At 41.0% G+C, this 115,689-nt stretch overlaps 6 protein-coding genes and 1 long non-coding RNA gene across 8 annotated transcripts; 2 read left to right on the top strand and 5 right to left on the bottom strand.

The window, feature by feature from the left end:
- Nucleotides 1-15,835: 15,835 nt before the first annotated feature.
- On the bottom strand, nt 15,836-27,032 carry prrc1 (proline-rich coiled-coil 1). Its single transcript, XM_056404162.1, has 9 exons — nt 26,948-27,032; nt 25,609-25,744; nt 24,089-24,496; nt 22,478-22,623; nt 21,221-21,323; nt 20,964-21,127; nt 20,418-20,521; nt 19,963-20,065; nt 15,836-18,235 (listed from the first exon to the last, which is right to left on the bottom strand). Exons 2-9 carry the CDS (start codon nt 25,703-25,705, stop codon nt 18,026-18,028), a joined length of 1,335 nt encoding a protein of 444 aa, XP_056260137.1. The 5' UTR covers nt 25,706-25,744; nt 26,948-27,032; the 3' UTR covers nt 15,836-18,025.
- Nucleotides 27,033-27,223: 191 nt separating this feature from the next.
- LOC130186999 (long-chain fatty acid transport protein 2) lies at nt 27,224-40,780 on the bottom strand. Of its 2 annotated transcripts, XM_056404408.1 has the most exons (10): nt 40,112-40,777; nt 37,713-37,916; nt 37,224-37,382; nt 35,614-35,738; nt 34,851-35,045; nt 33,686-33,776; nt 33,392-33,590; nt 30,877-30,974; nt 28,918-29,048; nt 27,224-28,831 (listed from the first exon to the last, which is right to left on the bottom strand). In XM_056404408.1, the coding sequence occupies exons 1-10, from the start codon at nt 40,587-40,589 to the stop codon at nt 28,655-28,657; spliced, it is 1,857 nt and encodes a 618-aa protein (XP_056260383.1). In that variant the 5' UTR covers nt 40,590-40,777; the 3' UTR covers nt 27,224-28,654. The 2 variants fall into 2 exon arrangements, 1 of the variants encoding a protein (XP_056260383.1); XR_008830372.1 differs by lacking the exons at nt 27,224-28,831; nt 28,918-29,048 and adding an exon at nt 31,445-31,904 and having other exon boundaries at nt 40,112-40,780.
- A 2,267-nt stretch (nt 40,781-43,047) lies between these two features.
- Nucleotides 43,048-63,672, top strand: fpgs (folylpolyglutamate synthase). The gene is made up of 15 exons (XM_056403571.1): nt 43,048-43,215; nt 51,061-51,189; nt 51,335-51,388; nt 51,700-51,764; nt 52,822-52,936; nt 54,204-54,281; nt 54,650-54,711; nt 56,264-56,366; nt 58,032-58,109; nt 58,212-58,359; nt 59,826-59,909; nt 60,237-60,387; nt 60,635-60,710; nt 61,757-61,823; nt 63,180-63,672. The coding sequence occupies exons 1-15, from the start codon at nt 43,066-43,068 to the stop codon at nt 63,554-63,556; spliced, it is 1,737 nt and encodes a 578-aa protein (XP_056259546.1). The 5' UTR covers nt 43,048-43,065; the 3' UTR covers nt 63,557-63,672.
- Nucleotides 63,673-65,556: 1,884 nt separating this feature from the next.
- Nucleotides 65,557-85,741, bottom strand: lrsam1 (leucine rich repeat and sterile alpha motif containing 1). The gene is made up of 25 exons (XM_056403570.1): nt 85,441-85,741; nt 82,489-82,673; nt 82,221-82,277; nt 79,616-79,660; nt 79,376-79,453; nt 79,104-79,172; nt 78,934-79,018; nt 78,735-78,856; nt 78,543-78,633; nt 77,868-77,977; nt 77,701-77,730; nt 76,861-76,983; nt 75,767-75,906; nt 75,632-75,676; nt 74,648-74,718; nt 73,474-73,573; nt 73,261-73,348; nt 73,050-73,124; nt 71,951-72,031; nt 71,547-71,642; nt 69,796-69,894; nt 69,558-69,689; nt 69,117-69,183; nt 67,608-67,813; nt 65,557-66,268 (listed from the first exon to the last, which is right to left on the bottom strand). Exons 2-25 carry the CDS (start codon nt 82,558-82,560, stop codon nt 66,146-66,148), a joined length of 2,205 nt encoding a protein of 734 aa, XP_056259545.1. The 5' UTR covers nt 82,561-82,673; nt 85,441-85,741; the 3' UTR covers nt 65,557-66,145.
- A 1,932-nt stretch (nt 85,742-87,673) lies between these two features.
- Nucleotides 87,674-92,921, bottom strand: cdk9 (cyclin-dependent kinase 9 (CDC2-related kinase)). The gene is made up of 8 exons (XM_056402681.1): nt 92,818-92,921; nt 92,579-92,692; nt 91,087-91,168; nt 90,764-90,854; nt 90,380-90,546; nt 90,022-90,193; nt 88,443-88,591; nt 87,674-88,359 (listed from the first exon to the last, which is right to left on the bottom strand). The coding sequence occupies exons 1-8, from the start codon at nt 92,856-92,858 to the stop codon at nt 87,994-87,996; spliced, it is 1,182 nt and encodes a 393-aa protein (XP_056258656.1). The 5' UTR covers nt 92,859-92,921; the 3' UTR covers nt 87,674-87,993.
- A 3,118-nt stretch (nt 92,922-96,039) lies between these two features.
- Nucleotides 96,040-100,823, top strand: LOC130186987 (uncharacterized). Its single transcript, XR_008830370.1, has 3 exons — nt 96,040-96,152; nt 97,597-97,715; nt 98,512-100,823. It is a non-coding gene; the product is annotated as an uncharacterized LOC130186987 (long non-coding RNA).
- Nucleotides 100,824-100,966: 143 nt separating this feature from the next.
- On the bottom strand, nt 100,967-108,228 carry reep5 (receptor accessory protein 5). The gene is made up of 5 exons (XM_056404388.1): nt 108,023-108,228; nt 107,696-107,789; nt 104,223-104,361; nt 101,913-102,081; nt 100,967-101,270 (listed from the first exon to the last, which is right to left on the bottom strand). Exons 1-5 carry the CDS (start codon nt 108,138-108,140, stop codon nt 101,221-101,223), a joined length of 570 nt encoding a protein of 189 aa, XP_056260363.1. The 5' UTR covers nt 108,141-108,228; the 3' UTR covers nt 100,967-101,220.
- Nucleotides 108,229-115,689: the final 7,461 nt, after the last annotated feature.

The following is a 115,689-nucleotide window of genomic DNA, read 5'->3' as shown; positions in this document are numbered from 1 at the left end:
TCACTGTGCTGGTGCAGGACTTACAGACAGCTGGCGGCTCCTGCTGAAGTCCTGTGTCAACTTTTCAATGTGTTGAGCTCCAGGTTGTTACGACTGCACCAGACGAGAAGCTGCTCATGACCATCAGAACAAACTGATGATCTGCAAACGATCTGAATGTTCCGCACCACATTACAAATCCTACAACATCAGGGAAGACAGTGATAAGTGGCTCCAGCAGGTGTGTGGAGTCATGCTCACAGCAGTGACTCTGCTCATAGACATCAGCGTACTCAGGAACTCATACTCTGGCAGTTATTGAGATGGCTAGAATAAGGTATTGGATGAACTGATGTCACATTCCATGTGTCCTGTCTGCAAGAAGAAGGAGGAACAAGGTCGAGAGCATTAAATGCATTATTATATAAACACACTTCTGTTTTTGAGTTGAAACAAGACATCTGAGATTTTGAGAGCAGGATCATCCCTCCACCTGACAGGTGTGTCATATCAAGATGCTGCTTACACGTCATGATCATTGCACAGGTGTGACTCAGGCTGGTCACAATAAAAGGCCACTTTAAAATGAGCTTATTAAATGTAAATGTATTTATTAGACACTGAACTTGAATGTTCTGTTAATATCTTTTGTGAATAGTCTTCTTTGTATTTTTCAATAGGTGCCTCTCCCAAGATTTTTTATTTGAGGATGTTTCTATCCAGCTCCAGACACTTCTGGATATGTAAAACATGAATATGTATCTACACTTCCTGGCTCCTTTTCGGATCTTTGATGTTGATGTTTTGGATGTATGAATGTGAATATGAATAAGAATATATAACTTTTGGTCATGTAACCTGAGTTTTACGTTGATATTGCATGAACCTCTGGACATTATATTTATATGATGTACCTAGTAGAGGACTGTTATACATGTATGATGGACACTTTTGTACAAATATTTATGAAAGATGTTTTTATTAACTCACCTATTCAATTTATCTTCCACTTCATATGGGGGGTTAGGCTCCTGTTTAAGATGGCTCCTTTATGTTGGAGAACCATTTGGCTGATGAAGGTCTACGACCAAAACCTTGCAATAAATAGTTTGCTGCAAGTCAGACAGTGTGTGGGATTTTTTGACTTGACTGTCTTCCATCTGCCCCGCACAGTGAAACCAGGATTCCTCTGTGAAGTGCCAGACGCCATCAGAGGTGATTATTTACCCATTCAAGTTGATTATGATGACAAACTGCAGTCAGGTCACAGTGTGGAGGTTATGACCTGCGGTGGTTACATGTGGTCTGCGGGAGGATGGATTAACTGCCACATTCTCTGAGACGACATTGTAGATGGTTGGTGGTGAAATGACCGGTCATGTCAGAGGCAACAGCTCTGGTGGACATTCAACAGTATCACTTTACAATCAGATGACCCTTATTAAGGATTTATGAATGGTTTATAACTAGTTTGTTAATTAGCTTGTTAACACATATAAATCATTAGCTGCTATAACACATTAGATAAAAAGGGTAACAATGACCTGTTGCTTGCCAAATAGTGAGCCCACATGTCTCTGTACTGTTCAGCCTCATGTCTCATTAGTTATTGAGCTTCCTTTGTTTTCTCCATCATCAGCATTTGTACCTGCTGCTTCATCACTTTTGTTCAGTTACTATCAATGAACCACCGTCAGCATCTTAATGCTCAAACAGTTGCATCTGGCAGATCAAATTATGGCAGATCACATGATCATATCAAATGAGCAGATTCATCCTCCACCTGTGCAGTAATCATCATGTGTACTCAGCATGTTGATATGACACACCTGTCAGGTGGAGGGACACGTTCTCACCGACACAGATTGAAACACATCTGTGAAGAAGGTTGAAGAGAAATAAAGCGCCTGTGTTTGTAGAAGAAATCTTATCTAATCTTTTGTTCAGTGTATAATCAGCTTCCACCTGGTTTTATGGTTACACCATCACACCACTCTGCTCACATTCACTCCTCCAGGCGGTGGTTTGAACTCCACTTCATCATCATCAGGACCTACAGGCTGTCAGCTGATGACAGGAGGTTCACATCAGATCACATTTCAGACTGACTACTCCCACCTTGTTCTCAGAGCCAGGACGAGTCTGACTCCTCACACAGAGTCTCTGCCCTCAGGCAAAATGAATCATTGATGTGAAAACACTGTGCAGCTCCTCCTCCGCTGTAAATGAAAGCTCAGCAGATGAGTTTTATTCATTAGCTCCAAACCTGAACAGATGAAGTGTCCTGCTGGAACGTTTAGACCTGGAGGAAGTGATTTTGCTTCACACCATAGGAACTGCCTCTCTTCATCAGAGACTCGTCAGAGAAGAAGAAAGATTCTTTTTCAGTTTATTTTTGACCCCATGTAGACGCACTGAAATAAATATATCTACTATCATTTAGCAGTGGAGAAGAGTTAAAGAAGAGCACAGGGCACGTCGTGTCCTGCAAAAGCTGTCAGTGTGTTGTGGCAAGCAAGAAAAAGTAAGTGAAGCCATTGGAAATTACCTTCATTAATGTATAGATTTGTCCTTATGGTCAGATCCTCATCCAAGTTACAATTATGAACAAACACAATCTATTTTAACTAATTACACACAAATCACTCTTTTGCTCTTGTGCATATTAAAAAGATCATTCAAACTATCACAGTATAGGTTGGAAGGAGTCTGTGAACCCCTCGGCTAATGGCATCATCAGAAGCTAACTGGAGTCAGGAGTTATCAAACCTGGAGTCCAGTCAATGAGACCAGATTGGAGGTGTGAGTTAGAGACACTATGATTATAAACAACGCTAAAACATTTACATTAATTAAATGTTTTATGGACTGATGAAACTAAGGTTGACTTGTTTGGGAAAAACCCGCAACACTATGTGTGTGGTGTAAAGGGCACTGCATTCTAATATCCTACATCATTATCCCAAAGGTGAAGCAGGGTGGAGGGAGCATCATGATTCGGGGCTGATTTGCCGCCTCTGGACCTGGGCAGCTTCACAACATCATTGAGGGGAAACTCCCAGGTTTATAAAGGTTCTCTTCAGGATCATGTCAGGGCAGCTCCACCTGCTGAGTGATGCAGCAGAACAATGACCCTAAACTTCAAAGTAAATCGACTTCACAATGACTTCAGACAAAGGAAATCCACCTTCTGGAGTGGTCCAGTCAGAGCCCAGACCTTAATCCAGTAGAGATGCTGTGGACTGAGCTGAGGAGAAACATGCAGACCAGACATCCTAACAATATGTCTGAACTGAAGCAGTTCTATAAAGAAGGATGGTCCAAAATTCCTCCTGAACATTGGTCAGGTCTGATCAGCAGCTAGTGAAGAGCTGGTTTCAGGTTATTGGTGCCAAAGTTCAACCAGTTATTAAATTCAAGGGTTCATTTACTTTTTCCAACAGCACTGTGAATGTTTAATGGCTGTGTTCAATAAAGACACAAAAGATTAGAATAGTTTGTGTTACATTAGCTTAGAGACACTGTGTTTGTACATTTGTGACTTAGATAAGTGTTGGAATACTTTTTCTTCCACTGTATACTTAAAAAAAGCATATTCTGTTGTAAAAATTAATACTTTTTCCGATTGTAAAAAAAAAAAAAAAAAAAAAATTACCACCTGGTGGTTGTTTCCTCCACCAACCAGTGTTGTTGTAGTTACAGTAAATATAGTTACGAGTGTTTTTGCAGAACATTATGATGTCACAGTGAACTTGACCTTTGACCTTTTGGATATAAAATGTCATCACTTCTTCATTTTATCCTGTTAGACATTTGTGTTAAATTGTGTCATGGTGTATGAATAAGTAACACATAAGTTATGGCCAAAAATGTTTTTTTTTGAGGTCACAGTGACCTTGACCTTTGACCACCAAATTCTAATCACTTTATCCTTGAGACCAAGTGAATGTTTGTGCCAAACTTCGAAGAAGTTCCCTCGAGGCGTTACTGAGATATCAAGTTCACGAGAATGAGACGGACAAACAACCTGAAAACATAAAGCCTCCGCCCCTGACTGTCACCACAGGTGCCTGCTTCGCCAGTTCTCCCATGGTGCACTGCATGATGGACAGGAGTCACACATAACCATCACTGACTGAAAATGAAATGTTCAACTACAACCATGTGGTAATGATTGCAGTGATTTAGACTGTGAGCATCTAAAACGCTCAGTTTGGAAACACATTCGATTTTAGTGAGTAGAAGATAAAGTTGTGTTCAAGCTCTGTGATTCTCAGTTAACCTGCCAGTCCAGCACCGAGCTGAGGGCACATTTCACATATATGAACCCAAATGAGCAAGTATACAAGTAGTTATGTCTCTCGACTCTCTTTGTGTTGGTTTGCAAAAAAATAGACATTTGAATGGTTCAAACCTACAAGGGTTTTTTTTGGAGTAACTGAAGGTGATTTTCAACAGCACAAGCACTTATACAAACCGGCATGAAAAAGTGATGTATTTTATTTGCGTAAAAAGGCACATTTAGAGGACACACAGTACAGAGAAGAATGTTGTTTCACTAACAGAAAGGTGTTTAGTAACTTCTGTGTCTGACAGTGTCCAACTGCCTGAAACTGGAGAAAATAAATTAATTTCCTTCTTATCTAATTCCAGGTGAATGTTAGCATCCTGCTGCACTGTTAGCATCCTGATGCACACAGCACAGTTATGGTGGGCAATTATTTTGCAGGAAAAGAAGCAAGAATCAATATGTATATATCATATTATGAGATTTTCTTTTTAAACTAACACATATCTAAGACATGATGACATCATTTGACCCATCAGACCTTTCTAGTTACGTCCCAGTTGCTCGCTATACACTGACTCTAAATGGCTTTGGTGTATTAACACAGAGGGAAAATGACTCAGTGACATATGCATAGAGAAGGGAGGTGCAGACTAAACTTTAGAGGGAGAGGCTGGGTCACAAATCACAAATCAGCTCTCGTTAGGCCACACTTGTATCAGGCTGTAGTTGCTGATCTAGTTTAGAGCAGTGAGACTTCTTCTACAGAGAGGTGCAGGGATGATGTATTATTGTAGACCAACCCTGAAGCTATTTTCCCCCTGGCTCCCTCCACTAAAAGCCAATGGGATTTTAACATTGTCTCTTGGATTATTAGAGAAAATAAACAACAGTTAATGATCCTGACAGGTTTAGTTCAGCAGGATCATCTTCACTAATGAACTCCACTTCATGATGTTTGAAGCCTCAATACAATCAGCAGAAGTAAAGAGCTAATGTTAGACTATAAACCAACTACAGCACGGTCACATGACTTCAACACCACGGTCACATGACTTCAATACCACGGTCACATGACTTCAGCCTCACCACCACTAAACTTCAGCTTGTAGTTTGATTCAGCTCTGACCTCTTCTTCCAAAGCCTTTCCTCTGACGGAGTTAGAGACAGTTTGTATAAACACAACGAGGCTGTAAAGGTGGACTGGAGAGTAGATCAGTTTTTTTAGGACGAAGGAACTGGAGGGGCTAAAATGCAACTAATTTGCACATTATAGGACTCCATCATCATCTCCATTATAATTTCATAGTAACATACAAAGCAGTACCACAGGTTGCCCGACAGATGTCGCCATTTCAACTGCATCTAATGCTTCAAAACAAAGAGCAATTTTCCTCTTAGTTGGCCACTTCTCGAGCCCCATGTTCACTGTTAACCAACTGATTCATGGGTATTTAAAGAATATATGGGCATATGCCTCACGAAAGCACAATATCAACTGATACTATCATGGCCTTAGCAGATCTCAAGTTCTTGTTAAGTTTACATGTTGAATGTTTCCAAATTCATTTATGCTTAATAATCACCACATAGTAAATTATTACATAGATTCAGCATAAGCAACAAGTGTAGGAACACCATTACTGTATAACAAAGGGGAGGAATGTTGGGTTAAAAGTGGCCCCGGGGCCTCCGAGCAAAGAAAACACAGGAGTCATTTACAGCTACATGTTAAAACAGGCGGATGGTGTGTTGATGAAAGAAACAAAATAAAGTCCTATAGAGAAACATTTTATCCTGTTTAAGGTCTGAAACTGTCAGTAGTGTCAGGACATGATACAAAACAGCACTTCAGTTACTTGAATATTAATAACCAAAATAATGCACAGACAACTTTAGTGGGAAGGTGAGTTTACAGTGAAGTATACAGTATCTGAGTCATGGCAGGTCCACATTATATGAAGTCTAATTGGGTCCAGTAGGGTCATGTCAAAGTGTTGGTGTTCTGGAACACAGAATACAACTGGGACGCGGTCTGAGTTTTAGTCTCTACAATAACATAAAGGAAACTAGATATTGCCACTGTTTGAATGAAGGTTGTTGAGATTAACAAACATGATGTGTAAGTATCTTTCAGGAAGTTAATGGTTAAGTTTTCTTTAAAGCCTGAGTTGACGACAAAGACTTGACTTGAGATCTGACGTGTTGAACATCAGGAAACATCTGTGCGAAATGTCGCAACCAGCGTCTTTAAAGAAATGTGCATTTGGCTTTGCCCCATAAGGACCGATGAGGGCTTGATGGAGGAGAAGGAAGGAGCTTCGCTGTCCCATCAGGTGGTTTTTACTCCAACGTGTCTCCACCTGTCGCCCGAACCCTCCAGCCTCACACAGTCCTGGGCGGCAGCTGCTGTTTGTAGATTCCAGCCAGAGCTTTGGCGGCGCTGTGGATCATCTGACGCTGGCTCATGCCCGTCACAGCCTGATGCCAGTCTGTCCTGTTGATGTTGGGCAGGCTGCGCTCCAGGACCTCCCCCACTGGAACAATCAAACCCGACCAGCGCAGGCCGTAGTCAGGAGGGGTCAGGGAGTGAGCCTGCACGGAGAAAGGTACACGAACAGGTTGATGAGCTACTGGAGGAGGAAGAAGTGACTGATACTGAAGAAATTCTCTGAGGCTGAAGCTGAAATTTATCTCCGTTAATGACAATAAACCAAGCTGCAGCTACAGTGGCTGAAAACTGAAGCGGCTAAAGACGTAAGATGAAGGAGACACTTGTAATATTTCAAGATTTAAAGGTTCTGTAAACAAGATCTTTATGTAAAGACATAGTGAAGTAATGTCATCGTAATCTGAATTCAGGAAGGGTGGCATGTGCATGTTGTTGCATGTGAGTCCCTCCTGTTAAACTGTTGGCCCTCCCAATGGTTATAAACACACAGGCCCCGCCCACAGGTGAGATGACAGTGCAGTACTCAGCTTTCAGTTGAAAGTGACAAAGAATTTCCTGAAATGTCTGAGATGCTGGGGGTCTACATCTAGTGGCAGTGATGACCCCTTACAGAACCTTAAAGTCTTTCACAAGACAAGTATTTCTAGTATGAAGCGTGGTGTTTATTTGAACAGGCTGCTGGGTTGTAGTGAGCAGCTGAGACTGTTTTCATCTGGAATGTAAAAAGCTGATTTTTACATTTGACTTGGAAAAGATGGAGCGATGCGATGGTAAAGAATCATATTATCAGAGACATTAGGACACTGAAATGAAACCGAGTGTAACCTGAATGTTATTTAATCGACCTGATCTAATTGATGATTGACAATTGTTGTGTCAGTGTTACAATTGTAAAACTGCATCTTGCTGCTATTTGCTGACTTTCTGGACTTGAAATAAAAAGTTTATACTGGCATTACATAATTAAAATTTTCAACTTTATCCACAAAAGTTTTTTTCCCAAACAGTGGCCATGATACTCTGTGGTACAAGTGAATGGGTCATCTGTGCAGGTCTGGCTGCATCCACACTTAAACATTTTCATTTTAAAACAGTGTTTTAAATCATCTCTGTGCAGACTATCACATCTGAAAACACATACCACATGACCATTCACGTTCACTGGGCATGTGCGTACCGGTGCTAACAGGAAGTAGATTGTCTATTCTGCAGTTGGTTGCTTAGTTGCACAAAATACAATGAACAAGGAGCAGTAAAGCTGAAGAGTAAGTACGGTCAATAATGCCAGTGCGTGGCGTCTGCGTCATGTGTGTTCACACTGGTTGCATCTCTGCTGTGTTGCTGCTGCAGCTCTGTCTCTCCACATAGAGTTTGCAAGTTACTGGAATGTTGGATTTCTCTTCATTATAAATTCATTTCTTCATTTTTGACAGAAAAAACCAACTGCTACAATGGTTAAAAAATATATTTATATTTTTTCATGTCTGTGTCATATATTCAGATTCAGACTAGACATAGATAACTAAAGTGGAAGGTTTCAGTTTTATGTGAAGTTGTGAAGTTTGTGCTGGGAGATGCATAGTGAGGTGTCAAGTTTCTACCTGTTAACATGTGCGTCGAACTGAAAAACAAGGAGTTCCGCAGCTGTGATGCACATGTGATGCATCCAGTGTGTTCCTGGCCTAACGCTTGTACTTCGTTAGTCAAAATCTCTGTTTCTGTCCATCCAGATTAAAACATAGTCCCGAAGTAAAACTGGGCGTTTCTACAAGTGTTTTAGGGACTCAAAAATTCCAGAGTAGTGTGGACACCAGGTGTAAATAATGATATGTTTTGAAACTAAAACACATTAGTGTGGATGTAGCCTCAGAGTTGTTGATTAGTACCTGTTGGACGTGATCTAGAGCCAGAGGAGTTGCCTGAGTGAAGACCTCGATGTGGATGCTGTAACCAGGGTCCTCCAGGATCAAACAGCCAATGTCAAACCACCTGGAGACAAACAGTATATATATGACTGCGTTCAGGCTGTGTCCGACTGGACCTCATGAGTCAGTCCGGCCACCAGACACTCACTGGTGAGCCACCCTCCCAGGTGTGGCTCCAGGAGGGGGCCCCAGCTTTCCTGGTCAGTGGCTACTGAGATTCAGTGTGTGTGGAGAAGATGAAAACTTTCAGTCCATTACACTACAGACTACAGCTTCAATCTAAAGGCCCTGTTCACTGCAGGGCTGTTGAACTGGTTATTTCACTGTGCAAGCTTTGGTTCTCTGTGTGTGTGTGTGTCTGTGTGTGTGTGCCTGTGTGTGTGTGTGTGCCTGTGTGTGTGCGTGTGTTGCTGTCAGTCTTCTTACTTGTCAGGAAAGTAATTTAACTTTAGTAGTAGTAACTAATTTTTCATGAGCTGTATTTCTGTCAAACTGCCCTGAGCTTTTGTTTGAATGAATCAAAAGTGACTTAGTTTGAATCATTGTGTTGTTGACTTCTCAGTGACTTGGTTAGCATGTGTCAGTGTGTCACATGATGTTCTGTCATGGCTGACAGGGTGGAGACGGTTGCAACAAGTTATTGTAACTGTCTTCAAGCTGAGCAGCCAAATCACAACAGTGTTTTTAACATTTTAGTTCCAAATAGGAAAAATATGAAGCTGACAGAAACAGACGCAACAACATGTGTTAATTTTAACACATAAGAGAATAAAAACAAGTTATTTATTTTCTCGTGGTCTTATGATATATTTGCCTGTTTTGTTTAATATTATAAGCTATAACAAAAAATGTATGTAAAATATTGAATAAATAAATAATGCAAACAAACATGTTGCAACCGTCCCTGCTCTGTGATGCAACTGTCCCCAGGGTTGGGGTCAGGTGCAACATCTGAATTCTGCCATTTAAATAAATATAGTGAGTGATGTGTCATATGTACTGATCTTTAAATGGTATGGGTCATTAGTAGGTATGTGTAAGTTTAATATATAAAAGTTTAGTCTCTGAGTAAAATGCAAAAAGTGTTGCAACTGTCTCCAGTCTCCACTAAATGTGACAGTTTACCCTGCAGCTCACTCACTCAGTGAACAGATCAAAGATTTGCTGTTTCATGTGAACTGAGTGAGTGTTTTACACAGAGAAATGCAGCAGGAACCGAAAGTGTGACTTGCAGTCTCATAGCACATTTACATTCTGCGTGAAGTGGGTCATGACCCTGGATGTCCTGCAGCCTTCCTCCCAGAGGAGGAAAAAAAAGAAAAACAGGTAGAACGAGCTGCTCCAGGTATCTGAGCTATTCTGAACGCATGACAGTAATTCATCTGCAGCTTCATTCAGTGCAGCACAGAAAACGCAGAGGGGAGGTAAAGTGAAGTTGGCAGCAGTTATCAACCTGACAAGGACGCTGCAACCTCATCACTTATAGTTTCAGGTGCAACAGTCACACACGACAGAGCTGAGACATGACAGGTGAGGTGTGGAGGGTGCTCGAGGCTTCAACATCAACATCAACATCACTCAACAAGTGCACAGCCAATTATCAATACTGTCCAACCGCCACCTTCACTCAACTGTCGCAGTCACACAGCCGACACCTGGCCACACACACCCGGCACACATCCCCCTGGACCTCCGTCAGAAAACAGCGGGCTGGTGAATACCTCTGTCCGTGTGCGCGGATGGCGGATCCATGTCCGGAGTCACAGAGGGGACCGGCACGTTTGGCACGCTTCACTGTCGGCAGCATCTGCGACAAACACGACACACGGCCAGGAAGAGGGAAGATGCGTGCGTGTCCGTGTGCGCTGGCGCTGGCGCTGGAGCGGAGGCTCTGCAGCCTCACAGCCGGCTGGGGTGCATCCCGGGTCCGCTGGGAGGAAGGGGCGTATCAGCCCAGTCCACATCACACAAGCTCTGCCTTACCAGCTTCTGCCCCCCCCACCCCACCTCCCCACCCCCACCCCAACATCAGTAGTGGAAAAGACACACTGTTTTGCAGTGGAGGTAAAAAGAAAACCCAGATATTAAAGCAACCAACACACATCATCACAGTTTGTATTTAATGCCACAATATCAACACAGTGAGAGTGAGAGTGAATGTGACAGAGTGCAGAACTATTTATCCTACTTAATTATGATAATGATAATAATAAATAACATTGTTCTATGTTTATATACACACATCTTTTCTCATGTAAGGCAATTTGTTCCATTTATTTCACTGCACCAGGCAAACTACAGGCTCATGTGACTGTAGGCAGAGAGGGAAAGACCGTGGTCCAGTTAAACACAGAACTAGAATCACCTCCTCCACTAGTTTCAGGTTACATCCCTGTTTACCCAGAGTCATATACAATATGAACCATTTGTGTGAAATTTTGTCATAATTTCTGTATGAAGTCTTGAGTAATGGCTAAAAAGTGACCTTCTGACCTTTAGCCACCAAAATCTAATCTGTTTGTTCTAGAGTCCTAGCGAACGGAAGGAGAGACAACCTGAAAACAACGTGTGAGGGGTTGTGCCTGTTTCCTGACTGGAGGTGAACAAGTGCTGAATTGAGGACAGGTCCTGACTGACTGTTGAAGTCTGATGTACAGACAGTAGACTTGATGACTGCAGCGTAGACCTGGATGATGCAGGTAGAACTCACTGTGCTGGTGCAGGACTTACAGACAGCTGGCGGCTCCTGCTGAAGTCCTCTGTCAACTTTTCAATGTGTTGAGCTCCAGATGATCTGCAAACAATCTGAATGTTCCGCACCACATTACAAATCCTACAACATCAGGGAAGACAGTGATAAGTGGCTCCAGCAGGTGTGTGGAGTCATGCACACAGCAGTGACTCTGCTCATAGACATCAGCGTACTCAGGTACTCATACTCTGGCGGTTATTGAGATGGCTAGAATAAAGTGTTGGATGAACCGACGTCACATTCCATGTGTCCTGTCTGCAAGAAGAAGGAGGAACAAGGTCGAGAGCATTAAATGCATTATTATATAAACACACTTCTGTTTTTGAGTTGAAACAAGACATCTGAGATTTTGAGAGCAGGATCATCCCTCCACCTGACAGGTGTGTCATATCAAGATGCTGCTTACACGTCATGATCATTGCACAGGTGTGACTCAGGCTGGTCACAATAAAAGGCCACTTTAAAATGAGCTTATTAAATGTAAATGTATTTATTAGACACTGAACTTGAATGTTCTGTTAATATCTTTTGTGAATAGTCTTCTTTGTATTTTTCAATAGGTGCCTCTCCCAAGATTTTTTATTTGAGGATGTTTCTATCCAGCTCCAGACACTTCTGGATATGTAAAACATGAATATGTATCTACACTTCCTGGCTCCTTTTCGGATCTTTGATGTTGATGTTTTGGATGTATGAATGTGAATATGAATAAGAATATATAACTTTTGGTCATGTAACCTGAGTTTTACGTTGATATTGCATGAACCTCTGGACATTATATTTATATGATGTACCTAGTAGAGGACTGTTATACATGTATGATGGACACTTTTGTACAAATATTTATGAAAGATGTTTTTATTAACTCACCTATTCAATTTATCTTCCACTTCATATGGGGGGTTAGGCTCCTGTTTAAGATGGCTCCTTTATGTTGGAGAACCATTTGGCTGATGAAGGTCTACGACCAAAACCTTGCAATAAATAGTTTGCTGCAAGTCAGACAGTGTGTGGGATTTTTTGACTTGACTGTCTTCCATCTGCCCCGCACAGTGAAACCAGGATTCCTCTGTGAAGTGCCAGACGCCATCAGAGGTGATTATTTACCCATTCAAGTTGATTATGATGACAAACTGCAGTCAGGTCACAGTGTGGAGGTTATGACCTGCGGTGGTTACATGTGGTCTGCGGGAGGATGGATTAACTGCCACATTCTCTGAGACGACATTGTAGATGGTTGGTGGTGAAATGACCGGTCATGTCAGAGGCAACAGCTCTGGTGGACATTCAACAGTATCACTTTACAATCAGATGACCCTTATTAAGGATTTATGAATGGTTTATAACTAGTTTGTTAATTAGCTTGTTAACACATATAAATCATTAGCTGCTATAACACATTAGATAAAAAGGGTAACAATGACCTGTTGCTTGCCAAATAGTGAGCCCACATGTCTCTGTACTGTTCAGCCTCATGTCTCATTAGTTACTGAGCTTCCTTTGTTTTCTCCATCATCAGCATTTGTACCTGCTGCTTCATCACTTTTGTTCAGTTACTATCAATGAACCACCGTCAGCATCTTAATGCTCAAACAGTTGCATCTGGCAGATCAAATTATGGCAGATCACATGATCATATCAAATGAGCAGATTCATCCTCCACCTGTGCAGTAATCATCATGTGTACTCAGCATGTTGATATGACACACCTGTCAGGTGGAGGGACACGTTCTCGCCGACACAGGTTGAAACACATCTGTGAAGAAGGTTGAAGAGAAATAAAGCGCCTGTGTTTGTAGAAGAAATCTTATCTAATCTTTTGTTCAGTGTATAATCAGCTTCCACCTGGTTTTATGGTTACACCATCACACCACTCTGCTCACATTCACTCCTCCAGGCGGTGGTTTGAACTCCACTTCATCATCATCAGGTGCCTACAGGGAAAATAATGCCTCACACTGATTTCAGCAGGATGGAATCTGTTAGAATCCAGTGGCGGAGGATTGGACCTACAGGCTGTCAGCTGATGACAGGAGGTTCACATCAGATCACATTTCAGACTGACTACTCCCACCTTGTTCTCAGAGCCAGGACGAGTCTGACTCCTCACACAGAGGCTCTGCCTTCAGGCAAAATGAATCATTGATGTGAAAACACTGTGCAGCTCCTCCTCCGCTGTAAATGAAAGCTCAGCAGATGAGTTTTATTCATTAGCTCCAAACCTGAACAGATGAAGTGTCCTGCTGGAACGTTTAGACCTGGAGGAAGTGATTTTGCTTCACACCATAGGAACTGCCTCTCTTCATCAGAGACTCGTCAGAGAAGAAAGAAAGATTCTTTTTCAGTTTATTTTTGACCCCATGTAGACGCACTGAAATAAATATATCTACTATCATTTAGCAGTGGAGAAGAGTTAAAGAAGAGCACAGGGCACGTCGTGTCCTGCAAAAGCTGTCAGTGTGTTGTGGCAAGCAAGAAAAAGTAAGTGAACCCATTGGAAATTACCTTCATTAATGTATAAATTTGTCCTTATGGTCAGATCCTCATCCAAGTTACAATTATGAACAAACACAATCTATTTTAACTAATTACACACAAATCACTCTTTTGCTCTTGTGCATATTAAAAAGATCATTCAAACTATCACAGTATAGGTTGGAAGGAGTCTGTGAACCCCTCGGCTAATGGCATCATCAGAAGCTAACTGGAGTCAGGAGTTATCAAACCTGGAGTCCAGTCAATGAGACCAGATTGGAGGTGTGAGTTAGAGACACTATGATTATAAACAACGCTAAAACATTTACATTAATTAAATGTTTTATGGACTGATGAAACTAAGGTTGACTTGTTTGGGAAAAACCCGCAACACTATGTGTGTGGTGTAAAGGGCACTGCCTTCTAATATCCTACATCATTATCCTAAAGGTGAAGCAGGGTGGAGGGAGCATCATGATTCGGGGCTGATTTGCCGCCTCTGGACCTGGGCAGCTTCACAACATCATTGAGGGGAAACTCCCAGGTTTATAAAGGTTCTCTTCAGGATCATGTCAGGGCAGCTCCACCTGCTGAGTGATGCAGCAGAACAATGACCCTAAACTTCAAAGTAAATCGACTTCACAATGACTTCAGACAACGAAAATCCACCTTCTGGAGTGGTCCAGTCAGAGCCCAGACCTTAATCCAGTAGAGATGCTGTGGACTGAGCTGAGGAGAAACATGCAGACCAGACATCCTAACAATATGTCTGAACTGAAGCAGTTCTATAAAGAAGGATGGTCCAAAATTCCTCCTGAACATTGGTCAGGTCTGATCAGCAGCTAGTGAAGAGCTGGTTTCAGGTTATTGGTGCCAAGGTTCAACCAGTTATTAAATTCAAGGGTTCATTTACTTTTTCCAACAGCACTGTGAATGTTTAATGGCTGTGTTCAATAAAGACACAAAAGATTAGAATAGTTTGTGTTACATTAGCTTAGAGACACTGTGTTTGTACATTTGTGACTTAGATAAGTGTTGGAATACTTTTTCTTCCACTGTATACTTAAAAAAAGCATATTCTGTTGTAAAAATTAATACTTTTTCCGATTGTAAAAAAAAAAAAAAAAAAAAATTACCACCTGGTGGTTGTTTCCTCCACCAACCAGTGTTGTTGTAGTTACAGTAAATATAGTTACGAGTGTTTTTGCAGAACATTATGATGTCACAGTGAACTTGACCTTTGACCTTTTGGATATAAAATGTCGTCACTTCTTCATTTTATCCTGTTAGACATTTGTGTTAAATTGTGTCATGGTGTATGAATAAGTAACACATAAGTTATGGCCAAAAATGTTTTTTTTGAGGTCACAGTGACCTTGACCTTTGACCACCAAATTCTAATCACTTTATCCTTGAGACCAAGTGAATGTTTGTGCCAAACTTCGAAGAAGTTCCCTCGAGGCGTTACTGAGATATCAAGTTCACGAGAATGAGACGGACAAACAACCTGAAAACATAAAGCCTCCGCCCCTGACTGTCACCACAGGTGCCTGCTTCGCCAGTTCTCCCATGGTGCACTGCATGATGGACAGGAGTCACACATAACCATCACTGACTGAAAATGAAATGTTCAACTACAACCATGTGGTAATGATTGCAGTGATTTAGACTGTGAGCATCTAAAACGCTCAGTTTGGAAACACATTTGATTTTAGTGAGTAGAAGATAAAGTTGTGTTCAAGCTCTGTGATTCTCAGTTAACCTGCCAGTCCAGCACTGAGCTGAGGGCACATTTCACATATATGAACCCAAATGAGCAAGTATACAAGTAGTTATGTCTCTCGACTCTCTTTGTGTTGGTTTGCAAAAAAATAGACATTTGAATGGTTCAAACCTACAAGGGTTTTTTTTGGAGTAACTGAAGGTGATTTTCAACAGCACAAGCACTTATACAAACCAGCATGAAAAAGTGATGTATTTTATTTGCGTAAAAAGGCACATTTAGAGGACACACAGTACAGAGAAGAATGTTGTTTCACTAACAGAAAGGTGTTTAGTAACTTCTGTGTCTGACAGTGTCCAACTGCCTGAAACTGGAGAAAATAAATTAATTTCCTTCTTATCTAAATTCCAGGTGAATGTTAGCATCCTGCTGCACTGTTAGCATCCTGATGCACACAGCACAGTTATGGTGGGCAATTATTTTGCAGGAAAAGAAGCAAGAATCAATATGTATATATCATATTATGAGATTTTCTTTTTAAACTAACACATATCTAAGACATGATGACATCATTTGACCCATCAGACCTTTCTAGTTACATCCCAGTTGCTCGCTATACACTGACTCTAAATGGCTTTGGTGTATTAACACAGAGGGAAAATGACTCAGTGACATATGCATAGAGAAGGGAGGTGCAGACTAAACTTTAGAGGGAGAGGCTGGGTCACAAATCACAAATCAGCTCTCGTTAGGCCACACTTGTATCAGGCTGTAGTTGCTGATCTAGTTTAGAGCAGTGAGACTTCTTCTACAGAGAGGTGCAGGGATGATGTATTATTGTAGACCAACCCTGAAGCTATTTTCCCCCTGGTTCCCTCCACTAACAGCCAATGGGATTTTAATATTGTCTCTTGGATTATTAGAGAAAATAAACAACAGTTAATGATCCTGACAGGTTTAGTTCAGCAGGATCATCTTCACTAATGAACTCCACTTCATGATGTTTGAAGCCTCAATACAATCAGCAGAAGTAAAGAGCTAATGTTAGACTATAAACCAACTACAGCACGGTCACATGACTTCAACACCACGGTCACATGACTTCAATACCACGGTCACATGACTTCAGCCTCACCACCACTAAACTTCAGCTTGTAGTTTGATTCAGCTCTGACCTCTTCTTCCAAAGCCTTTCCTCTGACGGAGTTAGAGACAGTTTGTATAAACACAACGAGGCTGTAAAGGTGGACTGGAGAGTAGATCAGTTTTTTTAGGACGAAGGAACTGGAGGGGCTAAAATGCAACTAATTTGCACATTATAGGACTCCATCATCATCTCCATTATAATTTCATAGTAACATACAAAGCAGTACCACAGGTTGCCCGACAGATGTCGCCATTTCAACTGCATCTAATGCTTCAAAACAAAGAGCAATTTTCCTCTTAGTTGGCCACTTCTCGAGCCCCATGTTCACTGTTAACCAACTGATTCATGGGTATTTAAAGAATATATGGGCATATGCCTCACGAAAGCACAATATCAACTGATACTATCATGGCCTTAGCAGATCTCAAGTTCTTGTTAAGTTTACATGTTGAATGTTTCCAAATTCATTTATGCTTAATAATCACCACATAGTAAATTATTACATAGATTCAGCATAAGCAACAAGTGTAGGAACACCATTACTGTATAACAAAGGGGAGGAATGTTGGGTTAAAAGTGGCCCCGGGGCCTCCGAGCAAAGAAAACACAGGAGTCATTTACAGCTACATGTTAAAACAGGCGGATGGTGTGTTGATGAAAGAAACAAAATAAAGTCCTATAGAGAAACATTTTATCCTGTTTAAGGTCTGAAACTGTCAGTAGTGTCAGGACATGATACAAAACAGCACTTCAGTTACTTGAATATTAATAACCAAAATAATGCACAGACAACTTTAGTGGGAAGGTGAGTTTACAGTGAAGTATACAGTATCTGAGTCATGGCAGGTCCACATTATATGAAGTCTAATTGGGTCCAGTAGGGTCATGTCAAAGTGTTGGTGTTCTGGAACACAGAATACAACTGGGACGCGGTCTGAGTTTTAGTCTCTACAATAACATAAAGGAAACTAGATATTGCCACTGTTTGAATGAAGGTTGTTGAGATTAACAGACATGATGTGTGAGTATCTTTCAGGAAGTTAATGGTTAAGTTTTCTTTAAAGCCTGAGTTGACGACAAAGACTTGACTTGAGATCTGACGTGTTGAACATCAGGAAACATCTGTGCGAAATGTCGCAACCAGCGTCTTTAAAGAAATGTGCATTTGGCTTTGCCCCATAAGGACCGATGAGGGCTTGATGGAGGAGAAGGAAGGAGCTTCGCTGTCCCATCAGGTGGTTTTTACTCCAACGTGTCTCCACCTGTCGCCCGAACCCTCCAGCCTCACACAGTCCTGGGCGGCAGCTGCTGTTTGTAGATTCCAGCCAGAGCTTTGGCGGCGCTGTGGATCATCTGACGCTGGCTCATGCCCGTCACAGCCTGATGCCAGTCTGTCCTGTTGATGTTGGGCAGGCTGCGCTCCAGGACCTCCCCCACTGGAACAATCAAACCCGACCAGCGCAGGCCGTAGTCAGGAGGGGTCAGGGAGTGAGCCTGCACGGAGAAAGGTACACGAACAGGTTGATGAGCTACTGGAGGAGGAAGAAGTGACTGATACTGAAGAAATTCTCTGAGGCTGAAGCTGAAATTTATCTCCGTTAATGACAATAAACCAAGCTGCAGCTACAGTGGCTGAAAACTGAAGCGGCTAAAGACGTAAGATGAAGGAGACACTTGTAATATTTCAAGATTTAAAGGTTCTGTAAACAAGATCTTTATGTAAAGACATAGTGAAGTAATGTCATCGTAATCTGAATTCAGGAAGGGTGGCATGTGCATGTTGGTGCATGTGAGTCCCTCCTGTTAAACTGTTGGCCCTCCCAATGGTTATAAACACACAGGCCCCGCCCACAGGTGAGATGACAGTGCAGTACTCAGCTTTCAGTTGAAAGTGACAGTGAAATGTCTGAGATGCTGGGGGTCTACATCTAGTGGCAGTGATGACCGCTTACAGAACCTTAAAGTCTTTCACAAGACAAGTATTTCTAGTATGAAGCCTGGTGTTTATTTGAACAGGCTGCTGGGTTGTAGTGAGCAGCTGAGACTGTTTTCATCTGGAATGTAAAAAGCAGATTTTTACATTTGACTTGGAAAAGATGGAGCGATGCGATGGTAAAGAATCATATTATCAGAGACATTAGGACACTGAAATGAAACCGAGTGTAACCTGAATGTTATTTAATCGACCTGATCTAATTGATGATTGACAATTGTTGTGTCAGTGTTACAATTGTAAAACTGCATCTTGCTGCTATTTGCTGACTTTCTGGACTTGAAATAAAAAGTTTATACTGGCATTACATAATTAAAATTTTCAACTTTATCCACAAAAGTTTTTTTCCCAAACAGTGGCCATGATACTCTGTGGTACAAGTGAATGGGTCATCTGTGCAGGTCTGGCTGCATCCACACTTAAACATTTTCATTTTAAAACAGTGTTTTAAATCATCTCTGTGCAGACTATCACATCTGAAAACACATACCACATGACCATTCACGTTCACTGGGCATGTGCGTACCGGTGTTAACAGGAAGTAGATTGTCTATTCTGCAGTTGGTTGCTTAGTTGCACAAAATACAATGAACAAGGAGCAGTAAAGCTGAAGAGTAAGTACGGTCAATAATGCCAGTGCGTGGCGTCTGCGTCATGTGTGTTCACACTGGTTGCATCTCTGCTGTGTCTCCAGCTCTGTCTCTCCACATAGAGTTTGCAAGTTACTGGAATGTTGGATTTCTCTTCATTATAAATTCATTTCTTCATTTTTGACAGAAAACCAACTGCTACAATGGTTAAAAAATATATTTATATTTTTTCATGTCTGTGTCATATATTCAGATTCAGACTAGACATAGATAACTAAAGTGGAAGGTTTCAGTTTTATGTGAAGTTGTGAAGTTTGTGCTGGGAGATGCATAGTGAGGTGTCAAGTTTCTACCTGTTAACATGTGCGTCGAACTGAAAAACAAGGAGTTCCGCAGCTGTGATGCACATGTGATGCATCCAGTGTGTTCCTGGCCTAACGCTTGTACTTCGTTAGTCAAAATCTCTGTTTCTGTCCATCCAGATTAAAACATAGTCCCGAAGTAAAACTGGGCGTTTCTACAAGTGTTTTAGGGACTCAAAAATTCCAGAGTAGTGTGGACACCAGGTGTAAATAATGATATGTTTTGAAACTAAAACACATTAGTGTGGATGTAGCCTCAGAGTTGTTGATTAGTACCTGTTGGACGTGATCTAGAGCCAGAGGAGTTGCCTGAGTGAAGACCTCGATGTGGATGCTGTAACCAGGGTCCTCCAGGATCAAACAGCCAATGTCAAACCACCTGGAGACAAACAGTATATATATGACTGCGTTCAGGCTGTGTCCGACTGGACCTCATGAGTCAGTCCGGCCACCAGACACTCACTGGTGAGCCACCCTCCCAGGTGTGGCTCCAGGAGGGGGCCCCAGCTTTCCTGGTCAGTGGCTACTGAGATTCAGTGTGTGTGGAGAAGATGAAAACTTTCAGTCCATTACACTACAGACTACAGCTTCAATCTAAAGGCCCTGTTCACTGCAGGGCTGTTGAACTGGTTATTTCACTGTGCAAGCTTTGGTTCTGTGTGTGTGTGTGTGTGTGTGTGTGTGTGTGTGTGTGTGAGTGTGTGTGTGTGTTCTGCTGTCAGTCTTCTTACTTGTCAGGAAAGAGTTCAGCGATGAAGTTTTCCGTAGAGACCACAGGCTGTTTCTCATGGATCACACCAGCTCGACGCAGGCTGTCAATACGTTCCTGAGCCCCCTACACACACACACACACACGCACACGCACACACAGTATGTGCATGACTGAAACTGAAAACCCTTCACAACAGACATTGCAGGGAAATGTGCTACATTGCCAACGCTGCCTGTAAATTAAAGGTGGGGACAAAATGTTGTTACAGATTATATTGGTAACTTCCTCTTGCGCCAAATATCGACATCTTTATTAAAACATGAAGGCAATCTAAACGGATTCCCCCGCTACACACACAGGCTTCATGATGAGGAGTGGATGAGTAAGCAGTCACTGTACACACCCCCCCACACACACACACACACCCCCCCCCCCCAAAAACACACACAACCCCCCCCCCCCACACACACACACACACACACACACACACACACACACACAGCATCTTCCTGTCATCTGAATGTCAGCTGAGACTGCAGCCAAAAACCAACAGCAGTGAACTGACCTTGACGCCGGCTGCGTAGCCCACAGGCTGTGGGGCAATGTTGGACTGACCAGGCTCTCCAGTGACCATGGCCATCCCAAAAACCTCTTGGAAGGCGTCTCTGACTGCATCCACATTCATCTCCTTATCTGAAGTCACCACAATGTCAATGTCCCCACCAGACTCTGGAGAGCAACAACACACACACATTTATTTTCTTTATATTTGAACATTCAGTTAAGATTTCTTCATCATGGAGGAATGTAGTGAACACTCACTGATGTATGGAGCCATGCCGGGATCCAGAGTGGTGATCATGGACTCTACAGAGTGTTTGGTTTTGTCCAGGACTGTCTTCACTACAGCGTTACCTGCTACTCCCTGAGGACACACACAGACACACACAGAGTTAACTCAGACAGGATCAAACTATGGTGAAAAATACCACAGGAGGAGGGAAGATTGCATATTACATCTTTAGGTCTTGTGTTATCAGAGACCTATATTTTAGCTGCTACCTGGCTGCTCACTGCAACTTTGATTGTTTAGACGTGTCCTCAGAATAATGATATCCGGTCCTTACTAATGCTTTGTATCATGATGCGTTTATTTTCATGTGTCTGCAATCTGCGATGTCCATTGTATACAGAGTTAAATATAAAAAAAAGAAGTTGTCAGAGCACTGTCAAAAACTGCTTGCTTCTTTACAATGAGCAACACCTGAGATTACTGCCTTGGGGCTTAAATTATCTGTGGACAGCTTTGGTCTTCCATCACCCCTCGTGCTCAGAGGAATATCACACAAATCAAATACATGGCTCCTAAGCGGCCAATAAATTAACAACAAACATTAGTTTACTTCGGTATTGGTGGAAGAAGCAGGAAATGAGTAAGTAAAAGTTAAGTAAAAGATAAGAGAGATTAAATATGACAGTTTGTCCGACTCTCTGTGTCTGGGTTGCAATTAAAAACATTTACAACATCAGGATTATAGGAGTTTTTCTTTTTGTATTTATTCTATTGTCAAAAAAGCCCACAATAAGAGCACTGGCTCCCTATAAAATCCAGAATACAATTTAAAATCCTCCTCCTCCATCATACCTTAAAGAGCTCATAGTTCCCTATTATCCAGAACAATCCGTAACAGAACACTCCGCTCTCTAAATACAGGTCTACTTGTGGTTTCTAGAGTTTCTAATACTAGAATGGGAGGCAGAGCCTTCAGCTATGAGGCTCCTCTCCTGTGGAACCAGCTCCTAGTCTAGGTTCAGGAGGCAAACTCCCTCTCTACATTTAAGATCTGGATCAAACTGTCCTCTGAGACAAAGCTTATAGTTAGAGCAGACTCAGGAGAGCCCTGAACCATCCCTTAGTTATGCTGCTGTAGGCCTAGGCTGCGAGACAGGACGGGACGTGCCAGGACTAGCTGGTTAGAGTTATCATTGGTGTTTGTTTGGTGAGTGAAGGAATGAAGTAGAAGTAGACTGGTAAGTAAACAGCTGCCAGTGCTAACATTATGCTTAGAGTGGTGTTACCTTGAAGAAGCCCCAGAGGCCTCCACCAGTGTTGATGTCTCCAGACACTCTGGGATCTTCCTGCTCCTCTGGGAAGGTGATGGGAGATCCAGTATCCGGCCCTCCTGTCATGGCTGGCTGTTGGACCATGGCGCTGGACACCACACCTGCAAGATGGTTAGATTATTATGATACAGTGTTCAGAGTTTAGGGATCAAAAGTCTGGAGATCTCAGCCTCTTGCCTGAGCCTCATGACTTTATGGAAATCTATTACTTTTCTAAAACCTAAAATGAACATGAAAATCCAATGAACACCACCAAGATAGATATACATGTATATATTCATTACATATTTACAGTACATTATTTGCATGGTTGTATGGGACAGTAACTTCTGCCCTGTCTCCTTCTGCTAGGATCATTTTTTATTGTGTCATTTAGCTGATACTTACAGAATTGAAAAGAATAAAGTAAATGTTCCTTGTTTAATTTTTCATTTCACTTTTCATAATAATAATAATAATAATAATAATGAAAGTTCATAATCACTGGAGTGCTGTTCAAAGTCACTGGTTAGTGTTTTACATTAAATCAAAACTATTTGTATATTCAGTATTTTCAGGATTCAAGATGACAAACTGAGCTCTGAGAAGATTCTGATATCTGACAAAATACTGATAAGAAGAGTCTAAGTATATGTGACACAACACATGATTTCAATGCCATTTTGTCTGTGCAGCATGTACAACATCCCTACTCTGTCCACTAGAAGCCTACAGTTCTGACTGTGACCAGATTCAGAGTGAGTTAACAGGTTCCACAAGTTCCTGTTGTTCATTTCCTGCTACTGATTCAGGAAAAATCTAACTGATTTCAACCTGGTGTATTTCGCATAAATGTAGATATTGTGACTCTATGGGTCGCACCAACTTTGCACCCATCAACTCCATCAAAGAAATTGATCTGCACTAAACTATACTACTGTCATCCCTCTATTTTTATTTCTTATTTCTTGTGACTTTTCTGATCTGAAACAGGGACTCGTATGTGTATCAGGGTGAGTTGCATCAACCTCCTAAAGGCTTTTCATACAAACATGATTCTTACATGAATCTGAGTCTTACCAAAATTGAACACACACAGTAACATATGATCGTCAACCATTAGGCGTGAGCCAGTATTAGTAATGTGTTCCTGATGAAGTGCGTGAAGTAACTTGTTTTAGTATGTTTTGGATGAAATATGCTCCAAAACATATCTTACTGTGGAGAGGTGCTGTCAAATGCTCCTATGACCCAGAGTTATTGAACAGCCTGGCCATGGTGCAAGCTGCAAGCTGTTTGACCGAGCCTCGCCCTTCTAACCAACCAGAAAAGGCCAAGGTCAGGCTGCCAATCAATACATGAACTACCCCTCTTGCTCCAAGGCATCATGCTGGTATGAGCTGCTGGAAGATCACTCTGGCTGACTCACAGACACTTCCTGCCTCAGCTGAGACAGCCAACACAGCCCCACAGTGTAATCATTCTGAAACTGTGATACAAACGTCCACGATCTTGTGTCACAATGCCAGAGGACAGAAGAGGCTGTTGAAGAAGAGTAGTCACAGAGCAGACGAGTGTGGCTCTTACCTGGCATGGTGGCAGCACTGGAGAACGTTGGCATCAATGGCGTCTGTGGTGTTCGACCAGCGTGACCCCGTGTGATGTCATACCCTGCACTCATGGAGAAGCTGGACATGGGCGGCCCTGTGGGAGGGGCCGACATGCCGGGAGCCGAGGTCTGAGGTGGTCTGATGGGGGAGGCCAGAGGAGGCAAAGAGGGGGAGGAGGAAGGAGGGAAGGGAGAGCTGCCGGTGAAGGGGGAGGCGAGTGTGGAGGGAGGAGGGAACTGGGAGGAGAGGGAGGAGAGGGAGGGGGGCGCGGCCAGAGGGCTGCTGAAGGCAGGGAGGGAGGGGACAGAGGGGAGAGCGGTGGAGACTGAGGGGGAACCGATGGAGAGGGAGCTGGTGTCTGGGAGCGACAGAGGACTGGACAGACCTGAAACCAAACAGCTACAGTCACACCTCAGAGATACTGTGTCTTCTGTCAGCAGATCAGAGATTCAGTCAGATACCAAATGTCATTATATGACTGTTCAATAATTAATCATTTTCAATCCACTAAGATACACTGGCCTTCATTTATTCTACATAAACAAACATTTTGATAAGAGTCCTTTAAATTTCTTTTTTAAATAGTTGTGTCCAAGATATTATGTACTGAGCCGCAAGGTTGTTACTAGACTGTAACTAGACGTGAAAAAACATTTTCATCAACTGAAATAAAAAAAGACATAAAATACAAAAAAAAAAAAAAAAAATTTAACTAAATCTGTATTGTGTGTTTGCAAAACTAAACTCAACTAAAATAACAGAAAACATTTCTTTAGTTTTGGTCTGTCAGTTTATTTCATACATCAGTCTGTAGTATTAATGAACTTCAGTGATGAGCCACAGAGCTGCAGCTGGACAGTCCAGTTCACTGATGAGTTCATGTTCAGTTGGTTTAAATGAAACACAACCACACACATGTACACTTCAGGCTGCATCTGGTCTACACTGTTTACATGTCTGTGCCCAGGCCTACACTTTATGTTCTGTTGTTGTTGTGTCCAGTTGAATGTTTCTGGTTAATGACACAAGCACACACACCAACACGCCTCAGTGAATACATTCAATTGTTTGACTTTTTCTGACCTTTTTGAATCTCGCCCCTTATCAAAAAATAAAAAACTAAACAAGCCAACCTTCTTGAAAACTAATTCAAACTAAACTGAGATTGAAAAAAAAAAGTCAAAACAAATTTAAAAAAAACTAATAAAAAATATTATGAGCTTGCTGAGCAGGACTATGTGATAAGATCATTTGTAGTCAGTAATGGAAGATTTTCTGCTTCTCCATAAAGTCATCATTCCAGGTGATGTTTTATTCACACTATCCTTTTCACAACAGCCATATTTCCATACTGCTTTACTTTTCCAACAACACAGCTCATCAACGTTGAACTTTCTGGCAGCATATTTCAGAATGTCTACTAATGGGTGATAATGGAATAATGGATTACCAATCTGAAGTTTGTCTGTACAATTTGACCTTCACAGCACGTCTTACCTATGGTCATTGGTGGAGCGCTGACTGTGGCAGCTACAGTCAGAGGAGGAGTAGGAGTGGTGGGGGGTGTAGTCTCAATTCCACTCTCTTCCATCATCTTCTCGGCCTGATACCTGAACTTCAACCCAGAGTATAGCTGCAATAAGATGTGAGGAATTAGGTTGGCCTCAACTTGTTGTTTAGTATTCTTTTTCTTTATTTATAACTGTATATAAAAAAGTCGAGTTGGTAAAGTGAGCCTGTTCCAGAACAGGCACGCAGCAGGTTGTCATACATACCCCGAATGACAGGCACACAGAGAAGGCCGGTACAGACACTGACTGGGCCAGACTTCCATCAGAGTGAATATCAATAGGCCAAAAAATCTATTTAAATTAATCTTTGCTTGTTACATTTACATTTACATCTACCTCTCTCTCTCGACTCAGTAAGATGATCTGACAGTGCTTACACTTCCTGGGTGCAAAACACAACTATGTAAGATATGCAAGGTGGAATTACTGACTGGACAAAACTGATGACTGTCCATGTCCAGTTTGTTGTGATTTCATTAATTCCAACTCAATTAACTTTATCCATCCATGGCAGAACAGTTAAAGGTGTAGGTTTACTTTGGAATATGGACCACTGCCACACAATATAAAATACATTGCAATTATAATTTTACTTGTCTCAAATCTAGTTTTACAATCTTTTATTATTTCACTTCAGTTAGCACTGTCCTTACATTGTGCATAGTGGTGAATAAAATTATGTTAATAATCAAATTATCACATACTAACACAGCAGTTGGGGGGGGGGGGGGTGTCAGTGGAGCCCCGAGCCCCCTAGAAGATAGAGCCACCCTTGCGGATGTGCACCGGCACTCCAGCTTGTATACTTTAACATTGCAAGGAGGAACTGTTGTGCCTCCATCTGACCACGACTGTCTGCCATGTTTCTGCTCTCTGGTTAAAATGAACTAACTTTGAACTAACTTGAACGTTGTGAACAGTTTAGCTCAGTCTCGTTCAGAACGACACATCACTGCTCTGTCTCAAGTTGTATCCGGTTATTTAAACACAGTTGAAATTCAATAAAACATATTAAATCAACGCTTCACTCTGTATGTATCTTTGTTTATAAGCGACACAACATCGAACCGTTGGTGTTTGAACTGACTTCAGTGTTAGCTTCCTTCGTGCTGCACTTACAGCTCAGCTCCACGTTTAAACCACACTCCGCTCAAAGGAAACATTCAAATATGGAGAAAGTCATATTTACATTTTGTATCTAATTCTGTAGGAAATAAGCGTCAGTGAATCATTTATATTCCTCTGCCAGTGGCTCGACTACTCACCTGCTAGCTGGACTAACGTAACTCTGCACCCCCATGAATAACCCACCGACCCACTGTGATGACGTCATGTGTTGCCACGTCTGCTCGACCGCGACTCCTCCCATTACCGGGAGAGCCCGGACCAGACAAACTTCGTGTAACATGTGACCGCCGCTCCTCCCAAAACATAATTATAAAAAGGCAATAACTATAAAACTATACCAGTGTCAACAATGAGGGGAACAATGAAATATTTTGTTCCTTTGTTCCTTCAGACCAATGATAACAGGATTAATATTTGACATTAATTAAAAGTTTATTTTTTACATTAGTTACAATTCATTTAACATATGTACATTAATGTAGAAATAAGAAAATATGGTCTTTTTTATGTTTACAGTGGTGTATGAAATTACAATGAACAATAAATTACATGTCCTGGTTAAAAGATTTTTTGAAAATTAAGAGTTAAAAGATTAACAATTTTTCATTAAACATTACTTACAAACATTACAAAGTTGGAGCAGAAAAAAAATGCAACGGTTGTTAATTTATTTCAAAAACTAAACTACAGTAAAAAAATATGAATTGAAAAAGATTTCAAATTTCGTAGTGTTAAAATATTTCTATCCAGTTGTTTAAATAATAATATTATTCCCTAAGTTGTTGAGTAAATATCTAAAAAATGGTTAAAATTTTAATTTAAGATAAATTAATAACATTTATCTTCTTTATATCCATTGCTTCCATTAAATCTTACCATACTTCTGTTTGTAGTTGTTTGGAGTATAGTCAAACAGTTTTGTTCTGGGCAACAACTTCTATAAATGTAGGTACAGTGAACTTTATATTAATTTTTAAGTTTAAACAGTTACATTTTAGTACTGTTACCTCTCTATGCTAAGCTATAATTTCTACTAATACTACTTTACACTTAAGTATAAATGTATTTATGCCTTTCTTCCCCAGGCATGAAAAAGGAAATAACATAAATTCTTCAGTAAAAGTCTGCACACAAAATGAAAGTCATTCAAATAAAGGCCATGGTCAGTATGAATTATTATTGGAATGGCCGGTCACTAATAAACAAATTATTTGTAGTCTAATAGCTCATGTAATAAATTCAATATAATATCCATTTCCACACTAATGCCATCAGTACAACAACAGAGTCACGTCATACTCCCCACTCCGCTGCTCATTTTCCTCTAAATACTATTTTCACTCACCAATCACTTTGATTTGCAGTTTTCTTTTCTTTAGCACTGTAAACCTAACATCATTGTAACTGAACTAGTAAAGGGAGGAGTCATGGACTCTTGAGTGCAACAGGAGGGAGAGGTGCTTGTTTCTAATAAAGGCCTTCTCTTTGTAAAGGTAAAAAAATAAATTAAAGTTAGGAACTTACTGAAAACAATTCTTTTCTTTTCTTTTTAAATTCTGGATGGTTTTACTTCTTCAGGCTGATTTAAATTATTCAAAAGAGAAAGAAGATTTACTTGTTGGTAGAATTGCTCATAACTTATTGACATACGCAGACTATGAGACAGAGTCCCTAGAAAATACAGCTCTGTTTTGTTTTTAAATGCTGGGAACCAGCTACTGTGCCACTGATCACAAATCAGGGTTTTAAGCCCAGACAAATGGAAATGCAGCCATGACACGGATCATCTTAATCTTATCATTAAATGCCTGTCAGTACTCTTGAATTAAAATGTCTTAAAACATTTATAAACTGATCTCTCCCGACACGATGTCTTCATATATACTTCCAGTCAGGAGAATAAACTCCTTCTGAGAGACATTTAAGAAATACAGAGGGTCCCTGGTTACATCTGGATTAAAACCCTCCTGGACCAGTTTCACCTTCTGCTGCTTGAAGGTTTCAGTCACATCCAGAGAGGTCTGAAATCACACATATAGACATTGATGAAAATTATGATTTTACACTAAAACTAAACACTGAAGGTGTGAGTAGATGCATGACTTACCTGTATTCTGAGAAAGCGCGGCCAGGCGTACGCAGGAAGTGTTTGTACTAAGTGGTTGTAGAGTTTTGTTCCATTTAACTTGTGGTCATGTTTTAAGACAACAGCAGCCATACCTGCTCGACCTTCATATCCTGCACACACAGATTGGAACAAGTCACCAATTTGTGCTGAATGAACAAAAGCAAACTGTCTACAGTTCCTTCATTACCTTGTTGTAATGTTTCATTTCTATGATACATGACTGTGGAGTGGAAGGAGCTACTGGTTCTGGAGGTATTTTCCCCACTGTAAACTCCCATTTCAACATTTGACCCTACTACAGGCTTGTGTTAATGTCATCAGTTTGGATTATTTCAACTTTGGTTCTGTGAAACCAGGTCTTTAATTTCCAGGTCTGGGTCTCTATACGAGCGTCAGCTGGGATTGCTCTGGAGCAGAGGCCAGAGGCCTTACTAACATCATCAATATCTGTATTATCATTTTCTTATCATATTCCATACACGTTGCAACATGCTGTAACAATACAACAATTTGAGATCAAAATGACCTACATTAGACATACTCACACAACCGCATACACTAACACTCAACTTGCACTAATATCAGAAAGAATACAAATAAAACTTTAATGATATTTATGTATGGTTTCCAGAATTGAAGAAAGCCTTTCCGCTTGCCCTCACTTAGTCTTTCCAGACCGACACAGTACGAAAGCTCCTTTATCAACACATTGGAGCATCTGTACTCTTCCAACAAAGAGCAGTCGCTCTCCTGGCTTGAAGAAGTCCAAAGTCTACAAGTTGAATCTGTTTTGATGTTTGACATTTAAAGGCAGTACAATATTCCAATCGGCCTCATCAATGTTTTCTAGTACATCCATTTTCCAAGCATTTCATTGATCTAGTGTTGATTCAGTACTATATGCTACCACTATGTTCTAACATTTAGATCTTTTTGGTGTTATTCCTCAACTTTTGATAAAGGTGGTATAGACCGAAGGCTTTGTTGTCGTTTGTATAACACGTCACCACAGTTGTTCAAACTGAGCCAGAGTGTGATTTAAACTGCTGAATGTTGGATTTCTAGCCTTGAACTCTGCTTCACCTTCTGATAAAATAATTATAGCTGAACCTAAACTAAAGGCCACAGATGGCCAGTCCAAAAACATCAAATGGTTTGTATTGCACCGTGCAAACCAAGTAATCCTGGCCTTAAAAATTTGATACTGGGACCTTTGAGGAAGAAACCTGGCTAAATTTCACTGCTACGTTCCAATTGGTTGTGCTGTTCAGCCTGGTTAAATCCTGTGCACATGAAGCCACAGGCATGGCACTGAATCTCTATCGATGCTGTAATTACACTTATAATAACAAGTGTTGGCAACGACACAACAGAACGTTTACATACAGCACCCATACACCATGTAGTGTGTATTACCTACAGTGGTGCTGGTGCACTTGGTGTTTTTGTAGCTGTCGATTCATGTCGACATGAGGTAGCATGTATCATTTTTGTGCGCCAAATTCAAATGGCATAGGACCCACACCCAACCAGCACTGTGCTGGGTTTTGAAGTGCACCCATTGGTTAATTCAGGGCTGCTTTTGTGCTCAAGGCCCATCTATAGGGATTCTGTTCAGCTGAAGCTAATATGAGGTGATATCTTCCAAAAGTAGAGTATTTAATCATTACCTGTTTGTGCAGCAAAGAAGCACATCCTGGTGTTCACATAGAGGTTTGTTGACAGCAATAAACCTACACGAGTCTACCAGGATGAAGACACTCACCTGTTCTGTCTAATTCAACACTGACTATCAGCTTAAGCTGAATTAAAATTTAGTTTTTGCTTTTACCCCCAGAACACCCGAAACACCTCAAAAACACATTTGAAAAATGACTGTTTTAAAGCACAAAGCAACTGTAGCTGAAGCAGCATTATAAATCACAGTGTAACACAGACCTGGGACGGTGACTCCATAGACGTTGGCTTCCCTAATAAAATCAAGAAGACCTAAAACCTCTGACACCTCTGTGGTGGACACGTTCTCTCCCTTCCACCTGTGTGACACAAAGTTAAATGTAGTTAATCTTACAGTAACTGCAGGAAAAAGCTGAGAAGAAACTGACATGATCATCTTTTAAGTTACGTTATCATTTACTTTGAGTGGTCTTTGTTTCCACAAGTCCAAAATTCACTCTCTGTTAGCTCTGTTTTTGGTTTCTAATTTATCAGCTCCAAAGATTTCTGTGTCTTTGGCTGAAAACGGTTGCAACGAAGCAAGAGCACTGAGAGTGACTCAAAACAGTAAAGTTGTATGAGCCGCACAGCTGAATCACTATGAAGCACTGTAAAGTTCAGGGAAGCTGCAGAATCTGATGATCATTCTGTGCAGATTCATCACTTTCACATTGTCACATTGGTCTTATAGAAATATTAATTATAGCCAAGAACATAAAATACTGTATGAATAATAGTATAGAGAAATATACACCCATCAGCCACTTTATTAGGTACACTTTGCTAGTACCAGGTTGGACCCCTTTTGCCTTCAGAACTGCCTTAATTCTTTGTGGGAAAGATTCAACAAGGTGCTGGAAACATTCCTCAGAGGTTTTGGTCCATATTGACATGATAGCATTGCGCAGCTGCTGCAGATTTGTCGGCTGCAACATCCATGATGCTAATCTCCCATTCCACCACATCCCAAAGGTGCTCTGTTGGATTGAGATCTGGTGACTGTGGAGGCCATTTGAGTTCAGTGAACTCATTGTCATGTTCAAGGAACCAGTTTGAGATGATTTGAGCTTTGTGACATGGCACGTTATCCTGCTGGAAGTAGCCATCAGAAGACGGGTGCACTGTGGCCCTAAAGGGATGGACCAGCCACAATACTCAGGTAGGCTGTGGCGTTTCAATGATGCTCAATTGGTTCTCAGGGGCCCAAAGGAAGCCAAGAAAATATCCCCCAGCTTTTGAGAAATGTGCATCTGAAAATAAAGTGTTTCATTTTAGAAAAAATGAAACAAAAAATGTAGCTTCTTTTTTTTGTCAACTCCATTTCACATCTTAACAGTGTCAACCATTTTTATAATAAACAATCTCAACACATCTTTACAACTAAACAGCTTTAACACACGCTGTCCTCTTTTTCTTTCCTTCTCATCACCCACTGCCCCACTTTCCACGCTCGTTTCTTCGACTCTCTCGTCTTGTCTCTCACCTGTGTGTGTTTCTCACTCTTGGAGTCTGAACATTGGCAAACATGGAAATTTTTTATCATTTTACATTTAAATCTACAACACAATTAAGTGCCTAAAGTGAAGGGGTCTCAACACTTTCTGAAACCACTGTATATGTGACAGGAGATATCTTTGTCAAGGAACCACCACAGTAAAATAACCACAATGTTTATCTCCTAGGAAACTCGGTTATTTTTAGTTCTCTTCACTCCTCACTTGACCTTAAAATCATGAAGGACATCTCAGTTTCCACAGACACGGAAAGGCTTCCGAGTCAGGATACGTGAAACCATCCTTTACATAAGTTTTATAATGGACTGACAGCCAAATCACCACAGCTTGATACGTATGTGGATGTCAAATAACAAAACCTTAACTTAGGTGCAATATTATCACTGTTTAGATCTCATTTGCACCATCTAACAGTTTAAACTATTAGATACTGTATATATTAGCTATAGGCCTGATTAACAAAGGAATCAAAAAACAACTTATGCTCCTGTAGCAACGGAAACAACTCAGAGTCGCTGAGAGGTTGAGGTCGGGCCTGGTTCTACTAATTCAAAATATGTGAAAGAAAAAACGTAAAAAGAACAACTTATTATAACGTGCACAAAATTATGATCAGAATCGAAAAAGAGCGATCAAAAAGAAAGAGGCGGTCAACAGAAAATACAGCGACGCACTCACCCCGTCTCCACCTCCCACACACAGGTGAACAAGAGCTTAAATCAACTACTAATATCCATGGCACCATCCATATCCTTGTGACTCAACTCTATTAATTACATTAATAAATGATATCACAAACACTAATGAATAACAATATATAAACCACAACCACCCAAAACATAAACCACAAAATCCATTCCTCTCTGAAAATAAGTCATGGCTCCTACAGCTCTTCTGCGTCTTATCCATTGAGGATTTTTATTTCTATGATTTCTTGAAATCATGATGTGGATTATATCAGGGAGAGTAGAGATTCTTTACGCCGTCACTGTTGTCTGTTGTCTTTCAGCTATGAAGACGCTTTAATTTCCTCTCAGTTTCCATTCAATCACATGTGATGCTGTAAATCAATCACCATGTCCCTGAGCAGAACCTACTGACAGAAACAATCAAGCTGCTCAATATTCTAACTATAACCTGGATCATCTGATGGTAACAATGAAATATCAATCCATGGAGAATCAGGAATGACATGCTTTGAAATGCTTTGCTGATAATGGTACCTGAAGGTGTCTCCAATGCGGTCATGGAAGTAAAGAAAATCCCTGTGATCGTGCAGCAGTAGGTCTCCAGTGTTGAAATAGATGTCCCCATCTTTAAACACATCCCTGACCAGCTTCTTCTCAGACTGGACCTTGTTACCAGCGTAGCCCAGGAACTGGTTCATAGTGGTCAGGGGAGCCACCAGGATCCCTGCCTCTCCTGTGCACAGACATAAGATGTACATGTCGAAGTCTTCCTACGTACTACAGACTGAATGACTCATTTAAAAAGTCCTCGGGATGTGATTACATTACCTATTTGTGCTCGTTTGCATCTTCCAGAGGCTGTTCTTACCGGCTCGTATGTGTGTGGATCATATCTGAGGAGCTCGAACGGCATAAAAAGCTGAAAAAAGGAAAACAGACAATTCTTAAGGACTGTGAGTTGTTACCCAAAAACGCTATGTAAACATAAATGGCTAATAGAATACCTTGGTTAGCATTTCACACATGTAACACATGCAATATAACGTGGCTAGTTGGCTAGCATTAGCTCAACATACCAGCTCAGAAAACACACACAAGTCAAGGCCGCTTAACAGAACCCGATGTGGACCTCGTACAACGGTTATCACACATAAACACCTGCTTCTGTAGGCTGTTAATAACTTACACTCCTGACCAACACATCCAAGCAGCCACGTTGGAGTTGGTTACCATGGTAACATCAGTATGATGAACAACTGCTTGAGCAATACATTGTATATCAAAAATTTTGATTTGAAATTTGATTTTTCTAATTTTTTTTGTTTCTCTTTTTCTTGTTTTATTTAATAATTTCTTATACATTTACTGTCTTTAACTTCTTAATTTTGCATCTACTTGGTAACATAGTATATGACAAATAACATTAGAATTTGATTTTAATCTTTGTTAAGCCCACAGTGAATTAATACCAACTTTACAGCTTTATGGGGCTTTTTTAGCATATTTCAGCAAATAGTTTTGGTTTTTCTGCCAACAATTTTTCTGCTTTGGTTCAGTGTCTCTTCAACCAGCTGCGCCATGCTGATGTTTTCATTAATAAACCCACCACCTGCTCACCAGCAAACAGCAGACAGACTAGGTGATAAACTGGTGAACATGGTGGAGCATTTAACAATTAATGAGCCAGGTATTTTTCTCAGGAATCTGTGGAGATCAAACCAGAGCTAAAAGAAGAGTGAACACTGAACTTATATTCATCAGATTTTAGTTCCAGCGGTAGGTGAAGCTCCACAAACACCATAAATGCCATAATGCCACACCATGCAAACAACAGCATCTTTTCATTAGACCCAGCTCAGTAGAGTTGGGGTCAGGGCTAACCTAACCCTTCTGACCAACATGTTTCCAATATGACAAAGCTGTCATCTAAATGAACAAATTGTATTTGCAAAAGCACATGAAAAAGCCCAACTGCAGAGTATGGCGAGGTGACCTTGTTGAAATAGCTTGCCCTCCCAATCGGCCCAACTTCATCGGTGTAGTTGAGGAAGCCGATGCTGGCCTCAGTCAGGCCATAACCCTCTCTGATCTTGATCCTACCAAAGCGTCTTGCAAACTCCTTCCAAACATCTGACCTGAGACCACTTCCTGCCGCCAGCCGAACTCTGTGAATTCTCTCCTCTGGAACCTGGAGGCAGAAAAGGGTTTGGGTAAAAAAGCACCATTTCTTTCAAAAGGTACAGCCCTACATTTTGGGAAATGTGCTTATGCCAAAAAAATGCTCAAAAATGAAGTTTGGGGCTCTGAACATTTGTTTTGGCCGGATTAGAAAGAAACTCCCAAAGCTTCATGAGGCTACATTCAATATTCATGGTTCTCTGAGGATGAATCTTTCTGACCTCACCTCTAGTCGTCACCATCAGGACAGAATTTATAGTTCTACATAACATCTGATTAAATCTGGTTTGGAGATGTGCACTAATGGTTGTTGTCACAACCTATTTATTCAAGTTAGCTTGATGCCTAACCAAGAGCTAATTTGTTTTTTTTTTTTATGTCATAAAGAAAAATATATTTAATAAGGGTCATTCTACGGTGTGGTACGTACTTGTGAAACAGTTATACACAAAAAACACCAAAATCTTAAAAGTAAATTCCATGATATTTACAGAGCATCCATTTATATACATTATAAAGGCTGCAATGAACACTGTACTGTGTCTTTAAACTTCCAGTCAAATGACTGTCAGTCTTACCACAGGATGATTGACCAGGTATCGACAGAGTTCTCCTATGTACTGCACCACTGTCACCTTGTGCTGCACACATTCCTTCCAGAACTGACTGGCAGAAAACTTCTTTTTTAACACACACGTTGCACCTGTGGGCCACAGGAGAAGACAGTCAGTGTGGAAAGGAAAACAGGAAGCTGTGTAAGACAATACACTTCTAAAAAAACTCTGATTTTTATGCATCCTCCATGTCTGTCAACACCAAAACTAATTGTTTGTGAGAAGTTTCCTCTGCTTTGTTTGCTTTGCCTTTTCTCCTGGTATGTGGTATGTGAGGAAGTGAGAATTCCTTATAGACCTAAGAAAAGGATTTCCGTCACCATGTTGGTTTCCTCCAGCGTTTGCCCTCGACCTTACATTATACTGAATATAAATGGTTAATCTTCCTGGAATTGTTTATGTTTGATGCTGCCACAGTCCAACTAAATCATTTTAAAAAAGGAAGCAAAACTAAAAGCTGTAGAAACTAAATCTGAACTTTGTTTTTGCAAAGCTCATAGTTCAGCCTGATACTACAAGTTGGCTAAATGTGCCCATTTTGAGGGATTGGGATGTGATTTCCAACTGTGCAAATAACAGCTGTTCAAAAAATAAGATATTTTGGAGTTTTAATCCTTAAATGCATTGTACACTTCTTTGGGAAATACACTCATTTGTTTCCTTTCTGAGACTGAGATGGGAAAACTGATACCACTCTCATGTCTGTGTGTTGAGTACAGAGCTGGAGTCAGGATGTGGTTAGCCTAGCCTAGCAGGGGGGGGGGGAGCAGCTGCTCTGGCTCTGTCCAAAGTTCAAAAATACATCTGAAAGAGAGAAACATTTCTTCTCCTGCGTCATTTATTTTCTCCTGACTTACAAAACAAGAACAAGAATCACCTCCTCATGGTTTACTCCACCAACCAGCCAAGTTGCTTGAAAGATGGTCACAATCTAACCTTACTGAGTTACACAGTGAAGTTGACCTTTGACCATTTGGATATAAAATGTCATCACTTCATCATTTTTTCCTGTTAGTTACTGTGTTAAATTGAGTCATAATTAGTGAATAATTTCTTGTGTTATGGATGAAAATGGATTTTGTGAGGTGACAGTGAGTTTCCAAGTCCAAGCGAATGTTTGTGCCAGATGTAATGAAATTCCCTCTTGGCACTCCCATAAAAATCTAATCAGTTCGTCTTTGAGTCCAAGTGAATGTTTCTCCCAAATCTGAAGAAATTCCCTCAAGGCGTTACTGAGATATCACATTGAAAAGGCCAAAAACATGTTTTGTGAAGTCACAGTGACCTTTGACCACCAACATAGTTCATTGTTGAGTTCAGATGGACATTTGTGCCAAATTTTTAGCGATTCCCGTGAGGAGTTCCGAAGATATTATGTTTACAAGGCCAAAACTGTGTTATGTCAGGTCCAGGTGACCTTGAACTTTGACCTTTGACGACCAAAATCTAATCAGTTCATCCTTGAGTCCAAGTGAATGTTTGTGCCAAATTTGAAGAAGTTCCCTCAAGGCGTTACTGGACACCAGGGCTTTAAAGTTTAAATCGTACATGTACTGAAGTACAGCTGTTCTTACCAAGGTGTATGCATCCTCCAATCCCCAACAAGGAAGCAGACATGTGGTAAAGAGGAAGAGTTATGTAGATGATGTCATCAGATTTGGCTCCACACATTGTAAAGAAGGCCATGCTCGCAATGGCTTTCAGATGACCTACGCGGGCCGCCTTGGAGAGACCTTGAAGAGAATGGCACCAGTTACTGTAGAGATGGTCCACATGCTCAGATTCCTTTGCATTGACACTATTATTATTGGCATTTTTTTTATAATTATAATAATGTCTCTATGTGATTTTTGTGCAGTGTGAGGAGTCTGTCACCTGTAGATTATGTTTTATTATAATAAAATTATATTATTAATGTAATAGAAAAATGATATTCTGCACTTTGTGTAATCTGGTTTGAACTTTGTATGACCTGGCTCTGTATATCCCTGAGTGTGAATCTGTTGCCACATGTATGCTCCTTATCTGGTACAGAAATAACACAAAGTAATAATATGATGTACCTGTTGTGCCCGACGTAAAAATGAAGAGGAAGTTTGACATGATGTCAACTTTAGGAAGTTCACTTAAGGTTTCTCCAGACATGCGTTCCACCTTATCTAATAAAGTGTTGACGCCGTCAGAGGGCGATGTGTGATCCACCACCCACACGGCCATGTTGTCCTTCTTCAGGTCAGGCAGCACCTCCTCCAGCAACTGCACCGAATCTGGATGAGCAGACACAGAACCGGTGATCACACATGTACAGAGCTGCTGATCCCACTCTGCAGTCATCAGCAGCTTGGGCTGCTGTATGTGTATAATAGATAATCATATTGTTCTTATTCAGGGACAGCACACCATTCAAATACACAGGTGTGCTTATTGACGTCATGGCAACCGGTCAACTCTCAGTTCAACCGATAGCTTTTCAAATGTTAGAAAACTTTCATCTTTTTCATCAACACTTGCACTGTGCACAGTCTGCGGCAGTGGTAACTCGCTATGGGACCGCACACTGCTCTTTATAAGGCTGTGTATCTGATGAATCATTTTTAAATTAAATTTATGGTAAATTTAGCTCATTTAGACAGATGTCTCCCACACACTAGAAGAGAGCTTTTAGTGTCACACTATAAGATTTTGTAAACACTGGGTCACTATTTGCAAAACTAGATTCCTTTGAGATTATTTCCCATAATCCTCCTGGTGAAAATTTACAGGAAGGAAAACAGTTTTTTCCACTTTTTGCTCTTTGAAATTCTACATTATGATTATAATTATTGTTATTATTATATAATGTTAGTAACTCAACACTGTCATTGTGGGGATAGGGTTAACATTATTTTGCTTGTGTCCAATTACCCTCGTCTCTCAGCCTCACACAAAATGACTCACATTCTATCAACTCTGTTTGTTGCTTCCTGTTTGGCGCTGGAGAAAGTGTCACTGAACGTCACTTTTGGCATGAGCCAAGACTGAACACAGGCTAATATTAAACATGTCTGACTTTATTGAAACTTCAAGATGAAAAACAGACCGACTGAAGACAGCTCCTACGACCGCATCACACCAAGCGAATGAGATGATAGGAGCGTGCCGCAACTCCAGCAAAACTATCTCTTAACATTGGAAATTTTGAATTTAGAAATTTAATTTGCTTGAAAGGTTGTTTGGTGTGAGGTCAGCATTAATTTTGATCCATCTGATGTGTATGGTGGCCCTGAGAGCTCAACTGCAACTTAAGAAAACACAAGCAAATAGACAGAAAACAAGCAAATTCAGACACGCGCTGCAAGTAGCACAGGCGACAGCGGAAGTGTTTCCAGGGGACACTAAAAAGTGATGAACCTGGCTGGGACACACTTGTTAAATTCTTTGTGACTTTTGAAGTTAAAAACATGAAACAGAGAGAGTTGAGAAAGGAAACAGTGTATTAACAATCATTTCCTGTCACTGGGTCACGTGGGTTTCTCCGCCTCCCCGCCCCTTCAGGAGACCAGCAGCAGGTCTGAGTCAAACAAACAAACTCTCAACAACACAGATCTCCTCTCTCTGCTGGTTCTGGTTCTGGTTTCACTGCTGACGCTTTCCAACTGCAGAAGTTTAGAGGGACCTGAACATGCAACTATGATGTAAAATTTATAATAATAATACTATTATTCTTATGATTATTGAACTGTTTTGGAGGGGAAAACAGAGAGTATGAGACTGATCAATCATGACCACGCCCACTTAGGAGACAGGAAGTGTAAACCATGTCGTACCGTTGGCGCTGCTTGTAATGTGTCATCTTCTGTTACAGAGTATCTTTGCACTGAAGTTCGTCCCAGCCAGGTTCATCACTTTTTTGCATCCCCTTGGAAACACTTCCTCTGTTGTCTGTGCTACTTGCAGCATGTTTCTGTGTGTGGTTGTGTTGTGAGTATTTGCAGCTCATGTTTTGACAAATTGATGAAGATGTTTTCTGATTGGCTTGCGTTCCGTCTATTTGCATGTGTTTTCTTAAATTGCAGTGCTTTGAGTTGTCAGGGCCACCGTACATGTGACTATAGGAAAGCTAACAACAGGGGCAAAAAAGTCTGTTTTTCACTTTCTGCTGACAAGCTGTGAAATTAAAAAAGGGCCAATTAAAGTGATTAAAAGTGAAGCACTTTGATAAACATGCGTTATCAATAACAATGAACACTGAGCATCAGTATGCCTGTGCTGTTTAAACTGTGGGAGGTCTAAGAAAAGGCCCCCGAACACTCTTTGTCCGGCTCTGCAGAGGCGTGCGTGTGTTTTAATAACAGACTTCTGAAGTGTTTCTTAAATCGAGACCCCTCCCCTCTCTGCGGGAGTTCTACTTTAAATCCCTCAGATTGATGGATTGACAGAGTTTACCTCAGTGGATAGAAAACCGTGAGAAAACGTGTCAAACCTGCGCCAACAACCAGCGTCCTGGCCCCGCAGCTCTGAACGCAGTGGAGCAGAGACTTGGCTTTCACGTTGACGTTAAGAAACGCGACTTCACAGCCCACTTTGCACAGTCCCAACCACACACAGATGAAGTCCGGCTCGTTGCACATCAACTGAGCAACAATGTCCCCTTTTGTGAGAGAGCCCTCCGCCCTGAACGCGTTGGCAAACTGGTTACTTCTGTAATCCACATCCTGGTATGTCAGGGTCTGGTTTTCGAAGATAATGAAGGGTTTGTTCGGGTTCGTCCTCGCCCGGTGGAGAAAACAGTCGAGGTATGTGGTGATTCCCTGCTTCATACCGGCCTGCAGCGTCTTTCTGTACCTCCGAAGTTTCAAGTAATACATCAGATCCTCCCAGAAGAAGGGATAAGTGATCTTCTGGTACAGAACGAGGGCCAGTAGTCCCGCTACAACGCTGGTAAACACCAGAGTAATCATCTTCCTGTGAACACAACTCACCTCACTTCAAGTCTGCTCCAAACCTTTAAATCACAGGCTGCAATCGCGCATGACTCCAGGAAACCTGCAGTCAAGATGATAGCCCACTCATTATACTGGTTCATAGCAGCACACTGACAGCCAATGAGCTATTAGCACACACACACACACACACACACACACACACACACACACACACACACACACACACACACACACACACACACACACACACACACACCCCCAAGGTGCAAGAAATTTCGCAGACGACCTTTTCCCTGCTTTGCCCCCTTTACTTTGAGTGGGCGACCTGCTCTGATGTGCTATCACCCGGATGTAGGCCTCTGCTGGCCCACTGCTGGCACTGGCAGACTGGATATGAGCCTGGTCGGGTCCACTCTATAAAATACAGATCGGTCAACAAAATATATGTGGGCTGCTGAGCCATTACACATTTGAGCTGTCAATAAAAATAGAAAAAAAATAGTTTTAAATAGAGTTAAACTAATTTTATAACAACACACATTACAATACATGTACTATATAGCTAAATGTAGTGTAATGTATTTTGAACCAGAAGTGTATAAGTATAATGTGTATTTGTACAAGATCCTCTTCTGAAGCGACTTTAATATGAGTGGAACAAACTGCATTTCAAAGTTAATCCAAAGTTAATAACTCAGTCAATAGGCTAACCTTTAATTCGGTATGCAGCCAAATGTATTTGTCAACCTTAAATCAGACACATCAATCTACACATCAGCTCCCATTTCATTCTAATTAAAGTTTGATAAAATCCGAAATCTGAGTGAACACAGTTAACAAACAAATAAAAAAGTTTTTCTTATCTGAATTGCAGAGATCAGGGAACTGCAATGTAAATATGATGTAAAATCTGGAGGGATCTTTGACTTTATTACTAATGCAGCATTTCTGTTGGATACAACAAGCTTTTTTCCACTGTAAATCACCCATAATGTAAGACCAAATAATTTTTCCTGCAGAAAATGTAAATGGTTCAAATCTTTTCTAATGTGTCTGTTATTGCAAAGATTATTACAAATATCAGTAGCCTATCTCCAAAATTGGCGTACAACTAAAATTCTGAATATGCACATAACAACATTTTGTTTAGCAAGTAACAAAAATGTAAATAAACGCACAGATAAAGTATCAGTGTGGCAGTTGATTGGGATTTCGTCCACAAAAATGTTACATTTCGACAAAATATATAATAAATAAATGCCACAGTAAATATATGATATATATATATATATATATATATATATATATGGGGATTCAATATTATTATTATTTTTAGAAATGTTATGGTCCACATAATCTAAAATGTATTCTTCGGAATATTACAGTCCAAGGGCTCTATTTTGCTAGTTTATCGTTGGAAAAAATTGAATTGAATATGAAGTGATCATGTGAGTGTTTTGTCGGTAACATGCAATAAACCAATCAGAGTGCCATATCCCATCCCCTTTAAAAGCCGGGTACACCCGGGTGTGAAGTCTCCCTGCGGTTATATCGAGTTATAATCGAGTAGTCTGATGAATGTAGAAATGTGTGTGATCATAGTGCAGCTGGTGTCGGTTTCAGGCGATTTACTGAAAGTAAACACAGTGACCGGCCGTGCGTAATGGCACTGCGCTCTGGCGCGGCACTCTGGAACGGCCGCACAATGCCCAAAGCGTCACAATTATGTCAGGAAGCGCCCTTAAAATAACAGTGAGTCGCTGCGCCATTGACTTCAGACCAGCAGGTGTCGCTTTCTGATACCTCAAGACAAACAATATGCCTGACCAAAGACACTTGTGTTGTGCCTGGAGCCGCTGTAGTGAGAGATAGGGCCCCAAAACTTCATGACCACCTTCCTATCTGCTCGTCAGGTATCTGATCAATCATAGCTGACTTAATATCAAGTGAATATTCTAACTTTTTTTTTTTCATTGGTAACATAACAAAAACAAGTGTGGCATGAAAGATACTTAGGACATAATGGACAGACATGCAGATGACAACTAAAACAGGAACAGATATAGAGATGCATGTTGAGTAAAAATGACAAGAATATGATGTGTATGGTATGAGTCCGTAATGTGTGTGTGGGTGTGTGTGTGTGTGTGTGTGCATGTGTTTGCATGTTTGTATGAGAGATGATCATATGTATCTAGGTTTTGTGAGTAGACTGGTGTGAGGGTAAAGAATGGCATGGTGGTATGTATGGGGAGCGAAAAAGAAAGTATAGTGATAATAAATGATGTAACCTCAATATAATTGTAAAAACAATAGAACAATATAATAATCAGAGAAAAAAATATAATAATAATTTATATAATTTATTATTTATTTATTATTATTGTTCGTGAAAAGAAAGAGGGAGCGGGGGGCTTGTTGTGACGTCATTACGTCTGTGACAAGACCCTCCCATATTTGGCTGCCGCTTCCTGTGACAGCTCGGCGCCTCATGATGGTGTGCATGTTCCGCGTTTTGCAGTCGGGTTCCGTGTTTGCCGCGCGGCTCCGAAAGCAGGATTGGGCGCGCAAGTTGGCGGGCCTTTCATTCGGATACTACAGCACCAAGACGGCACCTCAGATACCGGGCATGGAGTACCAGGTAAGCGGTGTCACAGCCTATTCAGTCCGGCTGCTAACGAGCTAGCGAGCCACTAGTGCGGGAGAAGTTTATATCACAGCCATGGTCCACGACACCGTGTTGAATTGGTCAGAAACATGGCCACAAGAGATGACATTAACTTTAGCTGGTGATGTCAACCGAGCCGAGGGGTTGTAAACAGTCAAATTAGCTGCTGGCTGCTAAGTGACAGCGCTATGAAAAGTTACAGCATGGACGGAGCTCCCAGCACTCTGTCAGCTGTACTATCTGTTATTGCCACACTGACTGGTTGAACGTCAAAGTGCAGCCACTGTGCTAACACGTGCTCTAAAACTTTGCTTTGATGCCATATTTGAGAGCTCGACTCGGGCCTGTAAACTTTAATTTTTTTTCTTATTAGGGCTGAAACTGTTATATCTCTGGAGCAATGTGCACTGAAGCCAGTCAGAAATCAATAATACAGCCTAACTTTAATACAAATGAAGGTGATAGTCTGTGCCACAATACTGTGAGCAAACAGGTGATCTCCCGGGTGTGTTCCTTAAAAGTTCATTAAAGTTGTAGTTTTTCTTTATAAATTTGTTCAAGGAACTTTCTCTAAATGTTCACTTTTATGAGAAGTATGCTTTGTCAATTGTTCCTACTCCTTCCTCACATTTCATTTTTTGTGCAAAGTGAAAACTGTATCAAATGAAATAATGCACCTTGCATTTCATTTACCACAGCAGAATTGTACATTTATGATACTGTGTTTCCCCTATATAGATTTTGCAGTGGTTCTTATGGTATTTCTTTCCGTGCACAGAAACATTACAAAGCCAGCCTATTAAACTCTGACTTGTTCTGCATCCACAATGCCTGCTGGGAATGAAAGCTTGCTTATAATGTCAACATGAGGAAACCATTCACAAAGTCAGTGTAATATTTGACCATGTGCTCAGCTGAAGTTTGAAGTTGACTAATGTATGTAAACGTGCCCCTGTAGTGGTTACATAACCTTCAAGTCATAGGTGTGCTCTGGTACATATAAGAGTAAATGTCACCGACCTCCAGCCCCTCCCCCTAACCCCCTGTGATAACACTGTGTTACTATTTGTATATCACTTTATACATTACGAGTTTATTGTGTCTCAGAAAGTTGCACAAGTGAGTGGAACAAGCTGTCAAAGACTGTCTGTCAAATCAATACAGAACTCCTTTTGGTTCATGGAAACATTGCCCGTTGATATGGTGGAATTATATTAAAAGGTAATTATTAAAAAAAAAAAAAAATAATTTCTTTACATTATCAACTTTATAATTTAAGTTATATTTTTACAAAAGGTTTGCTTTTCATAGTTCATGAGAGATAGCTATGTAGCATTTGTTAGTTAGTTTTCAACGGAAAGTGAAGCCAACGTTATATAAATGAGCTTGCCAGTTAATGTAAATGTCTAAATTAAAATTGTGTTTTTGAAAATGTGGAATTTATAATGTGTATCTGATATCTTAAAGAGTAAAGCTGATGTCATGTCTTTGTTTAGGAACAGTAACTAAAATTTAATTTGACCATAATTCTTTTGTTTTTTTTTTATAGTCTGTTAGCCAACATTAGATGAGCTATCATGTTGGGCAGATTAGCTAACAATGACATAAACCTCAACAACTGCAACAGATGTAGGAATAACTTAATGGAGTTTTTTGTAAGTTAGCATTAACATCCGTTTACTTTCCAGTCTTTCCAAGAGCTTGAAGATGAGGTTATAATATATCCTCTGAGCACCTACAATAAGCAGTGACAGCGTGACAGACAAGACCTGAACAATATGTAAGCACTGTAAGAAAATAGTGCCATACTGCGGCTAACACGAGCGCTATGCAAAGACACCCACAGAACCACCACAGCTGTGCTGACAATGCTGACAAATGCTTTTGCATCGCAACTTCCACTGTCAAGTGCTAGAGCCACGGCAATAACGAGAGACATAGGCGTTTTCATTGCAGCTGATATTAGGCCATTTTCCGTGGTGGAAAATGTGGGATTTCGGCGACTCCTCCACACATTGGAACCTAAGTACACCATACCGGCATGCTCACATTTTGCTCGCACGGTGGTCCTGAAGCTCTACAAAGAGTCCAAGGCCAAGGTTGTACAGACCCTGAAAGAGGCAGAAAGCATCGCCAAAACAACTGACGGTGGGACTTCTAGGGGTATGCAGAGCTATATAACAATTAGAGCCCACACAATCTACAGTAACTTGGAAATGGGTAAATGTTGTACTGCAGACTCACCCACTTTTTGAGTCCCACACAGGGGCAAACATAGCCGAAGTTTTACTGCAGCTGTCACTGACTGGGAGCTCAAAAGGTCAAACCATCGCATTGCTATTTTGACGGATAATGTGCGTAATATGGAAGTGGCTGCGTGTGAGGCAGGATTGGAGCCTCACATAAACTGCTTTGCGGCCTCGGTGTTGTGCGTGTCACTTGTTTGCGGGTGAGACAAGTGTCTGCTTTTTTTTCCATCAGAGTTCAACAGCTACCACGGTGTTGATGTCCAAGCAGAAGCTGCTACAACTGCCATCACACAAGTTATACATGGACGTTACCACGCAATGGAACAGCACCTTGGATACGCTGGACCGTTACCTGGAGCAGCAAGCCGCCGTAGCAGCAGCTCTCACGCCCCAAAACATTGATACACTTGGACAGCTGCGATATCAGAGATGCCGAAGACCTTGTGAAGCTGCTGAATCCTTTGAAGACAGCCACCGCAGTCTTATTTGAGGAGAAGAGCCCCACAGTGTCTCTCATTGTGCCATGATGAGTATGACTGAACAGAGCATGACACCAAACAATGGCGATTCCACCACCGTGGCCCATACGAAGAGCGCAATCCTCAGTAAAATATCAGGCAGATACAGCGGGGATGCATACCCGATGGAGAGCACAGCGCTGGACCCAACGTTCTGGACTCTACTGCAGCTAGACCACAACCAGCATGAGGCCGTCTTCCTGAGGGTACAGAAGGAGGCGAAACAGTGGCAGCAAAATCAGGTGTAAATCACTTTAAATTGCTTTCCTCCTTGTGTGTGTGTGTGTGTGTGTGTGTGTGTGTGTGTGTGCGTGCGTGCGTGTGTGACAATGTTTTCTATCTACTCAATTTATATTCCTAGTACCAACTGAATGGAGAGAAGTCAGCACTTGAGGATCTGCTAGCGGACTCTTTCTCTACTGAGCCAGAACAATCCAACAGAGGGATCAAGAGAGAAATTGAATTCTACAGAAGAGACGCCTCTATTCCACTCAGTAGCTGCCCTCTGAAGTGGTGGAGAGAAAACTGCTCTCAATATCTTTTGCTGTCTCCACTTGCCAAAGTAAACCTTTCCATCCCTGCTATCTCCGTTCCAAGTGAGTGTGTCTTTTCAACTGCAGGATATATCCTTGAGAAAGAACCTGACCTTAGGCTGGGCCATCTCTTAGCTCTGTATCAGGCTTGAAGAAAAATTTGGTCAGAGTCTGTTTGCACTGTGAGTATTGAGAGAGTACTACTTTGATTATGGTTTGCACTTTAAAAAAATAAGACTAAGAAAAACTTAGTGTTTATTTCTGTTATTTATACTGTTTTTGTTTTTTATATTGAATTTGTGGAAAGGAGTTCAGCCAGAAGGTCACACGCAGCTTCAGTTAGAAGCTCATGCATAGTTCATGCACAGTTATAAGGTCTGAAGAGACTCATGAGAAATCATACAGGAGAGAAGCCAGTCATTTGAGTTTGTGGCAAAACCTTTTACAGTGTTTATATTGTTCTGTCTTTTACCACATATGATAATTCATACTCAGAAAGTAGAACTTAAGGACATTCATTACAAAATGATTAGTTAAAACATTTCAAATGCACCTGCACTGTTTTGTATTTTGTGACTTTCAGTTGAATAAAAGACTATTTTTCCAGACATATATTTCGTCATTGAAGTTCTTAAAAATAGTGTTAAAATATTGCCTCCTTCACGTGAACCCAATATCGTGTAACGTCTCGTCTCGTGAGCTGAGTGTATCGTCACACCCAAGTTTGTTGCTGAACTCATGTTTCTTCTATACTGGTAAGTAAACAGCTATTAATGGTTACATTAGCTATGTAGCAATAGCAAAAGATAGCTCCTTTTTAAAGCAGCTTTTGGTAAAACAGAGTAATTATTATTAAACTCAGAGGCAGTTTCAGAGGTAAGAAAAGTTTTAAGGAGGAAGCACTAGCTAAACAAGTTATCTATCTTGTAATAATGTTTATTCAGTCATTTTAGCAGCGGCCCTGAAACAGTTCCTGTGAGTGTGGCAGCAGCTGCACAGGCATGTGAGTCACCAGTTGTGTTGTCAGCTATACAGTTAAGAGCCACTCTGTAAATGTTTGAAAGCATCCACTGCAGGTGATAACGGGGAAGCTTTTGGTGGCTTTTAATACACAGCTGCGAGTTGACCCACCCATAGCTGTGGCTTCTCAGACATCAGCTGTATCATTGCAGGTAGATGGATAACTAAGACCTATGGAGCTAGTTAACCCGCTCTCTACACTGTGTTATTGAGACAGGCGATGATAGTGTCTGTAGCCATAACTGTGTCCTGGCTGTTTATAATGGGCCTAACATTAACTATAACTATAAATATCATTTATGCAGTTATGTGTGCAGTGAACTGACAGTTGTGCTGAATGTCGTAGTGTATTCCTGAACTCCTTTGGTGTATATGTAATACATCAGTTATACGTGATAGAAGCGCTGTGGATTCAAATCCAGTGTGGCTTAACAATGGCTGATGTGAACAGGAGCAGTAAAGAGCACTTTCAGTACAGCTGCTGTGGCCATATTTGCATCATTATATATTCAGCCACAAATGTAGCCACAACTTCAACCAGCACAGCCAGACAGAGCGGCTGCAGCTGTAGCTGTGCTCATAGTGAGGTAATGCAGAGGTAGTTCAGAAGAAAGCACTGTGCAGTACATTACATCTTTTATTGTGAATGATTTACTTTTCTCTGTTTATTCCAGTTGAGATGAAGACTGGTATGGGCTGACCAGCAGAGAGTGAGCGCTCGCTCTGTGGGGCTGGAGGGACACATGGCCATCCCTACATTTATTGATTTAGTGTTGGAGTCTGTGGGAAACAACATAAGAGCACTGGGTAAGTAATGGGGCTCGAACATGAGACACACAACACCTCTCTTTCTTTCCAAAAGCTTGTGACCTTTCTAGATTGGACACTTTGATGTTGACTGGCTATTCATCAATGTCTTTTCATTAGCAACAGCTCCCCACATCCGACCCCCCCAGTAGTGTGTGCAGAGGCCCCAGAGGGAGACAGTCAGGATTGGCCAGCAAAGGACCGCCCCTACCTCCACCTTCATTATTATTTTTTATATTTTTTGTCAGTTTAGGCTTGCTTTTATGTGATGTCGTCCTTTTTTATTGCTTTTACTGTGTTTCATTTGTATTGCTTTTAGTGTGTGTGTGTGTGTATATGGCATCTGCTCCTTATAACTGTCCTTTCTATATTGATGAATATTGTTGGTCCTCCCTCTGTAACTACTGTATGTCTGTCCTGATTTTGACCATTGTTTCTTTTGATTTGTTTGTCAAAGCACTTTGTAAGCTCTGTTTTTAAAAGGTGCTATATAAATAAAGTTATTATTATAGTCTTAAGTTTTTAGTTTGAAGATGTTGCTTTGAGCTACACCCAGACCTTGACAGCACTTGCTCATTGCAGGTCTTGTCCTGCCTTGGACTAAACCCAAACGGTTTCGGTCTGGTATCATGCCATATTGTAACAATGTCATTATTGTAATTACATTGAGTGTAGTTAATGAGTAATTAATAGTAGTAGTTAACAACAATTTTGTAAAGAAATACAAATGAAATAAGTGAGAGAGAGAAGACAAAGAAAAATTGTGTGTGGTTGTATGTGCATGAGATATCCTACATGGACATGGAGAAACCTCCAGAAGAACAATCAATTCAAATGTTTCTGGTTTCCTCCAGACATAGCTGCTTCTTTCCAAACTGTCACTGAGGACAATGAGGAGAGGCTTCGTCTGGCTCTCTGACATGCATACATTTGTAATATTTAAGCATATTTTAGAATATGATATGGTAATAAGTAATGGTTGACCAATATGGGTTTTTCAATGGCCGATGCCGATTTGCAGAGTAGGGCGGCCGAGGGTGGATATATAAAGGCGATGTCTTTTTCTTTTTTCTTTTTTCTTTAATAACATGAACAAATAAGACACAGAATTGCTGAAAGTAACATTTGCTGAACATTTATTGAACACCGTTGTTTGCATTGTCTGCAAATAGATCTGCACTCTGTCTGCAGTGCACTTATTATAAATTAAAAAATGTTAACTTAAATGTCCACAGGTAAACTTATGAATGAAAAATAAAGTTTCAGTGCACTTGAGAGAGAACAAAAAACTAAAAATTGTAAAGTTACATGAATAAAAAAATAAACAATATCAGTACTGTGCAGAGTAGCAGCATCTGCTTGTTTTTAGTTACAGTCCCAGTTAAACAAAGTTATGAGTTGCATGTTGTAACGCAGGAAACAAAGTTTCTCAGCATTTTCCCCACTGAGCCTTTTCTTCTCATAAATGGTCCCAATCTCACTGAATACTCTCTCGCTGGAAACAGAGTCTCTGTCTATTTATTTGACATTTTTGGTTTAATCGACCTTGTGAGCATTTTAATCAGCCGATGCTGATTATGAAAAAATGCCATTAATTGGCCTGATTTATCGGTTGGCCACCAGTAATAAAGGAACATGTCACCCAGTGCTAATGTGTAGATCGTTGTTTTGTGTTTAATAGTTTTTAAACCCAGAGACTTATTTGTTATTGAGAGGCTGGTTCACATTCACAAAATTAAACACCTTGCCAATATAAAGCTGTAATAGTAAGTAACATGAGTGGAGCTGCAACCAATGATAATACTAGTTATCAATCTATTGTTTTCATTAAATGTCAGAAAATACCCACTGTGAATTCCCAGTGTGTCTTCCTTTTTTTAGGCCAGTAGTTAGAAACCCAGCGAATTTACAGAGCTGTAAAACGTAGATTATGTTCCCAGGTCGTCTGTTCGCCCCATTCACGTCAACACGATACCTCAGGAATGTCTGGAGGGAATTTCTTTAAATGGCACAAACATTCACTTGGAGTCAGGAATGAACTGATTAGAATTTGATGGTCAAAGATCATTGTTTCACATAAATGTCTAATTATTTGATTTTATATCATTTATATCCAAAAGGCCAAAGTTCATCTTCATTGTGACATCATAACATAGAGCAAAAACACTTCTGGCCATTATTTGACACTGTAAGTCTTCAGTACATACTATATAATGAGTCATGACATGGATTTAAGCTACAACCTGAGTGGTTAGTGGAGGCATACAGTCGTGAGGCAGTTATTCTAGTTCCATGAGAAATGATTAATTTTCTGTTGATAGACTAAATGATGAATAAACTGACCATTTCAGCACTAAACATTTTCAGGTCCAGGTTAAAGTTTTCCTTTTGCCCTCTGAGGTTTATTGTTAGCTGACCAGTCATCTGATCAACTGATAGATGAGACCTGGACTTCAATACAAGTGATTGATAGAGAGCCAGTCTCGAGACTCTGGCTCCTTAACTTGTTTCCCTCACTGAGAATGTGTATGTGAAATACCTGTAGGGTAATTCCATGGATGACTCTTTTATCAAAGGTTTTTACAGTCCATCAAATCCAAGCTTCTTTCCTGTGCTGTGGTTTGATTATGGTGGTTTGTTTTTCAAGCATGCTGTGGTTACTAAACATGTCACTCTTTGCTTCTACCACAGGATGCCATCTGCACTCTGAACACTCTACAGACCAATGCCGGTGCTCTGGAGCAGGTACGACGGGAGCGGAGCCACCCTCAGCTGCAGCTCCAGGCCATGAGAGGCTTCTTGGAGCGAGCCGGTCTCACAGTGAGTCACACAGTGTACAGGGCAGTTCTGTCACACAACAGTCACGACTTCAACTATTACACAGTGTTACTGTTGTCTGATGTGATACAGAACGTATTTCCTTTAGTCTTATCTGACGTGTGTGTGTGTGTGTTGTGTTTCAAAGGTGGAGGAACTAAACCATCTCAATATTATTCATGTGACGGGAACAAAGGGCAAGGTGAGCAACCGAGACACGAGCTGCTTGTGTGTGCTGATGTCAGTAATATTTGACTATATAAGTCACTATATAATCAGATACATGCACATTTAGAGCTGAGCCGTTTGGTTTATTGATGCAGTAGACCGGTAGGAGGTCCCAGCTCTATCTTAAAATTTACTGATCTGACTCAACCTGTGTTGACATTTCAATCATAGACGGCTGCCAGCTCTGACAGAAGGACATGCAAACATGTTTTCAAACATACTTTCATTCACTGAAGGAGATTCAAACGTGTTCAACAGCTGCACGTGTCTGTGTTTGCCTTTCAGGGGTCAACATGTGCATTCACTGAGCAGATTTTAAGAAGTTATGGGTTCCGCACAGGATTTTACAGGTAAAGGTATAGAGTGAAACGTAAGAGGAAGTGTTGCATGTCTTGGCAACCATCACTCCTATTAACAGGGAATTTGTTTTTGTAGTTTCTTCTGCTGCACCTGTGCAACTTTCTGCACCGACTGGCCATTAGTTGTCATTAAGATCAATTTTACATTAACGCTCATAAAAAAAATGAACTAATATTATTGTAACTAAACTCGGTGCACGCCTTCAGACGCTAAGTCCTAGCTATGCTCTTGTGATAGTCTGCCTCTAGGGTGCGCCATGACAGTGAAAAGTCTTTATCTCAGTGCGCACAATCAAGGGTCATTTCTCAGTCGTTGCATAGAATTTGATAAAGAAAACGTGGCTCATTACAAAAATCTAAATTTGTACATATTTGACCTTCCAAACTTCACAATAAATCACCTGTGGGTCCGACAGTTGAAAGTTTTTCTGCACAACCACTGAATGGTGATGAAATTCAAATGAACGTCAATCATTGTGATGAAAATACATTTTACAATAATCAAACAATTCAGAAAGATTTTTTGTAAGCACATTAAATGTTCTACTTGATGTAATTGTCTGCTCAGATGCTGTGGGCCTGTATTAAGCTGCTTATGCAGAGCTGCCTGAAGCATGGGCTGAGCAGGATTTGTATTTAATCATCTCTTGTTATAGTTAATTTGTGGGATAGTGTCATAATTAAAATAAAGAAATTACTAAGACGTTTTCATTTTATTGAAAGCTCAACATTAATGTTAATAATTAACTTTGATGAGGGTTGTGGTAGCAGAACAGAACAAGTTTCCTTGGGAATGATGATCTGTAGTCATGTGAAACAATGAGTCAGCAGGCGAATTCATACACAGGAATGTACCTTTTTAAATGTCGTGTCATTACATATTTAAAATATCATGAAACTGTGTTGAGATATGACATCCCTGATGGCTTGATACAAGTAAATGTATAAATGACACAGTTAAAGGGGGAAGATGACAAGGTTAACATTTATATTTATGTACTTCAGCATTATAAGTATTTTTTGATTTAAGCTTCTTTCTCGGTTGCAGTTCCCCACACTTGGTACAAGTCAGGGAGAGGATTCGAATCAATGGACAGCCCATTGGAAAAGAACTCTTCACTAAATACTTCTGGCAGGTTTATGGACGGCTGGATGAAACTAAGGTAGGTCATTTATCATTTTGAAACACATCTCCTTTATCAGTTTAAATCTCAGGATTGTTACTGAAACTGGACTAATGGACAGAAACTAACTCTGGCTACTCATTCACTTCAATGGATTCAGAGGAGAAAAACTTTAATCATCGAAAACTGACAGCACAGATTTCTGAGGTATTTTAGCTGATTGTGAATCTGCTTGTGTTCCCAGCCTGAGTAGAGCTTCAGCCTCAGCTGTGTTTGATCACTGTCACAGGTTGTAATTGAGTCCAGTGCAAAATGAGACCCTTGATGTCAAGATGAGCGTGACCCTCATGTGACAGTGTAGATTGGTCACATTAGTCTTATTCAATGTGCTGTTTGGACAGACTGATGATCATTCTTTAAAAAACTACTCACTGTGTGCCATAGAGAAGTCAAATCAAAGAATCTTGATATCTTGATATAAATCTTTTAGTATAAATTATAACATGAGCTTACCTAAATGTTTAGTGCTGAGGTTTTGATTTAACCCTTTGAATCCAATTTAGTTTGAATTTTCAAATGGTGTAAAATATTTTTTTAATATATGTTTTTCTCCACCTGATGAATAAAGCCAATATTCACTCTCTTTACCTCTGTTTTGGTCTCATCAGCTGCTAAGGCATGTACAGTACGACCTAAGACTTTGGACACTAAAACAATTTTTGTTCTTGAAACTCTGAAACTCCGTGCTTCAGCACATCGACTTTGAAATAAAAAATATAGCACAAAATGGCACAGTATTTTATTATTTTAATTTTTATTTATTCTGTTTTTTTATTTTTGCGTTGGTAAAAGTGGTACTTATTCTTACACTGTAAAACTGATCTAAGTGAAATTTCAGGAGACGTATAGAATGGTGAACACAAACTCCAAAAATGAAAGTTTGCCTCACTGCGACCTGTGGTCACACATAATGAAGAGGTTCATTTTGTCACAATAAACAATATGGAGACCTGTGTGGACTGGTGCTGTGTGACAGTAATACTTTTACTTTTTCCAGTAGCAGATAGTATAAAGACTTACTATTTCAAATCCAGTAATAAGTGCAAAAGGGTTAGAACCTGCAAATGACCACTTGTGGCTTTACTTTTAATAATAGTTACAATAGAAATATTGATTATTGTAGCTTTAAAGCTGCTATGAGAGAGAGAGGATTTAAAAATACAGAGCCTTTTCATTTCCTGGTCTACATTATTGCATAGAAACAAAGTGATGCAGTCATTATGTCCTTAACCTTTGACCTCCTCAGGATGCCCATGGAGGGACGATGCCAGCGTACTTCCGCTTCCTCACCATATTGGCCTTCCATGTGTTTCTTCAGGAGAAGGTACGCTAGCAGCTTGCACTGCTTTTATCAGCAAATGTTTCTCAAAGCAGATGAAGTAGCCCTGAAGGAAGATGTACATATGGCTTTAGATTAATGTGAATTGATTGAATTTGTTTATCTGGGCTTTAGATTGTTTTTTATTTTAAGTCAAGAAATCTACCTGTCAATAATTATAAAGGTTCATCCTCTGGGGATCATAGATGTTCTCAGAAGATAAGATATCATGGCAGTCTAGTCTGTCGTTCAGATGTCTGGCTCTGGATCAGTGTGTTTTATTAACACACCGATCAACCATTGTCAGAGCAAAAAGTTATATTAGTTTAATTACTAACCTGCTTTCAATTATAACGTTGCTGTTCTTTGTTCAGGTGGATTTAGCTGTAATTGAAGTTGGAATTGGTGGAGCATATGACTGCACCAATATTATAAGGTAAGCTTCTCTATTTAAAGGCAGAGAAAGAAGTCTGTAATAATATGTCTGGACTCTGGACTCTTATTAATAGCGGATTAATCCACGTGTGGTACTCTAGTGAGTATTTCTGGCAGCAGGATAGTGATTATGTGTTTGAGCCTAAATAAACTACAGCTTGTATTCATGGTAATGACGGCTCAGCAACCCAGTGCAACAGTGTGGCTCAGTCATGCGTGTCTAATAAGCAGCCATGCCTCTTGTTTTGTGGAAGCAGAGCACTGAACACTCACTGTCCTGCTGTCGCACATAGCTCAGGAAACTCAGCTCGTATTCAAACACTGTCATCCTTAAAGTAATGGTCCCAATGAAATGGGGGATAGAGCTGTTTTTAACAGCAGGGTATTATGATAACTTCCTAGTATTGGTTTACTATATAACAATACTGTGGACAGAGGTTCTCTACAAATGACCTTGAAATGTTAATGTGGACACAAACTGTTTTCAGTATATCTAAATTTAGATGGTTTAATGTCGTCATAGACTGTAATGTAATTGTTGGGTGATGGGTGCAGGGAAGATTGCTGATATGTTTTCCTTTTTGTTTTTGAATAAGCAGAATAACAGGTTCATTCTGTGGCTCTAGCAATGTCTTGGGTTTTGTTTAGAGTTTGTTCAGAGTTCAGAGGCCTGTACTATACAAAGTGGTTCAATGTCGCAATTGTTCCGTGTTTAATCCCCTTTACATCTACTGGCACATGCATGATTGCTCAAATGACCATACTTGTAAAGGAACACTTCAAAAGCCTGATGCAATTATGCTATTTGATCTGCTGCAAATGCCCCCTTCAATACACAACACTTCCCTCTTGATCTTGGTATTGTCCAAGATGGCCTCCATCTTACATTGCATGCATCTCTCCACAACAGTCCTGAGTGAGTCCAGACTCCTGCCAAGCACAGACCCAGACTTTTTTACCAGCTTATCCAATCTCTTTGTGTTCATGTCTGACATGCTGCCCCAGCAGACTGCAGCATAATAGAGTACACTGGCCACCACTGACTGATAAAACATGTGCTGCATTTCACTGCAGACGTCAAAGGACCTGAGCCTACTGAGGAAAAAGAGCTCTGCCCCTTCAGGTAGATGGCATCTGTGTTCAGGGACCAGTCCAGTTTACTGTCCAGGTGCACACCTAGGTATTTATAAGTGTGCACCACCTCAAAGTCCTTCCCTCGAATGTTGACTGGCTGAAGGGCCTAGACCTCCCAAAGTCCGTGACCATCTCCTTGGTCTTGGAGGTGTTCAGAAGGAGGCAGTTCTTGTCGCTCCATTCACTGAAGGCCATCGTCAGATCCCTGTACTCCTCTTCCTGCCTGTTCCTGATACAGGCCACAATAGCTGTGTCATTTGAGTATTTGTGGATGTGGCAGGACTCAGAGTTCTTCCTTTGTGTACATTTTCTCTCCTTATTTTATCGCCAGTTGTACCATAAAGTTTAGGCTTTTATTACAACATCTATCAGGGTTGTAATAAAACCAGTGTTTTTTCCTGTCTGCTTTGTCTCAACAGTCAGCCGTGGGTTTGTGGCATTTCCTCTCTGGGTATAGACCACACACAGATTCTTGGAGACACCATTGAGAAGATCGCCTGGCAAAAAGGAGGCATCTTTAAGGTGTGTTTACATCAGAAAGTCATTGTGATTGGACTAATATTGGAAGTAATATGACAAAAGAAAGACTCAAAGGCTTCATACCATAGTCTTCATCAGCAGATGGAAGTTGCTATATAGTAGTGGAGATAGGAAATGTGAAATGTGCAATTGAACATCTTGAGGAAAACTGAGCAAACTCCATTGTCTGATGAAGACAGTGTAAAGTGCTGGAAAAAAAGTAAGTAAGTGGACATTAAGTTGAGAGGGGTTATTTTTGGTCAGAAGACATTGAAATCCATCCATCCATCCATTCCATCCATCCATCCATTCATCCATTTTCTTCCACTTATCTGGGGTTGGGTCACGGTGGCAGCAGGCTGAGCAGGGTTTTCCAGACGTCCCTCTCCAGCATCGCTTTCCAGCTCCTCCTGGGGGATCCTCAGGCGCGCCCAGGCCAGATGGGATATGTAACTCCCTCCAGCGACTTCTGGGTGTACCCAGGGTTCTCCTCCCAGTTGGATGTGCCTGGAAAACCTCCAAAGGAAGGTGCCTGGGATGCATCCTAATCAGATGCCCAAACCACTCAACATGAAGCAGCGGCTCTACTCAGAGCTCCTCACCTTGTCTCCAAGGCTGAGCCCAGACACCCTGCAGAGAACAGACACCGACACTACTTAAAGCTCATGACCCACAGGTGAGGGTTGGAACAAAGACTGACTGGTAGATCGAGAGCTTTGCCTTCCAGGTCAGCTCCCTCTTCATCACAACGATCAGGTGTCCTGCTGGCACCGCAGCGATCCATCTGTCATTCTCCTGCCCCATCTTACCCTCACTTGTGAACAAGACCCCCAGATACTTTTAACTCCTTCACTTGGAAGCAGTTCAAAGAGTTCAAGTACATTGAAGTCCTTTAAAAGTAACCTGCTCATTCCTGGTTTGGTTGTTGTGGCGCAAAACACTCTGCACACAACACTGACACGTTGAAGATTAGACTATAGTGTGTACAATATAGGAAGCAAATCTTATCATTAGAAGTCAGAGGAAAAATTCTCCCAAAAGGAAAAATAAATTCACTTTTTTACATGAAACCCAACAGACATATTACCAAAGTAATCAAAGGTACATCGTTCATGTTAGTTTATGTTCACATTCCCCTTTTTATCATTTTGTGTGATGGATATTCTGAAGGCATCTTAATGATGTGGGTCTGATAAAGGATGCCGCTCCAGTAGTCGTGGTTTACAGGCCCAACAAACGACACTATCGTCTGAGACCTGTTGCAGAAGACAGTTACCCCCATCGCTGAGCAGCTCTTGAAGGATGGAATCATTGTTCCATGTCTGACATCTGCACACAGTACTCCACTTCTTCCAGTGAGGAAAGCTGATGTTAAATCCTAAACAGGATGTTTTAGCTCGAGTGGCGGTTGTTCCCAATGCAGCTACAGTTTTGTCTTTCGTCCCCGGCAGAACAAACTGGTTCACTGTGAACCTGTGAAGGGACAAAATACAAGTGGACCCGCTGTCCACAAAGATTTTCTGAATCACCAGCTGTTTATTCAGCTGCGTTGCAGGGAAGTTTGACTGGTTTTCTCAAAGTGAGTTTTTGATTCAGTATGTGTTCTTCATCTGAAGGAAATATCATCCTTGTCACTGGATGTTAATCATGTGCATGTGTTTTCTTCAGCCAGGGGTTCCTGCCTTCACAACCAAACAGCCAGAACATGCAATGACTGTGCTCAAAGAGAGAGCCAAAGACATAGGAGTAAGTGACCACCAAGACTAACAGTGTTTTCAGTCTGTTGACAATTTGTCCCTAGCTGCTCAGTTGTATGTAATACAATCTAACCTGCGGCTGTTGTCATAGTGTCCTCTGTGGGTGTGTCCAGACCTAGAGGACTATCAGGGAGACTGTGGACCTCTGCGTCTGGGCCTGGCAGGACTGCACCAGCACTCCAACGCCGCCCTGGCTCTCCAGCTGACTCACGTCTGGCTGCAGAAAAGATGTCTACCAGGTTGGACTGGATGTCACTAACATTTGAATTGTGTGTCAATGACTAGAAAAAAAACTAATTCAGAAATCTATATAAAGATTTTCTCCATAAGAGAAAAGCTGTTTCTTCACACAGTTGACCAGGCACATCTTTTTAGTTTGGCAGGTTACTTCTTTGTACTTCTGTAATCTAATTGTCAGACTCTTGTTATTAAGCTGGAACAGAACCAGACAACTTGGATGTCTGCACATGGTTTTGTTTCTTTACCAGGGATCACACAGATTTACATCATCACATACAGATAAGTGCAACAGATGACATGTACATGACGTCCACTGAAGCTAATTTGCTAAGTTTAAATAGCCAGACGAATGAGTTGAAAAAACCAACACGGTGATCTTTTTTTTTCTTCTTCTTTATTTCTTTAAATCCAGAGCTGATTTCAGGTTAGAAGCAGACTAAACTTGGTTAATGCGACCACAAATTAACATGTTGGCCTGAGTAACCAAAGTAAAAGTCACTACAATAATCTTACTAGTAACATTTAGGTTACAGTCTGAACTGAATGCTGTCTTCATGATGGAAAGACTACCGCAGCCCAAGGTTGAATACACAGACAAAAAGAAATGCACATCCTCTGCCACTGTCATTAGAGCACTCTTAAAGGAGCTACTTGTATGTTTTTCTTTTGCTAAATAGCTAACGTTAACATTAGCAGCTGTTTACTTACCAGTCTAGAAGAAATGTTGTGAGTTCAGCATCAAACTTCATTCCTTTACTCACCAACAGCTGTCTCCAGAGGTGGAAAGAAACACCGATGTCAACACTTGTCTCTATCACATCTTTTATTCTATGGAAGTTAGCATGCTAACCAGCTAGCTCCAGCTGGTGTCGTCACTTTCCCATAGCGACTCACTGTAGCCTTCAGTTTGTCCTGAAGATGCAGTTGCTCAGAGGACGTATTATAACTTCCTGTATTATAAAGACAAAGATGGCTGAAGCTCAAATCGAAAAAATCAGTTTTAATAAAGCCACAAAACATTGTGAATAAGGTGTCGAGATTCATCATCAGATCACGACACAGTGTCAAAAAAGTAGGTTCAAAAACAACTTTTCCAACCACAATAACAACCAGGTGCTAAATATGGTGCAAGAATTCTAAATTCAAATTTATTTATAGAGGATGTTTAAAAAACAAACAGCTGACCATAGTGCTGCACAACATCAAGAAAAAATACAATCAACACGGAAGCTCAAACAACAAACAACAAGCAAGCAAGCGAACCAAATGAGGGAGACGGCTCAACTTGCGAAGGAGTCGATGGATGGAGCAGATCTGATTTCTGATAAATGTCTCATCATGTCTGAATAAAGTTGTATCAGACACCTGTGACGAAACACCATCACTTGAACAGGTGGAAGAAGAAAACAGTTTTATGTATTCCTCCCTCTCTCTGTTTTCACTACAACCCGTCCTCTCTCAACAGATAAAAGTTTTCCCTCCACCACTGCTGAGAACACGGGTTCGCTTCAGGCAAAGTCATTCAAACCCAGTCCCATCATGGTGAAAGGTGAGTCACAACAAAGTGTAGACAAACTCATTCAACACTAGAGTGTGAAATCAAAATGTGTAAAAAACATCCACATTCTGAGTACATATGCCTCCATAAACATCAGCTGACAATAATGTGTGTGTTTGTCTTAAAATATGTTCACATCTTCATCTAACTTCAGATAGTAAAATATTGATTATTAGTTAAATTCAAAGGTTCTCTTCCTTTTTCTTGCCACTGGAGAAATGTCATCTCCTCTCTGTGTCGCACCAAAATAATGATTCAAATACACAGTAAATGAAATATTTACCAGTTCACCCAGCGTGATCCTGTGTTTGGTCGCAGGCCTGGCAGACACAGAGTGGCCTGGGAGGAACCAGACTCTGAGACACGGTGCAGTCACCTACTTCCTGGATGGAGCTCACACGATGCGCAGCATGCAGGCCTGTGTGCAGTGGTTCAGAGAGACCGCAGCGCAGCATGAGAGGAATGCAACGTGAGTGTCAGTTTGTGTGTGGTGCTGTTATTACACCTGCTGACTTCATATAAGTTCACCATGTCTGTTTAATATCTGTCATATTTACATTTTATTAATGAATTTTGTTTTAGCATTACAAGTTAGACATGAATATTAACAGTAACTATCACCACAGCTTTTATTTTGAAAGGGTCCAAAGGGTTGAAAGGGTTATTTTGAAATTAGCTGTAAACTGATGCTCTTTGCTTTGATGTTTGTGTTGCAGCGGCTCTGTGGCCAGAGTTTTACTGTTCAATGCTACAGGAGAGAGAGACTCAGCAGCCATGCTCAAACTACTGGTGGTGAGTACAGCTGCTGAGAGTCATGGTCTTTATAGCTGTGGAGCAGGAAGATGTGGCAGAGAAGATGTGGATACTGTATCTCAGATGTTTGTTTTTAATTTCATCCAATGTACTATTTGGACGGGACTGCAACAGAGGGGCCAGCCCTATGATCAGGAATGTGACTGACTGACTGACTGATCGACTGATCGATTGATTGCAATCATATTTCCAGAACTGGTCAGCCAGTTGGAGTTTCTGGTAAAAACAGGTTCTATTTGTTGGGTGGTTACAGCTACAGTGTTCACAACTTAGCTCATTATCTCTAGATTGAGAGACTTTGTTTAAAACAGACTGGGTATAAACCTGGTTCAGGTCTGGACCATGTATGGATGCCAACCGGGGGCTCAGGGCTACACCTCGTTACCTCCTTTAAGTCTGTCTCTTCTAACTTTCTCTCTGAGTGACCATGCTACAGTAAATCCAGCTGAAATCACAGCTCAGTCTTTGTCTTTCACTTATGTTTGGTGATTTTGTCAGACGACGCCACAGTTGTTATAAAATCAGGATGTGACCAGATGTCCAGACGGATACTAGGTTTTGACCTAGTCTTGTTTTCATATCACATTGTTGTTTTTTGCTGTTGGGAATATTAATGATCTCACACATAAAATTATCCATAAATATTAAAGGGGACATATTATGCTTTTCTGAATTTTCCATTACTTACAGTGTGTTATATTGGTCAGCTTCAGAGTCCACCCTCTGAAGCTGAGTCCTGAACCAAAAGATGGCCTTAAAGAGCCCTGAGCTCTAACACATTGTGAATGGAGTACAATATAAAATGTACATAAGAAGAAAAATGTTTTTGCAGATTAAGTGAGGATTTTAAAAAATGTGGATCAAACACTTGTTTGTGATTGACCGTCCTTGCTCAGAGCATACCTGGATTAATAATGTGATCACTTGATTATCTTCAGTGTTTGATAAATGTCACTGTTGCTGTTTGGAGACACATTTCAGCTCTTGTTAAATCCATTTTCTTCTCTCATCCTGTTTCTCTTCAGCCGTGTCAGTTTGACTTCGTCGTGTTCTGCCCAAACATCACTGAAGCCATCGCCTCCTGTAACGCAGGTGAGACTCTCAGCCTGTTGGCTCAGTTGTGTTCTGTCCAACTAACGGGACTGAAGTACTGGACCAGTGGTTTTACATTTTTCAGCAACAACTACAGATGAGGCAAAAGTTTTTAGATTGAAAGCAGTTGATTTAATTATTCACAGTGGCTTCAGAACGTTTCCAGACCCCTTGACTTTTCTGTGTTTTAATTTCCCCCATCAATCTACACTCATAGCTCAAATGACCAAGTGAAATGTGGTCTTACAAGTTTTATTAAAAATCTAAAACTCAAAGGTCATCAGATCCTTAATTCAGTCATTTGTAGAAGTCCTTTGCAGGGTGTCTGGGCTCAGCCTTACTGTACATTCAGACCGAAAGTGGCGAGAGTGAAAACAATGGCTCTGGCTGCCTGTTGAAGGATGCTGTTGAAGTTTGTGGGCGCTCTGACATAGATGACCTAGATGCTAGCAATTTGCATGTTATGGTGCCAGTTAGCATTCAATCCCCTCCTGTTTTCACATTCCTATATTAGAGGCTACACGTCACTAACTCACCTGGAAGACCTACAGTGTCAATCATCAAAACCTCCTCCATTGTGCCTGGGAACAAAGGTTGATAGGAACAAAAGTATACATGGTGGTGTTCTCTAGAGTGGAGCACTTCTACATTCTGATTGGTTCCCGCTGAACTGTGTCATAGCTCATTACCATAAAGTTGCCTGGAGTCCACACCGCTCAAGATGCACTGCCAGCAGGAATGCTGCTGCGCTCCACCATGACACGCTGACTTTCATAGAAAATAAATGACTTCCTGTCACTTTGATGCTCTCGCCGCTTTAAGTCTGAACATACAGTTGGAGATAGAGTGAAGAGCTCTGACATCTGGAGTAGAGTCGCTGCTCCTTCACGTTGAAATGAGACAGTTGAGGTGGTTGAGGACTCTGGTCAGGATCCCTCCTGGTTTCTTTTCTGACACCCAGGGAAAAAACACAGATTAGCTTTTCTCCAGCAGCAACAAATCTGGAGTCTCTCTTCTCTCTTTCTTATTTCTGTAGTTCCAACAGGAAGTAGAAGTAGTAGAAGAAGAAGAGGTGGAGAGAGTAGAGATGGCAGTAGAGGGTTAGTGATGGTGCTCTTGATGCTGTCAGAGAGCACAGGGTTTGATTCAGGCCTAATGTTACCAAACCTGGTGAACTCTCAGTCAACCCAGGGAGCTGCACACAGCTTTTGTCTTTTAAAATGTATGTTATAAGATAGAAAATAAATGAGCTCATGTCCCAAAATGTTGACGTATTAATTTACTTAGATTTGGAAATGGTCCAAACTCTCAGTCTCTGTGATGCTGTTTTATTAAACAAGTGTCATTCCCTCTCAGACCAGCAGAACTTTAACGTCTCGGTGGAGAACATGTTGACTCGCTGCCTGGACAACGAGAGGAGCTGGTATCTCCATCACAGCAGGAGGGACAACACAGTTTCCCAGCTGCTGATCCAGGACACCCTGCCCATGGTCCCTGAGAAGACGGCAGACACCCTGGTGTTCCCCTGCATCCTGAGCGCCCTCCAGTGGATCACGCAGGGCAGGGATCCGGTGCTGGGAGACCCAGCTAACAGAGTCTTCACAGTGAAACCCAGTATCACAGCCAAAGCTGCTCCGCTCTGCGACGCAGCCGAGATCCACATCCTCATCACGGGGAGCCTCCACCTGGTGGGAGGGGCTCTCAAACACCTCGACCCGGCTTCCTCCAAGTGACAGGATCATGTGACATCAGTGGATTCAGACAGTTTGAAATTATTATGGGTGCTATGCTTGTATGAATTTGCCCTCGTGGAAGAAAGATAATTGTTGTGTAGATGAAGTTTTTGACTTGAGGCAGGGCAGCTCCAGACCTTCACATAGAGCCTTACTGTCTTCAGTCTCACCTGAAGCCAAATGTGTTTACATGAATTACACAGGAACAGTGATGTATACCACAACATGAGAACTGGAACTGTGTGTGTGTGTGTGTGTGTGTGTGTGTGTGTGTGTGTGTGTGTGTGTGTGTGTGTGTGTCTGTGTGTGTGTGTGTGTGTGTGTGCCTGTATGTGTGTGGTATAATGGTTACTACATTACATTACATTTATACAAACACCACAGGCCAATAGCCACCAAAAAGTGCTACACAGTTTTTACATATGTGTGAAACACATTCACTATTACCTTCCACATGTTAATTTGAATGAAATCATTTCGCACGGTTTCTGCTTTTACTTTGTCAATTTTTTGACCACGTGCTTCACACACACACAACTCTGCTGTTTGTTTTAGACGTGTAAATATTCTAACACTAGTGTCGACATCAGGTGGATTCATTTAACTGACACATCAAACACAGTGTAATGTTTTACACTGGATTATATTTAAGTGATCCTTAATTTAAACGTGCATCATCAGACAGTAATGTGTGTAGGTGTTGTATGTATGTATAATGATGAAAGATGTCGGTGTAAGTAGTGAATATGAGTCAATTAAAAAATAGAGATATGGAAATTGTTGTGAATATTTCATGTATTCTCTTGGATGATGGATCATCACACACAACATCACCTCATTATAAAACATGTTTTATACTGAGTTCAATTTACAGTCAAGGCTTTAAAGCAGCTGTAAACTGTGTCACTGAGTTTTTAACTTGGTTTATTAGAGATTTAATCACATGATCCATTTAAAGATGAACTGGGAATAAAAACCAGCCAGGGATCTTGGACTCAGACCTACGGTGGCCCTGAGAGCTCACTGCACTACAACATAAGAAAACATGCAAACAGAAAAAACTGCTTCATCAATTTGACAACACATGAGCTGCAAATAATCACAATGGAAGTGTTTCCAGAGGACACTAAAAACATCCCTGTACTCCTCTTCCTGCCCGTTCCTGATACGCGCCACAATAGCTGTGTCTTCCCAGTATTTCTGGATGTGGCAGGACTCAGTTGTATTTAAAGTCTGCTGTGAACAGGAACGGAGCCAGAACAGTCCCGTTATTTACATGTAACATATAACTAGTTATTTTACAGTCAGGTCTGATTCTGTGGTTTAATAACTGTTGTAAAGTAGATGTAATTTGATCCTTCCTGCTGCTGTGTGACATCTACACATATTTAAGTGTCCAACACATGTCAACACTTCATCATGCTGCTGATATCTTCACCTGTTCCTTTTCTTTAATTGTGTGTCACCTTGTCGCTTCTTGAATCAGTCAAAGCGCTTCAGTGGCTGATTCTGTTGCACTGATTTGCCTGATTTATTTTTACTTTAAATAAAACATTTCTAATCTAACATGGGGTCAAAAACTGAACCGATCCCGTTTGCTAAGACTAAACCAAGCTCAGTACCACCCCTTCCTTATATGAACAGCTGATCATTGTCTGATTAATCACAATAGATCAGATGAATCCAAAATCCAAATCCAAAATAATGACTTAGAATTTCAGTTCAAGTCATAAATTAAGGATTTACATCAGATCTATCAAATTTGTGAAACCATAATTTGCAATAAATACAAAAAAAGTCTCAAACACTTGATATTACTGCTGCTACTACAGCAACAGTGAGGACTACCCCTAGTATTATTACTGGTGCCATGTCATATCGTATGAGTCGGAGTGGGAGGAGCTGTGGGTGGTAACAGGGCTCCAGCGGCTCATTAACTCGGGCCCTTTGGGAGGTTGATGCCAAGAAAAGATCAAATAAACGACAAACATCTGGAGAAATGAGTTTGTTTTCTTAATATATGTTTTAATTATTCACACCATTTAAAAGCAGATAAATGTTTCCAGCGAGTAGAGAGGGACAAGATGAGGAAGTGACAGTGAGAGAGGACAAGACAAGCTGTCAAACATGATATTGCATTCGTGATTATAACAAACACCAACAATGATCAATAGACTCTGTTAGTTGACTTCAATGATGTTGGACAGGTGTTACTTTGGTTGGCAACAGAAACAAATAAGAAGTTCTCAGAGAAAGGCACATCAGTAGAGAAGGTCCTGAGCCACTGACTGGTTTAATGTTGGCTCTTCATATATGATACAAATAAAAATCATACAATAAAAAAGATCAACAAAATACTAATAATAGGCCTGGATGTGACAAGTGACAACCAGAAACACAACAGCATTAAAATAACTCTATATTAAACTTATATACATGAGAGAATAGTCTTAATACAGGGAAGTTGCTCTGCTCTTCAGAATCCAGCTACAAAGATTTTGTGTACATGATGAGATTAGCTCACATTAGTTTTTTTTGACCATGCATACATAGAGTGGCATTCGGTGCAGGACGGTGACCCGGCTGGTTCTAGCTGTGGAAGAGGCGGATCCGCTGGGAGATGTGGCCGCGACACAGAGGGCAGTTCTGCAGAGCGTCGCTGCACACCTGACAACAGCACACGTGACCGCAGGGCAGGAAGATGACCTGAGACTGGAGAGAGGGAGAGGCTCTGACGTTCATATCTACACATCATGAATAATGATCGATTACACAGAAAGAGTTCTGGAGGAACTGTAATACTTGTGAAGAGTTTACACCATTAGACGGCAGCTAGAACATAATCAATTTAAGAAATTGATTGATAAAAATGAAACTGGAATTTACTGAACTGGTGTTATGTTCTTCACATCAGACATTTTATGTCCAATATTTCAGAGGTCTGTCAATCAAGCAACAGAACCATTGGAACTTCCTGTCAGAACTTCCTTGTGCTTGATGATGTATTTCAGCACCCTGCTCTGTGCACTGTACAGTGCAGCCTGATGTGAATGTTTGTGTCTGTCATTCACCCTCAACATGGATAAAAGTATAACAACATTCTTCAGGGTGAAGGTGCATCATTCAGATTAAAGAATCTGAACATTATAACTAAATGTGGGACTGTCAGTCCCATATTGTAAGATTAAAAAAATCTGATTACGTAAATAATCTGGCGGGTCAGATATTGCTGCTGGCGGGCCAGTTGCCGCCCACACTGGTTTAGAGTGAGGTACCTCTTTTCAGCCTTTAACAGTGTGTGTTTGTTTTAACTGACCGGTACATGATGTGTGTGGATTGACACGTGGTGCAGCCATCAGAAATCAGAGTCTGCTCCCTGCGGAGTCGATGCATCTTCAAAATAACTCTTTTTTGGCCACTAGGGGTTTCTCTGTGTGCAGCCTACAGCTAGCATCTACTCTGCATGTGAGGCACTTAGTGTACATCTCTGAACTGAAGCCACAGATAATAACCTGGGTTACAGTCTCCCCTTCTAAACTGCATACACATCGGTCAGAGGCCGTGCCACCCAACCACTGTGAAAATGCTATTGTCAACAATGGAGTCAGTCACGTAACAGGACAGGATGGGACCCTCTAGTTGGAATTGAGCCTTTTTCCAGCCTAAACAGTGAATATTTTTTGTATTGTGAATGTTTTGGCAAATTGGCCACATTGAGATTCATGATGAAAGCCTATTGGCAGGTCCTGTTTCCAGTGTAAACATGGATGTAAAGACAACAGATGTAGTCTACTTGACTGAACAAATGAGGTTATATTTCTATGTTTATATCTGTGTTAAATGGCCTGGTGAAGACAGTTTGGCCAGCTGCTGTCTGTGCTGCTGAAAATAAATGAAGTGTATTTATATTGTGTACTAACTGTATTAAAGTCTGTTATACACCAGTGACACCTCAGCACTGGTGTAAAGTTCAGGTGTCACAGTCCTGGACCAGACATGTTAGCATCACTGAGCGTAGTGTTTTAATACTGACACTGAAGGTTTTACTTACCCCGGTCTCCATGCAGACCACACACTCAGAGCTGCCTGGTCCCTCCACAGGGCTGGGGGCTGAGGGGGTGACAGGGGTCCCCGGGGTGAGTGGGGGGCTGGGCATCTGGATAGTCGATGTACTGGGAAGGGATGGAGGAGAAGATGGGGGCGGAGCCGACGGGGTGACTTCTGCTGCCTCCTCCTGCTGCACCGCCTCACAGGCTCCTGGTGAACAACACCATCAGTGGACAGCAAATGTTACACAGGTGACTCTGATCACCTGCAGGCTGATACGTCAACAGGCTGATTTTAAAGGCTGATTTCAGCTGATTGCAGATAATTCAGTATCTACATTAATGATGGCTGATAAGTAAAGAGTAATGGAAAGCTAAAGACTTTATTACCAGTGTTGCTACTTTGTCAGCCAGAGAGCACTGAGACTCCAACACCTCATTCACTGCGGCAGAGGATCTACAGTCTTCATGGTAAGATGCTAATTTTTCTTTTAGTTTAGTCCCTTTCTTATACCCATCAGGCTACAACCTGCTCACACATGAACAGTTAACTGTCTAATATATAATAAAGCAGGATGTGTGTGATGTTCAGCTGCAGCACCAGCCAAATGTTTGTTAATGTTGCTGCACCCACCTGTCCTGCTGTAATATAAAATTCGATATATAGATGTAAGTGTAGGGTATCTGATTCTGAAAACGGTATCTCAGCTTTAACCAACCCTCAACTGAGCTCCGTCCGGTTATCATAGAGAATGTGGAACCACTGGCGTTGCAGGCTGTATGTAAATAACGACTTTAAGCAGCAACGGTTGAAGTGATATGCATTCCAACGTGTTGCCATAGTAATGGAAATCAAAGATCTCTAAGCAACATTTGACTCTAACAACAGCTACTTCACTTCTTCAGGAAACTGAGGTCGCTCTGAACGTTGCTACAATGTGTCTCTTAAATGAGCCGAGAGCTGCTGATCTTTGCTTTAGAGACAGTTTAATATCAGATGGGGAGTTTGTTTAAATCTCTCTGTCACTTCAGCACCACGGACAGTGTCATGGTTTCATCAACACACAGCACAGTGAGGTTGTGGGCTGCAGAGGGAGGATGGAGGTTTACAACAGTTTGTGCTACATGTCTATGAATAAACAGGAAAAATCAGTCAAGTCAGCAGGTATCTTCAACAAATAAAATCATAATCCATAAAACTACTAACGGTGTCATTGAAATATGACAGAAACGTACTGATTCTTTAACGTGTCACAGGGTACGGCAAACTAGTCTTTCTCCTGTAGTAGACAGTCGTGCTGCAATGGTAGGAAGTGTAACCATAGAATCTATGACATCGCATCACGCCGTGGCCGTCACTTCAGCCGTCACTGCTTAAAGTCCCTACTGTCTGAGTATTGTGTAATGTCTTTTGTTTTGATTTTATCTTACGTGGATTTCTTTTTGTTTGTCACTGTTTTCTTCCCATGAACCCCCCATGCGCTGTGTCCTTAATAAAGATTGAATGAATGTACCTTGAGGTTGGTGTCCCTGAGCCCAGGCCAGGAGAGACCTCTGGATTCCCACTTCATTGATGCCGAGCTGAAAACAGAGGAATGAAGCTGATGATTATTCTGCTCATTCACTGAGCGATAATCCTGCATTCATTTAACACAACACTGACCGAGTCACTTTCTGAGTTTATATGGAAACTTATTAGCTACTTATTCATGCATCAGTTGTAAAGTAAAGAAGACTGTAAAAGGTTTTCAGTGAGAACATCAGGCTGCTGAAGCAAAACAACGAGCTCAAAGTAGCAAGAAAACTTGGGGAACATGAGGGTGAAGGAAACTGCAGCTAGGTGATAATTCTGGTCATGTGATCCACTATTAATTAATAAATATTGATTATAGCCACTTTACATTAACTGCTTCTAGCAACTGAGTCTTATGTGAGTCATGATGTTGCACACGGACCTTCTTGAGGTCAGAGAAGGTCATGTGGCGAAGGGCCTCAGCCGTCACTCGATGATGAGCCAGGACGGGCAGGTAGTGCTGAGCCGACAGTTTACACAGCAGGCTGACTAACTCCTTCTCAATGTCTGCCTCCTGCAACGGCGTCACAGCTTTAGAACAACACATTCAATCTCCAGATGTGTGTGTGTGTGTGTGTGTGTGTGTGTGTGTGTGTGTGTGTGTGTGCCCTGCTCTGTACCTGCACGCGCAGCGACACGGGCTTGGCGTCCAGCAGCCTCTGATACTGGATCATCCAGTAGTTCTGCTGGTTGGACTCAGACTTCCGCTCGATCTCAGCCTGGAAAACACACAATGATTCCTGCTCATTTCACCCAGAGAGACGGAGACAACATGGGAGGTAAATGTGTCAGTGTGTGGATGTGAACATGGAATAAAAGCAGCCAAACGTGATCAACTGATGAGGAGATGGAGGGAAGCATGAGGTGATGACATTTACCTGACTCTGACAAAGTGAAGCTGTGACTATCTCAAACAGACTAAACAGACTAAACAGACCAGACAACAGAAAGACCTAAGACTACTTCCTGTTCTTCCATTTTGAGCTCAGTCTCTGACCCGACCAATGATGACTTTACATTCAGTCTGCTGGTTTGACTCGACAGCGTCTGTCTGACAGAGCAAGTGTTGATCAGCGAGTGTCATCTTGAAATGAATCTGCCATTGAGGGAAGTGACTGCTTTGTTGTGACATCACAAAGTTCCAGAAGTCCTGACGGCTGGTTTTAAGGCTCAGTTTCTGAATACAGGCTGTGTGCATTTCTCTGTGGACTGAGGCTTTGATACTTTCACAGTATTAATATAGAAGCTAGACCTGATCTATAATCACACTACACATGGACAGAGACCTTTATACTAGATGGACCTTTAAATGTAAATTAAGCCAACTACCAAAGGCAGTGGTGTCATATTATGTGCTAGCGTCTCACAACAACAGGACAGCTACATGTCGTCTGTTTGGGACATGTAGTTGTTGTTAAAATGCACAGCGTCTTTTTGTAGAAGATGTTTTGTGCTTGAATAAACTTTATTTTGCTGTCGACAGCTTCATTTGCTTTGTGTGCAGAGGTTCCATTTTCTTTACAACTTTATTTAAATGCTTGTGTAAACACAGTCTGGTACAACACAACCACTGAGGCCTCAACGTTACAGAATAAAATCACCTTTCTGTAACAGTTCTGACAAACCTGAACATTATGACCATGTGACCTGTTGTTTCTTTTTCTTTTCTCTGGGAACGTTCTGGTTGACTCATGGATGACTCAGGAGTTAGAGAACACTGGATTTGCTAATGTTGTTTCATCTTTTCAGACTTCATTGTTTCTCTTCTTTCATGTCTGGATGGAAATCAGTTTGATAAAGTTTGACTGAAATGTTAATGTCAAACCTGACTAAAACTAAAAAGGGTGAGTTTGACTAAATATGACTGAAACTAACATGGACTTCTAACTAGAATCAGCTCCTGGTGGTTGTCTGCCTCCTCCACTCAGACTAGCTTCAGATTACATCCCTGTTTGTCAAAGAAAATATGAACCATTGGTGTGAAATTCTGTCATAATTTCTGTGAAGTCTTGAGTTATGGATAAAAAGTGTTTTAAAAGGTCACCATGACCTTGACCTTTGACCGCCAAAATCTAACCAGTTCCACCTTGAGTCCAGGTGAGATATTATGTCAAAGAGAATGGGATGGACGGACTGGCTGTCGTTGGCATGGAGGCATAAAAAAACAGCAGCTGACAAAATGAACACTGCATGGACCTTTATCGTGTTTCAAATAGTTTGAGAAAGAATATGAGTAGTCACTAAGTCATTAGTGGTAGAAAGTATTGTAGCCATTGATTATACATAATATTCCTGATGTCAGTGTCAAACACACGTGTGTGTGTGTTGGTCCACAGCAGCGACACTGAGGTCCCAGCAGCCGGTCACTCACCAGAATCTGCCGCAGCTCCTGCTCCCTCTGGTCCCTCTGCTTCAGCAGCTGCTGCAACAAATCACTCAAAGCTGTGCGCTGGTCCACGAGAACCTCCTGCGCACTCAACACACACCATCACGTCAGGCAGAGTCACAACACACACTCATTAGTAAATACTGACAAAAGCCAAAAAAAAGACACTAGCCTGCCTCTGATAATCACTATCACTCTATCCAAATAATGTTAAACCCCTTTACTGCTCATTATTTTCATGAACATCAGCATGAACAATGATAAATTGTTGCCATGGAGCAATGAAAGGGGAAATAACCAAAATAAATTATGTGGTAATAAACAACGAGAAGAAAGAAAATATAATGTGTAAATGTGGGAAGACAAAGGAAGACGGTGGTGACACCCACCTGCAGGTTCTCAGCATTAAGATTGCGTCTTTTAATCTCCAGTTTAGTCAGCTGCATTAATTCACCCTCTATGAGCTTGATCTGGGGACAGTGGAGAAGCAAACATGAAGCAAACATGAAGGTAAGCAGGGAGCAAGGACATGCTGCGGATGAACAGGATAAAAACACGGATGAAATGATCCATCAAATGTCAGCAGAACTCAGTGTGTATGTCCAGGACACAGCACAGGATGTTTCCAGTGAGTTTAGTCAGCTTGAGTTGTGAACATATATGTCATAGGCCTCATCCACTCGTACCAATCAACATAGCACTTCAGATTTTGTTTAATAAAATTTCCAATCCAATCCTGGTGAAATTCTGTCCACCGGGTTTTGAGGTACAGATTTTTACATTTGTGGCCCCTGTGGGTCAGAATCAAAATTCTTTGGTCCTTTCCAATCATGGCCTGGGGACATGTAGCAAGATTTATGATGATTGGACAAATGGTTCATGAGTTATGAACAATATTCACTAAGCCCCGCCCTTTACAAAGATATTTTGGTTCATGGCGACCAATTTCAATTCATTTTACTGTTTTTCACATTATGCAAATTAGCCAAATATCCATCAAGGTGGCCTTAATTATCACAGAGGCTTTTTGTAGAGAATATTAACCTGTAGGTTTGTTCCAGCTCACTGCAAATCTCAAATGATGAGAGCATGGTGACAGATATTGATTGAACAGCTCTCTCAGATACCCTACACCCTTCTCTCTCTCTCTCTCTCTCTCTCTCTCTCTCGAGTGCAGGAGCTGCTGATGACTCAGCAGGGGTTAAAATAACATAAGAGTGTAACATCTACTGGGAATTGGTTCTGACCCAAGCAAGCTATGCTAACTAGCTTTCCACTTTCAATTGAAGTCTGTCACAATTTAAAATGTAACATGAGCAACAGAGAAACACAAAGCAGAACATGAAACATGATGCTGACCAAAAGCTAAACCAGGATGTCTTGCAAACTATGAGAGCATGTTGAAGTTGTTCAGCTAGACTTAGACCGAGCTGAGACTCGTGACAGATCTGACCCTCACCCCACCCGTCTCCACCCATCTGCACAGACCTGGTTGCGGATGTAGCCGTGTACGGCGTCTTTCTGCAGCTGCAGAGCCTGGAACGCTGCTTTCTGCATCTCCTCCTGCAGAGGTCAGATTACATGACAGGTGACTGAGTCTGTGGCTGAAACCAGGTGACACTCACTGATTCCACCACGCTCTCATTATAAAACTGACACCAAGGAGGGAAAGATCAGACAGGTATAGAACACCACGTACCTCCTGCAGGATGTGAGCTATGGCTTTAGATTTGTCCAGAGCTTGGAGGGAAAGCATCTTATCAAACTTCCTGTCCAAGTTCTCTATACTGTTACAGAACAAGGGAAGAGACAACAACATGTTTCTCAAAGTCCACAGATAATTGCAGCGTCACCATGTCTCTGCTCAGATCTGGTGTGTGTGTCTGTGTGTGTGAGTGAGTGTGTGTTTAACCTCCTGTAGGCCTCAGAGACCAGGCTCTGTCTGCGACAGTCACTGGCTTCCTGGAGGAGGCTCATGGCGCAGCTGTCTGACAGCATCTTCTGCATGGCCGCTACGAGCACACAGAGGGAGGAGAGAGGAGGGAACACAAGGAAGATGAGGAATGAAAAGATAAAATCAAAGGCAGAGTTTGACCCACACGGGATTTTTCAGGCAGATACCAATAGCAATATGTGATCAAAAAAGGAATCAATCTGACCATTAATGTGTCTAATAAATTACAGTTTTCTTTCATAATCGTGAAAATTCTGTGTATTTCAAGTCAGTCTTGAAAATGAGATAAATGTTCAACAGCCACAAAGACTCAAAATTTAGAGAAAAATATTTTTTTACACTGAAAAAAATCTATATTTCCTTAAAAAATAAATACTGGCGCTTTTTCTTAATTCTTTTGCTAGTTTTGTTAAATATACAATGACTCAGCAGCACGAGAGAGTCCATGTCTGGGTTAATGTCCAAACCAATGATTGTGAGAAAAAACAACAGCAGATACAAAGTCAGGGCCGTTTGTGACATTGTTGGTCTATACAGTTACTGGAGTCTGGTTCACATGTCTTTGAACACAGAAACCAGTGGAGTTGATTTAATAGACAGACCTCAGAAAATATGAATATGATATGAAAATACACTCAACATGCCAGTCAAAACAGAATTTTTGGAAAGTTATTAAATAAAAAAAAAAATGATGATATGATTTTTGTTGGTCTTGTACCAAACAAACACGTTCATTTACGTCTGGAGAATATGATCTGTAGGACAGAATCTCTCTGTAGCACCACAACACTTATGGTGTTAACAATGTACAACAATGTGACACAGTTTACCTTCATTAAAAAAATCCCAGCTCCTGCATTTGGATATTGCACTTGGCCATGTTGCAATTTGAATTATATTTTGATTAATTGTGCAGCTCTGATTTCTCCACGAAATCATCCAAAATGATCAATTCTATCAATAACTGAACATTACAAACTGGACTGCTGCATTAGTTTTTGCTGGGTCGACTGAGTGTATGAAGAGAATATATCAAATCTCTGACAACACTGATGTCTTTTTGTGTGTGGACAAACTAATTAAACAACCGCTGCAAACATCATCAGCTTCAGCTCCATCAGCTGATCTTTACCTGCCACCTCCCGTTTCCTCAGTGAATTGGCCTCTTCCTGTGTGATGGCGGTCAGATGCTCCGTATGGATCCTGTGGGGAAAGTCAACAACAGTTTATAGTAATGGTCTGCTGACTTTTACCAGTAATCAAAACAAGACATAAAATGAACATAAAAGCATATTAAAAACATTCATGCCAAATGAGATGGAATAATAATAAAATAGAAATAAATAATTAATTAACATAAGTTAAAAGTTGATTACATTGAATGCATCAAATCAAGTAAGAAACCTTTTCTTTTAACAAAAAACCTTTCTTTGTGCACTCTTTTATTCAACAGCTCTGAGGCAAACAGCTCTACAGGACTGAAATGCACCACAGGTTCTGATTCCCCCCACCCCCACCCCAGTGAGGTGCAATCTCACTGTGGGTTTTATCTGCACTGGGCACAACCCCAAGTTGCTCCAGAATAACTACCCTCTCTGGTGGGGTGTTAAACACATGCTGCTTCTCTCATATCTATAGGTCATGTGTCATGGGGCCTGATTTTCCTTCAGCTGTCACTGCACTACACTGCAGCAGCAGCAGATGATCTCAGTGTTACTGGAGGTACATAGTTGCTCAGGGAGTTAGAGATGTAGCTTGGTCCTCGTCCATGACGGTCTTTGTATATGAGGAGCAGAAAATCAATTCTGAACGCAACAGGAAGCTCAGACGGGACTAATGGTGCTCTTTGCTCATGGTTTTAGTTCACAACTAAATGAGCTGAGGTCTCTCAGTGTTTTTTTTCTTGAGGCCAGTAAAAAGTGCATTACAGTGATCGCATTCAAGTGCAGGATTCGAAGATGAGTTGTGTGTGTGTGTGTGTGTGTGTGTGCGAGCGTATGTGGCAGACAGGCTCAGTCTTGTAAGTGGAAAACATGATTGTGGCCATTTGTTGGAGTGCCTCATATCTCTGCTGTAATAGAGCTGGATGTTAAGGATCAGTTATCTGCCCACTCACCGATCTTCCTCCATGGCCTGAAGAAACTCTGTGCTCTTCTTCTGCCTGGAGGAAAGATGTAAACACACTGCAGTTAGAATGATGAATATAATATGTGACAGAGATCCAAACACAGCCGCTTCCTGCAGGTCCTACCGGTTGCTGTCCATCAGCATGTTGCTGATTCGGCTACTGATGCTGTCCTCAGCTTGTCTGACTTTCTCCAGCACCAGCAGCCTCTCGGCCTCCTGAGCCCTCTGCTGCTGGCTGACTCCCTGCTCCAGACGCTCCTGCTCCTACAGATCACACACACATTTCACACGAGACAGTAAAATAAACAGATTAGAAAAAGTCAATGATCGGTAGTGACTTCACTGGGCTGCTGGAGATTAGCTTCGTTTAGCTATTATTGCTGACCTATAAATCATGTTTTCATCATCATCACTACATGAACATGTGAAATAAACACATAGCAAGAGACTGAGAGAAATGCAATGAAATGTAAATGAGAAAAAATCTATTTATTTACACGCACCAAGGATTCACACAAGGTTTTCAAGGCACAGAAAAAACTCTGCTGAATGTTCTCTACTGCTTTTTCTCCAGAGAGATATTATTGACTTTATACACATTGACTCTCATTCAGTGATAACTATGAGGTTAGCTAGTACGATGGGAGAGGAAGACATAACAACGGTATATGCACACTTCAATATTTGTTTCAATATCACATATCGTCATGGCAATACTGAACAGTGCTATCACACATTGCAGATTTTCCTCATATCGTGCAAGTCTATTAGCTAAAATGAAAACTGTATAATGACCACAATTATCATGTTGTTTGCCTCCACCAACCAGTACAAGTTGCAGCAAATATGACCTTATGATGTCACAGTGAAGTTGACCTTTGACCTTTTGGCATGGAGACATAAAGCTGAGCTCTCTGTAAACTCTTCAAGCTGTACTTCTTGTCAAAGGACCAACAGAACTGTAAAATTCTCCATCAGCTCAATGCTGATGAGTTTCAAAAATCAACAGTGACTTCAAGGGATTTTTGTGGGATTATAAACACAGGTAGTTTCTCTTTGATTTCAACACAATGATAAAGCTCTGACAAAGAATTTATAGAATAAAATAAAAATGCATATCTACTGGACACTAACATTTTCATAGAACAAGACCAGGAGCAGGTGAGCATGTGAGCAGGTGAGCAGGTGAGCAGGTGAGCAGGTGAGCATGCAGCGTACCTGTCGGACAGAGTTGAGGATGTTTTCCTTGCGGGAGTTGTTACTCAGTAGAAGCTGGGTGTGCTCCTTTTGTCTTTCCTCCAGGTGCCGCTCGAAGGCCAGTTTCTCCTCCTGCTTCTGTTGCTGCAGCATGGAGGACAGGCTCAGTGTCTATATACTGCATCATATACATGTCTATCTACTTTCAAAGATACACATGTAGACCTTTAACTTTTAAGCTTTGCTACAATCCTGCACTAGAGCTGCTCAGAAGCAAAATAAAAACTCTCAGTCTCAGTCAACTGTTTCTGTTTTTAGTAGTCAAGTGTCCAGTTACTTGTAATTTGGGCACTATGCATTAAATGCTGACGTAATGTCACATCTGCTTCAGCAACCTGTTCCCTAACACTCCCTTCTGTTCTCATTCTGTCTCCTGCTGTGTTCGGAGCAGAGCCACACCAGCTCCACCTCAACACCATCATGGAGCCACCACCACCCTCTGCTTCGGTCAGTCTGCACTTCAGGTCAGTGAGCCAATCAGAAGAGAGAAGGCTCTGATCCTCTCTTCTGATTGGCTCACTGTTTTCTGAGTGATCCAATAAAAATATAGCAGATTTCAGGTAAACACTAAGATATACCAAATCCTGCAAGGCTGGAGGGTGAATCAGGTTTCTGCTGCTGCTGGAGGCTGGTGAGTGCAGTGAGACTGACGGAGAAAATAAGCTAAGAGATGCTAAAAAGCTCTGTAGAGCTCAAAAGTATTGATTAGTGCTGCTCTAAGTACGAGCAGAGACTTTCTCTCCAACTCATCCCCCACATCTGTAGGGAAATCTGACAGCTGTGTCGGCTGCAGTCACAAACCTTTCTCCTGGCGTAGTCACTGAATTTGTTCTGCAACAGAAAGTGAGGGAAGGCTCAGTGATTCAAAGACAACAGTTCATACAGTGTCAACAGCAATTAACTAGGTCCAAGTTCTGCACTAGAGTGGAGCACATCACCTCCACACCTGTTCAGGGTGTGATAGTTACCTGCCAGGCCTCCTCCACGCCGTCCCAGCAGTCACAGCTCTGTTTGCCAGAGTCGTTCTCCAGCACTGGCAGCAGATACTGGGATGGGGGGCAATACTCCTCCCCCAGCTCTGAAAACCACATCAACCAAGAAACTTACCATAAGTCTTTCACTCAGGACTGAAGTCATGAGGATTAGAACTGAAGTCCAAGTTTACAAAGTTGGGCAACGGGTCTAATGTGAATCGGATTTAAGCCATAAAGTGGCAATTAATCATTCAGTGGAACTGAGGATATGAAAATCACCAGAGTTAAAGTTCTGGGCTATTCACATAACATTAGTTTACAGCCTTCTGATTACATTGTATAGCTAAAGGAATGGTTCAGTTTATAAATAATCGGGCCAGTAAGCAGAATGTGTTACTGAGATATCGTGTCCATGAGAACGGACTGAATATGCTGTCAAAAAAAAGATTATCCCTAAACTGCACTGATGCAGCTCAGCCCCGGTGATATGAAAGAATATAAAACTCTGTTGGATTCACTGGAAAGCAGAAAAATCTTTGCGCTGTGAATGATCCTGGTAATTATGAGCCCTGGGTCTTAACTGTGTTTTTACCTGTTAAATTCATCAGTTAAAATCCTTGGTAAGGGACAGAAAGGCGATGCAGTAGAAACCACAAAGTAAACACTCACCGCTGCACAGGAAGCGCTGGATGCTCTCTGTGCCCTCTGTACACACAGATGCAGGTGGGTAGGTCATCATGGCAGCATCGAGTGTGAAGCTCTGTCACACACACACACACACACACACACACACACAGGGTTTGTCTAAAACCAGATCTATGTTTTAGGTTTCCTGTAAATGTGGATTGAAGGACAACACACCTCCAGGGTGCGGATGTGGGCCACAGTCTTGGGGAGCTGGACGATGTTGTTGTCGCTCAGGTCCAGGGTGCGGAGGCTGCTCAAACAGCTGACGGACGCTGGTAGCTCACTGAGACAGTTACCTGTTGAATACACAGTGATGTCATCTGACTTGTACACGTCCTCTTACCTGCGGACAAGCGAGCAGTCGGCAGCATACCCTTCAGATTGAGCGTCTGCAGGAGACGCAGATCGCCGAAGGAGTCCGGCAGGGCCTTCAGACGGTTCTTCTCCACATTCAGAATCTGATAGGACACAAACACATGATGAGCAGTTTTCATTCACACTCATTCCCTCTAGTGCCATGAGTTGAGTTCATGACGGCTTTACCTGCAGTGATGCCAGCTTCCCAATATCCTCTGGGAGTGAGGTGATCCTATTGTCATGCAGATCCAAAACCTGAGGGTCAGAGATGAGGCGTCTATCAGACTTTTTGGTCTTCTGATAAACCATCATACATTTTTCATTATCTCATGAGATGCTTGCGCAAAGGTTGACTGTGAAACAGGAGGACATGCGCCGTGTGTGAAGGCTTAGAGGTTATAAATCATACAACACTGTAATATGTTTTCATTTCTCATCATGCTTGTGCATCACTTTACCTTTAAAGTGGCGAGAGCCCCGATGTCACATCCTTTGGGCAGCAGTGACCTCAGCTCATTATTATGGAGGATAAGGACCTGAAGGAGAGCAACAACCAGGGAGAGTTCAACCAGGGAAACAGACACACACATGTACTGACAGAGGGGAGTTGTGTAGATTTTGGTAAAACAATACTTATTACGTACACTGAATAGGAAATAAATAGGCTGTAACTTTACAGCTCCACAGTGCATTCTCACCTTCTTATGTAGCACCTTGCAAATGGAAAAGGCACTTGAGGGAACCTATGGAAGAACAGAACAAAGATGTCACCACCTGCAGTTCTTACCACACACTAAAAAATACGAATTGTAATAATAATAATAATAATAATAATAAACAACTTTATTTATAGAGCACTTTTCATACATTTAAGTATAAATATAATAGTACAATAAAATAAGGGTGGACTAAAGGACAATGAAAATAGACAATAGGAATGCTATCACTCTTCTTCCATTGCCACAGCTCAGAACAACATGAGGAGACAATAACTGGCAATAAAAACTAAAAATCTGATGTCTTTGATTAGAATAATGATCCACTCTGTTAAATATTTCCATGATTGTAAATTTGATAATTTTTAAACATTTCAGTTTATCTCCTCTCTGCAGCAGAAACAGTCTGACATTAACTTCAACTGTTTTATGTGGTTCACATGATCGTAACAGTTTGTTCATCATCAGACTGCAGAGCGAAAATACTAAGAGTAAGAAACCTAATGATAATTCATCTACTTATTTACAATATATCCTTAATCTGGCTTTAATGGAAATTATATTTAGAAAAATTTTATTAATACCTAATACTTTTTATTCCAGTCACGTGATCATATTGTTTACATTTCACCTTGTTGAATATCACTTTTGTAGGTGGATGTATGTCACTGCTCAGACACTGAATGTACATGAACCATGTTTTTATTGGCAAAGGCAGTTTTTTATTTATTTTATGTAATTAAATTATTTGTATCTGCATTTATTGATATTGTCTTTGTAAATGAATTATCATTACTATCGTATGATGTTTTGTAGAAATGGTTTAATAGCTGCAATGTTTTAGACAAAGGGAAAATGAGGTGAATATATCTCCCATCAAACTATGTTTCTACCTGACACACAGGCCTCAAATGTGACGGGTAATTAAAATGTCGTTACTGATGAAAGACACCAGGCTCTCTTCTCCATGACTGTACTATTCAAGGTCGATATTAAAAATCTTTCTAATGAATGAAAAGAGCTGTTTATCTGATGTAAAATCTGAGCGCAAAAGTGCAGCGATGTGATGTAGAGTCAGCTGAGTCTGATATGTCTGTGAAGGCTGGTGTCTTGTATCCTGCTAATGTCTCTTCAGAAATGCTTCCTCACTCTGAACAGGAATAAGAGCAGTGGAGCGATGGAAAACCACAGAGAGAAACAAGGAGCAAGGAATGATCAAATATGGAAACAGGCATGGACACAACACGCACACGCACACACACACACACACACACACACACACACACACACACACAGTATGTGTTCAATATATAAGGCTTTAATTTGGAGGGGTGGCTCTAGTGTAGGAAGTGTTATTATAGTGTTATTAGACAATAGAAGAAAGATTCTATGGCTACATTCTATTCATGTGTTTATTCATATTTTACAAAAAGTTTAACCTGAGTCATGTCAGCAATCATACCACATCTGTACAAGGTTAGCAGTAAACAGCTGGTTCATTTTTTTTCTAATGCAATGGCATTGGATCAGTATCAGTGTCAATTTCAGTATCTGCCAATTCACATGTTCAGGTATCAGGAAGGAAAAAATGATCTGTTGGACTATTAGAACATCTCTCACTCTGGTGAACTGGTGTTTCTCTCTCAGGTGGATTATTGACTTAATGACACCGACTTCCCATAAAGAGAGAGAGAGAATGAAAAGGAGAAAAAAGTAAAGCGAGAAAGAGAGAAAGAGGTGAAGCTGAAACTTGAACTGCGTCTTTTATTGGGTGATAAGCTGTTTTATAAGACATATTGTCATGTGACAGTGGAAAAGGCACAAGTGTAAAAAACAACTGTGGCTGAGTGAAATGAGCTGAAGTATCTGAGCAGCATCATGATCACAGCTGCTCCACTTCTCTACATGAGGAGGAAAGGAGCTTCAGTGCTTCCTATCTTATCTCCTTTAGTAAAGGAAACACTTGACCTTTACTAGAGAAAAGGAGAAATGCCATCCCACAATTCCCTGCAGCAGCAACATTTAAAGCAACACACCATTGTAGATTCACCACAGCAGACCCACGTTAATGTAGAAACATCAGAGCAGCTGTTTTATGTTTGTGACTCGATCCAGAACTGATGGAAATCCTGGAAAGCCCCAATCCATAAATATAGATTTTTTGTTCCTTGTTTCTATCTAATTATTAATTAATGGCTACTTTTATTTTTCTTTCATGTCATCTTATTTCAACATTTGAATCCTGTTTGTTTTGTTTTTGTGGTTAGGAGAGAAGAATTTAAAGAATAAAGTTAGTTAGCAGTCAGATTCTTTTCCTAAGTCCTTGTGAATTCTCCTTCACACCTTTCCTTCACCTCATTGACATTTTCCATCAACGTCGAGGAGAAGTGGTAAGAGAGGAGATTATTCTGACCTTTGGACCGCAGCATGTGACTCTTCAATGAATCGGCTCAATGTCGGTGTAACATGCATTGAGTAATGCAGTTGTTCAATTTTGTCTGGTCAGTTTGAACTCAACCTGTTCTACAATACAATCACTACTCATCAGTTAAGCTTCCCTCACAACAGTCCACAGTAACATACTCACCTCTGAGAGCTGACATGCTGAGATGTCCAGGATGTCATCAGCACCCGCCTCCTTAGACTGAAACACAAAGATGAGCCATTGTTTGAAATAGAAAAAAAAGACACATAATGTTGAAAGAGCTCCACAATTGGGAAGATGCCATTTTGATGAATGAAAAAAAGTTTCATATTCATAATGAAGACAGAAAAAGGCTGCAGGTTGCTGATGTGATCCTCAGCACTGACAGTAGGGTGTTGATTACACTGTAACATGAACAGACTCTTCTTACCCGACACAGCTGATATTCCAGTCTTTTTTGGGAGTCATCACTGAGTTTCTTCTTTCTGAAGAACAGAGGCATTCTGGGTCTTGATTGCCCTGCTGTCTCTCTGCCTGCTGGGTTTCACTCCTGCCCCTCCACAACACTCCAGACTGATGGACAGGTAGGAAAACAATGTCCAGACTGCCTGCACGCTGAGAAGTAAGACAATTGTGATATTACGGACTAATTAGATGAAGCAATTTGACCAAATATCTGGCTCTTCAGCTGCTAAATGCTCCTTAACCAACTGGTCGCTAACTTTTTCTGCTGTTTGATGTTTGAGGCAGGTGTGGAACAGTGGCTACATCACAGCTTTGTAACTGAAAACAGCTGCATGCTGCATCTGGAAAAAAACTGACTGACTAGCTGACTGATGGTATTTCTACCACTGGTCAGCCAAGTGCATCGTCATTGAGTTGGACTTTCTGGTAAAAACAGGTTCTATTTGTTGGGTGTTTACAGCTGCAGTGTTGACAACTTAGCTCCTTGTCTCTAGATTTCGAGGCTCTGTTTCAAACAGACTGGGTATAAACCTGGTTACACTGCATACACGGGATGCCGACTGGGGCTTAGGGCTACACCTCTTGACAGTCTACAGAGCCGCTCTGGTTTCCCGCCTGCTCAGGAACTGCAAGGAAGTGGAAGAGCGCTTACCTATAAACACTCCAAATGTTCAACTGACTCAAATCAGGGAACATACCAGGGCCAGGTCATAGTTTTTGATCATTGTTAATATCCTGGTCAGGGTCCACACCAAACATGCTGGACCCCATCTGATCCAAAAAAAAGCCAATACTCATCATGCCTCTTTCCATGTTATTTGGTAAAGTTGAATCTTGCACTTTTGTGCCATTTTGTGAGCAGTGTTTTTCTTCTTAGGCACACAGAGGTTGGAATCATTCAATGTCTTTCACATCGTTTGATCAATGATGTCATGACCAAGACTTCCATCTATTGTACTTCAGAGATATCTACTGAAATGAGCATGCTAACCAACTAGCCGCGTCCCAGACCGTGTTGTTATACCACATAGACACACTAGATGCTGTGTGAGTCAGTGTAGCGTCTAGTCTGCCCTCAGTCACACGAAGAAGAAGAGCTTCCTCCAGAGCTTGAAGTTACGCTACAGCTACTGACAAAAAAACCAAAAAACTCCCAACTAGCATCACAGGAACGCAGAGTGTGTCTTCCCACCGCTGAAGACAGTTCCAGGTAAAGAGATGCTGAGCTGCAACTTTTCTTATAGACTGGTGAGTAACATCTAATGTTGGTCTGTAGCAAAAAGTATCATTACTGCAAATGACAAACCCTACTGACAAACACTTTAGGTGGCATAAATGTATGATTGATGATGTCCACAGATGTTTTAGTGATGTAGTAGAATTTAGCCTGTTCCTGCGGCTGTTGTCCAAATAGATGCGTCAGTAACTTTTCTTTTACAAGTGAGACAAAGAGACCGTTTGATCCAGAACCAGCAGGTTCAGGATCCACGGCCTAATACTGTATTTGTTTTAGCATATTCATATTTATGCCTAATATTTATTATACACACACAACAGTCCTAACATGTTTGAATATAATGAGCTTGTATGATCTAAACTAATTCTCCAATCACATGTAGAAAAAACATGTATCAGGACCAGAATTCCAGTCCAGTCCTCCCCAGTGATGGACCAGCACCTGCCTTTTCTTCTGCGTCTGGCCTCATCAACCATCAACAACCACATTACAGTAACACCTTGGAGTATTATCCCTGCACAGAACAGATACTGTCAATACTGTGCTCTTTTTCACATCCTGCTTAGAGTTTTGTCAGCACTTTTGTACATAGTTTTTTTCATAGATTTATTTTTTTTATATGTGTATCTATGTATATTTATCTTTTTGACTGTTGAAGTATTTTACCTTTTTATTATTTCCTGTTAATATGTTTATTGTATACTGCACAAAACACCAAGCCAAATACCTTGTAAGTAAAGTATCTTGCAATAAACCTTAATTTATGATTCTGCCCTCTTGATGATGTCATCACCCCTTTTTCATGCTGTTGTAGACTGACACCCATGTGTCATGCACTATCCCCTTGCCTTCATATTTGTATAGGTAAATAAAATCATTCTGTTAGTATTACAAGTACTCATTATTTGTTTCAGTGCTATCAAAAATTTTAACTGACAACAATAAATGCACATATAAATAATAAATTATAAGCAACATGGGGAAAACAACAACATGATTAACTGGACAGGAACGAAGAGGTGAAATGCTGCCCCCCTATGGATGTGGAGCAAGTAGCATGATCTTACACATTACACCTTTAAAGAGGTCACAGGTGGACATTACACTGAGATTGTACATATATTCAATGTAATCTATCTAGCCTGTCGGATAAGATCTGTCCTACACTTCAACTTCAAAATAAAAGACTTATTGTAACATGACACAGTTTTGAATCATGTGACGTGTTAGTGATGCTGCACAGGAGTGTGCTCAGTTGTGTTGTATACTGTGTATGTAAGCACCACGGGCCCTGTGGGTGTGGGGCTGGATGTGGGCAGGGGAAGGGAGGGTTACTCGTAAATGACGTAGCTAATGCTACATATAACTGCCACAGATGTTGGCAAAAGGTGATCAACCTAGCAACACTTTACGCCTCATATCAACTGCTTTAAAGCTACCTATGCTAATCGTAATAGCAACATCATTGTTAGCTAACTGTGTGTTGTTCGCTTCAGTGCTTCCACGGCGGAGGTTTAATGACAGGGATGATAAGGTTAGCTACCCATTGACAACTTCCACTCCTGGCAACGTTTAGCAAACAGGAGCTAACACAGGTCGCAGACATAATAAGACATAAACTATAAAAACACGACGTCTAGATATGAAGTCAGGTTAAACTGAGCCTAGTTTCATACTCACAGGCTGTTTGTTGATGTTGTGTCACTGCTCCTCGTTGCTCTGCTGGATGTAACTACTCAAGAGGGAGTTCCGATGTTTCCTTGCTCGGACAACGTTAACATCTAACGGTGGGTGGCGATTGGTCCAATCAGTCATTTGAAGCAGGAAATCGAAAAATATCTCCTACGTTACATGTTCAGTTCATAGACATTACATAAACACAGCAATATTCCTGATATGAGCCGTATACAGTTGATCACTGTTTTATTTATTTATTTTTCTCCTTGTGATGCTGCTGCTTCTTCTTCTTCTTCTAATGAATTTCTGGCAGGCTGTTCACTGTAAAGCCTAATACTGCCCTCCACAGATAAGGATTTGCTGTGTGTTTATCCTATATTTTTAAATACTAAAATAAAAATCATTTCTACCACCCCTATTATCCTTATTATATATTATCATATTATTATTGTATTTTTAATATTATTACATGAGCATTATTATACTGTCTGTATACATGCCTGCACAGTTTGCCGCTATCACCACATTATTACTATTATATATTATTGTTGTTATTATTTTTGTTAGCATTATTGTCATTATTGCTATTCCAATTATTATTATTATAATTTTATACGCGCGCAGACGCACACACACACACACACACACACACACCTAAAATCTAATTTCATATACACTTAGTCTATTATGTTTTATGGTCACAATGTCTTCTATGTCACTTTCTGTTTTTTCACCAATTAAAAAAGCCAAGAATAAATAAAAACATGTATAATTTAGAAAAAAAGACTGTGAATCTGTTACAACATGGGTGTTCTGTGAGATGTGATGATGATGTGAATAACTGTCTATTCTGTGAAAATGATACTGAGAGCTTGGAACATTTGTTCTTTCATTGTGAATCAGTAATCTGTATGGAGTGATATGCAGAGCTCGCTACAGTCCAAAAGAATTGTGTTAAGTTTGGTTTCTGTGTTGAAAATCAGAATTTGGACTTTCTTACCGTTATTATGGAAGTTTTTTTATACATGAATGCAGGTATTTCAAATGTACAGTGTATAAATCAATGGCTGAATGAGTTTAAATGAAGCTTATTAAAGATGATAGGAAAGCCCTATCATCTCAAATGAACTTAAATGAGATGAGCCCCCTTTCTTCTTTCTGAGTTTTATTTATTTATTTTGTATGTGTGTGGGTGGTTATACTCAACCTCTGTTAGTTTCTTTTGTATGTTTATTAAAAATGAGGAGAAAAAATAGTTAAGTGAAGACATTTTAAGACTCTACCAAATACAATGGAAACTGGCTTCACATGAAAATATACATTTGAAAGCGAAAGAAAACCCAACTCCCTGAACAACTGTTGCCTTTCATTTCTTAACTTGTGACATGAGGACGCATCATGCTGGGCTTTCTCCATGTCCACATTGACAGACCATCTCGATGATTGCACATGTTCAAATAGCTGGATAGACCACAGTGTCCAGTCATTTTACTATTTTAGCCTGACAAGACTGTTAGCACAGTGTTTGCACTGAATGCACATGAAGTCAGGACTTTGTGTCTGAAGAGTGAACTGAACTCTCAAATCTTTCAGCTTGGTTAATGTTTATTTGACTCATGTCCTACATTAAAACATTATTTAAATGTGTATTATCCAAAACTAAATTCAAACTATGCAGGTCACTTATTATGCAGCCTGGACCTTGTTATATATTTTTATCATTACTGATCCCTTGCATGAGCAGCGTTTTAATGTTGTAGCTGGTTGAGTGACTGTTTGGTAGCTTAATCCACAATAATGATAATGTTGTTACTACATCCAAATGTAATGAAACTGAATTTAACATGTTGTGTATTGGTCTGACATTCTACCACAATCTGAGAAGTTATAACATGACATTTGCCTCCACTGTGATTAGGACATAATTACATATTATTATGAGGTATCTTGCCATTTCAGGTGGAGCTGAAACGAAACCTGATCCTTCAACCTATTAACAATAATAACACATTTAAAAGTTGTGTATATGGTGTCACTGTAGATATAAATGTAAATGTAAATATATGGTTATTTCTAGCTTTGACATTCATCTGGAAAGTATCTTCAAATACTTGTGCATCCCCGGTGTCATTTAGCTCAAAGAAGAAGAAATGGAAAAAGAAACCTTCACCAAAAACAACATTTGGCAGCTGGAGAATAAAGTCATTTGTTAAACATAAAGTCCAACCCAGCAAACTATTTGTCCAAAAAGTGTGGCTGACACCTTTTATTCAAACATTCGAACGTGGTAATAACATTAAATATTTACACTGTAATGACCTGTTCAAGTCAACATGTACACTCTATAAGCACAGAAGACCATTTGATGTAGTTTACCAGAAGGTCCAACAGAATGAGCTCTATCAGCTCCACCTGTTGCATGTCCTATTCACTGATCAGTCAAATGATCACATCAATAAAAAATAAAAAGCAGTGCTGATCAGACAATCACAACACTGCAGCATCTGAGAGGCAGGGTTTAAAACGTGACATCTCGACTGTAAACTCCTCCAACCACTAAAACACTCGATCAAATTCAGTCTGACTGGTGGTGGCTGGGTTTCTGTTCTGATTGGGCTGCTGCTGCGGCATGTGACCTCTCCGTCTGGGCGGTGCCAGATATTCAAACATGGAGGTGTTGTGGGTGGAGAGCATGTTCTTCAGGTCTGACGGCATGGGGTCGGACCAGAAGAAGTCGTGGTTGAGCGCGTCGTCGCTGTCTATGCGCTGTGCTGGGTCGAGGACCAGGAGCTTGTCGATCAGGTCCAGAGCGTACGGGTCTTTGACGTAGGCTTTGAGACGATCCTTCACTTTCCTCTTCTGGCCTTTAGGAAGCTCCATCTTCTGGTACAGCTCGTATTTCTTGTCCACACCAGGCCACACCTGATAGACAGAGAGAACAGTTTAATATCCAGTTGACAAATAAGAGAAGTAGATGTCATGTGATGCAGCGTCAGCCGTCTTACCTCTGCAGTGATGGAGCCACAGAGCTGGCTGATCAGAGTGAGCTGGTGCTGCTCTGTGTTGCCTTGCATAATAGGACTTCTGGTCCACATCTCTGCCATGATGCAGCCGGCTCCCCACAGGTCAATGGGAGGGCCGTAGTCTCGCTCACCTACCAAAAATAAACAAATTCACAGATAATAAATAGACAGATAACATATGCTTTCTTCTAGACGAGTGGTTCTAAACCTTTTCCAACTCATGGCCCACTTGAAAATCTCAAAAATGTTGGCAATCCACATCTGACCCCATAACGCCAGGAACACACTGGATGCGTGGTGTGTGTGTGTGTGTGTGTGTGTGTGCGTGCGTTGTGGCTGATACACTGCCTGTGTGATGTGTACGTGAGCCTGTTGTTGACCTGTTGATGTCATATTGAGATCATACCTGCAACATTACACAAGACTGACACCACTAAAGTCTTTCTATGTCTAGTCTGAATATCAATATAACAGACATGAAAAAATAGAAATATATTTTTTAAATTTTGTAGCAGCTGCATGTGGAGACAGGGACATTTTTGTGACGTTTTCTGTCAAAAATAAATCAGAAATTAATTAATAATGAGCAGCAGCAGCAATGCAACACAGACACAGTCGGTGTGCAGACGTGTTTCTCGGCAGCAGCTCAGCAACGGCAGCCACCACGCTCAAACACAGGCAAATTAAATGTTCTCAAAGCACCTTTTATTTTGTTTGACACAGCAGTGATCACTTCTTAACTCATTATCTGTCTCTTAATTCTTCCTTTGAATTCTTCCTGTTGCTAACCAGCTATCCATGTTGATACTCTAGTTTCTGCCATGTGATCTTTTAGCGCGATCAGACTGAGACAGCAAGCAACTGTATGATGTGGTCCAGCAGCGACAACATACAAATTGTTATCATTGGCTTATCACAGTGATAGACCTTAATATGAGAAAACAAAACAATGAGATCTGTTGGCCCACTTCAAATACCTTCATGGCCCACAGCTTGGGAACCAGTGTTCTAGACTACATTAAAATGATAGGTACCCTGATGCACAATGGAGCAATGTTCTGCTTCTTATACACATCTGCAGTATGATACACATCCCTGTCAGTGGTTTCACACAGTGCATTCCTCTACAGGAGACTGTACTGTGCCACCACAGTCAGTGAAGGAGAAGGTATGGACGTAAACAATGCAAGTTTCAAACATGTAGAAAAATCAGGTTTGCAAATACTTTGAGGTTTTGAATTCATTTAATTCCTCTTTGTTTAAGAAGAGTTTATTGATTGTGCTTTTTGATTTTGTCTTTTGAGAAAACTCTGTAAACTTAGCATCAATAGATGCTGTTAATCCTTACTGAATGCTTTTCCAACAGTGACTGACAGCAACACTACCACATGTACATGTGTGACTACCTGCTGTACACAAGGTTGTTTGCAAGACCCAGCCCATACAAATCAGTGTGTTGTATTACATGCACTACATCCATTTACAGCTAACAACACCACAAATCCGTGCACATCATACTTCTTACTTTGTGCTCACACAGAGTTTGGTGTTCATCTCTTACCTAGCAGCAGCTCTGGAGGTCGGTACCACAGTGTGACCACGCGGTTAGTGTAGCGGTTCCCCTGGCTGTTTTTAGCCAGGCTGAAGGCTCGAGCCAAACCGAAGTCAGCCAGCTTCAGAACGCCGTCTCTGGTGATGAGCACGTTGGCAGCCTTCATGTCTCTGTGGAGGATCTGATCCAACAGAAAGCCACAGACCATGAGACATTGTAGCAGTGAGATGAATTAATGACGAATTTATTTCTTTGGTTTAAAGTGTAACAAGATCAATATTCTTCGTTTTTTCAGATTAGTGTCAGTTCAGTGTGACCTCTCCTCACCTGCTGCTTTTATACCTCTCTAAACACAGACATGCCTCACCTTATTTCGGTGGATGTAGTACAGTCCGTTCAGCAGCATCTGCATGACCTTCTTGATCTCGGCCAGGGTGAACTTTACATTGGCGTTACTCAGCAGCCCGGCCAGGTCGTGCTCACAGAAGTCAAACACCAGGTAGATGCTGCCTTTGTATCTGTTGAACTGAGTAGCTTTGAAAACAATGAGAGGAAAACAAAGAATGAAAAACATCCATCCACCAACAAACTAAGTTTACACAACATATGCTTCCTGCTTATATTCTATTTGCCCTTGTAATTGGAGCAAGACATATTCTGCTGTTTATACACAGCAGGGAAAACAAGTGACCTAAAAATACAACGGCACAAATCTAGAAGACGACAGAAATTGATTGACTGTCACACCAACCTTTGGTTCTGCAGATCTCAATCAGATTGACCACATTCTCATGTTTGAGCAGCTGCAGGATCTTGATTTCTCTCAGTGCTGTGATTGGAAACTGAAACAAAGATAAAGATGAGCTGCCCTGTGAGTACAGATTCAAGATGTTTTAAATTTTCAAGTAAGAAATGTTTTAAGGGGCAGCAAATTAGACCCAACTTGTGATAAACCGCAATCGTCCATTAATGTGCCTTTTCTGTTGTTTTTTCTGTTCTGAAAAACCCCTCGTGCTGAACAAGTTCAGCATATCAGGCTGTAAATTGGCTAGTAGACTCTAAATGGTCACTTACTCCTTCTTTCTCATTTTCCATCAAGACTTTCTTCAGCGCAACCTTCTTCCCCGTCTGTCTGTGTTTTGCTTTGAACACCTCCCTGTGAAAGACAGAATAGAGAATCACATTACAAGAGACAGCTTCAAATGAAACACTTTGATTTTGGCCACAATTTCATTTTAAACAGTTACACATGAAAGCAAGTATAAATTATATTGGTAAATCATTTCTAGCTAAGACATTTATGTCATTTCCACTTTTGATCTGTAATATAGAGTTTTGTAAATACTGTTGGACTTATATCTAAAAGTGTGAGCAAGTGACTCTTCAATGGTGATTTGTAAGTCATACCAGTGTTCACCTACCATTCCTAGCCACCCCAAGAAACAAAGAAAAAAAAAAGCGTCTTTCGTATCGAATTACTAGTTAACAATATCATCATCATAACAAAATACTATATAAATAAATGTTGTTTTGATTGAATCATTATTTTTATGGCTCAGCTTTCTGTACTTTTATTTATTTCATGTTATCTTATTTCAAGATTTCAATCCTGTTTGTTTTGTTTTGACATACATGTGATAAATAAAGTTGTTTAAAAAAAATTGAAATCCTGTGTTTCAATTATCCACTTGTCCTCTCACTCACTCATCTTTTAAACAGTGTTTGCTACATAGAAGACTCACTAGTGCAGACAGCAGTTAAACTCTGCTTGAATGTTAAATTGCTACAGAATTATGCGCTGGATATTTCGTATTATTTCTGTCACATAAACAAACACCAGAGCAGCTGCATCACATGTGAGACAAAATACATCACAATACATGCTATCTTACAAGACTGCAATTTTTACGCAAATTTCAAATATTATAAGTATGTTTTACTTTGTGTCTACAGAGCAGCCTGTACTCTATTTGTGTCAGTTCTTACTATTTAGTCAGTTTATGATGTTTTCAAAATATCAAATCGCATTAGCTAGCAGCTAACCTTAGCAGCCTGCCTGTTAGGGATAGGATTTCCTCTGTAGCACTTTCACGACACAGGCCGCAATGCATGATGGTTTAGCTTGACCAATGTAGTGTTCATCTTCCAATATATTTTGGTGTGCCTCGTGACAATTTTTTTTACTGCACTACATAGTTAATACATTTCACAGTTAAAATTTCAAACAGCAGTACACAACGTCTGATTAACTATATAGTGAGTAGTTGGATGTTCCAAACAGGCATCCCAGATGTGATGAACACTGATTGGAAGAGAAAGACTTCCCACCAACAAGCAGCCAACCTGGTAGACACATTACATACAGTGTTTATTAACTAATATACGATCCTCTAGAGATCACCTGTTTCTAACAGTTAAAACCAGGTTGTACGTGAATAGAGGAAAACAAAACATCCAGTGTTTACCTGTTGTCTCCTTATGACTAACATTCCCTATTAGCATAGCTAGCATTCGCATTAGCATTCACAGATGTAAACACAAAGTAAAATGTTTGTGTAGCACTCACCCAAAGGTCCCCTGTCCTATCTTGGCCATTTTTTCGTATTTGGAAAACTCGTCACAGAAAGGAAATTCAACCCCATCGTAGTATTTCGACATTATGGCGGCCTCCCGGTCGGGCCTGATGAAGAGACATTTCACTCAATATTGGGATATTTAAGTCAACACACGAGCTATATTTAGGTAAATAAACTGATGTAAACACACATATTTTACAGGGAAAGCCGTAAGTGGCTTTAATCTTACTTTTCAGCCCCACCGGCATTGCTCGTTCGGTCCCGCTGCATCCTTCTATCTTTTCTGCTACACGATGACGTTTTGCTACGTTTAAGTGCAACTCGGACTTCTACAATTCAGCAGTGTAAGGACTAGTTTCAATAAATCATCAATACAAACAAGGATAGTAATAACAACAGGTGGAAATACAGATACCCGATTCACATAGTTTACGCAGACAGCAATGCAATAACCCTAAATAGAAATCAAATTATTATATATTGTTATTATTAATTATTTGAAGTCTGTTTGAATTCTCTTGTCATCTGTCGGGTGACAAGAGAATTACATCGTTTCCATATTAATATCCCGTGATTGTAATTTTTCCCGGTATTTACTACTGTGCTGGGTCGTATAGGGTAACACATGTACATGATTACATGCAAACGTTACCCATAACAACCAGTAATATTTTCAACCCAAAAAGTAGGACTCACGTGAAGGCAGCAATATGGCTGAAATTATTTGATAGCGACGCCTGGCGAGTCGGAGTAGTATCGCCTGTAAAAGTGTGCTTGTTAAAAATAGTGACATTACTTATTAAAAAAGGGTTCTAACCCCGTAGATACAAGATTCTCTTGCAAATGAGTTATAAAAAGGTCGGCTATAAAATATGGCCGCCATCAATCAAAATATAAATAATATAAAAGGCGGGGCTTAGCCCTTAAAACTTGGTAGATCATTTCAGGCTGTGTGCCTGCCAAAGCAATTGAGCCAGACCCAAAGGGGGCGCCACAAATACCAAAAATGTACCTGGTGGACAGAATTTCAACAAATTTGGTAGACATGTTCTGTGGGCGAATATTAAGCAAAATCTGAAGTGCCATATTGATTGATGGAAATGGGCGTGGCCTATTCAGCATTTCCTGCTATCTCAAGTCTTTGATCAATTTGCAGTGAGCTGGAACGAGCCAGAGACACGTAACTAGAAGTGATGTGCAAATGCCTCACAAAGAAATGGATCCTTCTGGACTACAGGGTGGCGCTATAATTAACAGTAAAAAGAGTGAAAAGGCAGCTGCCGCCAACTTACGAGTCCAACTGACTTCAAATTTACCTCACATCTACACGTCAATATTCTCTATCAAAACCCTCTGTGATAATAGTTGCCACCATTATTGTTTTTTAGTTAATTTTCATAAAATGAAAGAAATTAATAAAACTTTATGAATTTCCACTCTAGCAACACCAAATTTGGTATACGGCCTTGAAGGACCGAGGTATGTGTCTATGTGTGTATAAGTGTCTCTTATAAACGAGTAAGATCGGTTTCAAAACATGGCCGCCATGACCTGATGGTAGCACTATAATTGAGGGTCAAAAAGTTTGAAAGGCTGCCCTGTCTCACCTTGAGTCCTATTGACTTTGCATTTAAGGCAATATACTCTACAACAAGCCTCTGTGATGACAGAGGTCTCTGTGGTGGATTTTTAGCTGTTTAGTGTAATTAGCTGAAATTTGGCTGTTTCTCTCTAATGAGCACAAAGGAGTTGGAGCCCACGAACTGCAGCTTGAATTTCTGATTGTATTCAGCCATGTTAACATTATGTTGAGGACAAACTAGTTGGCCAGTCCTATTATTAATAGCTATTAATGACTGAAGTTACACTGCAGTGTACACATACACATTTCTGAAATTTAACCTATTATTTTTCAGAGAAAACTCATTATTACCTTTATATACCTAAATATCAACTCGGAAAAGGAGGCAGCTGCTGAGGGGCCCCAAAGGTCCCAGGTTTACAGCATATCTTTTGATTGATCATAAGCATCATAGCAGACTTTTACATCCTCGCTGTAAGAAGGAGAGGTTCCTTCATTCCAGCAGCTGTCAGACTCCACAACTCCTGCTCTTCCTGACCATGTGCAAACTTGCACTTTTTCATGTACATATCGTGTGTATTGTGTATATTGTATTTATTAGTGTATATTTGGTGTATTTTTATCTACAGTTTATTTCCATAGATGTTTATTTTCTGCTGTAGTAAATGAATTTCCCAGTTGTGGGATTAATAAATTTAATCTAATTCTATATATGTTTTTAGACTTACATGTGCAAAACCATTAAGCAAGAATAATAAACGAACAGCACCACTTCAGCACCACCATCATAATGCGTATTTAAAAAAATAACAGCAGAAACAGTCTGCTAACTAATTCATCTGCACTGTTTGTGTTGACGAGAAATCACCCTGACATCTGGAGATGGATATAGCTAGTGTTAGCTCCCTGGCAGAGACAAACTAGAATAAGGGTAGTAAGATAGATCCGTGGTTCCCAACTCATGGCCCAATTGAAAATCTCTAAAAATGTTGGTGGACCACATGTGACCTCGTAACAATAAGGAGGGCAGATAATACAATCTCAGAGCAAATTTATATTAATGGTAATCTTGATTAATTTAACTCTTCCTGTTAACTCTTCCTGTTGCTCCATTTTCATTCTCCAGTTTTTGCAATGGATGTGATCTTTTAGCACGCAATCAGACTGTGATAGCAAACAAATATACGATGTGGTCCAAAAGTTCCTATCATTGGCTCATCACACTGATAAGCCCTAAAACCAGACAAATGAAAATGGCTGTGTGGAAATGGGTGGAGTTTTTCAACATTTTTAATGTTTTTAAAGATCGTTTTGTTTTAAAACATTCAAGAACATTCTTTTACTTTTATGTTTACATCTTTCACCAAAATTTTACCTTCACAGTGGGCCCAGCCCACAGGTTGAGAACCACTGACATACAGTAGTTGAAAGGTTCTGTGCCATGCTGCCAATTTATCCCAGTGACCACAAGTACTATGGACAACTTTCTATATGGTCTATATGGTCATAACTTGAATTGAATATAATTGTTATTTGATGCCTTTTATCATATTGTATTTGATGGTTGATATTTGTGTATTTATTGCTAATCACCTGTGGACACTGTACCGTAAAACTGAATCATTGAAAAATAAAGATACAAGCATGAATGAAATTCAAAAATGAGAAAAATATTAATAGGTATACATGATGTCTGTCTGTCATGATGTCACGCGCACGCGCGCGACACTACAAGAGACATATGACGACCTAATCCAGGGTGTATAAGGGCCGCGCGTCATTTACATCCCTCCCTTTGCACCTGGACTCGGAGACGAATTGACCTGTTGTAAACCAAAGCTGTGGGAAGCGAACTGTTGGAGAAGAAAGCTACAAAAGTGCATCTCTGAACCTCTGTGGAAACATGGCCTTCAATAGACCTGAGGACATGGAGGAACACCTGCAGAGGGCAGCCGTCCAAGTGTGGCTCGCCAACCATGCAGGTAAGACAACTTTTAAAAGTATTCTCCAATATAAAAATTATTTATTTATGACTGAATCATCCGTTCATTAAAATCCTTAAAAGTCTATAAAGGAGTTCACTCCATGTCATTTAGGCCTGTTGGAAAAACGATTTCTCAGTGTGAAATTATTTGATGGGCAGAATTTCTTAAATATCCCGGGAAATGTGTGGAATTCATTAACAATTAGTGCAGTGATTTGAAAACATTGTTGTTTTGGTTTGAGGGCATCAAATTGTCCAAATGTTGCATCGAAAATTATTAGAGAAAAGATGGCGACTGGGCCAAAATTTCATAAAATGCCAAAAATATTTGTTTCTCGTGCACCATGGAGATGATGGAAGTTATAGCTCCGAGCGTCAGGACGTCAGGACGTACAGGTGTAAACACAGTAGTTGTTGTGTGTGGTTGTTTGGATCCTTGCAGTTTGACTTGCTATATGCTGAGCTGATACTTTCATATTCAGAATTGATATTGATATAGTGAAGCAGAGCAAAACTAGAGATTTTCGTAGAGGCGAAATCTCCAAATTTCCCACCCCAACCCTAAATATAAAGTTCTAAACACACACATAATGAATTTCCCAGTTGTGGGATAAATAAAGTTAATCTAATCTAATCTATTCTAATAATTATAAACATATCTGATATATAAAATACATACAGTATTTATAATTTATTTTCCGTCACTTGTTTTCTAGTGCGGTTTTTATTTTGTGGGTTATTTTCTATTCGAAATAAAAGAAAATCTCGAGACAAAGCTCTGCAGTTTCTGTGTGAGTGTATGAACATTGGTAGTGAAACTGCGACGCAAGCTAAAATCTGGCCCAGGGCACCAAATTGGTCAGGGCCACTGAAGAAAGATCAATTGGAATATTGTCTGACTGTTCTTGGATCAGGTGACATGTCGGTACTTTGGTTAATCAGATTTTTTGTGGTATTTTTTTAATGTAGTTAATAGAAAACGGTTTGTTGCGTAACTTGATGCACGTGTGCGCCCTGTGTGCCGGATGCCACAGTCTTCTTCTCGTCCCATGATTTGCCGCTCACACACTCGGAGACGACTTGGTTACAAACTGCTGTTTTAGTCTGAACAGGATTACAAGGGGTTTAAATGATGATTTCGTTGAACCTCTGTGGTTGGCTGCGCATTCATGCGTAATGACGCATGTGCGATACATATTAAATCAATTTATGCAACTTATTGCAAACCTTTTAGAGTTTTGTCCACGTAAACACACAAGTCCTCACTATGTTCTGTTCTAGTGCTCCAACACAAATGTGTTTAATGGCCAGTGACAGACTGATCACATTTGTCCTCGAGCTCCGTGCTTGGTAGTCGCACTCCCATCACTGAGCTCCCATCCCGTTTTTCATGTCCGGTGATGTCTCATTTTTGTTGTTTCTTGCATTTTGGTCAAATCTAGGCTTTGGGCGTGGCTCTGTGGGCGGGGACCGGAATCCAAAAAAAGGGGGAGAGAACCGTGCGTAAAAGCGCGCAGCGTCACGAGCTCCTCCTCTCCTGTCCAGTCTCTTCGAATGAATTGTGAGTTGTTGACAGACACAATATTACTTTTCTTTAAATTGAGGTTATAAATGTCCTTGTTGTGTTGCCCTGTATTCTCTGTTTGGGCTTCTGAAGAACTCTGAATGTTTGGGTGTCTAAATGTTTTTTTTTACATGATTTTGATGTCATGGCTTTGCTCACAAGAATAATGTCTTTTATCATTTGCTCACATTTTAAATGTGTTTGCGTGTAAATAATTTCTCCTCAATTCAAGGCTAAACCATTGTTTCAGTTTTCGGTCCAGAGTAAAACACGATCTGTATGACTGTGCTCACCAGTCAGCATGCTGTGAACTTTCATGTAGACTAACACTTGATGTTCACAACAACAGTTAGTGTCCAACTTGTAAATATGAAATAATCATAACACCAGTCATACTGTCATATTCATATTCTCAGTCATGCAAAAAGTTCTCAATCACGCTGAGATTCCAAACACAAAGTCGTTGAGTTTTAATCATAATTTAACTCAAACTCTTACACTGTGAATGTGAAAACAGACTCAAAATTTCCATCTTTGTGAAAAAGTTGTGTCCAACCTCAACACATCAGTGGTTAAAAGTTTTTCCAAGTGACTAAGTAAAGTAAACAGTAGTCATCTTTAAATCTTATTTATCTCAATTATTCTTTCTATAATACTGCACAACATATTAATGTTAAAATATTATGATAATATTTCTTCTGACTTTAGCTTTGCTTGTTGCTTATTTAATCCAAACTATTGAATTATAAGACTTTACTGTTTCCTCTCAACGACATCACTGAATGTCTTGTAGAAGATGGCCGCCCTGCGTTCATCTGGGATGTGGAGGGCAACGAAGATAATCGTCCGATCGACGTCTCATCTGACGAGGACGAAGAAGACGATGATGATGATGATGATGATGATGATGATGACGACGATGATGACGATGATGATGATGATGATGACGATGATGATGATGACGATGATGATGACGATGATGATGATGATGATGATGAGGAGGACTGGTCTGATGACACCAGCACTGATTCGGGGTACAGCACCATGACAGAGGATGAAGACGACCATGATGAAGACTTCATACCTCCCCCCCCTCTCGCTCGCCAACTCCCACCAGGAAACTTTTGACAGGATTACTGACAGATAGTTTCACATTCCTCTTGCTGCTCCTGTTGGTCTTCCTTCCCGTATTCTAGACGCTGCTCCCACTTATCCTGCTGCTGCTCAGCAGCTGATGGTCTGGCACCCTGAGGTACCTGCTGAGCACCAGAAGCTAGTCTGCTCCCTCACCCTCAGGCCTCAGCTCCTGGACAAAGAGGAGCAGGGACGAGGACTACACTGAGCAGGTCAATTCTAAGAGAGCGCGGAGGACTGATGAGGGAAACCCTGAGGAGTCGGCTCCTTCGACGTTAGGCCTCAGCTCCTTTACAACCAGGGAAGAGGACTACAGGGACTCAGCTCCTTCAACTTCAGGCCTTGGAGTCTTCACAGAACCCCAGGGCCTATTTGGTTGTTGTAGTTTTTAGTGGTCATAACCTCGATACACTCAGCCTGCTCTGAACTATTAATTATCATAATGCAACATAATATACACATTGCCGATATATCTTAGTCTTGGGATATTGGCTGATGGTTAATACAGTTACAGTCATGGCCACATGAAGAAGAATCAGATCCTTTACTTCAGTAGAAGAAGAAAAACCAATTAAAAGTCCTTGCTTCTTTTAAAGGTTTATTTCCTGATACATGACATTATTGGATTATTTGTATGTTTAACTTTTGCTGAGGTGAAAACAAGAATTACATATTGTTGGACAGATGCATCATATTTTACAAGCTGATCACATGTTGAATAAGTTTCATAAAATCTGTAACTATGAAGTCAGTAGCAACATCATCTGTCGGGTGAATGTAGTGAAGGAAAATGTTCGGTGTTTCCTCTGACATGTAGGGAAGTAGTAGTTATGACTTGATGCTGTTTCCTGTCAGAGGGAGTGAAAAGCAGCTTCCTGTCGATGTGTCAGCTCAGTGAGAGAATCAGAGCTCGACTGAGGACGAACTGGAGAGACACAGCGGCAGACGGATCTCGGAGCAGCGTTTGAAAGCATCATAGAGGCGATAGAGTGGGGAGACGTGGTTGACACTGTGCAGGCGGTGGTAGATCAAATGTTGAGAGATAAATCCTTAGTTCAGTCCTTTAGATCAGTTCCTTCATCACTAATCTCAACAGTTTACAAAGTGCCGCCCCTCCCTACACACACCAGGCTGGAACTAGTGACGATCCCCGCCCCCTTTTTTCTCTCTGGAGGCGTCGGTGATGGTTTATCAGCACACAACCTGATTGATTGGCTGATTGACAAATAAATTAATTGTCCCAGCTCCAACTGTGAGCTTCAGTCTGTCTGTGGATTCCCTCAGGGCAGGAGCTCAGTGCAGATCACCTGCTGCAGGTCACTGAGTCATGTTTTAGTGTATGATATTAAGACCAGGGCGGAGATCACAGAACCCTGGCTCATTGTCTCTAAAGGCAAGTGGAGAAGTGAAGAGAATTGCTGCTGACCTGGACCTGCTCCTCCACACCAGATGAGACCCTGGTTCACCACACACTCCGAAGCCTCTTCACTGCTGCAGGAGACAGCAGGCTCAGCAGCATCACGGTGATATCAGTGATCAGTCACAGCTAGACTTTGTCCTGTTTCACTCCAAAACTCCAAGAACGACACATTTGAGAGAAGAAGAAGAAGAATCAATCTCAACAAGGCTTCAGGGCATCAGTCTCAGGTGTGGTCGTAAGGCAAGAGAGAGTAAGAAAGGCTCCCACCTAAAGGTTAAAGGTCAGACAATATTTCTGTGGATCACAGTGTGATGATGACGGTGATGAAGAACAGCCAGGTTCAAAACCTCCTTTATCTTCAGCTGTAAACTGAATTGTGTGTTTTTACAGACGAGGTCAGAACTTTCAGAAACTCAACAGCAATTGTGATGATTTGAAATGAAATATTTTTTATTTGATGTTCGATCAAAATGTTCCCCAGTGAAGTTTAAGAAGCGTCTGGTTCTGAAAGTGTTACAAAGTGTCAGCGGACTGATCAGACATGGCCGTCAGCTGTAAACGATCTTTACAGCTCCAAAAGTCTGAAATGCTGGACTTGGCGGTACCTGTAAACCACCTTACATAACATCGTTCTTGTAGTGAATTTCTCATTTACCTTAGAATGCAAAAGAAAGAATCACAACCAGAGAACAACTTCAGCAAGTCTGTCTTTATTTTGGTTCATGAAGCGAATCAGGGCCAGCAGTTATCTGTCAGCCCTCCAGAAAGCAAAGTTAAATAAGTAAACCGAGGGGGGAATGGCTTTAACTGAGACACGTGGTACATGTGTAACATCTAATACAGAGTGAATGAAGATTAGGTTTTGAACTAAAAAACAACCATTTTCAAGGCAACATTTCATCATTCACAGAACCAGCTCCAGAGATGACGCTGCGGACAGGAAGCCTCTTAGGAGCTCTTCTTCTCCTCAAAGATGATGTTTGCTGTGGCTCTCTTGGCTGTGGACACATGACACACAAACGTCACATATCTGCTTTATTATTATTACAATTTTCTACTTTTGATTTTCAGACGGAACAATGAGTGCTTCTGACTTGATGAAATGATAAGTAGAATAACTGAATGTCATAAACATTGTTGAATGAGAGTGAATATTTCTGTGTTTTGGCTCCATCTAGTGGGATAATACTCCTGTCTACACGTCCTCTAAACTTCAAGTAATGCTGATATGATCATGAAAGAGATGTTTAAGTCAACCATTTGTCAGAAAATGTAAAATTAGATTGTCAGCCAAAGAATGGATCCTGGGGATTGTAGGTTTTTGTTAAGAGCAGAAATGTACAATCAGTCACTCAGTCACTCTAACATTGTGTTTACCTGGTGGGCTGTTTTGGACTCATTGATACAGATTTAAAGCTGCAGGACAAAACATATAAAGCTGTCTATATTCAATCCTTTCTTTTATTAATTTAAGTTGATTTAGTTGTAATTTATATTTTGAAATATTGGAATACTGGCTGATTGTCAGATTCATGTTCCTGTATGGGCCGGTCTCTGTTTACAGTCAACACTACACACACACACACACGCACACGCACACACACACACACACACACACACACACACGTTGATTCACTCACCCTCATCTTTGAACTTGTCGGCAGCTTCAGACGCCTTGTCCTTCAGGTTCTTCACCACGTCGTCGATCTTGGCTTCGTTCTTGAGGAAGAACGGTCGGATGATGCGGTTATAAATCTGGACTGAGCCGTTCGAGGGAGTCGGAGCCATGCACCACACTAAGAAGGCGCACTGGGGAAGAGGACAGTCACACTCATTAGTAATCATAATACTTATTTATACGATCATAATGATCACGGAATCTGCGATCTCAACATGATCCGAGCCGTCGTACTCTGATACAGTCCGACATTTCCAACAGTTCATCACATCTGCAGATTTATTACATCCCTCTGAGCCCAGCAGCTGTGCTGAGGGAACCTCCAATTACTAATTTGTGCTATTGACATACTTCATTTGTGCTCTCTAATTAATACTTTCATTTATTATCTAAACCACTTATCCTTATAGGGTCGTGTGGGGGCTGGAGCCAATCCCAGCTGACATTAGGTCACAGGGCCGACATATAGAGACAAACACCATTCACACTCACATTCACATCCATTAGTCGTCAATTAACCTGCATGTGTTTGACTGTGGGAGGGAGATGGAGCACCATGAGAGAACACACAGAGAGGCCAGCAGGTTTGAACCCGTGCGCCACTGTTCCACCCTAATTAACAGTTTGTGCAAACAAATTTACGTGTCAAAACACATCAACATTTCACAAAAGCAGGTATCTCCAGACCTGCAGGATCCAGATCTGCTTTTTTTCCCTCCACTGTTGCCAAGTGCTGCAGATTGTGGAACTGCTGGGTTCCTCTCTATTATATTATCATGTATGTTGTGATTTGTTGCGATAGAAGCAAAGTGAATTGAATATTTGATATTACATAACCATGTGTGTTGTTACTGTGTGTATTGGTGGTATTTTTCTGACAAGGACACACTTGGCGGCACATGAACGCGCCAGTACTCAAGACTGCGAGTGAGGGTACTGGGCCCCACAGTGAGGAAGTGTAGCAGCAGTAGTACCTGGAGTTACAGGCTGCTGATGAGGAGGCACAGATTCATACAAATACTGAATGAATTCCTTCATATTAATATTTATATCACTTTCACTCCATTTGTCCTTGTCCCCTCAACTCTCAGCTTTACACAGCCGTAATATAAGACCCTGGTTCTGCTGCTGTCAGCTGCATATATACTGTTACTGTGATCATACTGCAGTGCAAAATAAAGTAATAGTTGTCAGACTATGGACATAATGTAATCAAAGTGAACTTCATTTGATGCACTTTTCTTTTGAGATCTGTTCATATCCTACACATGTTGCCTGTTAAACCACATTCTTTAATCTTTGATGTAAAACATAACGTTCAAATGTCAGTAAATGTTTGTGAGCACATATTAGCATTCGTCACAGATCCCTGTTTATTCATGCTGTTTCTTATCTCATGTTATACAGTGTAGCTGTAGGCGTGTGGTAGGCAGCAGCTGCTTTACAGCATGACTGTGTCTCAAATCACATACTTCGGTCAGTACACTCACATGTAGTACACTGTGTACACAGCACACTCACTGGGCTAGTGTGTCAATTCCAACAGGGCAGCGTTGTCTCAAATCAAACGCCGCCGTTGTGCTCTCAGCGGAAATGGCGACAGCAGCTTGTGAGCGTGATCGTGGCTCGCCTGTCGGCTGCTGCTTTACTCACTTGACTTGCAAATGAATGTTTTCCTCTCCTGTGTGTGTGTTTGTGTGTGTGTGTGTGTGTGTGTCATGTGACATGGAAATGACAATAACGATGTTTTCCTCCTTCCTCAATCACTGTTATCACAAGTTTAAAAATATGTTGTTGGTCTTGTTGCTGGACTCAGTTAGAACGTACTTATTCACTCAAAACAGCCAGTGTGAGTGTGGAAGTAGTCGGGAGACACAGCACATGGCTGCACATTATAAATGATCACCTCATTAGGAATCTTGTTTTTGTACTTAAGTTAATGACGAGAGGCAATTAAATTTCTGAGCTCTGACAGGATGTGAATCTTTCACTCTGTCTTTCTCTCCCTGCCCGATGCCCCTCCCTAACACCAACACACACTCTGCTTTACAGCTGCTGACAACGTTCTCAGCACTCAGATAGTCTTTATGATCACAGCGGTGCGCCCCACCCTCAACATGTTGATTAGTTTACTCTGTTCAGAGGGACTGAGAGCAAATACACACCTACTCCAGCTGCTGACTCATCACTGAGCGGGAAAGCTGCACACTCACACTCAGGCTGACTTTTTTTTTGAATCAATGTTTCAGCACATTGACTGAAACACCTTTACCTTTCCAATATAGTAGAATGGAAACCAGGAGAGGAAGATATCAGCAAAGAACTCTGCCACACTGAAGAGTCCGTACACCACCCAGTAGGTGAGCCACTTGGTGTCATCGTCTTTGGTGGCACTTTCAATGGCCTTGATTCTGGAGAGAGAGGGAGACAAACAGTTTGATATGTAAGACAACGTCACTCATGATGACTGTGAACCTCCGGTTTGTGACACAGGTTTTCTGCTGTGAATGTCTCCAGGCTGAACCCCTAATGACATCACTATGACATCATCAGGTTAGTTTCAGATATGATACATTTCTACCAGAGACACAAAAGTCATTATACTACTGTTTTCATACTGACTAGTGCTTCATCTGACTATTGATTATTGATACTATTGATGGGAGTGCCCCTTTAAATCCCTACAGCCGTCTGAAGGCAGCAGGAAGTTACATGTGACTAGAAACTGTCTGCTGCTTGGTGAGTATCCAGGATAATGTGAGGGGGCACAGCCTGGTAGCCAGACGCTGATGTGACCATAGCATTCATTCAGGAGTGCCTGAAGGATTGTGGGTGATGGTAATAATCTCACCCTAACTCTGAACAGTCACTGCAGGTGTCAAGACCGTGTTGATATTATTAGCAGTACCAGTGTTGATCTGGCTTAAAGCTGCTGTTTGATATGTCCTCCTAACAGAAGACAAGATGGAGGACAGTAACAATGGGCCCCCCAACAAGTGTCTTTGCTAGTGTCAGACCAACACAGTTGTCTTTTTCCCATCCTGCGCCCACATTGTTTAAATATCAAATACATTTGCGTCCATCTGAGCACCCATGGGTGTGTTGGTCTTAAAATGAGGAGTGGTCAGGAGTATTGCTATCTTGAGGCACAGGAAAGCAGTTGCACGACTGACCAACAAAAACCTGCTCTGAAGTCAGTGGTGCAGTATTTCACTGTTATCTTAAGGCTCAGTATCAAGAGATTAACACTCTGCCTGTTACACACAAGTCAGGTGGAACATTACAACACAGCCTCAGAGGGTCGAGGCTTCTTTGTGGCATATTGTGTGTTGTGTAACGTTGTCATGTGTCATGGATGTCTACTGGACATTAGTGAGACTCTGCAGAGAAGCGTTCTTTCTTACTACCTGCTAAATCCTCTACAGTGTTTCTCATTCATCGCCTTGACTAAATTTGTCCACCACAGTTTCATAACGAACTCAACTATTATTTACACTTCTCATAATTTAACATAAAAGAACATTGTGTTGATGCCATCGCTGCTTGTAGAGCTGTGCACGGCACATTGACTCACTCAGCCCTTTCTTTTCCCTCAGAGTGCACAGAGCTGCTGTGTGTGTGTGTGTGTGTGTGTGTGTGTCAGGACTGGACTGACTGGTCAGTCACAATATGTGATCAACTCACAATGATTCTGATTCGGTGCCAATATAACAGCAATACGCCAAGGTGCACGCGCAGCATAAATAAATAATCAATAACAATGGCACAAATAACAGATCAGGTTGATAGGCCTTAGAAAGTTGAATAAGAGACAACAAACATAAGAGAGTCCTGATGACTTGGAATCTGTTATTCATTACAAATAGAGCCAGTTCTACTAACTTGTCTTCTTTAGTTGGAGAATGCAGGAAAACAATTTTCACTCCTTTAAATCCCACAAAAAGATTTTTAAAATAAACTTTTCTTTTATTATTAATTGTAATTAGATAGGTTTGTCAGTTTCACGAGTCAGACCTAATAATTATGAGTTCAGTTTAAACTCATCAGTTAAAATTTTTCAGAAACACTGTGAGCTTATTTACATATAAATTATGTAGAGCGTTAAAGCTCCATATTTTCCTCTTCTTCTGTGTTTTATTTGAAGTGTTGATCCATCAGAAGATTATTTGTGGTTTTAAGAACCAAAAACCATCTTAGTGTAGTTTTACATCTCCTCTCTCAGGTTTTTCTCTGGAGCTCTAGTAACAACAAGTCGGTGAGCCAATCAGAAGAGAGGAGGCTCTGAGCCACTCTTTGATTGGCTGACTGTTTTCTGAGTGATCCAATAAAAATAAAGCAGATCTCAGGTAAACACTCGGAGAAACAAATCCTACAAGGTTGGATGGTGGTTCCAATGGAGCAGTGACTGCTTTGTTGTGACATCACAAAGTTCCAGAAGTCCTGACGGCTGGTTTTAAGGCTCAGTGTCTGAATACAGGCTGTGTGCATTTCTCTGTGGACTGAGGCTTTGATACTTTCACAGTATTAATATAGAACTTAGACCTGCTTTATTATCAAACTACACATGGACATCTACATTTAGACTATATGGACCTTTAAGGTTCCCCAGAGATCCTTTCTATATAATATGAAACACGTTACATGATGGAGGCTGTTATGTGTCTTTTTACACATGTGTCTCTGGGATGTCAAATGGTCAAAACTGTGATTAGGATAGTTCAGATGATTCTTCTTTAGTAAGGGATTGAAGTCATAGTGGTCATATTGAGGAACATTGTTACTGGGCTCATTGTGACTGTTAGCAACACAGCAGAGGCTCTAATGAGCGATGAGGCTCAACACAATAAATAACTAAAAACCAAAAAAAACTCCATGCTCAGTTATAAACCATGAAGTTACTTTAACCTCGAGTAAAATTAACAAAAGTCCAAATTACATTCAATCTCCTAAATAAAAATTTTACTGAAGTTAGCTGCCATGAAATTTTATCTTTCTTTTTTACAGAAGCATGACAGAATAAAGTGGTTTGGTCATTGTCTTCAGTCTGGTTGAGATCATAACTACTATAACATATTTTCTGATCTTCATATTTTTAATTCAGCTTCCTAAAATAATGAGGAGATCATGACATTAGCTGAAGCTATCAAATGTTCTATTTCTGTAATTCACAGTATCAAAGTCTCATCAGCTGAGAATAATCCTGGTCACTCTAAATCAGTCTGATCATGGAGTCATTCTCTGAGGCCTTGAGGCAAACAGCAACACAGAGCCCGCACCAGTTACTGGGAAAACTGCATCACAATAACTGAGTCATGGGTGTAGCTCTGTGCAAGTCTTAAAACTACAGTTTGAGAAAATGATATAATGATATCATGATCAGAAGATTATCACAGGTAGAGGACCGGTTTAATAGATAAGAGAAGGTAATAGTAGCTAGTGGCTCGTAGAAACAGTTGTATAACTACAACGGTACAACCTTCATTTAAAACTGCTCAGCCTAAACGGGAGTGGTGCTTTACAGGTTCATAATAAAACCCGTTATTATGCTGTAACAGTGGCTGCTGGAGACTGAGCCACATGTATTCACTTAGCTGAGAAGATAAAAATAACAACAACAGCAGCAGCAATAATTCAAACTGTGAGGTGGTTTAAATTCATTCAGTGTTGTTTACGTGTGTGTGTGTGTGTGCGCGCGTGTGTGTGTGTTGGGCAGGCCCCTCCTTGCTTTGAGGAGAAAACACTCACGATATGTAGGCTGGATAAAGAAAGCCGATGAGGTTACACAGCAGCGAGGCTCCGTAACCGATGACCAAGTAAACTGCGATGATAAGGATGACAGCTGGAACAAATCATAGCACAAGTTTGTCACCACAAATATAATAACCTCATCAAATTATATCACACTTATTAAATATAACACTATTACTGATCAATAACAAGAGCGACATTTGATCTCTTTAGTTAAATCAGGACTATAGGTCGCCTCGGGCGGAGTTATACGCTATCTTTTCCTGTGTGATGCAGTCCGTCTTCTTCTCTCTCTTTTTCCATCCCCGTGCTGTCAACACTCACCCAGAGCGATGTACGTCCTGCTCACTCCGGTTTTTGTCTCGATCTTCTCCAGCAAATCTGTCATGAGATTTTTTTCATGGAGAAACTTTTCAAATCTTTCCTTTAGCCCCTGCGCCATGGCTGCACTTCCTTCTTCAGCGATGCTGCCGAATTACGAAATTGCGCTGAATCAAACTGCAACACCCTTGAAACCCAATACGCCGCTGTTCTCCCTGAGGCGTCCAGTTAGATACTGTGTGTACAACACAGTTTCCGGTCACAGCCTTCAAAATAAAAGCAGGGGGGGCGTGTGCTTGCTCTTGTAACCTTTTGTGAATATGATTTAGAAACAATTCCAAACTTATTTTTTGAGTGTGAAATAGCCCAGACGTTTTTGGAGAGATCTCGACTCTCACATTTTTTTCAAGGTGCTAACTCTCTCTATTCCTTCAACCTGAAAATATTATTGGTTACTATGATCATCTATGATAGCACTGAATATCTACTTAACTTCATGATTCTAAATGCAAAATTCTTTATCCACAAACAGACATTTGCACATTTACTGTGAAAAAAAAAGGAAATGGATGTGTCCTCATACATCCACAGTAACTATGGCTAGCTTGGTGGGGCTGGTGCTCAACACTGTAAAGATGTTAAATATTATCCCCTGGCTTCTGTCTTCTAGGCATCACACTCTCCCACGTTGTGTAATCTCACAGAAAGCTCTGCCCATCAAAGGATGTGAATTGCTGAGTTCAGACAGACAGTGTTCAGGACAGGGACTGTCAGAGCTGCTGGAGGACTGACTACGCAGCACAGAGAAATATCTCCTGCCAGGTTTCAGTCAGGGCACAGTCTGTGAGCCCTCAGCAGCCAGCCACACCCTTCCTTGCTTTGATGACATTGCAAAATACAACCACTGGCATAAAATACAATTATTTCAACCTCCTGCAGAGTGCAGCCGGCAGCTGACTTAAACATTGACTTTTAATGTAGAGGGAATTAGATGACGGAGAACTTCTGTGGTTTAATAATATCCATTTGATGATTCATGCTATATTTAGACTTTGCATCTCTAATCAGTAAACATGCTGTGTAAAAAGGCTTTGTTTCATCTACAGTGGGACTTGATTTGCTTATTACTATATTGTGTTATTTGCTTATTGTGTGCATTGCACTGCATCATGTTGGATTCGAGTGCTGGCTCCCAGAATTCATTTGAAGGTGTTTACATCCATATCACATCATCAACAGTGTAGGACACTTTCTATACAGCGTCCACCGGGAGAGAAAGAGACATAAATAAAATGATCATGTTTGAGATCATGATTTTGGCTGCAAATCTTTTGTAGGAAAATAACGGACAGGTAAACCCAGAGTTAACTGAGCCAGTTACCCAGGACGGTCATGTCAGGTTCAGTTAAGCCAGATATTAAAGAATATATCCTGGGTATATTGAACCTGCTTCAGGCCTCTGCTTACCCCTACCTGGCTTTTACCAGACCCATGTTTACTTTCCAGAGGATTCTGGTGAGGGCAGTACCTTTCTAGCTTGATTTGCATTTCAAAAAGGGAATCTAACATGCAGATGTCCGTTTATTAAATGTAACATAAATCATGACAGGCTTCAAGTGTAAACAGTACTTATTTTTCAATCAACATCAGCAACATATGGAAGACTAATTCTGCTATTTCATGAAATCTTTTCATTGTAAAATAATGTGGATTCAACTAAGGAACTAAAATTCAATCACATTGTGTGGGAAGAGCCTCCATCACACCTGTCTGTGTGGGCGGAGCCTTGATCAGACCTGTTAGTGTGGGAGGAGACTCCATCACACCTGTCTGTGTGGGAGGAGCCTCCATCACACCTGTCTGTGTGGGAGGAGACTCCATCACACCTGTCTGTGTGGGAGGAGCCTTATTCAGACTTGTCTTTGTGGTCCTTGTGCTGCCGTCAGGCTCGTTGGTCTGGGGTATGATTCTTGCTTAGGGTGCGAGAGATCCCGGGTTCAACTCTGGATGAGCCCACTGTTTGGAATAGTACAGTTATAGCTAAAGGTCAAAGTCATGAAATGCACCTCAAATGAGTTTGTCAGAGCAGGTGAGCTCTTTGGTCATATCTCAGACATTAGCATCTAGTGTATGTTTACATGACTTGTACAGGGAGTTATGAGTCTCTTAACTGTAAATGAACATCTGATTGTGTATCTCTTTAGGCCTCAACATAGTTATTTAAACATTTAAATGAAGCAATCTGAAATGTTTGGAAATGTTTCTCTAGTGAAAACGCTAACGACTCATAGATGTGAAAGATGATAGGGAACCACAACTCGAAGCTGTGTCTTTGTAAAGGATTTTGTCTTTTGTTTCAAAGCTCAGCTCAGAATTTGAGATTTTTCTTGATATAAACTTCAAACTCGAGTGGCTCGAGAGATTAGATACATATCCAAGTTGTAATAAATGTCTGTAAATATGTCAAAGCAGACCAACTAGTTGGAGGGATATGGAGGGATGACAAATTAAAGGAAAAACCATTAAAATTCTCCTACTGAGGTTTTGGGCACCCACGTGCTTCAGACATAAAAAACAAATCAACAGCTGTGGAGTAAACAACATCAGGGTTGAGTCCCATGAAACCCATGAACATTAACACAAGGACTTTAGTTTCATCATTGGAATTGAAGCTAAAATAAAATATAAATGAAATAAAAGGAAGTTACAGTCAGACGTTCTGAGCTGTCCTTCAGGAGTTAGCCTTTCTCAGCTGATATGAAGCTGCAGGTAAAAAACCTGCAGTGATCACAGCTTAATCACCTCAGATCAGGTGAAGCTTCCTGTCAGTGTTGGTGTTTGGTTCACTGTGAGTTAGACGGACTGATGACTAAGCGTTCATCAACAAACACAAGTTAGGAAACAATGCACGGAGGTGGCCTTGTATTAATGCCCTCCAACCTCAAGCACCCTGTGACAAGTCACAAGTAAAAACTCTGATGACCTGAATGAATATGTGACTATAGATATACTTTAATAAGTCAGTTTATTCAATTCAAATATGATAAAAATACTGAATTCAAATTTAAATTTCATCTTTATCAAAATGTACATGTACATGTTTGAAAATCTTATCCTGGAACTGTTATTAACTTTATGATTCAAAGTCAGAATAAAAGAGTACCTTGAGTTTAAGGATCCTAATTGTCACCAATCAGATCATACACATATCGTTAGCTTAACCCTAAAACATCCTAGTGCCACTTGCTGTCCACTAATTTGCTGTCCACTCAATAATTGTTGTGCTTGTCTGATAATGTTTGCCTCTGTACAGCGTAGGATCAATAATGGTCCCATAATGTGCGATGATTTGATCACTCTGTGACAGTATTAACAGTTGTAATCATTTTTCTCATCTTAATAAATATCCCGACTCTCTCAGGAATGAAATACTGATCCTACATTTGTGTTCATGCATCGACACCTTTGCAGCCAGTCCTGCTTGTTGAGATGATGGATGTGACTCAGGAACACGGCAGACATTTTAGACACATAGTGTAGCTTGCTTGATGACTGCACAACAGTAGGCCATATGTAACCAGAGCTGATAAGGTAAACGTGTTATTTATTTAGTTTCTATGAACAGTCAGGAGACAAATCAAAGGAAAAACCAACAAAGTATCTTGTACAGGTGTTGTTCTTCACCGCTCCAAGTATCTGAACTCTGGAGGATGAACCATTCTTCATAATCATATTCATATATATAGTGCTGAAGTGTCTGTGACTGAACTGTGTAGTAATGATGCTCAGACAGCTCAGCTCCCAGCTGCTGGAGACGTCCTGTCCTGTGTCACTGCAGAGCTGAAGCTCTGAGTTTTAATGTGAAACTGAGCTCAACGCACTGCAACTCAAGAAAACACATGCAATCAGACAAAACAAATTCAGAAAACATCGTCATCAACTCGACAACACATGAGCTGCAAATACTCACCACACAACAGAAGTATTTTCAGTGACACTAAAAAGGGATGAAAATGTTTTGTGAGGTCACCATGACCCTTGACCTTTGACCACCAAAATCAAATCAGTTTATCCTTGAGTCCAGGTGAATGCTTGTACCAAATATGAAGAAATTCCCTCAAGGCATTAGGGAGATATCGTGTCCACGGGAAGGGGACGAATGGACGGACAACCTGAAAACAATATGTCTCCGGCTCTGACTGTCGCCGGCGCAGAGGAATAAAAATGATGTCATTGAACTGATCAGTTCCTTTGTTTTAGCTGCTGGAGAGGAACAGAATCCACAACAATGTGAGGTAAAACTTGTTTTATCATTTATTGTTATGATTAAGTTTTTTTTAAAGTGGTACAATCTTGACAAATCGTGATTAGGAATTTCTCACAATCTCAGCTAGCTGTGTGTAACTGTGGTTAACTGAGTAAAAACAGTGTAACTGAATTGAAAGCCTTTATTGTCATTGTAAGCTCTGCAAACAGCGACATTTGGAGCACAGCTCCTTAATTGGTGCACACTCATAAAACAACACAACAGTAACACACAGAATAATAAGATAAAATAAATATTATAAAAAGAAGAAAATATGTACAAACATTCAGATCTATATGAATATTGCACATGACTAGATGACAGTGTGGGATGCAGTTGGTTGATGATTATTGCATAGCGTTCAGTACTTTAATGGCCTTGGGGAAGAAACTGTGTCTGAGTCTGGAGGTGTGTGTTTTGGTGTGTGGAGTCCTTGGTGATGTTATTGGCTCTGCTGAAATAACAGGAGCTGGCAGCCAATAACCTTCTGTGCCGTGTTTATGATCCTCTGTAGCGCTCGTCTGTCTGCTGCTAAGGAACCTGCGTACCACACAGAGATGCAGTATGTAAGGATGCTCTCAATAGTAGCGCAGTAAAAGGCCACCAGCAGCTTCCTATTCAGGTTGTTGCTCCCGAGCACTCTCAGGAAGGGCAGTCGCTGCTGTGCCTTTTTGACCGTCACTGTGGTGTTCGCCGATCCAGAAGGTCACACAGTTTGTTGACTAGTGGGTCTGGGATGATTGTGTTGAATTGTGAGCTGTAGTCTATTAAGAGCTTCCTCACATAACTTCCTCTGTGTTCCAGGTGGCTCAGTGCGGTGTGTGTGGCTATGGTGATGGCATCTTCAATAGATCTGTGTGCTCCGTAGGCAAACTGATGTGGGTCAAAGGTGGGAGGTGGGCTGCTTCTGATGGGACGTAGAACCGGTCTCCTGAAGCACTTCATGATCACTGGTGTGAGTGTGACCGGTCTGTAGTTGTTGAGTTCGTCGGAGACTGGCAGGGCGGGGTGGTGGATTGTGTCAGGGAGACGTTGGAGATCTTTGTGAAGACCCAAGCGAGCTGGTCAGCACATGCTTTGAGTACTTTGCATGGTACTCCATCAGGGCCGGCAGCTTTTCTTGGGTTTACTGACCTCAGCACACATCTCACTTCATGTTCCTGCTAGTGAGTGTGAGGGTGTTTGATGCTCGTAGAGTCCGATGCAGGCCTGTGACCTAAAGGCAGGCAAAGAAGTGGTTTAGTTCCTCATCCAGCGAGACGTTAGTGCTGACACTGCTTTTGGTGTTGCCCTTGTAGTTGGTGATGTGCTGTATCCCTTGCCAAACCCTCCAAGGGTCATTGTCTGTGAAGTGTCCTCGATTTTCCATCTGTAGGCTTCCTTGGAATCTTTGATGCCTCTCTTCAGGTCAGCTCTAGCAGTTCTGTACCAGGACAAGTGGCCTGACCTGAAGGTGGTGTTGCAGCTCTTGAGGAGTATCTGGACCTCGCTCGTCATTCAGGTTTTGTGGTTGGGAAACATCCGGATGTGTTTCTCTACAGTGACATTGTCAACAGAGGTGTTGATGTAGGAGAGTACTGTTTCTAAATCCCATGCTGTTTGTTCAAAGTGGTCCTGTGGCTGAAATAGAGCATCCTCAGGCCAAGTTTTAATAGTAAACACACAAAAAAGCACCAATACCGAACAGCAAAGAGCCGCTGCATTCGCACACGTCACCATGATCATTAGAAATTGACTACGTGTAACTGTACCTGTGTGTAACTATAACTGTGTGTAACTGTAACTGCAAGCTTTTTATGAGTAATATTTTTGCCTGCAGATTTTCATTTTTTAATTTATTTTTTTACAGTGTACTAAACTTCAGCTTTTACGTTGTTTAAATGTGTGATTTGACACCTTAATCATTTGTATAGGAAAACTGTGCATGAACTTATTGCAACCAGAAATGGTGGCCATCTTAGAAATGGTGGCCATCTTGAATTTTCCCTACTGCAGTTAACTGCTGTGCTAATACCCAGTGTTCCACTGTATTTTCAAACTGACTGTTATACTGTATCTCTTTCAAATATTTCAACCCATCCTGCCCATATCTGTATCTGTATCATCATCACGGCCTCAGTCAGAGGAAGTTGGGCGCTCAGCTCTCTGCATCAGAACCACACACTACAAAGGTCTTCATGCAGACCTGCCAACCTGTATGCCTTCTGACATCAAAACACGCTGGTTTGATTTATCACTCTGAAGTACTCAGAAGGCCTGTCAAAAAGCAAAACACAAAGAACAGTTCGACCAATCATTGCACCAGATTCAGTCCAACCTGTAATCATAATGAACGATCATGAGGACCCTGGCTGATTTCGATTTTTATCTCATAATTATGACTTAGCATGATTTTTTATTTAACATTTTTTTTCTTTAATTGGTGGAAATGGGCTTCCCCATTTGGAAATGGCAAAATACTCCCTGTAGATTGAAAATTGCCATATTACAAAAATGTCTTTTGTGTACCTCCCTCCTGATGTAGTCAGTTAGATACAATAAACAAGTGTCAGTGGAGTGGGATGTTCCAAAACCAGACTGAACTTCATATTATAACTTGTGTGAGAACAATCAATCTGATTAAAAATGATTGCTAATAGAAACAGACCTATTGTTTCTGTGATGTATTTACTCCCTTTCTTGAAGAGAGGAATCACCCCAGCTAGTTTAAGATCACTAGGGAAAAGACCTTACTCCACAAACAGATTTACAATATGGGTGATGCTGAATCTATTAATAATCCAGCCGGAATATTATCAAACCAGTCGCTTTGGAGCAGTTGAGCTTGTTGAGCATCTTAGCTCCCAGGATACTGGGCTTGCGGCTCCTGTCCTGTCGGGCTCCAGCCGGCTGCAGGGTGTTTTCCTGCTGTGCCCCCTCCTCTGGAATAATCCTCCAGTCTGACTCTGAGGCCTTTAAATCCACATTTAAAACTCATCTTTATGCCTTAACTTTCAGTTATTTGCTGTTCTTTGATGACTTCAGGTCTCTCACCTATTATGGGTATTTACAGTAGAGTCCATGTTGTTCTGCTGACAAGATGAAACCACTGCATCTCTCTAATCCCCTGTTTGTTGTCCCTCAAGCACATGAGCTTCCAAGGTGTGTGCTCTCTCTCTCTCTCTCTCTCTCTCTATGTGCTGGATTATTGACTGTACTGGGACCTATTTCTCTGCCCGGCTCTTGGTGCGTCATTCGAGATTCTGGATCTGGAATTTCATCTTCTTCTTGTGTCTGTTGCTTGTGTGTTTGGTAGTCTGTCCTCTGTCCAGGTCTCCATGTTGATGGAGTTCTTGTGGCTTGCTCAGCATCATCCCAGATCATT

The sequence above is a fragment of the Seriola aureovittata genome, chromosome 18 (assembly GCF_021018895.1).
Source record: "Seriola aureovittata isolate HTS-2021-v1 ecotype China chromosome 18, ASM2101889v1, whole genome shotgun sequence".
NCBI lineage: Eukaryota > Metazoa > Chordata > Actinopteri > Carangiformes > Carangidae > Seriola > Seriola aureovittata.
The sequence above is the reverse complement of the archived record's forward strand: the minus strand, read 5'-3'. Positions and strand labels throughout refer to the sequence as shown.

What these genes read in the sequence shown, in the direction of transcription:
- cdk9 (XM_056402681.1), bottom strand. Translation starts at nt 92,858, where the DNA reads ATGCAGCGGGACCGAACGAGCAATGCCGGTGGGGCTGAAAA. An exon ending in TGAGATCTGCAGAACCAAAG is followed by an intron (nt 90,547 to 90,763) that starts GTTGGTGTGACA and finishes TTGTTTTCAAAG; the next exon opens with CTACTCAGTTCAACAGATAC. An exon ending in GTGGCTCCATCACTGCAGAG is followed by an intron (nt 88,360 to 88,442) that starts GTAAGACGGCTG and finishes TCTGTCTATCAG; the next exon opens with GTGTGGCCTGGTGTGGACAA.
- reep5 (XM_056404388.1), bottom strand. Translation starts at nt 108,140, where the DNA reads ATGGCGCAGGGGCTAAAGGAAAGATTTGAAAAGTTTCTCCATGAAAAA. An exon ending in CTTTATCCAGCCTACATATC is followed by an intron (nt 104,362 to 107,695) that starts GTGAGTGTTTTC and finishes CTCTCTCTCCAG; the next exon opens with AATCAAGGCCATTGAAAGTG. An exon ending in CGACAAGTTCAAAGATGAGG is followed by an intron (nt 101,271 to 101,912) that starts GTGAGTGAATCA and finishes ATGTGTCCACAG; the next exon opens with CCAAGAGAGCCACAGCAAAC.
- lrsam1 (XM_056403570.1), bottom strand. Translation starts at nt 82,560, where the DNA reads ATGCCTCTGTTCTTCAGAAAGAAGAAACTCAGTGATGACTCCCAAAAA. An exon ending in GGGCTCTCGCCACTTTAAAG is followed by an intron (nt 79,173 to 79,375) that starts GTAAAGTGATGC and finishes TCTGACCCTCAG; the next exon opens with GTTTTGGATCTGCATGACAA. An exon ending in TCAGGGACACCAACCTCAAG is followed by an intron (nt 67,814 to 69,116) that starts GTACATTCATTC and finishes GTTGTTCACCAG; the next exon opens with GAGCCTGTGAGGCGGTGCAG.
- fpgs (XM_056403571.1), top strand. Translation starts at nt 43,066, where the DNA reads ATGATGGTGTGCATGTTCCGCGTTTTGCAGTCGGGTTCCGTGTTTGCC. An exon ending in TGGAGCGAGCCGGTCTCACA is followed by an intron (nt 51,190 to 51,334) that starts GTGAGTCACACA and finishes TGTGTTTCAAAG; the next exon opens with GTGGAGGAACTAAACCATCT. An exon ending in AAAAAGGAGGCATCTTTAAG is followed by an intron (nt 56,367 to 58,031) that starts GTGTGTTTACAT and finishes TGTTTTCTTCAG; the next exon opens with CCAGGGGTTCCTGCCTTCAC.
- prrc1 (XM_056404162.1), bottom strand. Translation starts at nt 25,705, where the DNA reads ATGATGGAAGAGAGTGGAATTGAGACTACACCCCCCACCACTCCTACT. An exon ending in CAGTGCTGCCACCATGCCAG is followed by an intron (nt 22,624 to 24,088) that starts GTAAGAGCCACA and finishes ACCATCTTGCAG; the next exon opens with GTGTGGTGTCCAGCGCCATG. An exon ending in GCCTCTGGGGCTTCTTCAAG is followed by an intron (nt 21,324 to 22,477) that starts GTAACACCACTC and finishes GTGTGTCCTCAG; the next exon opens with GGAGTAGCAGGTAACGCTGT.
- LOC130186999 (XM_056404408.1), bottom strand. Translation starts at nt 40,589, where the DNA reads ATGATTACTCTGGTGTTTACCAGCGTTGTAGCGGGACTACTGGCCCTC. An exon ending in TTTTACGTCGGGCACAACAG is followed by an intron (nt 37,383 to 37,712) that starts GTACATCATATT and finishes ATTCTCTTCAAG; the next exon opens with GTCTCTCCAAGGCGGCCCGC. An exon ending in GGGCAAGCTATTTCAACAAG is followed by an intron (nt 33,777 to 34,850) that starts GTCACCTCGCCA and finishes TCCTTTTTTCAG; the next exon opens with CTTTTTATGCCGTTCGAGCT.